Source organism: Oncorhynchus masou, chromosome 17 (assembly GCF_036934945.1).
Source record: "Oncorhynchus masou masou isolate Uvic2021 chromosome 17, UVic_Omas_1.1, whole genome shotgun sequence".
NCBI lineage: Eukaryota > Metazoa > Chordata > Actinopteri > Salmoniformes > Salmonidae > Oncorhynchus > Oncorhynchus masou.
The window spans coordinates 1,291,276-1,420,916 of NC_088228.1; the positions used below are offsets into that span (position 1 = coordinate 1,291,276).

Below are 129,641 nucleotides of genomic sequence, written 5' to 3' on the forward strand. Positions count from 1 at the left end.
ACACACACTATGACTGTCGATTACGGAACACTGATACTACTTGATGAGTACACAGTGTTGTTCATTGTGTGTGTCCATTTGCAAAAATGCTGCCTTGTTTGGATGACCCAACTGCTGGGTTGAAGGCTTTGGGTAACTTAATTGGGTTGTTTCTTTAAAAGGAGCAAGTGTGGGTTGTTGACGCTGGGTTATTAAGATATGACCCAGTGGGTCAGATCAGAAGACTGGAGGCGTATCATGGTAGGGGCATGGCTTTCAGATAGTTATTTTTGGTCTCCTGTGAGAGTAAATGTAATTCTGTTTATCCCTGTTGTATTGTTAAGGTTCAACACTGACACTTTTGTAGCTTTAATTAAGCTTAAACAAATGTATGAGTTCCTCAAAAGCTTATGACTATACCAATGTTGGGATAGTTATGACTTTGTTACAAAATGTTGTGAGCAATGTAAAATTATTCATATTGAATTAGAATATGTAATAAAATATTCAGGTGTTTTTAAATTTGCAATGTTAAAATTAACATGATGGAACAGGAATGACATTTACTCTCACAGCTGGCCAAAAACAACTATCTGAAAGCCACACCCCTAATATGCTGGCTTCCTGAAAATAACCTATGCATTAGATTAAAAAAGACCCAGCTGCTGGGTCAACACTGCATGAAAATGAATGTAAACCCAACTATTGGATAAATTCATCCATGTTTGGGTAATCCAAACCAAAATGTTGGATTATTCACAAAACCCAACCCTTGAAGGGTTCTTTGGCTGTCCCCATGAGAGAACCTTTTGAATAACAATTTTTTGGTTGCAACTATAACGATTCTGGTTCCAAGTAGGACCCTTTAGGGTTACATGTAGCTCCATTTCTACAGAGGGTTCTACATGGAACCCAAAATAGTTTTACCTGGAACAAAAATAGGTTCCACCGAGAAACAAAAAGGGTTTTACTATGGGGACAGCATTTACTATGGGGACAGCATTTACTATGGGGACAGCATTTACTATGGGGACAGCATTTACTATGGGGACAGCATTTACTATGGGGACAGCATTTACTATGGGGACAGCATTTACTATGGGGACAGCATTTACTATGGGGACAGCATTTACTATGGGGACAGCATTTACTATGGGGACAGCTTTACTATGACAGCATTTACTATGGGGATAGCTTTTACTATGGGGACAGCATTTTGGAACCTTTTTTTCTAAGATTATAGGTCCTGTTATAGGTAGGTCCTGTTATAGGTAGGTCCTGTAGGTCCTGTTATAGGTAGGTCCTGTTATAGGTAGGTCCTGTAGGTCCTGTTATAGGTAGGTCCTGTTATAGGTAGGTCCTGTTATAGGTAGGTCCTGTTATAGGTAGGTCCTGTAGGTCCTGTTATAGGTAGGTCCTGTTATAGGTAGGTCCTGTTATAGGTAGGTCCTGTAGGTCCTGTTATAGGTAGGTCCTGTAGGTCCTGTTATAGGTAGGTCCTGTAGGTCCTGTAGGTCCTGTTATAGGTAGGTCCTGTTAGAGGTAGGTCCTGTTATAGGTAGGTCCTGTAGGTCCTGTTATAGGTAGGTCATGTAGGTCCTGTTATAGGTAGGTCCTGTTATAGGTAGGTCCTGTTATAGGTAGGTCCTGTTATAGGTAGGTCCTGTTATAGGTAGGTCCTGTTATAGGTAGGTCCTGTTATAGGTAGGTCCTGTTATAGGTAGGTCCTGTTATAGGTAGGTCCTGTTATAGGTAGGTCCTGTTATAGGTAGGTCCTGTAGGTCCTGTTATAGGTAGGTCCTGTAGGTCCTGTTATAGGTAGGTCATGTAGGTCCTGTTATAGGTAGGTCCTGTTATAGGTAGGTCCTGTTATAGGTAGGTCCTGTTATAGGTAGGTCCTGTTATAGGTAGGTCCTGTTATAGGTAGGTCCTGTAGGTCCTGTTATAGGTAGGTCCTGTAGGTCCTGTTATAGGTAGGTCCTGTTATAGGTAGGTCCTGTAGGTCCTGTAGGTCCTGTAGGTCCTGTAGGTCCTGTTATAGGTAGGTCCTGTAGGTCCTGTTATAGGTAGGTCCTGTTATAGGTAGGTCCTGTTATAGGTAGGTCCTGTAGGTCCTGTAGGTCCTGTTATAGGTAGGTCCTGTAGGTCCTGTTATAGGTAGGTTCTGTTATAGGTAGGTCCTGTAGGTCCTGTTATAGGTAGGTCCTGTTATAGGTAGGTCCTGTTATAGGTAGGTCCTGTAGGTCCTGTTATAGGTAGGTCCTGTTATAGGTAGGTCCTGTAGGTCCTGTTATAGGTAGGTCCTGTTATAGGTAGGTCCTGTAGGTCCTGTTATAGGTAGGTCCTGTAGGTCCTGTTATAGGTAGGTCCTGTTATAGGTAGGTCCTGTTATAGGTAGGTCCTGTTATAGGTAGGTCCTGTTATAGGTAGGTCCTGTTATAGGTAGGTCCTGTTATAGGTAGGTCCTGTTATAGGTAGGTCCTGTTATAGGTAGGTCCTGTAGGTCCTGTAGGTCCTGTAGGTCCTGTAGGTCCTGTTATAGGTAGGTCCTGTAGGTCCTGTAGGTCCTGTTATAGGTAGGTCCTGTAGGTCCTGTAGGTCCTGTTATAGGTAGGTCCTATAGGTAGGTCCTGTAGGTCCTGTAGGTCCTATAGGTAGGTCCTGTAGGTATGTTATAGGTAGGTCCTGTTATAGGTAGGTCCTGTAGGTCCTGTTTATAGGTAGGTCCTGTTATAGGTAGGTCCTGTAGGTCCTGTTATAGGTAGGTCCTGTAGGTCCTGTTATAGGTAGGTCCTGTTATAGGTAGGTCCTGTTATAGGTAGGTCCTGTAGGTCCTGTTATAGGTAGGTCCTGTTATAGGTAGGTCCTGTTATAGGTAGGTCCTGTTATAGGTAGGTCCTGTTATAGGTAGGTCCTGTAGGTCCTGTTATAGGTAGGTCCTGTTATAGGTAGGTCCTGTTATAGGTAGGTCCTGTTATAGGTAGGTCCTGTTATAGGTAGGTCCTGTTATAGGTAGGTCCTGTAGGTCCTGTTATAGGTAGGTCCTGTTATAGGTAGGTCCTGTAGGTCCTGTTATAGGTAGGTCCTGTAGGTCCTGTTATAGGTAGGTCCTGTTATAGGTAGGTCCTGTAGGTCCTGTTATAGGTAGGTCCTGTTATAGGTAGGTCCTGTTATAGGTAGGTCCTGTAGGTCCTGTTATAGGTAGGTCCTGTTATAGGTAGGTCCTGTTATAGGTAGGTCCTGTTATAGGTAGGTCCTGTTATAGGTAGGTCCTGTAGGTCCTGTTATAGGTAGGTCCTGTTATAGGTAGGTCCTGTTATAGGTAGGTCCTGTTATAGGTAGGTCCTGTTATAGGTAGGTCCTGTTATAGGTAGGTCCTGTTGTTATAGGTAGGTCCTGTAGGTCCTGTTATAGGTAGGTCCTGTTATAGGTAGGTCCTGTTATAGGTAGGTCCTGTAGGTCCTGTTATAGGTAGGTCCTGTTATAGGTAGGTCCTGTTATAGGTAGGTCCTGTTATGTAGGTCCTGTTATAGGTAGGTCCTGTTATAGGTAGGTCCTGTTATAGGTAGGTCCTGTTATAGGTAGGTCCTGTTATAGGTAGGTCCTGTTATAGGTAGGTCCTGTTATAGGTAGGTCCTGTTATAGGTAGGTCCTGTTATAGGTAGGTCCTGTTATAGGTAGGTCCTGTTATAGGTAGGTCCTGTAGGTCCTGTTATAGGTAGGTCTGTAGGTCCTGTTAGGTAGGTCATGTAGGTCCTGTTATAGGTAGGTCCTGTTATAGGTAGGTCCTGTTATAGGTAGGTCCTGTTATAGGTAGGTCCTGTTATAGGTAGGTCCTGTTATAGGTAGGTCCTGTAGGTCCTGTTATAGGTAGGTCCTGTAGGTCCTGTTATAGGTAGGTCCTGTTATAGGTAGGTCCTGTAGGTCCTGTAGGTCCTGTAGGTCCTGTAGGTCCTGTTATAGGTAGGTCCTGTAGGTCCTGTTATAGGTAGGTCCTGTTATAGGTAGGTCCTGTTATAGGTAGGTCCTGTAGGTCCTGTAGGTCCTGTTATAGGTAGGTCCTGTAGGTCCTGTTATAGGTAGGTTCTGTTATAGGTAGGTCCTGTAGGTCCTGTTATAGGTAGGTCCTGTTATAGGTAGGTCCTGTTATAGGTAGGTCCTGTAGGTCCTGTTATAGGTAGGTCCTGTTATAGGTAGGTCCTGTAGGTCCTGTTATAGGTAGGTCCTGTTATAGGTAGGTCCTGTAGGTCCTGTTATAGGTAGGTCCTGTAGGTCCTGTTATAGGTAGGTCCTGTTATAGGTAGGTCCTGTTATAGGTAGGTCCTGTTATAGGTAGGTCCTGTTATAGGTAGGTCCTGTTATAGGTAGGTCCTGTTATAGGTAGGTCCTGTTATAGGTAGGTCCTGTTATAGGTAGGTCCTGTAGGTCCTGTAGGTCCTGTAGGTCCTGTAGGTCCTGTTATAGGTAGGTCCTGTAGGTCCTGTAGGTCCTGTTATAGGTAGGTCCTGTAGGTCCTGTAGGTCCTGTTATAGGTAGGTCCTGTAGGTCCTGTAGGTCCTGTTATAGGTAGGTCCTGTTATAAGTAGGTCCTGTAGGTCCTGTAGGTCCTGTAGGTCCTGTAGGTCCTGTTATAGGTAGGTCCTGTTATAGGTAGGTCCTGTAGGTCCTGTTATAGGTAGGTCCTGTAGGTCCTGTTATAGGTAGGTCCTGTTATAGGTAGGTCCTGTTATAGGTAGGTCCTGTAGGTCCTGTTATAGGTAGGTCCTGTTGTTAGGTAGGTCCTGTTATAGGTAGGTCCTGTTATAGGTAGGTCCTGTAGGTCCTGTTATAGGTAGGTCCTGTTATAGGTAGGTCCTGTTATAGGTAGGTCCTGTAGGTCCTGTTATAGGTAGGTCCTGTTATAGGTAGGTCCTGTTATAGGTAGGTCCTGTAGGTCCTGTTATAGGTAGGTCCTGTTATAGGTAGGTCCTGTTATAGGTAGGTCCTGTTATAGGTAGGTCCTGTTATAGGTAGGTCCTGTTATAGGTAGGTCCTGTTATAGGTAGGTCCTGTAGGTCCTGTTATAGGTAGGTCCTGTTATAGGTAGGTCCTGTAGGTCCTGTTATAGGTAGGTCCTGTAGGTCCTGTTATAGGTAGGTCCTGTTATAGGTAGGTCCTGTTATAGGTAGGTCCCGTTATAGGTAGGTCCTGTTATAGGTAGGTCCTGTAGGTCCTGTTATAGGTAGGTCCTGTTATAGGTAGGTCCTGTTATAGGTAGGTCCTGTAGGTCCTGTTATAGGTAGGTCCTGTTATAGGTAGGTCCTGTTATAGGTAGGTCCTGTAGGTCCTGTTATAGGTAGGTCCTGTTATAGGTAGGTCCTGTTATAGGTAGGTCCTGTTATAGGTAGGTCCTGTTATAGGTAGGTCCTGTAGGTCCTGTAGGTCCTGTTATAGGTAGGTCCTGTAGGTCCTGTTATAGGTAGGTCCTGTTATAGGTAGGTCCTGTTATAGGTAGGTCCTGTTATAGGTAGGTCCTGTTATAGGTAGGTCCTGTAGGTCCTGTTATAGGTAGGTCCTGTTATAGGTAGGTCCTGTAGGTCCTGTTATAGGTAGGTCCTGTTATAGGTAGGTCCTGTTATAGGTAGGTCCTGTAGGTCCTGTTATAGGTAGGTCCTGTTATAGGTAGGTCTTGTAGGTCCTGTTATAGGTAGGTCCTGTTATAGGTAGGTCCTGTTATAGGTAGGTCCTGTTATTGGTAGGTCCTGTAGGTCCTGTTATAGGTAGGTCCTGTTATAGGTAGGTCCTGTTATAGGTAGGTCCTGTTATAGGTAGGTCCTGTAGGTCCTGTTATAGGTAGGTCCTGTTATAGGTAGGTCCTGTAGGTCCTGTTATTGGTAGGTCCTGTAGGTCCTGTTATAGGTAGGTCCTGTTATAGGTAGGTCCTGTTATTGGTAGGTCCTGTTATAGGTAGGTCCTGTAGGTCCTGTTATATGTAGGTCCTGTTATAGGTAGGTCCTGTAGGTCCTGTTATAGGTAGGTCCTGTTATAGGTAGGTCCTGTTATAGGTAGGTCCTGTTATAGGTAGGTCCTGTTATAGGTAGGTCCTGTTATAGGTAGGTCCTGTTAGAGGTAGGTCCTGTTATAGGTAGGTCCTGTAGGTCCTGTTATAGGTAGGTCCTGTTATAGGTAGGTCCTGTTATAGGTAGGTTCTGTTATAGGTAGGTCCTGTAGGTCCTGGTATAGGTAGGTCCTGTTATAGGTAGGTCCTGTTATAGGTAGGTTCTGTTATAGGTAGGTCCTGTAGGTCCTGTTATAGGTAGGTCCTGTTATAGGTAGGTCCTGTTATAGGTAGGTCCTGTTATAGGTAGGTCCTGTTATAGGTAGGTCCTGTTAGAGGTAGGTCCTGTTATAGGTAGGTCCTGTAGGTCCTGTTATAGGTAGGTCCTGTTATAGGTAGGTCCTGTAGGTCCTGATATAGGTAGGTCCTGTAGGTCCTGTTATAGGTAGGTCCTGTTATAGGTAGGTCCTGTTATAGGTAGGTCCTGTAGGTCCTGTTATAGGTAGGTCCTGTAGGTCCTGTTATAGGTAGGTCCTGTTATAGGTAGGTCCTGTTATAGGTAGGTTCTGTAGGTCCTGTTATAGGTAGGTCCTGTTATAGGTAGGTCCTGTTATAGGTAGGTCCTGTTATAGGTAGGTCTTGTAGGTCCTGTTATAGGTAGGTCCTGTTATAGGTAGGTCCTGTAGGTCCTGTTATAGGTAGGTCCTGTTATAGGTAGGTCCTGTTATAGGTAGGTCCTGTAGGTCCTGTTATAGGTAGGTCCTGTAGGTCCTGTTATAGGTAGGTCCTGTTATAGGTAGGTCCTGTTATAGGTAGGTCCTGTAGGTCCTGTTATAGGTAGGTCCTGTTATAGGTAGGTCCTGTAGGTCCTGTTATAGGTAGGTCCTGTTATAGGTAGGTCCTGTAGGTCCTGTTATAGGTAGGTCCTGTAGGTCCTGTTATAGGTAGGTCCTGTTATAGGTAGGTCCTGTTATAGGTAGGTCCTGTAGGTCCTGTTATAGGTAGGTCCTGTTATAGGTAGGTCTTGTAGGTCCTGTTATAGGTAGGTCCTGTTATAGGTAGGTCCTGTTATAGGTAGGTCCTGTTATAGGTAGGTCCTGTAGGTCCTGTTATAGGTAGGTCCTGTTATAGGTAGGTCTTGTAGGTCCTGTTATAGGTAGGTCCTGTTATAGGTAGGTCCTGTAGGTCCTGTTATAGGTAGGTCCTGTTATAGGTAGGTCCTGTAGGTCCTGTTATAGGTAGGTCCTGTAGGTGCTGTTATAGGTACCAATCTATCACTCTTTCCGTTGAAGCAAATGCACTGGTGATAATCATCCTGTGTTATTGGCTTTGCCCCAGCCATATAGACTCATAACAACCAAATGAGAAGAAGGTTGAGAATCCTGGCTAAGTCTCCATTGCTGTTGTCTTACGTTTCACTGCTGCTTTTGGTACTGTAGCGATCCGTGCTATATGAGCCACGTTACAATTCCTACCAACTGGATTAACCCAATTGGAGCTTTGCAAACGGTGGTTACCTTTCACACCAGCGTCTCGGGTTCAGTTCTCTGCCCCACCTTTCACTACAAAGCTATTGCTCATAAAAACCGTCTTAACACACCTGGAAACATGGTTGGCCTTTGAGGATAAGTTCTTAGTTAGTATTGAAGTGAAAAGCTCAAGTCAAATTCTGTGTTCCTAAAGGGTTGGTACTGGACCCTGCTGTTTCTGTAGATATCTTATTTCTGTTACTGGGAAGGTTCCAGTAGGATAGTAGACCTACCTGTAGGTCTATATGTTCCAGTAGGATAGTAGACCTAGCTGTAGGTCTATATGTTCCAGTAGGATAGTACACCTAGCTGTAGGTCTATAGGTTCCAGTAGGATAGTAGACCTAGCTGGTCTATAGAGGTTCCAGTAGGATAGTACACCTAGCTGGTCTATAGGTTCCAGTAGGATAGTAGACCTAGCTGTAGGTCTATAGGTACCAGTAGGTTAGTACACCTAGCTGTAGGTCTATAGGTTCCAGTAGGTTAGTAGACCTAGCTGGTCTATAGGTTCCAGTAGGATAGTAGACCTAGCTGTAGGTTTATAGGTTCCAGTAGGATAGTAGACCTAGCTGTAGGTCTACAGGTTCCAGTAGGATAGTACACCTAGCTGGTCTATAGGTTCCAGTAGGATAGTACACCTAGCTGGTCTATAGGTTCCAGTAGGATAGTAGACCTAGCTGTAGGTTTATAGGTTCCAGTAGGATAGTAGACCTAGCTGGTCTATAGGTTCCAGTAGGATAGTAGACCTAGCTGTAGGTCTATAGGTTCCAGTAGGATAGTAGACCTAGCTGGTCTATAGGTTCCAGTAGGATAGTACACCTAGCTGGTCTATAGGTTCCAGTAGGATAGTAGACCTAGCTGTAGGTTTATAGGTTCCAGTAGGATAGTAGACCTAGCTGGTCTATAGGTTCCAGTAGGATAGTAGACCTAGCTGTAGGTCTATAGGTTCCAGTAGGATAGTAGACCTAGCTGGTCTATAGGTTCCAGTAGGATAGTAGACCTAGCTGTAGGTCTATAGGTTCCAGTAGGATAGTAGACCTAGCTGGTCTATAGGTTCCAGTAGGATAGTACACCTAGCTGTAGGTCTATAGGTTCCAGTAGTATAGTAGACCTACCTGTAGGTCTACAGGTTCCAGTAGGATAGTAGACCTAGCTGGTCTATAGGTTCCAGTAGGATAGTAGACCTAGCTGGTCTATAGAGGTACCAGTAGGATAGTACACCTAGCTGTAGGTCTATAGGTTCCAGTAGGATAATAGACCTAGCTGGTCTATAGAGGTACCAGTAGGATAGTACACCTAGCTGTAGGTCTATAGGTTCCAGTAGGATAGTAGACCTAGCTGGTCTATAAGTTCCAGTAGGATAGTAGACCTAGCTGGTCTATAGGTACCAGTAGAATAGTAGACCTAGCTGTAGGTCTATAGGTTCCAGTAGGATAGTAGACCTAGCTGGTCTATAGGTTCCAGTAGGATAGTAGACCTAGCTGTAGGTCTATTGTTTCCAGTAGGATAGCACACCTAGCTGTAGGTCTATAGGTTCCAGTAGGATAGTAGACCTTGCTGGTCTTCAGGTTCTAGTAGGATAGTACACCTAGCTGGTCTATAGGTACCAGTAGAATAGTAGACCTAGCTGTAGGTCTATAGGTTCCAGTAGGATAGTAGACCTAGCTGTAGGTCTATAGGTTCCAGTAGGATAGTACACCTAGCTGTAGGTCTATAGGTACCAGTAGAATAGTAGACCTAGCTGTAGGTCTATAGGTTCCAGTAGGATAGTAGACCTAGCTGTAGGTCTATAGAGGTTCCAGTAGGATGGTAGACCTAGCTGGTCTATAGGTTCCAGTAGGATAGTAGACCTAGCTGTAGGTCTATAAAGGTTCCAGTAGGATGGTAGACCTAGCTGGTCTATAGGTTCCAGTAGGATAGTAGTCCTAGCTGGTCTATAGGTTCCAGTAGGATAGTACACCTAGCTGGTCTATAGGTTCCAGTAGGTTAGTAGACCAAGCTGGTCTATAGGTTCCAGTAGGTTAGTACACCTAGCTGGTCTATAGGTTCCAGTAGGATAGTAGACCTACCTGTAGGTCTATAGGTACCAGTAGGATAGTAGTCCTAGCTGGTCTATAGGTTCCAGTAGGATAGTAGACCTAGCTGGTCTATTGTTTCCAGTAGGATAGTAGACCTAGCTGGTCTATAGGTTCCAGTAGGATAGTACACCTAGCTGGTCTATAGGTTCCAGTAGGATAGTAGACCTACCTGTAGGTCTATAGGTTCCAGTACGATAGTAGACCTAGCTGGTCTATAGGTTCCAGTAGGATAGTAGACCTACCTGTAGGTCGATAGGTACCAGTAGGATAGTAGACCTAGCTGGTCTATAGGTTCCAGTAGGATAGTAGACCTAGCTGTAGGTCTATAGGTTCCAGTAGGATAGTAGACCTAGCTGTAGGTCTATAGGTTCCAGTAGGATAGTAGACCTACCTGTAGGTCTATAGGTTCCAGTAGGATAGTAGACCTAGCTGTAGGTCTATAGGTTCCAGTAGGATAGCAGACCTAGCTGTAGGTCTATAGAGGTTCCAGTAGGATCGTAGACATAGCTTGTCTATAGGTTCCAGTAGGATAATAGACCTAGCTGGTCTATAGAGGTACCAGTAGGATAGTACACCTAGCTGTAGGTCTATAGGTTCCAGTAGGATAGTAGACCTAGCTGGTCTATAGGTTCCAGTAGGATAGTAGACCTAGCTGTAGGTCTATTGTTTCCAGTAGGATAGCACACCTAGCTGTAGGTCTATAGGTTCCAGTAGGATAGTAGACCTTGCTGGTCTTCAGGTTCTAGTAGGATAGTACACCTAGCTGGTCTATAGGTACCAGTAGAATAGTAGACCTAGCTGTAGGTCTATAGGTTCCAGTAGGATAGTAGACCTAGCTGTAGGTCTATAGGTTCCAGTAGGATAGTACACCTAGCTGTAGGTCTATAGGTACCAGTAGAATAGTAGACCTAGCTGTAGGTCTATAGGTTCCAGTAGGATAGTAGACCTAGCTGTAGGTCTATAGAGGTTCCAGTAGGATGGTAGACCTAGCTGGTCTATAGGTTCCAGTAGGATAGTAGACCTAGCTGTAGGTCTATAAAGGTTCCAGTAGGATGGTAGACCTAGCTGGTCTATAGGTTCCAGTAGGATAGTAGACCTAGCTGTAGGTCTATAGGTACCAGTAGGATAGTAGTCCTAGCTGGTCTATAGGTTCCAGTAGGATAGTACACCTAGCTGGTCTATAGGTTCCAGTAGGTTAGTAGACCAAGCTGGTCTATAGGTTCCAGTAGGTTAGTACACCTAGCTGGTCTATAGGTTCCAGTAGGATAGTAGACCTACCTGTAGGTCTATAGGTACCAGTAGGATAGTAGTCCTAGCTGGTCTATAGGTTCCAGTAGGATAGTAGACCTAGCTGGTCTATTGTTTCCAGTAGGATAGTAGACCTAGCTGGTCTATAGGTTCCAGTAGGATAGTACACCTAGCTGGTCTATAGGTTCCAGTAGGATAGTAGACCTACCTGTAGGTCTATAGGTTCCAGTACGATAGTAGACCTAGCTGGTCTATAGGTTCCAGTAGGATAGTAGACCTACCTGTAGGTCGATAGGTACCAGTAGGATAGTAGACCTAGCTGGTCTATAGGTTCCAGTAGGATAGTACACCTAGCTGGTCTATAGGTTCCAGTAGGATAGTAGACCTAGCTGTAGGTCTATAGGTTCCAGTAGGATAGTAGACCTACCTGTAGGTCTATAGGTTCCAGTAGGATAGTAGACCTAGCTGTAGGTCTATAGGTTCCAGTAGGATAGCAGACCTAGCTGTAGGTCTATAGAGGTTCCAGTAGGATCGTAGACATAGCTTGTCTATAGGTTCCAGTAGGATCGTAGACATAGCTGGTCTATAGGTTCCAGTAGGATTGTAGACATAGCTGGTCTATAGGTTCCAGTAGGATAGTAGACCTAGCTGGTCTATAGGTACCAGTAGGATAGTAGACCTAGCTGTCGGTCTTTGTCCTCCTTGGCACTCAGCCAGTTGCTTCCTGTGTTCTGGTGAATCACGTCCCCTCTGTCCTTCCCGTCTTCAAGGGTGCAGGGTGGTAAAGGCCAAAGCTCCCTGGGGCCCCATGGTACCACTTCTTCTTTCTCACCCACACTTCCTTCGCATGAATCAGAGCATTCGCATTAAGTGTTTTCACAGCAGACTAGTTTCACTCCCTGTGGTCAGTGTTAAGTGTGTGTTCCTGAAAGAGTGGTAACTATTAAACAGACAGCTAGCCGTTTGCCAGGTATAGTCTGACAGCTAGCTGTTAGCCAGGTATAGTCTCACAGCTAGCGGTTAGCCAGGTAGTCTGACAGCTAGCCGTTAACCAGGTATAGTCTCACAGCTAGCGGTTAGCCAGGTAGTCTGACAGCTAGCCGTTTGCCAGGTATAGTCTGACAGCTAGCCGTTAGCCAGGTATAGGCTGACAGCTAGGTGTTAGCCAGGTATAGTCTAACAGCTAGCCGTTAGCCATGTAGTCTGACAGCTAGCCGTTAGCCGGGTATAGTCTCACAGCTAGCGGTTAGCCAGGTAGTCTGACAGCTAGCCGTTAACCAGGTATAGTCTCACAGCTAGCGGTTAGCCAGGTAGTCTGACAGCTAGCCGTTTGCCAGGTATAGTCTGACAGCTAGCCGTTTGCCAGGTATAGTCTGACAGCTAGCCGTTAGCCAAGTATAGTCTGACAGCTAGCCGTTAGCCAGGTATAGGCTGACAGCTAGGTGTTAGCCAGGTATAGTCTGACAGCTAGCCGTTAGCCATGTAGTCTGACAGCTAGCCGTTAGCCGGGTATAGTCTGACATCCATCCGTTAGCCAGGTAGTCTGACAGCTAGCCGTTAGCCAGGTAGGGAGCGTTCCCAATGGCACCCTATTATTCACTATATAGGATGCCATTTGGGATGCTGCCTTTGTGCTTGTTATTGTAGCTAGTGAGATGACACGTCGGCCTACCTTACATTGTTGCAATAATCATCTAACCTGGATGAACAGACATTGGTGAGTGATTTACATCCTAAATGGCACCCTATTCCCTTTGTTGTACCCTACAACCAGGGCCCTTTGTAGTGCCCTACTTTCAACCAGGGCCCTTTGTATTGCCCTACTTTCAACCAGGGGCCTTTGTAGTGCCCTACTTTCAACCAGGGCCCTTTGTATTGCCCTACTTTCAACCAGGGCCCTTTGTATTGCCCTACTTTCAACCAGGGGCCTTTGTAGTGCCCTACTTTCAACCAGGGCCCTTTGTATTGCCCTACTTTCAACCAGGGCCCTTTGTATTGCCCTACTTTCAACCAGGGTCCTTTGTAGTGCCCTACTTTTAACCAGGGGCCTTTGTAGTGCCCTACTTTCAACCAGGGCCCTTTGTATTGCCCTACTTTCAACCAGGGTCCTTTGTAGTGCCCTACTTTTAACCAGGGCCCTTTGTATTGCCCTACTTTCAACCAGGGTCCTTTGTAGTGCCCTACTTTTAACCAGGGCCCTTTGTAGTGCCCTACTTTTAACCAAGGCCCACAGCGTTCTATATTGGAATAGGATGCCATTTGGGGCTCAGACATTGACTATTGTCTCATGACTTGTGGTTCGCGTAAAATACGCAGAACATATATTTTTTTAAACACCACAGTGTTTTCTGCGAATCGTCAACCCAGACATAGTGATGTGTCAGTGCACCTCCCATTCACTAGAAAAGTGTTGAAATGTCTCGACAACATCCGTTGATAGAGAGAAAAAAAGCTGTCATGTGACAGAGACTGTCATGTTATTAAATAGCAGACCCAGTCGTACAGAACACTCCACTCTGCTGTAGGACGGCTGTATGTCAGTCACAACCCAACTGGGACCATGACAACCATCATGATAACAGTACTGATGCTCTTCATTCAAACCACCCTGGGGGCCCCTGAAACAGGTATGTTGTTCATCTCATTGGTTATTGGTTTACACCTGAAACAGGTCTGTTGTTCATCTCATTGGTTATTGGTTTACACCTGAAACAGGTCTGTTGTTCATCTCATTGGTTATTGGTTTACACCTGAAACAGGTCTGTTGTTCATCTCATTGGTTATTGGTTTACACCTGAAACAGGTCTGTTGTTCATCTCATTGGTTATTGGTTTACACCTGAAACAGGTATGTTGTTCATCTCATTGGTTATTGGTTTACACCTGAAACAGGTCTGTTGTTCATCAATCAAAACTCCCTAGAAAGGCAGGATCCTAGGAAGAAACCTAGAGAGGAACCAGGCTCTGAGGGTAGCCAGTCCTCTTCTGGCTGTGCTAGATGTTCAAACGTTCATAAATGACCAGCAGGGTCAAATAATAATAATAATAATGATAGTAATAATAATCACAGTGGTTGTAGAGGGTGCAACAGGTCAGAACCTCAGGAATAAATGTCAGTTGGCCTTTCATAGCAGAGCATTCAGAGTTAGAAGCAGCAGGTGCGGTAGAGTGAAGGAGTCAAAAACAGCAGGTCCGGGACAAGGTAGCACATCCAGTGAACAGGTCAAGGTTCCATAGCCACAAGCAGAACAGTTGAAATTGGAGCAGCAGCACGATCAGGTGGACTGGGGACAGCAACGAGTCAGTGACTCAACCCACTCAAATGATGCAACCCTCCTAGGGACAGCATGGAAGAGCACTAGTAAGCCAGTGACTCAGCCCCCATAATAGGGTCAGAGGCAAATAATCCCAACGGAGAGAGGGGAACCAGCCAGGCAGAGACAAGGGCGGTTCGTCGCTCCAGTGCCTTTCCGTTCACCTTCGCATCCCTGGACCAGACTACACTCAATCATATGACCTGCTGAAGAGATGAGTCTTCAAAAAAAGTAAAGACTTACAGGTCGAGACCGAATCTGCGTCTCTCATATGGACAGACAGACCATTCCATAAAGATGTAGCTCTATAGGAAAAAGCCCTGCCTCCAGATGTTTGCTTCGAAGAACTAGGGACAATAAGGAGGCCTGCGTCTTGTGTCCGTAGTGTACATGTAGGTATGTACGGCAGGACCAAATCGGAGAGATAGGTAGGAGCAAGCCCATGTAATGCTTTGTAGGTTAGCAGTAAAACCTTGAAATTAGCCTAGCCTTAACAGGAAGCCAGTGCAGAGAGGCTAGCACTTAAGTAATATAGTCGAAAAGTAGAGCATTGCAGTAGTCTAATCTAATTTTCTGCATAATTTTTGGACAAAAAGTTTCTGATTTTTGCAATGTTACAAAGATGGACAAAAGCTGTCCTTGAATTATTCTTGATATGTTCGTCAAACGAGAGATCAGGGTCCAGAGTAACGCCGGGGTTCTTCAGTTTTATTTGCGACGACTGTACAACCATCAAGATCTCTTTGTTTCTTGGGACCTAGAACGAGCCTCTCTGTGTGTAAAAGTAAAACATTTGCCGCCATCCACTTCCTTATGTCTGAAACACAGGCTTCCAGGGAGGGCCATTCTGGGGCTTCACCATGTTCCACTAAATGGACAGCTATGTATCGTCCGCATAGCAGTGAAAATTAACATTATGTTTCCAAATGACATCACCAAGAGGTAAAATATAAATATCTAAATACGTGTTTGGTAAATAAATAAATATTATTATTATATATATCTTAAACACAGGCTTCCAGGGAGGTACATTCTGGGGCTTCACCATGTTCCACTAACTGGACAGCTGTGAGAGAGAGGTAAAATATATAGTGAAAACAATATTGGTCCTAAAACGGAACCTTGAGGAACACCGAAATTTACAGTTGATTTGTCAGATGACAAACCATTCACAGAGACAAACTGATATCTTTCAGACAGATAAGATCTAAACCAGGCCAGAACTTGTCCGTGTAGACGAATTAGGGTCCAATCTCTCCAAAAGAATGTGGTCATCGATGGTATCAAAAGCAGCACTATGGTCTAGGAGCACTAGAACAGATGCAGGGCCTTGGTCTGACGCCATTAAAAGGTCATTTACCACCTTCACAAGTGCAGTATCAGTGCTATGATGGGGTCTAAAACCAGACTGAAGCGTTTTGTATACATTGTCTGTCTTCAGGAAGGCAGTGAGTTGCTGTGCAACAGCTTTTTCAAAAATGTTTGAGAGGAATGGAAGATTCGATATAGGCAGATTCATTTTTTGGTTTTTCAAAAGTGAGTTTTGTACACCTTATTATGTTCAAAATAGGAGGGCCAAGTACAGGTATCAGCTCTTTCAGTAGTCCTTTTTTCCCCCGATTCAACAAAAGAGAAGGGAATAGAGATAGACATTTTGACAATACTTTCCAAATATAATAACAATCAAATTATAAACGACTTGCACCTTTCTTGTGACTGTAAAATAAATATGATCTCAGTGACAGTACAACACAGATCATTTTCTGAGTGGTGGAGACACCATTCAAATGCCTGCCGACAACTTCAGCTTTAAGGTGGTTTTCGTCCCTCTGTGACCAAGAAGAAGAGGTCTTGTTTCAATTCCTCAAAATGATTTTGTATTTTTTCATGTTGAGAGCTGAATCCCTCTGAGAAGATCACAGCGAGATGAGAGGTGCTTTTTGCTGCAATAGCAAAGGCAGAAGAAATCGATCCTTTGTCTGGATAGGCCAGAAAATGTGAGGTGTAGCTCCCTATGCAAATGAGGTGTCAGATTTCATGTTCTGCATCTCAGATGAGAACAGAGAGCAGTATGTGAAGAGGGACAACCAGAGCTTTCACACAGTGCACAGCAAATGATGCCATTCACAGAGCGCTCTGACACACGTTGGGCACATTATCATATAAAGCCTATTTCTTAGAGAGTTTTACAAACTGGACTATATTTTGTAACTTACTTTGAAGTGATTGGGTCTAAATACGTGGTAATACGTGGTAAATAAATAAATAATATTATATATATAAATATGAATTAATTATATTATTATATATATATATATACATATTAATTATATTATATATATATATATATATTAATATAATATTATTGGTTCGAATCCAGGGCAAATTGTGCGCCACCGATTGGTAGATGGGTAAAAAAGAAAAAGCAGACAGTCACTACATGCTTCCTATGCCACCCTATGGGACTCCCAATCGCGGCCTGGATTCGAACCAGGGACTGTAGTTGACACCTCTTGCATTAAGATCCAGTACCTTAGACCACTGAGACATGAAGCACTGCCAAACCTGGGTCAGTCTGCTTACCACCAGACACTGAGACATGAAGCACAGCCAACCACGATTGGGAGTCCCATAGGGTGGCGCACAATTTGCCCAGCGTCGCCAGGGTAGGCTGTCATTGTAAATAAGAGTCTGTTCTTAACTGATTTAATAATTTTTCAAAATAAAAATACCCATGACATGATGCAGTCACCACCATGGTCGAAAATATGGAGAGTGGTACTCAGTGATGTGTTGTGTTGGATTCACTCCAAACATAACACTTTGTATTCAGGAGAAAATGTTTATTTCTTTGCCACACATTTTGCAGTATTACTTTAGTGCCTGCAAATAGGAAGCATGTTTTGAAATATCTTATTCTGTACGGGTTTCCTTATTTTCACTCTGTCATTTAGGTTAGTATTGTGGAGTAACTACAATGTTGTTGATCCATTCTAAGTTTTCTCCTATCACAGCCAATAAACCATTCGGCTCATGGTGAAATCCCTGAGCGGTTTCCTTCCTCTCCGGCAACTGAGTTAGGAAGGACTCCTGTATCTTTGTAGTGACTGTCTGCTTTTTCTTTTTTACCCATCTACCAATCGGTGCCCTTCTTTGCAAGGCATTGGAAAACCTCCCTGGTCTTTGTGGTTGAATCTGTGCTTTAAATGTACTACTAGACTGAGGGACCTAACAGAATTGTATTGTATGTAGTGACGTGTATTCATGGAGGCCAAGGGAAGCCATGCTTCCCCAAATATTTTACCAATAAAAAATATATTATTATACATTATTATATAATTGTTATCTTTAGACTCTGTGTTTTCATAATTTTCATTCAATTCACAAGTGGCTGAATGCATCTCCCAGTGAAAACATTCGAGCAAGGCAAACAGCGCCCCTCTGTGTCAACATCCGAGAGAGGGAAACAGCGCCCCTCTGTGTGATTATGTGTAGCTCATGTATCTGATGCTGTGTGGAACAAAAGAGTATGACATGTTGCTGCCGTAGCATTGGATGCATTGATGCCAGCAAGCATTTGGCCTCCCTTGATTAAAAATATTATAATAGAATTAGCCAATCATATTTGAGCCTTAGCTCAACTGTGGGTTGTCCTAACGCAGCGAAACGTCCCCCAAGGGAGGCCAGTTTGGATTTGGCTTAACACCAATCAAATCACATCCTAAGCAAAACGTCTTCATTGTCAGGAAAACGTGTCTGTTTCTGGTCTGCTGGTGGTGGTGTCTTGCAGTAGCTAGCGAGCTTAATCGGCCCTTGGATGGGGATTCGGACTTGTGGTTTTGACTGCATTCTTTCTATGATTATGACAGCGAGATCTAACCATACGTTACTATGTTGTTCCACTGGCCTGAGAGGATGGAAGATCAATATGTAGCCTGGATGTAACCTCGTAAGCTGATGTTAACTAAATCAAATCAAATCAAATTTTATTTATCACATACACATGGTTAGCAGATGTTAATGCGCGTGTAGCGAAATGCTTGTCCTAATAGTTCCGACAATGCAGTAATAACCAACGAGTAATCTAACTAACAATTCCTAATCTACTACCTTATACACACAAGTGTAAAGGGATAAAGAATATGTACATAAAGATATATGAATGAGTGATGGTACAGAGCAGCATAGGCAAGATACAGTAGATGGTATCGAGTACAGTATATACAGTGCCTTGCGAAAGTATTCGGCCCCCTTGAACTTTGCGACCTTTTGCCACATTTCAGGCTTCAAACATAAAGATATAAAACTGTATTTTTGTTGTGAAGAATCAACAACAAGTGGGACACAATCATGAAGTGGAACGACATTTATTGGATATTTCAAACTTTTTTAACAAATCAAAAACTGAAAAATTGGGCGTGCAAAATTATTCAGCCCCCTTAAGTTAATACTTTGTAGCGCCACCGTTTGCTGTGATTACAGCTGTAAGTCGCTTGGGGTATGTCTCTATCAGTTTTGCACATCGAGAGACTGTACATATGAGATGAGTATGTAAACAAAGTGGCATAGTTTAAAGTGGCTAGTGATACATGTATTACATAAAGATTTAGTAGATGATATAGAGCACACATATGAGATGAGTAATGTAGGGTATGTAAACATTATATTAAGTAGCATTGTTTAAAGTGGCTAGTGGTATATTTTACATCAATTCCCATCAATTCCCATTATTAAAGTGGCTGGAGTTGAGTCAGTGTGTTGGCAGCAGCCACTCAATGTTAGTGGTGGCTGTTTAACAGTCTGATGGCCTTGAGATATAAGCTGTTTTTCAGTCTCTCGGTCCCAGCTTTGATGCACCTGTACTGACCTCGCCTTCTGGATGATAGCGGGGTGAACAGGCAGTGGCTCGGGTTGTTGTTGTCCTTGATGATCTTTATGGCCTTCCTGTGACATCGGGTGGTGTAGGTGTCCTGGAGGGCAGGTAGTTTGCCCCCGGTGATACGTTGTGCAGACCTCACTACCCTCTGGAGAGCCTTACGGTTGGTTGTGGGCGGAGCAGTTGCCGTACCAGGCGGTGATACAGCCCGCCAGGATGCTCTCGATTGTGCATCTGTAGAAGTTTGTGAGTGCTTTTGGTGACAAGCCGAATTTCTTCAGCCTCCTGAGGTTGAAGAGGCGCTGCTGCGCCTTCTTCACGATGCTGTCTGTGTGAGTGGACCAATTCAGTTTGTCTGTGATGTGTATGCCGAGGAACTTAAAACTTGCTACTCTCTCCACTACTGTTCCATCGATGTGGATAGGGGGGTGTTCCCTCTGCTGTTTCCTGAAGTCCACAATCATCTCTTAGTTTTGTTGACGTTGAGTGTGAGGTTATTTTCCTGACACCACACTAGCTAGCTAACTTAGCTTGTACATTGTTGCGCGAGTGCATGCACACACACACACACACACACACACACACACACACACACACACACACACACACACACACACACACACACACACACACACACACACACACACACACACACACACACACACACACACACACACAGAGAGAAATCAGTCCCATTGATAGCCACATAATTTTTACTTTGTTGTTTTGTAAACTGTCAAAAACATAGTTTGACCCTGCTGCAGGTCATTGTTTTGTTACGTGAAATATTTGCTTTGTCACCAGACAGATGTTTCTCTCTCGGTTTTGTGATGAAACAAACACTATGTTTAGTTTAATTTATTCCGCCACTGTGTGACTGTTGTCTTTACCATTGCCTTATTGTAGATCATGCTGGCGATTGACCTAATGGTTTATAGAGCAAACAACACAATCACCACAACATTGGTTGTAATATGGTATTACTGGCTGACTTCCTCAGTGGTTTTACTAGCGCTACTGGGTGTGGGGAACAGAGATGAGGTAGTCATTGAAAAATCATATTAAACACTATTATTGCACAGAGTGACTCCATGAAACTCAAGTCCATGCTAGGTAAAGCTCCGCCTTATCTCAGTTCACTGGTCACGATGGCAACACCCACCCGTAGCACGCGCTCCAGCAGGTGTATCTCACTGATCATCCCTAAAGCCAACACCTCATTTGGCCACCTTTCATTCCAGTTCTCTGCTGCCTGTGACTGGAACAAATTGCAAAAATCCCTGAAGTTGGAGACTTTTATCTCCCTCACCAACTACAAACATCTGCTATCTGAGCAGCTAACCGATCGCTGCAGCTGTACATGATCGCTGCAGCTGTACATAGTCTATCGGTAAATAGCCCACCCATTTTTACCTACCTCATCCCCATACTGTTTATATTTATTTACTTTTCTGCTCTTTTGCACACCTATATCTCTACCTGTACATGACCATCTGATCATTTATCACTCCAGTGTTAATCTGTTAAATTGTAATTATTCGCCCACCTCCTCATGCCTTTTGCACACAATGTATATAGACTCTTTTTTTTCTACTGTGTTATTGACTTGTTAGTTGTTTACTCCATGTGTAACTCTGTGTTGTCTGTTCACACTGCTATGCTTTATCTTGGCCAGGTCGCAGTTGCAAATGAGAACTTGTTCTCAGCTAGCCTACCTGGGGCGGCAGGGTAGCCTAGTGGTTAGTGCGTTTGACTTGTAACCAGAAGGTTGTGAGTTCAAATCCCTGAGCTGACAAGGTACAAATCTGTCATTCTGCCCCTGAACAGGCAGTTAATCCACTGTTCCCAGGTCGTCATTGAAAATAAGAATTTGTTCTTAACTGACTTGCCTGGTAAAATAAAAAATGTGAAGCACATTTTTACTCTTGAACTTATTTAGGCTTGCCTTAACGAAGGTGTTGCATACTTATTGACTCACGTTGTGGGGTATTGTGTCTAGATCAGTGACACCAAATGTACATTCAATACATGTTAAATTCAGGCTCTATCACAACAACATTTGTGAAAAAGTCAAGGGGTTTGAATATTCTCTGAAGACACTGTATATTTTCTGAACTTGCCCAGATGTAATTGTTGTAATTGTTGATTTCTTGTCAATGTTTTACAGGAAAATTTGCCAAAAATGTATTTGACGTTTTATTCTAAATTACATTTCCTGTATTTTACGTCACAACTACCGCCGAAGTCGGCCCTTCTGTTCGGCTTTCTAGTCCCCAACGATCCACGTTTCAGTTTCGTTTGGTTTTGTCTGTATTACCTGCTTTCAATTCCCACATCATGTTCCTTATTTAACCCTCTTTCTGTTATGTCCTTGATTGTTGGTGTCTTAGGGGTTGTTGTAGGTGTTAGTGTGTATGTATGTTCCTATGTGGTGTCTTAGTGGTTGTTGTAGGTGTTAGTGTGTATGTATGCTCCTATGTGGTGTCTTAGTGGTTGTTGTAGGTGTTAGTGTGTATGTATGCTCCTATGTGGTGTCTTAGTGGTTGTTGTAGGTGTTAGTGTGTATGTATGCTCCTATGTGGTGTCTTAGTGGATGTTGTAGGTGTTAGTGTGTATGTATGTTCCTATGTGGTGTCTTAGTGGTTGTTGTAGGTGTTAGTGTGTATGTATATGTGGTGTCTTAGTGGTTGTTGTAGGTGTTAGTGTGTATGTATATTCCTATTTTTTTGAATATTTGCTTGACTTTTGTGAGTAAATTCAGTTGTGTTGCTCAAACCTGTGTCCTGCGTCTGACTCCGCTACATCTCTGCACCCAATCGCTGACACGTACGTCTGTAGTATTTTACAGGTAGAAAGATAAAACTATTTATCCACAATCTGCTCTGATCAAATCCGGTTCTGGAGTGTCTTAACAAAACATAAAACTAAATATTTAGTCAGACTTCATCCACTGTCCAGAAAAAATGGTTTATGTTTCATTGAACAAGCAAACCGTGTTTAAACCCTTTACAATGAAGATCTGTGAAGTTATTTGGATTTTTACGAATTATCTTTGAAAGACAGGGTCCTGAAAAAGGGACGTTTCTATTTTTGCTGAGTTCAGCATATTGCAGTGTTTTTGTTATACTAAAAAGTTGTAGATTTGTGTTTACATTCAACTGGTAAAAGTTGAATGTGATATTGATTAAGGATAATGAGGGTGTGGTGCCTGGTCTTATTAGGATTTATATAGTGTTATGTAGCCCTATGACAGTGTTATATAGCTCTATAACAGTGTTATGTAGCCCTATGGCAGTGTTATATAGCTCTATAACAGTGTTATGTAGCCCTATGACAGTGTTATGTAGCCCTATGACAGTGTTATGTAGCCCTATGACAGTGTTATATAGCTCTATAACAGTGTTATGTAGCCCTATGGCAGTGTTATATAGCTCTATAACAGTGTTATGTAGCCCTATGACAGTGTTATGTAGCCCTATGACAGTGTTATGTAGCTCTATAACAGTGTTATGTAGCCCTATGACAGTGTTATGTAGCCCTATGACAGTGTTTTATATAGCTCTATAACAGTGTTATGTAGCCCTATGACAGTGTGTTATATAGCTCTATAACAGTGTTATGTAGCCCTATGACAGTGGTATGTAGCCCTATAACAGTGTTATGTAGCCCCATGACAGTGTTATGTAGCCCCATGACAGTGTTTTATATAGCTCTATAACAGTGTTATGTAGCACTATGGCAGTGTTATATAGCTCTATAACAGTGTTATGTAGCCCTATGGCAGTGTTATATAGCTCTATAACAGTGTTATGTAGCCCAATGACAGTGTTATGTAGCCCTATGACAGTGTTATGTAGCTCTATAACAGAGTTATGTAGCCCTATGACAGTGTTATGTAGCCCTATGACAGTGTTTTATATAGCTCTATAACAGTGTTATGTAGCCCTATGACAGTGTGTTATATAGCTCTATAACAGTGTTATGTAGCCCTATGACAGTGGTATGTAGCCCTATAACAGTGTTATGTAGCCCCATGACAGTGTTATGTAGCTCCATGACAGTGTTTTATATAGCTCTATAACAGTGTTATGTAGCCCTATGGCAGTGTTATATAGCTCTATAAAAGTGTTATGTAGCCATTTGACAGTGTAGTATAGCTCTATAACAGTGTTATGTAGCCCTATGGCAGTGTTATGAAGCTCTATAACAGTGTTATGTAGCCCTATGACAGTGTTATGTAGCCCTATGACAGTGTTATGAAGCTCTATAACAGTGTTATGTAGCCCCATGACAGTGTTATGTAGCCCCATGACAGTGTTTTATATAGCTCTATAACAGTGTTATGTAGCCCTATGGCAGTGTTATTTAGCTCTATAACAGTGTTATGTAGCCCTATGACAGTGTTATGTAGCATCTATGACAGTGTTATGAAGCTCTATAACAGTGTTATGTAGCATCTATAACAGTGTTATGTAGCCCTATGACAGTGTTATGTAGCCCTATGACAGTGTTATGAAGCTCTATAACAGTGTTATGTAGCCCCATGACAGTGTTATGTAGCCCCATGACAGTGTTTTATATAGCTCTATAACAGTGTTATGTAGCCCTATGGCAGTGTTATTTAGCTCTATAACAGTGTTATGTAGCCCTATGACAGTGTTATGTAGCATCTATGACAGTGTTATGAAGCTCTATAACAGTGTTATGTAGCCCTACGACTGTTAAAAAGTCCTTATGATAGAGGGTTCAATTAAAGTGTTCAAATGTTTGCCTATTATGTCAATGCTGGTCAGTGATTGTTGTAATTCTTCTTTGTAGACGGTCCCTTCAACCTCTTCAATGCAGAAAGTGGCATTAGACAGGACCTGGCACGCTGGGTGTCAGGTGGACGTCTCTACTACACCAACAACAGGAAGTGTGCTGGGGTTTCTGGGAAGACAGAGGGTAGTACGCTGGTGTATTCTGACTGTGATGAGAAGAGCCTCCTCCAGCAGTGGGAGTGCAGTAACAACACACTGCTCACACTGAAAGGACAGACTCTGAACCTGCACATCAACGACAACAATGATCTGGTGCTGTCCAGAGACACGGGGCCTCGGAGTCGCTGGACCATCTCTGGAACAACGGACGGGCCCTGCTCAAGGACCCACAGAGGTACGGGATTAGAGTCACAAGGTTCTCATTTATTAGGATTGTAAAATGGATTTTAGACAAAATGGACAAAGTCTCGACATACAACACAAGAAGCAAAAAAGTATATTTTATATTTTACAGGTTAACTATAACTATATCAGACAGTATATTTTATATTACAGGTTAAATATAACTATATCAGACAGTACATTTTATATTACAGGTTAAATATAACTATATCAGACAGTATATTTTATAGATTACAGGTTAAATATAACTATATCAGACAGTATATTTTATAGATTACAGGTTAAATATATATCAGACAGTATATTTTATAGATTACAGGTTAAATATAACTATATCAGACAGTATATTTTATATTACAGGTTAAATATAACTATATCAGACAGTATATTTTATATTACAGGTTAAATATAACTATATCAGACAGTATATTTTATAGATTACAGGTTAAATATAACTATATCAGACAGTATATTTTATAGATTACAGGTTAAATATAACTATATCAGACAGTATATTTTATAGATTACAGGTTAAATATAACTATATCAGACAGTATATTTTATAGATTACAGGTTAAATATAACTATATCAGACAGTATATTTTATAGATTACAGGTTAACTATAACTATATCAGACAGTATATTTTATAGATTACAGGTTAAATATAACTATATCAGACAGTATATTTTATATTACAGGTTAAATATAACTATATCAGACAGTATATTTTATATTACAGGTTAAATATAACTATATCAGACAGTATATTTTATAGATTACAGGTTAAATATAACTATATCAGACAGTATATTTTATAGATTACAGGTTAAATATAACTATATCAGACAGTATATTTTATAGATTACAGGTTAAATATAACTATATCAGACAGTATATTTTATAGATTACAGGTTAAATATAACTATATCAGACAGTATATTTTATAGATTACAGGTTAAATATAACTATATCAGACAGTATATTTTATATTACAGGTTAAATATAACTATATCAGACAGTATATTTTATAGATTACAGGTTAAATATAACTATATCAGACAGTATATTTTATATTACAGGTTAAATATAACTATATCAGACAGTATATTTTATAGATTACAGGTTAAATATAACTATATCAGACAGTATATTTTATAGATTACAGGTTAAATATAACTAAATCAGACAGTATATTTTATAGATTACAGGTTAAATATAACTATATCAGACAGTATATTTTATAGATTACAGGTTAAATATAACTACATCAGACAGTTAATTTTATATTACAGGTTAAATATAACTATATCAGACAGTATATTTTATATTACAGGTTAAATATAACTATATCAGACAGTATATTTTATATTACAGGTTAAATATAACTATATCAGACAGTATATTTTATAGATTACAGGTTAAATATAACTATATCAGACAGTATATTTTATAGATTACAGGTTAAATATAACTATATCAGACAGTATATTTTATAGATTACAGGTTAAATATAACTATATCAGACAGTATATTTTATAGATTACAGGTTAAATATAACTATATCAGACAGTATATTTTATAGATTACAGGTTAAATATAACTATATCAGACAGTATATTTTATATTACAGGTTAAATATAACTATATCAGACAGTATATTTTATAGATAACAGGTTAAATATAACTATATCAGACAGTATATTTTATAGATTACAGGTTAAATATAACTATATCAGACAGTATATTTTATAGATTACAGGTTAACTATAACTATATCAGACAGTATATTTTATAGATTACAGGTTAAATATAACTATATCAGACAGTATATTTTATATTACAGGTTAAATATAACTATATCAGACAGTATATTTTATAGATTACAGGTTAAATATAACTATATCAGACAGTATATTTTATATTATAGGTTAAATATAACTATATCAGACAGTATATTTTATAGATTACAGGTTAAATATAACTATATCAGACAGTATATTTTATAGATTACAGGTTAAATATAACTATATCAGACAGTATATTTTATAGATTACAGGTTAAATATAACTATATCAAACAGTATATTTTATAGATTACAGGTTAAATATAACTATATCAGACAGTATATTTTATATTACAGGTTAAATATAACTATATCAGACAGTATATTTTATATTACAGGTTAAATATAACTATATCAGACAGTATATTTTATAGATTACAGGTTAAATATAACTATATCAGACAGTATATTTTATAGATTACAGGTTAAATATAACTATATCAGACTGTATATTTTATAGATTACAGGTTAAATATAACTATATCAGACAGTATATTTTATAGATTACAGGTTAAATATAACTATATCAGACAGTATATTTTATAGATTACATGTTAAATATAACTATATCAGACAGTATATTTTATAGATTACAGGTTAAATATAACTATATCAGACAGTATATTTTATATTACAGGTTAAATATAACTATATCAGACAGTATATTTTATAGATTACAGGTTAAATATAACTATATCAGACAGTATATTTTATAGTATATTTTATATTACAGGTTAAATATAACTATATCAGACAGTATATTTTATACAGGTTAAATATAACTATTACAGGTTAAATATAACTATATCAGACAGTATATTTTATATTACAGGTTAAATATAACTATATCAGACAGTATATTTTATAGATTACAGGTTAAATATAACTATATCAGACAGTATATTTTATATTACAGGTTAAATATAACTATATCAGACAGTATATTTTATAGATTACAGGTTAAATATAACTATATCAGACAGTATATTTATAGATTACAGGTTAAATATAACTATATCAGACAGTATATTTTATAGATTACAGGTTAAATATAACTATATCAGACAGTATATTTTATAGATTACAGGTTAAATATAACTATATCAGACAGTATATTTTATATTACAGGTTAAATATAACTATATCAGACAGTATATTTTATATTACAGGTTAAATATAACTATATCAGACAGTATATTTTATAGATTACAGGTTAAATATAACTATATCAGACAGTATATTTTATAGATTACAGGTTAAATATAACTATATATCAGACAGTATATTTTATATTACAGGTTAAATATAACTATATCAGACAGTATATTTTATATTACAGGTTAAATATAACTATATCAGACAGTATATTTTATAGATTACAGGTTAAATATAACTATATCAGACAGTATATTTTATAGATTACAGGTTAAATATAACTATATCAGACAGTATATTTTATATTACAGGTTAAATATAACTATATCAGACAGTATATTTTATATTACAGGTTAAATATAACTATATCAGACAGTATATTTTATAGATTACAGGTTAAATATAACTATATCAGACAGTATATTTTATAGATTACAGGTTAAATATAACTATATCAGACAGTATATTTTATAGATTACAGGTTAAATATAACTATATCAGACAGTATATTTTATAGATTACAGGTTAAATATAACTATATCAGACAGTATATTTTATAGATTACAGGTTAAATATAACTATATCAGACAGTATATTTTATAGATTACAGGTTAAATATAACTATATCAGACAGTATATTTTATATTACAGGTTAAATATAACTATATCAGACAGTATATTTTATATTACAGGTTAAATATAACTATATCAGACAGTATATTTTATAGATTACAGGTTAAATATAACTATATCAGACAGTATATTTTATATATTACAGGTTAAATATAACTATATCAGACAGTATATTTTATAGATTACAGGTTAAATATAACTATATCAGACAGTATATTTTATAGATTACAGGTTAAATATAACTATATCAGACAGTATATTTTATAGATTACAGGTTAAATATAACTATATCAGACAGTATATTTTATAGATTACAGGTTAAATATAACTATATCAGACAGTATATTTTATAGATTACAGGTTAAATATAACTATATCAGACAGTATATTTTATAGATTACAGGTTAAATATAACTATATCAGACAGTATATTTTATATTACAGGTTAAATATAACTATATCAGACAGTATATTTTATAGATTACAGGTTAAATATAACTATATCAGACAGTATATTTTATAGATTACAGGTTAAATATAACTATATCAGACAGTATATTTTATAGATTACAGGTTAACTATAACTATATCAGACAGTATATTTTATAGATTACAGGTTAAATATAACTATATCAGACAGTATATTTTATATTACAGGTTAAATATAACTATATCAGACAGTATATTTTATAGATTACAGGTTAAATATAACTATATCAGACAGTATATTTTATATTACAGGTTAAATATAACTATATCAGACAGTATATTTTATAGATTACAGGTTAAATATAACTATATCAGACAGTATATTTTATAGATTACAGGTTAAATATAACTATATCAGACAGTATATTTTATAGATTACAGGTTAAATATAACTATATCAGACAGTATATTTTATAGATTACAGGTTAAATATAACTATATCAGACAGTATATTTTATATTACAGGTTAAATATAACTATATCAGACAGTATATTTTATATTACAGGTTAAATATAACTATATCAGACAGTATATTTTATAGATTACAGGTTAAATATAACTATATCAGACAGTATATTTTATAGATTACAGGTTAAATATAACTATATCAGACAGTATATTTTATAGATTACAGGTTAAATATAACTATATCAGACAGTATATTTTATAGATTACAGGTTAAATATAACTATATCAGACAGTATATTTTATAGATTACAGGTTAAATATAACTATATCAGACAGTATATTTTATAGATTACAGGTTAAATATAACTATATCAGACAGTATATTTTATATTACAGGTTAAATATAACTATATCAGACAGTATATTTTATAGATTACAGGTTAAATATAACTATATCAGACAGTATATTTTATAGATTACAGGTTAAATATAACTATATCAGACAGTATATTTTATAGATTACAGGTTAAATATAACTATATCAGACAGTATATTTTATAGATTACAGGTTAAATATAACTATATCAGACAGTATATTTTATATTACAGGTTAAATATAACTATATCAGACAGTATATTTTATAGATTACAGGTTAAATATAACTATATCAGACAGTATATTTTATATTATAGGTTAAATATAACTATATCAGACAGTATATTTTATAGATTACAGGTTAAATATAACTATATCAGACAGTATATTGTATAGATTACAGGTTAAATATAACTATATCAGACAGTATATTTTATAGATTACAGGTTAAATATAACTATATCAGACAGTATATTTTATAGATTACAGGTTAAATATAACTATATCAGACAGTATATTTTATATTACAGGTTAAATATAACTATATCAGACAGTATATTTTATATTACAGGTTAAATATAACTATATCAGACAGTATATTTTATAGATTACAGGTTAAATATAACTATATCAGACAGTATATTTTATAGATTACAGGTTAAATATAACTATATCAGACAGTATATTTTATATTACAGGTTAAATATAACTATATCAGACAGTATATTTTATATTACAGGTTAAATATAACTATATCAGACAGTATATTTTATAGATTACAGGTTAAATATAACTATATCAGACAGTATATTTTATATTACAGGTTAAATATAACTATATCAGACAGTATATTTTATAGATTACAGGTTAAATATAACTATATCAGACAGTATATTTTATATTACAGGTTAAATATAACTATATCAGACAGTATATTTTATATTACAGGTTAAATATAACTATATCAGACAGTATATTTTATAGATTACAGGTTAAATATAACTATATCAGACAGTATATTTTATAGATTACAGGTTAAATATAACTATATCAGACAGTATATTTTATAGATTACAGGTTAACTATAATTATATCAGACAGTATATTTTATAGATTACAGGTTAAATATAACTATATCAGACAGTATATTTTATATTACAGGTTAACTATAACTATATCAGACAGTATATTTTATAGATTACAGGTTAAATATAACTATATCAGACAGTATATTTTATAGATTACAGGTTAAATATAACTATATCAGACAGTATATTTTATAGATTACAGGTTAAATATAACTATATCAGACAGTATATTTTATATTACAGGTTAACTATAACTATATCAGACAGTATATTTTATAGATTACAGGTTAAATATAACTATATCAGACAGTATATTTTATAGATTACAGGTTAAATATAACTATATCAGACAGTATATTTTATAGATTACAGGTTAAATATAACTATATCAGACAGTATATTTTATAGATTACAGGTTAAATATAACTATATCAGACAGTATATTTTATAGATTACAGGTTAAATATAACTATATCAGACAGTATATTTTATATTACAGGTTAAATATAACTATATCAGACAGTATATTTTATATTACAGGTTAAATATAACTATATCAGACAGTATATTTTATAGATTACAGGTTAAATATAACTATATCAGACAGTATATTTTATATTACAGGTTAAATATAACTATATCAGACAGTATATTTTATAGATTACAGGTTAAATATAACTATATCAGACAGTATATTTTATATTACAGGTTAAATATAACTATATCAGACAGTATATTTTATATTACAGGTTAAATATAACTATATCAGACAGTATATTTTATAGATTACAGGTTAAATATAACTATATCAGACAGTATATTTTATAGATTACAGGTTAAATATAACTATATCAGACAGTATATTTTATAGATTACAGGTTAACTATAATTATATCAGACAGTATATTTTATAGATTACAGGTTAAATATAACTATATCAGACAGTATATTTTATATTACAGGTTAACTATAACTATATCAGACAGTATATTTTATAGATTACAGGTTAAATATAACTATATCAGACAGTATATTTTATAGATTACAGGTTAAATATAACTATATCAGACAGTATATTTTATAGATTACAGGTTAAATATAACTATATCAGACAGTATATTTTATATTACAGGTTAACTATAACTATATCAGACAGTATATTTTATAGATTACAGGTTAAATATAACTATATCAGACAGTATATTTTATAGATTACAGGTTAAATATAACTATATCAGACAGTATATTTTATAGATTACAGGTTAAATATAACTATATCAGACAGTATATTTTATAGATTACAGGTTAAATATAACTATATCAGACAGTATATTATATATTACAGGTTAAATATAACTATATCAGACAGTATATTTTATAGATTACAGGTTAAATATAACTATATCAGACAGTATATTTTATAGATTACAGGTTAAATATAACTATATCAGACAGTATATTTTATAGATTACAGGTTAAATATAACTATATCAGACAGTATATTTTATATTACAGGTTAAATATAACTATATCAGACAGTATATTTTATAGATTACAGGTTAAATATAACTATATCAGACAGTGTATTTTATAGATTACTGGTTAAATATAACTATATCAGACAGTATATTTTATAGATTACAGGTTAAATATAACTATATCAGACAGTATATTTTATAGATTACAGGTTAAATATAACTATATCAGACAGTATATTTTATAGATTACAGGTTAAATATAACTATATCAGACAGTATATTTTATAGATTACAGGTTAAATATAACTATATCAGACAGTATATTTTATAGATTACAGGTTAAATATAACTATATCAGACAGTATATTTTATAGATTACAGGTTAAATATAACTATATCAGACAGTATATTTTATATTACAGGTTAAATATAACTATATCAGACAGTATATTTTATAGATTACAGGTTAAATATAACTATATCAGACAGTATATTTTATAGATTACAGGTTAAATATAAATATATCAGACAGTATATTTTATAGATTACAGGTTAAATATAACTATATCAGCCAGTATATTTTATAGATTACAGGTTAAATATATATCAGACAGTATATTTTATAGATTACAGGTTAAATATAACTATATCAGACAGTATATTTTATAGATTACAGGTTAAATATAACTATATCAGACAGTATATTTTATATTACAGGTTAAATATAACTATATCAGACAGTATATTTTATATTACAGGTTAAATATAACTATATCAGACAGTATATTTTATAGATTACAGGTTAAATATAACTATATCAGACAGTATATTTTATAGATTACAGGTTAAATATAACTATATCAGACAGTATATTTTATAGATTACAGGTTAAATATAACTATATCAGACAGTATATTTTATAGATTACAGGTTAAATATAACTATATCAGACAGTATATTTTATATTACAGGTTAAATATAACTATATCAGACAGTATATTTTATATTACAGGTTAAATATAACTATATCAGACAGTATATTTTATAGATTACAGGTTAAATATAACTATATCAGACAGTATATTTTATATTACAGGTTAAATATAACTATATCAGACAGTATATTTTATAGATTACAGGTTAAATATAACTATATCAGACAGTATATTTTATAGATTACAGGTTAAATATAACTACATCAGACAGTATATTTTATAGATTACAGGTTAAATATAACTATATCAGACAGTATATTTTATAGATTACAGGTTAAATATAACTATATCAGACAGTATATTTTATAGATTACAGGTTAAATATAACTATATCAGACAGTATATTTTATAGATTACAGGTTAAATATAACTATATCAGACAGTATATTTTATATATTACAGGTTAAATATAACTATATCAGACAGTATATTTTATAGATTACAGGTTAAATATAACTATATCAGACAGTATATTTTATAGATTACAGGTTAAATATAACTATATCAGACAGTATATTTTATAGATTACAGGTTAAATATAACTATATCAGACAGTATATTTTATAGATTACATCAGGTTAAATATAACTATATCAGACAGTATATTTTATAGATTACAGGTTAAATATAACTATATCAGACAGTATATTTTATAGATTACAGGTTAAATATAACTATATCAGACAGTATATTTTATTGAAAAAAATGACCGATTTTTCCCTGAGATTTTATTGAAATGTTGACATATTGACATTTTTCCCTGAGAATCCACAACATACAGTAACACAGGGACACATTCAGCCAGTGAAAGAGACACACTAACAGAGAGAAAGAGACACATTCACAGAGAAAGAGAGAGACACTCACAAAGAAAGTGAGAAACACTCACAGAGAAAGAGACACACTCACAGAGAAAGATAGAGAGACACACTCACAGAGAAAGAGACACACTCACAGAGAAAGAGAGAGACACTCACAGAGAAAGAGAGAGACACTCACAAAGAAAGCGAGAAACACTCACAGAGAAAGAGACACACTCACAGAGAAAGATAGAGAGACACACTCACAGAGAAAGAGACACACTCACAGAGAAAGAGAGAGACACTCACAGAGAAAGAGAGAGACACTCACAGAGAAAGAGAGCGACACTCACAGCCAGTGTCCCGTAAGAGTGTTAGTATAGAAAGCCATGTTCCCCAACAAGGTCACACAGGGAGGCAAGATGGCAGACAGAGTAATATAGTAAAACCCTTTGGGTCTAAAACCCACGTCACACTGATCACTGAACTACATACAGATCACACAGTAACCAGTAACCACTGTCCCCTTTTCAGAACTCTTTACCATCGAAGGAAACGCATTTGGGCGTCCCTGTCAGTTTCCTTTCCTGTACAAAGACCAATGGTATGGAGACTGCACCTTGGTAGACTCCTCTGATAGATGGCTTTGGTGTGCCATTGAAACAAACTACCAAGACAATGAACTGTGGGGCATCTGTCCATCCAAATGTGAGTATTACATCTATTACTTACTGTGTCAATATAAGCAGCTGTTAGATCTCTCTCTCTCTCTCTCTCTTGGTTGTATTGTCATGTTAACGTTGCCAAGGGAAGTGAAATGGATGAAAAGTGAACAGTAAGCATTCTCACATAATTTCCATAATAATAAAGACATTTCAAATGTACATTGTCGTAATGATGTGCAACTAGGTAAAGTAGAAAAGGGAAAATAAATTTTCACTGAATCTTCACTGGTTGCCCTTTTCTTGTGGCAACAGGTCACAAATCTATTTCACCCAATAGATATTCTTTGTGGGTCTGTGTAATCTGAGGGAAATCTGTGTCTCTAATATGGTCATACATTTGACAGGAGTTTAGGAAGTGCATCTCAGTTTCCACCTCATGTTGTGGGCAGTGTGTCAATAGCCTGTCTTCTCTTGAGAGCCAGGTCTGCCAACGGTGGCCTTTCTCAATAGCAAGGCTATGCTCTCTGAGTCTGAACATCTCTCCCCCATCCCTCTGCAGCTACGGAGCATTGGCATAAGAACCCGGTCACAGGTGCATTCTACCAGGTGAACCTCCACTCTGCTCTGACCTGGCACCAGGCTCGGACCAGCTGCCAACAGCAGGGAGCAGACTTGGCCTCAATCACCGAACCCCTCGAGCAGACCTACTTAGCAGGTAGCGCCACCCGGTGGCCATGCTCACATATATCAGGCGTGTCAAACTCAAGTAGTGTGTTTATTAGTGTACTGTTCATGTACCAGTGTGTTTATTAGTGTACTGTTCATGTACCAGTGTGTTTATTGGTGTACTGTTCATGTACTATTGTGTTTATTAGTGTACTGTTCATGTACTATTTATGTCATATGCAACTTTCTCTCCTTATCTTACACACACACACACACACACACACACACACACACACACACACACACACACACACACACACACACACACACACACACACACACACACACACACACACACAGGCCTGTGTGGGAGGCTGCATGTGCCGCTGTGGACGGGGCTGAATGCTCTGGAACAGGACAGTGGGTGGCAGTGGATCAGTGGAAAGCCTCTCCGCTACTTCCGCTGGGACTCTGGTGAGTCCTCACCTTCACACTATTCCCTTCATGCTGCACTACTCTGGACCAGGGTCAGTAACACTATATAGGGGAAAAGGACCAGGGTCAGTAACACTATATAGGGGAAAAGGACCAGGGTCAGTAACACTATATAGGGGAAAAGGACCAGGGTCAGTAACACTATAGAGGGGGAAAGGACCAGGGTCAGTTAGTTACACTATAGAGGGGAAAAGGACCAGGGTCAGTTAGTTACACTATAGAGGGGAAAAGGACCAGGGTCAGTAACACTATAGAGGGGAAAAGGACCAGGGTTAGTTACACTATAGAGGGGAAAAGGACCAGGGTTAGTTACACTATAGAGGGGAAAAGGACCAGGGTCAGTAACACTATATAGTGGAAAAGGACCAGGGTTAGTTACACTATATAGGGGAAAAGGACCAGGGTCAGTAACACTATATAGGGGAAAAGGACCAGGGTCAGTAACACTATATAGGGGAAAAGGACCAGGGTCAGTAACACTATATAGTGGAAAAGGACCAGGGTTAGTTACACTATATAGGGGAAAAGGACCAGGGTCAGTAACACTATATAGGGGAAAAGGACCAGGGTCAGTTACACTATAGAGGGGAAAAGGACCAGGGTCAGTTACACTATAGAGGGGAAAAGGACCAGGGTCAGTTACACTATATAGTGGAAAAGGACCAGGGTCAGTAACACTATATAGGGGAAAAGGACCAGGGTCAGTTACACTATATAGGGGATAAGGTCCAGGGTTAGTTAGTTACACTATAGAGGGGAAAAGGACCAGGGTCAGTTAGTTACACTATAGAGGGGAAAAGGACCAGAGTCAGTTACACTATAGAGGGGAAAAGTACCAGGGTCAGTTACACTATAGAGGGGGGAAAGGACCAGGGTCAGGTAGTTACACTATAGAGGGGAAAAGGACCAGAGTCAGTTACACTATAGAGGGGAAAAGGACCAGGGTCAGTTACACTATAGAGAGGGAAAGGACCAGGGTCAGTTAGTTACACTATAGAGGGGAAAAGGACCAGGGTCAGTTACACTATAGAGGGGAAAAGGACCAGGGTCAGTAACACTATATAGGGGAAAAGGACCAGGGTCAGTTACACTATAGAGGGGAAAAGGACCAGGGTCAGTTACACTATAGAGGGGAAAAGGACCAGGGTCAGTTACACTATATAGGGGGGAAAGGACCAGGGTCAGTTAGTTACACTATATAGGGGAAAAGGACCAGGGTCAGTTACACTATAGAGGGGAAAAGGACCAGGGTCAGTTACACTATAGAGGGGAAAAGGACCAGGGTCAGTTACACTATATAGGGGAAAAGGACCAGGGTCAGTTACACTATAGAGGGGAAAAGGACCAGGGTCAGTTAGTTACACTATATAGGGGAAAAGGACCAGGGTCAGTTACACTATAGAGGGGAAAAGGACCAGGGTCCGTTAGTTACACTATAGAGGGGAAAAGGACCAGGGTCAGTTACACTATAGAGGGGAAAAGGACCAGGGTCAGTTAGTTACACTATAGAGGGGAAAAGGACCAGGGTTAGTTAGTTACACTATAGAGGGGAAAAGGACCAGGGTCAGTTACACTATAGAGGGGAAAAGGACCAGAGACAGTTAGTTACACTATAGAGGGGAAAAGGACCAGGGTCAGTTACACTATAGAGTGGAAAAGGACCAGGGTCAGTAACACTATAGAGGGGAAAAGGACCAAGGTCAGTTAGTTACACTATAGAGGGGAAAAGGACCAGGGTCAGTTAGTTACACTATAGAGGGGAAAAGGACCAGGGTCAGTTACACTATAGAAGGGGGAAAGGACCAGGGTCAGTTAGTTACACTATAGAGGGGAAAAGGACCAGGGTCAGTTAGTTACACTATAGAGGGGAAAAGGACCAGGGTCAGTTACACTATATAGGGGAAAAGGACCAGGGTCAGTAACACTATAGAGGGGAAAAGGACCAGGGTCAGTTAGTTACTATAGAGGGGAAAAGGACCAGGGTCAGTTACACTATATAGGGGAAAAGGACCAGGGTCAGTAACACTATAGAGGGGAAAAGGACCAGGGTTAGTTACACTATAGAGGGGAAAAGGACCAGGGTTAGTTACACTATAGAGGGGAAAAGGACCAGGGTCAGTAACACTATAGAGGGGAAAAGGACCAGGGTGAGTTAGTTACACTACAGAGGGGAAAAGGACCAGGGTCAGTTACACTATAGAGGGGAAAAGGACCAGGGTTAGTTACTCTATAGAGGGGAAAAGGACCAGGGTCAGTTAGTTACAATATAGAGGGGAAAAGGACCAGTGTCAGTTAGTTACACTATAGAGGGGAAAAGGACCAGGGTCAGTTAGTTACACTATAGAGTGGAAAAGGACCAGGGTCAGTTACACTATAGAGGGGAAAGGACCAGGGTCAGTTAGTTACACTATAGAGGGGAAAGGGACCAGGGTCAGTTAGTTACACTATAGAGGGGAAAAGGACCAGGGTCAGTTACACTATAGAGGGGGGAAAGGACCAGGGTCAGTTACACTATAGAGGGGAAAAGGACCAGGGTCAGTTACACTATAGAGGGGAAAAGGACCAGGGTTAGTTACTCTATAGAGGGGAAAAGGACCAGGGTCAGTTAGTTACAATATAGAGGGGAAAAGGACCAGTGTCAGTTAGTTACACTATAGAGGGGAAAAGGACCAGGGTCAGTTACAGTATATAGGGGATAAGGACCAGGGTCAGTTAGTTACACTATAGAGGGGAAAAGGACCAGGGTCAGTTACACTATAGAGGGGAAAAGGACCAGGGTCAGTTAGTTACACTATAGAGGGGAAAAGGACCAGGGTCAGTTACACTATAGAGGGGGAAAGGACCAGGGTCAGTTAGTTACACTATAGAGGGGAAAGGGACCAGGGTCAGTAACACTATAGAGGGGAAAAGGACCAGGGTCAGTTACACTATAGAGGGGAAAAGGACCAGGGTCAGTTACACTATAGAGGGGAAAAGGACCAGGGTCAGTTACACTATATAGGGGAAAAGGACCAGGGTCAGTTATACTATAGAGGGGAAAAGGACCAGAGTCAGTTACACTATAGAGGGGAAAAGGACCAGGGTCAGTTACACTATAGAGGGGGAAAGGACCAAGGTCAGTTAGTTACACTATAGAGGGGAAAAGGACCAGGGTCAGTTACACTATAGAGGGGAAAAGGACCAGGGTCAGTAACACTATATAGGGGAAAAGGACCAGGGTCAGTTACACTATAGAGGGGAAAAGGACCAGGGTCAGTTACACTATAGAGGGGAAAAGGACCAGGGTCAGTTACACTATAGAGGGGGAAAGGACCAGGGTCAGTTAGTTACACTATAGAGGGGAAAAGGACCAGGGTCAGTTACACTATAGAGGGGAAAAGGACCAGGGTCAGTTACACTATAGAGGGGAAAAGGACCAGGGTCAGTTACACTATATAGGGGAAAAGGACCAGGGTCAGTTACACTATAGAGGGGAAAAGGACCAGGGTCAGTTAGTTACACTATATAGGGGAAAAGGACCAGGGTCAGTTACACTATAGAGGGGAAAAGGACCAGGGTCAGTTAGTTACACTATAGAGGGGAAAAGGACCAGGGTTAGTTAGTTACACTATAGAGGGGAAAAGGACCAGGGTCAGTTACACTATAGAGGGGAAAAGGACCAGAGACAGTTAGTTACACTATAGAGGGGAAAAGGACCAGGGTCAGTTACACTATAGAGTGGAAAAGGACCAGGGTCAGTAACACTATAGAGGGGAAAAGGACCAAGGTCAGTTAGTTACACTATAGAGGGGAAAAGGACCAGGGTTAGTTAGTTACACTATAGAGGGGAAAAGGACCAGGGTCAGTTACACTATAGAGGGGGGAAAGGACCAGGGTCAGTTAGTTACACTATAGAGGGGAAAAGGACCAGGGTCAGTTAGTTACACTATAGAGGGGAAAAGGACCAGGGTCAGTTACACTATATAGGGGAAAAGGACCAGGGTCAGTAACACTATAGAGGGGAAAAGGACCAGGGTCAGTTAGTTACACTATAGAGGGGAAAAGGACCAGGGTCAGTTACACTATATAGGGGAAAAGGACCAGGGTCAGTAACACTATAGAGGGGAAAAGGACCAGGGTTAGTTACACTATAGAGGGGAAAAGGACCAGGGTTAGTTACACTATAGAGGGGAAAAGGACCAGGGTCAGTAACACTATAGAGGGGAAAAGGACCAGGGTGAGTTAGTTACACTATAGAGGGGAAAAGGACCAGGGTCAGTTACACTATAGAGGGGAGGGGAAAAGGACCAGGGTTAGTTACTCTATAGAGGGGAAAAGGACCAGGGTCAGTTAGTTACAATATAGAGGGGAAAAGGACCAGGGTCAGTTAGTTACACTATAGAGGGGAAAAGGACCAGGGTCAGTTAGTTACACTATAGAGGGGAAAAGGACCAGGGTCAGTTACACTATAGAGGGGAAAGGACCAGGGTCAGTTAGTTACACTATAGAGGGGAAAGGGACCAGGGTCAGTTAGTTACACTATATAGGGGATAAGGACCAGGGTCAGTTACACTATAGAGGGGAAAGGACCAGGGTCAGTTACACTATAGAGGGGAAAAGGACCAGGGTCAGTTACACTATAGAGGGGAAAAGGACCAGGGTTAGTTACTCTATAGAGGGAAAAGGACCAGGGTCAGTTAGTTACAATATAGAGGGGAAAAGGACCAGTGTCAGTTAGTTACACTATAGAGGGGAAAAGGACCAGGGTCAGTTACACTATATAGGGGATAAGGACCAGGGTCAGTTAGTTACACTATAGAGGGGAAAAGGACCAGGGTCAGTTACACTATAGAGGGAAAAGGACCAGGGTCAGTTAGTTACACTATAGAGGGGAAAAGGACCAGGGTCAGTTACACTATAGAGGGGGAAAGGACCAGGGTCAGTTAGTTACACTATAGAGGGGAAAGGGACCAGGGTCAGTAACACTATAGAGGGGAAAAGGACCAGGGTCAGTTACACTATAGAGGGGAAAAGGACCAGGGTCAGTTACACTATAGAGGGGAAAAGGACCAGGGTCAGTTACACTATATAGGGGAAAAGGACCAGGGTCAGTTATACTATAGAGGGGAAAAGGACCAGGGTCAGTAACACTATAGAGGGGAAAAGGACCAGGGTCAGTAACACTATAGAGGGGAAAAGGACCAGGGTCAGTAACACTATAGAGGGGAAAAGGACCAGGGTCAGTTACACTATAGAGGGGAAAAGGACCAGGGTCAGTAACACTATAGAGGGGAAAAGGACCAGGGTCAGTAACACTATAGAGGGGAAAAGGACCAGGGTCAGTTAGTTACACTATAGAGGGGAAAAGGCCCAGGGTTAGTTACACTATAGAGGGGAAAAGGACCAGGGTCAGTTACACTATAGAGGGGAAAAGGACCAGGGTCAGTTACTCTATAGAGGGGAAAAGGACCAGGGTCAGTTACACTATAGAGGGGAAAATTACCAGGGTTAGTTACACTATAGAGGGGAAAAGGACCAGGGTCAGTTACACTATCAGTTGTAGTGATATAGCTGTAGTTGTTCGTCTTCAGTTGTAGTGATATAGCTGTTGTTGTTCGTCTTCAGTTGTAGTGATATAGATGTTAGTCTTCAGTTGTAGTGATATAGATGTTAGTCTTCAGTTGTAGTGATATAGTTGTTCGTCTTCAGTTGTAGTGATATCGCTGTTGTTGTTCGTCTTCTGTTGTAGTGATATAAATGTTCGTCTTCAGTTGTATTGATATAGCTGTTCGTCTTCAGTTGTAGTGATATCGCGGTTGTTGTTAGTCTTCAGTTGTAGTGATATAGATGTTAGTTTTCAGTTGTAGTGATATAGTTGTTGTTGTTCGTTTTCAGTTGTAGTGATATAGATGTTCGTCTTCAGTTGTATTGATATAGCTGTTCGTCTTCAGTTGTAGTGATATAGTTGTTGTTGTTGTTTGTGTGTAGGTCATCCTCTCTCTGATCCTGGTCATATCTGTGGACTAGTCGACCCAGGTCAACAGTCCTACTGGCAGAGCTCCCTGTGCTCCAAGAAACGTGGCTACGTCTGTCAGAAAGACCCACCTACACCCCCTGTTCACCCAGGTAGGTCTGTCAGAAAGACCCACCTACACCCCCCGTTCACCCAGGTAGGTCTGTCAGAAAGATCCACCTACACCCCCTGTTCACCCAGGTAGGTCTGTCAGAAAGACCCACCTACACCCCCTGTTCACCCAGGTAGGTCTGTCAGAAAGATCCACCTACACCCCCTGTTCACCCAGGTAGGTCTGTCAGAAAGACCCACCTTCACCCCCTGTTCACCCAGGTAGGTCTGTCAGAAAGACCCACCTACACCCCCTGTTCACCCAGGTAGGTCTGTCAGAAAGATCCACCTACACCCCCGTTCACCCAGGTAGGTCTGTCAGAAAGACTTCCCTAAAAGCCCTGTTCACCCAGATCCAACACTCTGTTCTATTCTGCTCAATTTAATCCAGTCCAGTCCATTTTAGTCTCGTCTAGTCCATTTCAATCTTGAACAGTTTGTTCAGTCCAGTCTAGTCCAGTTCATTTCAGTCCAGTCTAGTCTCGTCCATTTTAATCTTGAACAGCTGGTTCAGTCTAGTCCAGTTCATTTCAGTCTAGTCCAGTTCATTTCAGTCTAGTCCAGTTCATTTCAGTCTAGTCCAGTCCATTTCAGTCCAGTCCAGTTCATTTCAGTCTTGTCCAGTTCATTTCAGTCCAGTCTAGTCTCGTCCATTTTAATCTTGAACAGCTGGTTCAGTCTAGTCCAGTTCATTTCAGTCTAGTCCAGTTCATTTCAGTCTAGTCCAGTCTAGTCCAGTCGAGTCCAGTCCATTTCAGTCCAGTCGAGTCCAGTCCATTTCAGTCCAGTCTAGTCCAGATAATTTCAGTCCAGTCGAGTCCAGATAATTTCAGTCCAGTCTAGTCCAGATAATTTCAGTCCAGTCTAGTCCAGTCTAGTCCAGATAATTTCAGACCAGTCTAGTCCAGTTCATTTCAGTCCAGTCGAGTCCAGATAATTTCAGTCCAGTCTAGTCCAGATAATTTCAGTCCAGTCTAGTCCAGTCTAGTCCAGATAATTTCAGTCTAGTCCAGTACAGTCTAGTCCAGATAATTTCAGTCCAGTCGAGTCCAGATAATTTCAGTCCAGTCTAGTCCAGATAATTTCAGTCCAGTCTAGTCCAGTCTAGTCCAGTCTAGTCCAGTCCAGTCGAGTCCAGTCCATTTCAGTCCAGTCTAGTCCAGTCCATTTCAGTCCAGTCTAGTCCAGTCCAGTCTATTCCAGTTAATTTCAGTCCAGTCTCGTCCAGTCTACTCCAGTTCATTTCAGTCCAGTCTAGTCCAGATAATTTCAGTCCAGTCTAGTCCAGATAATTTCAGTCCAGTCTAGTCCAGTCTAGTCCAGATAATTTCAGTCCAGTCTAGTCCAGTTCATTTCAGTCCAGTCTAGTCCAGTCTAGTCCAGTCGAGTCCAGTCCATTTCAGTCCAGTCGAGTCCAGTCCATTTCAGTCCAGTCTAGTCCAGTCCATTTCTGTCCATTCTAGTCCAGTCTAGTCCAGTTCATTTCAGTCCAGTCTTGTCCAGTCTAGTCCAGTTCATTTCAGTCCAGTCTAGTCCAGATCATTTCAGTCCATTCTAGTCCAGTCTAGTCCAGTTCATTTCAGTCCAGATAATGTCAGTCCAGTCTAGTCCAGTCTAGTCCAGTCTAGTCCAGTTCATTTCAGTCCAGTCTAGTCTAGTCGAGTCGAGTCCAGTCCATTTCAGTCCAGTCTAGTCCAGTCCATTTCAGTCCAGTCTAGTCCAGTCCAGTCTATTCCAGTTCATTTCAGTCCAGGCTCGTCCAGTCTAGTCCAGTTCATTTCAGTCCAGTCTATTCCAGTTCATTTCAGTCCAGTCTCGTCCAGTCTAGTCCAGTTAATTTCAGTCCAGTCTAGTCCAGATAATTTCAGTCCAGTCTAGTCCAGTCCAGTCCAGATAATTTCAGTCCAGTCTATTCCAGTCTAGTCCAGTTCATTTCAGTCCAGCCTAGTCCAGTCTAGTCCAGTCTAGTCCAGTCCAGTCGAGTCCAGTCCATTTCAGTCCAGTCTAGTCCAGTCCATTTCAGTCCAGTCTAGTCCAGTCCAGTCTATTCCAGTTAATTTCAGTCCAGTCTCGTCCAGTCTACTCCAGTTCATTTCAGTCCAGTCTCGTCCAGTTCATTTCAGTCCAGTCTAGTCCAGATAATTTCAGTCCAGTCTCGTCCAGTTCATTTCAGTCCAGTCTAGTCCAGATAATTTCAGTCCAGTCTAGTCCAGATAATTTCAGTCCAGTCTAGTCCAGTCTAGTCCAGATAATTTCAGTCCAGTCTAGTCCAGTTCATTTCAGTCCAGTCTAGTCCAGTCTAGTCCAGTCGAGTCCAGTCCATTTCAGTCCAGTCGAGTCCAGTCCATTTCAGTCCAGTCGAGTCCAGTCCATTTCAGTCCAGTCTAGTCCAGTTCATTTCAGTCCAGTCTTGTCCAGTCTAGTCCAGTTCATTTCAGTCCAGTCTAGTCCAGATCATTTCAGTCCATTCTAGTCCAGTCTAGTCCAGTTCATTTCAGTCCAGTCTAGTCCAGATAATTTCAGTCCAGTCTAGTCCAGTCTAGTCCAGTCCAGTCTAGTCCAGTTCATTTCAGTCCAGTCTAGTCTAGTCCAGTCCATTTCAGTGCAGTCTAGTCCAGTCCATTTCAGTCCAGTCTAGTCCAGTCCAGTCCAGATAATTTCAGTCCAGTCTATTCCAGTCTAGTCCAGTTCATTTCAGTCCAGCCTAGTCCAGTCTAGTCCAGTCTAGTCCAGTCCAGTCGAGTCCAGTCCATTTCAGTCCAGTCTCGTCCAGTTCATTTCAGTCCAGTCTAGTCCAGATAATTTCAGTCCAGTCTCGTCCAGTTCATTTCAGTCCAGTCTAGTCCAGATAATTTCAGTCCAGTCTAGTCCAGATAATTTCAGTCCAGTCTAGTCCAGTCTAGTCCAGATAATTTCAGTCCAGTCTAGTCCAGTTCATTTCAGTCCAGTCTAGTCCAGTCTAGTCCAGTCGAGTCCAGTCCATTTCAGTCCAGTCGAGTCCAGTCGAGTCCAGTCCATTTCAGTCCAGTCTAGTCCAGTTCATTTCAGTCCAGTCTTGTCCAGTCTAGTCCAGTTCATTTCAGTCCAGTCTTGTCCAGATAATTTCAGTCCAGTCTAGTCCAGTCTAGTCCAGTCCAGTCTAGTCCAGTTCATTTCAGTCCAGTCTAGTCTAGTCCAGTCCATTTCAGTGCAGTCTAGTCCAGTCCATTTCAGTCCAGTCTAGTCCAGTCCAGTCTATTCCAGTTCATTTCAGTCCAGTCTCGTCCAGTCTAGTCCAGTTCATTTCAGTCCAGTCTAGTCCAGATCATTTCAGTCCAGTCTAGTCCAGTCTAGTCCAGTCCAGTTTCAGTCCAGTCTAGTCCAGTCCATTTCAGTCCAGTCTAGTCCTGTCAATTTCAGTCCATTCTAGTCCAGTCCAGTCTAGTCCAGTTCATTTCAGTCCAGTCTCGTCCAGTCTAGTCCAGTTCATTTCAGTCCAGTCTAGTCCAGATTATTTCAGTCCAGTCTAGTTCAGTCTAGTCCAGATATTTTCAGTCCAGTCTAGTCCAGTCTAGTCCAGATAATTTCAGTCCAGTCTAGTCCAGTCTAGTCCAGATATTTTCAGTCCAGTCTAGTCCAGTCTAGTCCAGATAATTTCAGTCCAGTCTAGTCCAGTCTAGTCCAGATAATTTCAGTCCAGTCTAGTCCAGTCTAGTCCAGATAATTTCAGTCCAGTCTAGTCCAGTCTAGTCGAGATATTTTCAGTCCAGTCTAGTCCAGTCTAGTCCAGATAATTTCAGTCCAGTCTCTTCCAGTCTAGTCCAGTTCATTTCAGTCCAGTCTAGTCCAGATAATTTCAGTCCAGTCTAGTCCAGTCTAGTCCAGATATTTTCAGTCCAGTCTAGTCCAGTCTAGTCCAGTTCATTTTTGTATTATATTGTTTATTATGGGCGGTGTATTTCTTGTGTTCTACAATGTGTTTCCCTTTGTTTGTGATCCACAGAAGTGGCAGGTTACTGCTCCAGTCCGTGGATTCCCTACGCTGCCAGGTGCTACCTCCTCCAGCGTACCAAGAAGACCTGGACAGAGGCTCAGACGGAATGTCGGAAGGACGGAGGCGACCTGGCCAGCATCCACAACATTGAGCAGCACAGCTTTGTGATGTCACAGCTGGGATATGGTCAGTGAAACACAGATACGCTCACACGTTAGACAGTCAGTGAAAAGGCTAACTCCAACTCTCCCCTTTCCCTCCTCTCCTCCTCCCCTCCCCTCCTCTCCTTCTCTCCTCCTTTCCTCTGTCCCAGCGGCCGCTGACGAGCTGTGGATCGGGATGAACGATGTCAAGACGCCACTACTGTTTGAGTGGAGCGACCAATCCCCTGTCACATTCACCAGTTGGGAGGAAGCCATGCCAATGGAGGGCAACTGTGTCCTGGTCAGAGGAGAGGTATGGTACCATCATCCCCCCTCCACACTGCCCTAACCCTTATACCGCCTAACACCCTCTAAACCTTACACCCCCTCACCCTAACACCCTCTAACCCTAACACCCCCTAACCCTAACACCCCCGAACCTTGGCCCTAACCCTAACACCCCCTAACCCTAACACCCCCTAACCCTAACACCCCCTAACCCTAACACCCCCTAACACCCCCTAACCCTAACACCCTCTAAACCTTACACCCCCTAACCCTAACACCCCTAAAACCCTCTGACCCTAACACCCCCTAACACCCCCTAACCCTAACACCCCTAACCTTAACACCCCTAACCCTAACACCCCCTAACCCTAACACCCTCTAACCTTGGCCCTAACCCTAACACCCCCTAACCCTAACACCCCCTAACCCTTACAACCCTGACCCTGACACCCCCTAACCCGGGGCAGCAGTGTAGCCTAGTGGTTAGAGCATTGGACTAGTAACCGAAAGGTTGCAAGTTCAAATCCCCGAGCTGATCTGTCGTTCTGCCCCTGAACAGGCAGTTAACCCACTGTTCCTAGGCCGTCATTGAAAATAAGAATTTGTTCTTAACTGACTTGCCTAGTAAAATAAAAAATAAAAAACCCTAACACCCCCTGACACCCCCTAACCTTGGCCCTAACCCTTACACCCCCTAACCCTTACACCCCCTAATCCTTACACCCCCTAACCTTGGCCCTAACCCTAACACCCCCTAACCCTAACACCCCCTAACCTTAACACCCCCTAACCCTTACATCCCCTGACCCTGACACCCCTTAATCCTTACACCCCCAAACCCTAACACCCCCTAACCCTTACACCCCCTAAACCTTACACCTCCTAACCCTTACACCTCCTAACCCTAACACCCCCTAACCCTTACACCCCCAACCTTGGCTCTAACCCTAACACCCCCTAACCCTTACACCCCTTAACCCCAACACCCCCTAACCCTAACACCCATTTACAACCACACCAACCCTCTCCCTCCTTGACAATGTCCTGTGTGACTGTATCTGTCTTGCAGCAGGGCAGGTGGGCTACCCAGGTGTGTAACAACCAGCGTGGCTTCATCTGTATGAAGAAATCGACCTCCCAACCCTCAGGGGACCCGGTGGACACGAACCCAGGCTGCAAATCGGTGAGTGGACATCCAGGGAGAGCAAGAGGTCAGCCAGGGAGATCAGAGGTCAGCCAGGGAGAGCAGAGGTCAGCCAGGGAGATCAGAGGTCAGCCAGGGAGAGCAGAGGTCAGCCAGGGAGATCAGAGGTCAGCCAGGGAGAGCAGAGGTCAGCGAGGGAGAGCAGAGGTCAGCGCTATAGAGCAGAGGTCAGCGCTACAGAGCAGAGGTCAGCCAGGGATAGCAGAGGTCAGCCAGGGAGAGCAGAGGTCAGGCAGGGAGAGCAGAGGTCAGCGCTATAGAGCAGAGGTCAGCGCTATAGTGCTGAGGTCAGCCAGGGAGAGCAGAGGTCAGCGCTATAGAGCAGAGGTCAGCCAGGGGGAGCAGAGGTCAGCCAGGGAGAGCAGAGGTCAGCGCAATAGAGCAGAGGTCAGCCAGGGAGAGCAGAGGTCAGCGCTATAGAGCAGAGGTCAGCGCTATAGAGCAGAGGTCAGCGCTATAGAACATAGGTCAGCCAGAGAGAGCAGAGGTCAGTGCTATAGAGCAGAGGTCAGCCAGGGAGAGCAGAGGTCAGCGCTATAGAGCAGAGGTCAGCCAGGGAGAGCAGAGGTCAGCCAGGGAGAGCAGAGGTCAGGGCTATAGAGCAGAGGTCAGCCAGGGAGAGCAGAGGTCAGCGCTATAGAGCAGAGGTCAGCCAGAGACAGCAGAGGTCAGCGCTATAGAGCAGAGGTCAGCGCTATAGAACATAGGTCAGCCAGAGAGAGCAGAGGTCAGTGCTATAGAGCAGAGGTCAGCCAGGGAGAGCAGAGGTCAGCGCTATAGAGCAGAGGTCAGCGCAATAGAGCAGAGGTCAGCCAGGGAGAGCAGAGGTCAGCCAGGGAGAGCAGAGGTCAGCGCTATAGAGCAGAGGTCAGCGCTATAGAGCAGAGGTCAGCCAGGGAGAGCAGAGGTCAGCGCTATAGAGCAGAGGTCAGTGCTATAGAACATAGGTCAGCCAGAGAGAGCAGAGGTCAGCCAGGGAGAGCAGAGGTCAGCGCTATAGAGCAGAGGTCAGCCAGGGAGAGCAGAGTTCAGGGCTATAGAGCAGAGGTCAGCCAGGGAGAGCAGAGGTCAGCGCTATAGAGCAGAGGTCAGCGCTATAGAGCAGAGGTCAGCCAGAGACAGCAGAGGTCAGCGCTATAGAGCAGAGGTCAGCGCTATAGAACATAGGTCAGCCAGAGAGAGCAGAGGTCAGTGCTATAGAGCAGAGGTCAGCCAGGGAGAGCAGAGGTCAGCGCTATAGAGCAGAGGTCAGCGCTATAGAGCAGAGGTCAGCGCTATTGAGCAGAGGTCAGCGCTATAGAGCAGAGGTCAGCCAGGGATAGCAGAGGTCAGCGCTATAGAACAGAGGTCAGTCCAGAGAGAGCAGAGGTCAGTGCTATAGAGCAGAGGTCAGCCAGGGAGAGCAGAGGTCAGGCAGGGAGAGCAGAGGTCAGCGCTATAGAGCAGAGGTCAGCGCTATTGAGCAGAGGTCAGCGCTATAGAGCAGAGGTCAGCCAGGGAGAGCAGAGGTCAGCGCTATAGAACAGAGGTCAGTCCAGAGAGAGCAAAGGTCAGTGCTATAGAGCAGAGGTCAGCCAGGGAGAGCAGAGGTCAGCGCTATAGAGCAGAGGTCAGCCAGGGAGAGCAGAGGTCAGCGCTATAGAACAGAGGTCAGTCCAGGGAGAGCAGAGGTCAGTGCTATAGAGCAGAGGTCAGCCAGGGAGAGCAGAGGTCAGCGCTATAGAACAGAGGTCAGTCCAGGGAGAGCAGAGGTCAGTGCTATAGAGCAGAGGTCAGCCAGGGAGAGCAGAGGTCAGCGCTATAGAGCAGAGGTCAGTCCAGAGAGAGCAAAGGTCAGTGCTATAGAGCAGAGGTCAGCCAGGGAGAGCAGAGGTCAGCCAGGGAGAGCAGAGGTCATGCTCTATAGCGCTGCTGTTCTCAGGAACAGCAACATGTATGGCTCTCCCCACCGGAAAGTTCTCTAAATGTGCAAGATTTAGTCAGCTAGTTAGTTGTCAACTGTAGTCCCTGGGTAGGTAGATAATCAACATTTACATCAAAAATCTAATCAAATGAAATGTAATTGGTCACGTGCGCTGAATACAACAGGATTTCTGGTATAATGGTGTTGATGTGATACATGACCAGCCTTACACCAAGACCAGCTCAACAGCCTAACAGCTGTTTCTGACCCTGTTTGCCTCTCTGAAGCATTGGACCAGGCACGGCTCCTTCTGCTACTTTGTGGGACCAGAGATCAAGACCTTTGATGAGGCCAAAGAGACATGCAAGAGCTCACAGTCATATCTGGCAGATGTTTCTAGCAGGTAGGAACGAAACCCGGATATACTTCTCTATATCAAAAATATGGGTCGATAATACATTGTCTAATGATAATGAGTTCAGGGTGGACCAAGTTCCATTATAATGTATATCGTATTTGGTCCACTGTTATGTCATCACAGTTTTTGCTCTATACTGAAAGTGCTCCATCTTGAACCCTCGGCTGCTGACACCATTTAGGGTATTAACAGTGGACTAAAGGACCAAATGCTAAAATAGAGTTTTTGAGTAAAATATACCTTTAACCATAATGTTTCAATATTGTTATAATGATAATGTTTTCATAATAATGTGCCCAGATTGGATAATGCTTTCCTGATCAGCCTGGTTGGGTCCAGGCCAGAGCAACACTTCTGGATCGGTCTCTCCAACCAGAAACACATCGACTTCTTCAGCTGGACGAACAGCAACAGGGTCAGGTACACCCACTGGAACGCACAGATGCCAGGTATAGGACAACGATGGAGATATATAATAATACTATATATTGTAGTGACAGATGCCAGGTATAGGACAACCTCAGAGATATATAATAATACTATATATTGTAGTGACAGATGCCAGGTATAGGACAACCTCAGAGATATATAATAATACTATATATTGTAGTGACAGATGCCAGGAGTCTCACTACAGTTCTATAGTAGGAGTCTCACTACAGTTCTATAGTAGGAGTCTCACTACAGTTCTATAGTAGGAGTCTCACTACAGTTCTATAGTAGGAGTCTGACTACAGTTCTATAGTAGGAGTCATACTACAGTTCTATAGTAGGAGTCATACTACAGTTCTATAGTAGGAGTCTCACTACAGTTCTATAGTAGGAGTCTCACTACAGTTCTATAGTAGGAGTCTCACTACAGTTCTATAGTAGGAGTCTGACTACAGTTCTATAGCAGGAGTCTCACTACAGTTCTATAGTAGGAGTCTCACTACAGTTCTATAGTAGGAGTCTCACTACAGTTCTATAGTAGGAGTCTGACTCCAGTTCTATAGTAGGAGTCTGACTACAGTTCTATAGTAGGAGTCTGACTCCAGTTCTATAGTAGGAGTCTGACTACAGTTCTATAGTAGGAGTCTGACTCCAGTTCTATAGTAGGAGTCTCACTACAGTTCTATAGTAGGAGTCTCACTACAGTTCTATAGTAGGAGTCTCACTACAGTTCTATAGTAGGAGTCTCACTACAGTTCTATAGTAGGAGTCTCACTACAGTTCTATAGTAGGAGTCTCACTACAGTTCTATAGTAGGAGTCTCACTACAGTTCTATAGTAGGAGTCTCACTACAGTTCTATAGTAGGAGTCTCACTACAGTTCTATAGTAGGAGTCTCACTACAGTTATATAGTAGGAGTCTGACTACAGTTCTATAGTAGGAGTCTCACTACAGTTCTATATATCTGAATATCATTGAACATGGTAATAGGTGATCTTAGCTGTGAACCTGAATGTTGCTCTGTATTTGTGTTCTCTCTTTGCGTCAACTTTGACCTCAGGCAGTCGACAGGGTTGTGTGGCCATGACAACAGGGCCTCTCGCTGGATTATGGGATGTGCTGAGCTGCACCAATCAGGAGAAGTATATCTGTAAACACCTGGCAGAAGGAGTGGGGCCCACACCAGAACCAATCACACCTGTCCCTCCCAGGTGCCATGAGGGCTGGTTTCCTGTGGGGTCTCGGAACTACTGCTTCAAGGTAGACATAACTTAGAATGAAACTATAATGTATTATGAGTGTAGTAACAACCTCTAGAGGAGTTAAAACCTCTTAAGGATAAGCCCCTTTTTTCCATTTTCTCCTACAATGACAAGTCTTACTTCCTGTTGCTCAGGCCCTGAAGCAAGGATATGCATATTCTTGGTACCATTTGAAAATGTGGAAATGTGAAAGGAATGTAGGAGAATATAACACATTAGATCTGGTACCAAAGAAAAACCATCCGTTCTTTTGTATTTGTTTTGTACCATCATCTTTGAAATGACCATCATTTATTATTCCAGCCCAGGTACAATTTAGATTTTAGCCACTAGATGGCATCAGTGTATTCCATAGTTTTAGACTGATCCAATGAACCATTGCATTTATGCCTAACTTGTTTATTAATAACTTTTCTTGTTCAAAATTGTGTACTCTCCTCAAACAATAGCATGGTATTATTTCACTGTAATAGCTACTGTAAATTGGACAGTGCAGTTCGATGATTAACAAGAATTTAAGCTTTCTGCCAATATCAGATATGTCTATATCCTGGGAAATGTTCTTGTTACTAACAACCTCATGCTAATCGCATTAGCCTACGTTAGCTCAACCGTCCCGTGGAAGGGACACCGATCCCGAAGATGTTTGAATGTTGTTCCTCCTCATTTGACATCTATACAGCCAGGTTCTACAATATAGCAACATAATAATATCTGACATTTAGGAGACGCTTTTATCCAGTCATACATGCATACATTTTACAGTATGGGTGGTCTCGGGAATCAAACCCACTATCCTGGTCTGGCAAGCACCATGTCCTACCACCTGATCTACAGAGGTTATAGGTCATTTAGGACAATGACCTGGTTTGTCGTTACTTCAGGATCTCTTCCTAACGGTAACGGATCATGATCCAGAGACAGTCTGTAATATAAGGATCTCTTCCTAATGGTAACAGATCATGATCCAGAGACAGTCTGTAATATAAGGATCTCTTCCTAATGGTAACAGATCATGATCCAGAGACAGTCTGTAATATAAGGATCTCTTCCTAATGGTAACAGATCATGATCCAGAGACAGTCTGTAATATAAGGATCTCTTCCTAATGGTAACAGATCATGATCCAGAGACAGTCTGTAATATAAGGATCTCTTCCTAATGGTAACAGATCATGATCCAGAGACAGTCTGTAATATAAGGATCTCTTCCTAACGGTAACAGATCATGATCCAGAGACAGTCTGTAATATAAGGATCTCTTCCTAATGGTAACAGATCATGATCCAGAGACAGTCTGTAATATAAGGATCTCTTCCTAACGGTAACAGATCATGATCCAGAGACAGTCTGTAATATAAGGATCTCTTCCTAACGGTAACAGATCATGATCCAGAGACAGTCTGTAATATAAGGATCTCTTCCTAACGGTAACAGATCATGATCCAGAGACAGTCTGTAATATAAGGATCTCTTCCTAACGGTAACAGATCATGATCCAGAGACAGTCTGTAATATAAGGATCTCTTCCTAATGGTAACGGATCATGATCCAGAGACAGTCTGTAATATAAGGATCTCTTCCTAATGGTAACAGATCATGATCCAGAGACAGTCTGTAATATAAGGATCTCTTCCTAATGGTAACAGATCATGATCCAGAGACAGTCTGTAATATAAGGATCTCTTCCTAATGGTAACAGATCATGATCCAGAGACAGTCTGTGTCTTAAATGATAGTCTTTTCCCTGTGTAGTGTCCATGGGGCTCTGGTCTAAAGTAGTGCACTACCCATAGGGCTCTGGTCTGAAGTAGTGCACTACCCATAGGGCTCTGGTCTGAAGTAGGCACTATCCCATAGGGCTCTGGTCAAAAGTAGTGCACTACCCATAGCACTCTGGTCTGAAGTAGTGCACTACCCATAGGGCTCTGGTCTGAAGTAGGCACTATCCCATAGGGCTCTGGTCAAAAGTAGTGCACTACCCATAGCGCTCTGGTCTGCACTGAATAGGTTGTCTGTCTGGTCCAGTTCTTTACAGGGCCTCACAAAGATGAGAAGACCTGGTTTGAGGCTCGTGACTTCTGCAGGGTGATTGGAGGAGCCCTACTCAGCATCCACAGTTCTACGGACCTCCAGTCTATGCATCATGTGTAAGTTCTTCAACCTCACTCAGATATTCCAATTCACACCTTTATCGGTTAGCAACGGCTCCAGCCCACAATAATCTTCGACAGGTCTTAATCTAGGATCCAAAGAGTCAACATATACAGGTTTAATAACATGTTTGTTGCCTATAAAGGTTTAATTACATGTTTGTTACCTATAAAGGAGTAATTACATGTTTGTTACCTATAAAGGATTAATTACATGTTTGTTACCTATAAAGGTTTAATTACATGTTTGTTACCTATAAAGGATTAATTACATGTTTGTTACCTATAAAGGTTTAATTACATGTTTGTTACCTATAAAGGATTAATTACATGTTTGTTACCTATAAAGGTTTAATTACATGTTTGTTACCTATAAAGGATTAATTACATGTTTGTTACCTATAAAGGATTAATTACATGTTTGTTACCTATAAAGGATTAATTACATGTTTGTTACCTATAAAGGGTTAATTACATGTTTGTTGCCTATAAAGGTTTAATTACATGTTTGTTTCTTATACAGGTTAAATAATATGTTTGTTGCCTATAAAGGTTTAATAACATGTTTGTTTCCTATAAAGGTTAAATAACATGTTTGTTTCCTATAAAGGTTTAATTACATGTTTGTTACCTATAAAGGTTTAATTACATGTTTGTTACCTATAAAGGATTAATTACATGTTTGTTACCTATAAAGGGTTAATTACATGTTTGTTGCCTATAAAGGTTTAATTACATGTTTGTTTCTTATACAGGTTAAATAATATGTTTGTTGCCTATAAAGGTTTAATAACATGTTTGTTTCCTATACAGGTTAAATAACATGTTTGTTGCCTATAAAGGTTTAATTACATGTTTGTTTCCTATACAGGTTAAATAACATGTTTGTTTCCTATACAGGTTAAATAACATGTTTGTTACCTATAAAGGTTTAATTACATGTTTGTTGCCTATAAAGGTTTAATTACATGTTTGTTTCCTATACAGGTTAAACAACATGTTTGTTTCCTATACAGGTTAAATAACATGTTTGTTTCCTATACAGGTTAAATAACATGTTTGTTGCCTATAAAGGTTTAATTACATGTTTGTTGCCTATAAAGGTTTAATTACATGTTTGTTTCCTATACAGGTTTAATTACATGGTTTGTTGCAGTATGTGACAGTTCTATTTCCACCTTCTTCCAGGTTTCTCAAACCTTGTCCACTAGGTGGGGCCCCCGACATACCAATAATGTAATACTGCGAACTCACACTGACAGAAGTTGTATTCCCTGCCATGGTGATAATATAGTATTGTTCTGGATACCGTAGCCATGCTGATAATATAGTATTGTTCTGGATACCGTAGCCATGGTGATAATATAGTAATGTTTTGGATACCGTAGCTATGATGATAAAATAGTAATGTTTTGGATACCGTAGAAAAGGTAATAATACTGTAATGTTTTGGATACCGTAGCCATGGTGATAATATAGTATTGTTCTGGATACCGTAACCATGGTGATCATATATTATTGTTTTGGATACTGTAGCCAAATCAAATGTATTTATAAAGCCCTTCTTACATCAGCTGATATCTCTAAGTGCTGAACAGAAACCCAGCCTAAAACCCCAAAAAGCAAGCAATGCAGGTGTTGAAGCACGTTGGCTAGGAAAAACTCCTTAGAAAGGCCAAAACCTAGGAAGAAACCGAGAGAGGAACCAGGCTATGAGGGGTGGCCAGTCCTCTTCTGGCTGTGCCGGATGGAGATTACAACAGAACATGGCCAAGATGTTCAAATGTTCATAAATGACGAGCATGGTCAAATAATAGGTCTGGGACAGGTAGCACGTCCGGTGAACAGGTCAGGATTCCATAGCCTTAGGTAGAACAGTTGAACCTGGAGCAGCAGCACGGCCAGGTGAACTGGGGACAGAAATGAGTCATCGTGCCAGGTAGTCCTGAGGCATGGTCCTAGGGCTCAGGTCCTCCGAGAGAGAGAAAGAGAGAGAGAAGGAGAGAATTAGAGAACGCACACTTAGATTCACACAGGACACCGAATAGGACAGGAGAAGTACTCCAGATATAACAAACTGACTCTAGCCCCCTGACACATAAACTACTGCAGTAGTGGAGGCTGAGACAGGAGGGGTCAGGAGACACTGTGGCCCCATCCGATGATACCCCCGGACAGGGCCAAACAGGAAGGATATAACCCCACCCACTTTGCCAAAGCACAGCCCCCATACTACTAGAGGGATATCTTTAACGACCAACTTACCATCCTGAGACAAGGCAGAGTATAGCCCACAAAGATCTCTGCCACGGCACAACCCAAGGGGGGGTGCCAACGCAGACAGGAAGATCACATCAGTGACTCAACCCACTCAAGTGACGCACCCCTCCTTGTGATGGTATGAAAGAGCCCTAGTAAGCCAGTGACTCAGCCCCTGTAATAGGGTTAGAGGCAGAGAATCCCAGTGGAAAGAGGGGAACCGGCCAGGCAGAGACAGCAAGGGCGGTTCGTTGCTCCAGAGCCTTTCCGTTCACCTTCACACTCCTGGGCCAGACTACACTCAATCATATGACCCACTGAAGAGATGAGTCTTCAGTAAAGACTTAAAGGTTGAGACCAAGTTTGCGTCTCTTACATGGGTAGGCAGACCGTTCCATAAAAATTGAGCTCTATAGGAGAAAGCCCTGCCTCCAGCTGTTTGCTGGATAATATGTGATAATGTAGTATTGTTCTGGATACCGTAACCATGGTGATAATACAGTATTGTTTTGTATACATTAGCCGTGGTGGGACTTCCTGGATCGGTCTGAGTGCTCAGGATCCCAACGCTGGCTACGCCTGGACTGATGGGTCGCCAGTGAGTTATGTTCACAAAATAATACAAATACTACTACTAATTATAATACTAATAGTAATACCACTACTAATACTACTGCTAGTAATACTACTACAACTACTTATAATACTAATAGTAATATTACGACTACTACTACTACTAATAGTAATACTGCTACTAATAGTAATACTACTACTACTAATAGTGATACTACTACTACTACTAGTAATACTACTACAACTACTTATAATACTAATAGTAATATTACGACTACTACTACTACTAATAGTAATACTGCTACTAATAGTAATACTACTACTACTAATAGTAATACTACTACTACTACTAGTAATACTACTACAACTACTTATAATACTAATAGTAATATTACGACTACGACTACTACTAATAGTAATACTACTACTAATAGTGATACTACTACTACTAATAGTAATACTACTACAACTACTTATAATACTAATAGTAATACCACTACTAATACTACTACTACTAGTAATACTACTACAACTACTTATAACACTAATAGTAATAACACTACTAATACTACTACTACTAGAAATACTACTACAACTACTTATAACACTAATAGTAATAACACTACTAATTATACTACTACTAGTAATACTACTACAACTACTTATAAAACTAATAGTAATATTACGACTACTACTACTACTAATAGTAATACTGCTACTAATAGTAATACTACTACTACTACTAGTAATACTACTACAACTACTTATAAAACTAATAGTAATATTACGACTACTACTACTACTAATAGTAATACTGCTACTAATAGTGATACTACTACTACTACTAGTAATACTACTACAACTACTTATAATACTAATAGTAATATTACTACGACTACTAATTATAATACTAGTAGTAATACTACTACAACTACTACTACTAATAGTAATACTACTATTACTACTTCTAAAATATAAATAATAATAGTAATACTACTACTACTAACATAAATACTACTACTACTACAAATAGTAATACTACTACTAATACTAGCACTACTACTAATTATATATAGTATTTTTTTTTTTTTTTTTAATTTTACCTTTATTTTACTAGTTCTTCACTGCAAGTCAGTGAAGAACAAATTCTTATTTTCAACGACGGCCTAGGAACAGTGGGTTAACTGCCTGTTCAGGGGCAGAACGACAGATTTGTACCTTGTCAACTTGGGGATTTGAACTTGCAACCTTTTGGTTACTAGTCCAACGCTCTAACCACTAGGCTACCCTGCCGCCCCTAATATGAATAGTAATAATAGTAATACTACTGCTACTACTACTAGTAATACTACCACTACTAATAATAGTAATACTGCTACTACTACTAATACTAGTACTACTACTAATTATAATACTAATACTACTACTAGTAATAGTATTAATACTAATGGTAATACTTCTACCTCTACTACTAATAGTAATTCTGCTACTAATTATAATACTAGTAGTAATACTACTGCCACTACTAGTAATACTACTACTACTAATACTGTGACTAATAGTAATACTACTACTACTACTAGTGACGCTACTACTGCTACTAATAGTAATACTTCTACTACTGCTAATACTAGTAATACTACTACTTCTACTACTAATAGTAATGCTACTACTACTACTACTTAGAATAGTAATACTACTACTACTGCTTAGAATACTACTACTACTACTAATTATATTTATAATGGCAATAGTAATACTATTACTACTAATATAATTAGATATACTACTACTACTGGCATAATTTTTCTGCTACTTATAGTAAATCTACTACTACTACTACTGCTACTAATAGTAATACTACTACTGATAGTAATTCTACCACTACTACTAATAGTAATAATACTACTACTATTAGCAATACTGCTATTAATTGCAATACTACTTCTACTACTACAAAAAGTAATACTACTACTACTACTACTAATAGTAATACTACTACTGATAGTAATTCTACCACTACTACTAATAGTAATAATACTACTACTACTACTATTAGCAATACTGCTATTAATTGCAATACTACTTCTACTACTACAAAAAGTAATACTACTACTACTAATAGTAATACTGCTACTGATAGTAATACTACTACTACTACTAATAGTATTACAACTACTACTACTAAAATTAATACCACTACTAGAAATACTACTATTACTAATATAAATACAACTACTACTTTTAATAGAAATACTACTACAATACTAAAAGTAATACTACTACTACTGCTGCTACTATTAGTAATGCTACTACTCCTTATAGAAATACTACTACTACTAATAGTAATACTACTACTAATAGTAATACTGCTAGTAATAGTAATACTACTACAACTAAAAGTAAAACTACTACTGCTACTATTAGTAATACTTCTACAACTCCTAATATAAATACTACTACTACTGCTACTAATAGTAATACTGCAACTAATACGACTACTACTACTACCACTGCTACTAATACTACTACTACTACGATGACAACTGCTACTACTAATAGCTGCTGCTAATAGTAATACTGCTAGTAATAGTAATACTGGTACTACTAATAGTAATACTGCTGCTGCTAATAGTGGTGCTATTACTAATCTAATAGTAATAATGCTAGCAATAGTAACAGTAATACTGCTACTGCTCTGCTAATAGTAATGTGCTGCTGCTAATAGTAATACTGCTACTACGGATACTGCTGCTAATGATAATACTACTACCAATAGTACTAATACTACTGCTGCTAATAGTAATGCTGCTGCTACTCTACTAATAGTAATACTGCTACTGCTGCTAATAGTAATACTGCTGCTAATGGAAATATTGCTGCTGCTGGTAGTAATAGTAATACTACTGCTGCTATTACTAATAATGGTGCTGCCACTACTAATGGTAATGCTGCTACGCTACTAATAGTAATACTATTGCTACTAATAGTAATACTACTGCTACTAATAGTAATACTACTGCTACTAATAGTAATGCTACTACTACTAATAATAATACTGCTACTAATAGTGTGCTGCTGCTGCTGCTGCTACTACTGCCATTAACAGTAATACTGCTACTAATGGTAATGCTGCTACTAATAGTAATACTGCTGCTGCTAATAGTAATGCTGCTGCTAATAATAATACTGCTGCTAATGGTAATGCTGCTGCTGCTGCTGCTGCTACTACTGCTATTAACAGTAATACTGCTACTAATAGTAATACTGCTGCTGCTAATAGTAATACTGCTGCTACTAATAGTAATACTGCTGCTAATAATAATAATACTGCTGCTAATAGTAATACTGCTGCTGCTGCTGCTGCTGCTGCTGTTAACAGTAATACTGCTGCTAATGGTGATGCTGCTGCTGCTGCTAATAGTAATACTGCTATGGTTTTTAATTATAATAATACTACTTCTACTACTGCTGGTAATACTGGTACTGCTGCTGCTGCTAACATAATGTGCTGCTACTAATAGTAATACTGCTGGTGCTAATAGTAATACTGCTACTAATGGTAATACTGCTACCAATACTACTAATACTACTAAATGTAATACTACTGCTACTTCTACTAATAGTAATACTGCTACTGCTACCAATAGTAATACTACTGCTGCTACTAATAGTAATACTGCTGCTGCTGCTGCTATAATAGTACTACTACTGCTAATGGCAATATTGCTACTGCCACTGCTACTAATGGCAATACTGCTACTAATAGTAATGCTACAACTGCTAATGGTGCTACTGCTGCTACTGCTACTACTAACAGTCATACTGCTACTAATAATTATACTACTGCTACCACCACTAATGGTAATACCACTACCACTACTAATAGTAATGCTACTACTACTAATAGTAATACTGCTACTAATAGTAATACTGCTACTACTACGAATAGCGGTACTGCTGCTAATAGTAATACTGCTGCTAATAGTAATACTACTACTGCTACTATTAGTAATACGTCTGCTACTCCTAATATAAATACTACTACTACTGCTACTAATAGTAATACTGCAACTAATCGACTACTACTACTAACACTGCTACTAATACTGCTGCTACTCGATTAACTGCTGCTAATAGCAATACTACTACTAATAGTAATACTGCTAGTAATAGTAATACTGCTAATAGTAATAATGCTAGCAATAGTAACAGTAATGCTACTACTACTCCTACTAATAGTAATACTACAACTACTACTACTGCGAATAATAATACTACTGCTAATAATAATACTGCTGCTGCTGCTAATAGTAATAATACTACTACTAATAATGCTACTACTACTACTAATAATACTACTACTCCTACTAATAGTAATACTACTGCTGCTAATAGTAATGCTACTGCTACTAATAGTAATACTACTGCTACTACGCATACTACTACTAATGATAATGCTACTGCCAATAGTACTAATGCTACTACTACTTCTGCTAATGGTAATGCTACTGCTGCTACTAATAGTAATACTACTACTAATGGAAATATTGCTGCTGCTGCTAGTAATAGTAAAACTACTGCTACTATTACTACGGATGGTGCTACTACTACTAATAGTTATGCTGCTACTGCCACTACTAATGGTAATACTGCTACCACTACTAATAGTAATACTGCTACTAATAGTAATACTACTGCTACTAATAGTAATACTGCTACTAATAGTAATGCTGCTGCTGCTGCTAATAATAATAATGCTGCTGCTAATAGTAATACTACTACTGCTGCTATTAACAGTAATACTGCTGCTAATAGTGATACTGCTGCTGCTGCTACTAATAGTAATACTACTGCTCATACTACTACTGCTATTAACAGTAATACTGCTGCTAATAGTGATGCTACTACTACTGCTACTAATAGTAATGCTACTACGAATTTTAATTATAATAATACTGCTTCTACTACTACTGCTACTAACATAATACTGCTGCTAATAGTAATGCTGCTGGTACTAATAGTAATACTACTACTGCTGCTAATAGTGATCTGCTAATGCTAATACTGCTACTAATGGTAATACTACTACCAATACTGCTAATACTACTGCTACTAAATGTAATACTACTGCTACTTACTAATAGTAATACTACTGCTGCTACTGCCAATAGTAATACTACTACTGCTACTAATAGTAATACTACTACTGCTACTACTAATGGTGCTGCTACTGCATGGCAATATTACTACTGCCGCTGCTACTAATGGCAATACTGCTACTAATAGTAATACTACAACTACTAATAGTGGTACTACTGCTGCTACTGCTACTGCTAATAGTCATACTACTACTAATAGTAATACTACTACTGCCACCGCTAATGGTAATGCCACTACCACTGCTACTAATAGTAATGCTGCTACTGCTGCTGGTAATACTGCTACTAATAGTAATACTGCTGCCACTCACGAATAGCACTGCTGCTACTAATAGCAGTGCTGCTGCTAATAGTAATGCTGCTGCTAATAGTACTGCTACTGCTAATGGCAATATTACTACTGCCGCTGCTGCTAATGGCAATACTGCTACTAATAGTAATACTACAACTGCTAATAGTACTACTACTGCTACTTCTACTAATAGTAATACTGCTGCTACCAATAGTAATACTACTGCTGCTACTAAAGTAATACTGCTGCTGCTGCTAATGGTACTGCTACTGCTAATGGCAATATTGCTGCTACCACTGCTACTAATGGCAATACTGCTACTAATAGTAATACTACAACTGCTAATAGTGCTACTGCTGCTACTACTACTACTACTAATAGTCATACTACTACTAATAATTATACTACTACTGCCACTACGAATGGCACTGCTGCTACTAATAGCAGTGCTGCTGCTAATAGTAATACTGCTACTAATAGTAATACTGCTGCTAATAGTAATACTACTGCTGCTGCTGCTAATAGTAATACTGCTACTAATAGTAATACTGCTACTAATAGTAATACTGCTGCTGCTGCTACTAATAGTAATACTGCTACTACTACTAATACTACTGCTATTAATAGTAATACTACTCGTGCTACTACTGCTATTAACAGTTATGCTGCTGCTAATAGTAATACTACTGCTACTAGAAATACTACTACGGCTTCTAATTATAATAATAATACTGCTTCTACTACTACTGGTAATACTGCTGGTTGCTACTACTACTGCTATTAATAGTAATACTACTGCTGCTACTAATAGTAATACTGCTACTAATAGTAATACTACTACTACTAGTGATACTACTACTACTACTAATAGTAATACTACTACGACTTCTAATTATAATAATAATAGTAACACTGCTTCTACTACTACTGGTAATACTACTCGTACTTCTGCTATTAATAGTAATACTACTACTACTACTAATAGTAATACTGCTACTAATAGTAATACTACTACTACTACTAATAGTAATACTACTACGACTTCTAATTATAATAATAATAGTAACACTGCTTCTACTACTACTGGTAATACTACTCGTACTACTACTGCTACTAATAGTAATACTGCTATTAACAGTAATACTGCTACTAATAGTAATACTACTACTACTAATAGTGATACTACTACTATTAATAGTAATATTGATACTAATAGTAATACTACTAGCGATACTACTAGTACTAAAAGTAATACTACTACTACTACTACTACTACTACTACACATAGTAATATTACAATACTACTTCTAATTATAATAATAATAGTAATACTGCTTCTACTACTACTGGTAATACTACTTGTACTACTACTGCTATTAATAGTAATACTGCTACTAATAGTAATACTACTAGCACTAATAGTAATACTACTACTACTAGTAGTAATACTGATACTAATAGTAATACTACTACTACTAATAGTATTACTACTAGTGCTAAAAGTAATACTACGACTACTACTACTACTACAAATAGTAATATTACAATACTACTTCTAATTATAATAATAATAGTAATACTGCTTCTACTACTACTGGTAATACTACTCGTACTACTACTGCTATTAATAGTAATACTGCTACTAATAGTAATACTACTAGCACTACTACTACTGCTAATTATAAATATGTGTTGCTGGTGTTGTTCCTGAACACTTCCAACTGAGCTGCCTCCCATGTTGGCTGATGTTTTTCCTCAAGGAATATTCATGATTGTCTGTACAAGGTTTGAAATATTGTTGATGGGAAAGTTTCTCTTACAAATGTGTTTGTCCTCAGCTGTCCTTCCAACACTGGATGGAGGGGGAACCCAACAACTACAACGGCGTGGAGTCCTGTGCTGAGATGAGGAACTCTTACTGGGATGAAGAGGGATCCTGGAAGGATGTAAACTGTGAGGACTACAACGACTGGCTGTGTGAGATCCCTAAAGGTAATGTAATGTATGGAGTCTCTCAAAATGAATAAAGAAAACATTTAATTGAAAAAGAAAAAAAAATCTGAAAATAACAAATAATTAAAGAGCATCAATAAAATAACAGTAGCGAAGCTATATGGGGCTACCGAGTGGCGCAGCGGTCTAAGGCACTGCATCTCAGTTGCCATACCAGGTGTTGATGCATCTTGCTCTTGGTGGTGCATCTGTAGAACTTTTTGAGGAGCCGAGGATCCACCTTTTCAGCCTACTGAAGGGAATAGCAGTTGTCGTGCCCTCTTCATGACTGTCTTGGTGTGTTTGGACCATGATAGTTTGTTGGTGATGTGGACACCAAGGAACTTGAAGCTCTCAACCTGCTCCACTACAGTCCCGTCAATGAGAATTGGGGCGTGCTTGGCCCTCCTTTTCCTGTAGTCCACGATCATCTCCTTTGTCTTGATCACGTTGAGGGAGAGGTTATTATCCTGGCACCACACTGCGAGGTCTCTGACCTCCTCCCTTTAGGCTGTCTCATCACTGTCGGTGATCAGGCCTACCACTGTTGTGTCATCAGCAAATTTAATGGTGTTGGAGTCATACTTGGTCATACTTGGCTTTCGTGGGTGAACAGGGTGTACAGGACGGGACTGAGCCCGCACCCCTCAGAGGCCCCTGTGTTGAGGATCAGCGTGGTAGATGTGTTGTTACCTACCCTTTCCATCTGGGGGCGGCCCGTCAGGAAGTCCAGGATCCAGTTGCAGAGGGAGGTGTTTAGTCCCAGGGTCCTTAGCTTAGTGATAAGCTTTGAGGGCACTATGGTGTTGAACCCTGAGCTGTAGTCAATGAATAGCATTTTCATGTAGGTGTTCCTTTTGTCCAGGTGGGAAAGGGCAGTGTGGAGTGTGATTGAGATTGCGTCATCTGTGGATCATCTGTGGATCTGTTGGGGCGGTATGCAAATTGTAGTGGGTCTAGGGTGTCTGGGATAATGGTGTTGTGAGCCATGACTAGCCTTTCAAAGCACTTCATGGTTATAGATGTGAGTGCTGCGGGTCGGTCGTCATTTAGGCAGGTTACCTCTGTGTTCTTGGGCACAGGCACCATGGTAATCTGCTTGGAACAGGTTTCATCCTGGTAATCCGTCTGGCCCTGCGGCCTTGTGAATGTTGACCTATTTAAAGGTCGTTCTCACATCGGCTACGGAGAGCATGATCACACAGCCGTCCAGAACAGCTGGTGCCCTCATTCATGCTTCAGTGTTGCTTGATTCGAAGCACACATAAAAGTAATTTAGCTCGTCTGGTAGGCTCGCATTATTGGGCAGCTCGCGGCTGTGATTCCCTTTGTAGTCTGTAATAGATTGCAAGCCCTGCCACATCCGACGAGCATCGGAGCCGGTGTAGTGGAATTCAATCTTTGTCCTGTATTGATGCTTTGCCTGTTTGATGGTTCATTGAAGGGCATAGCGGTATTTCTTATAAGTTTCCGGGAAAGAGTCCTGCTACTTGAAAGCGGCAGCTCTACCCTTTAGCTCAGTGCAGATGTTGCCTGTAATCCATAGCTTCTGGTTGAGGTATGTATGTATCGATGCACTTATTGATGAAGCCATTGACTGATGTGGTGTACTCTAATGCCATCGGAAGAATCCCAGAACATTTTCCAGTCTGTGCTAGTAAAACAGTACTGTAGCTTAGCATCGTCGTCATCTGAACACTTCCAAATTGAGCGAGTCACTTCCTGCTTAAGTTATTGTTTGTAAACAGGAATCAGGTGGTTAGTTATGATCAGATTTGCCAAATGGAGAGTGAGGGAAATCTTTGTATGTGTCTCTGTGGGTGGAGTAAAGGTGGTCTAGTGTTTTTTTTCTTCTCTGGTTGCACATGTAACATGCTGGTAGAAATGAGGTAAAACTGATTTGTTTCCCTGCATTAAAGTCTCCGGCCACTAGGTGCGCCGCCCATGAGGTTGTGGTCAAAAGTGCAACACTATAAAAGGAAGACATTCAGGATGTAGCGCCTCTGTCTGTGGGACGGAAGTATTTTAGTCGACCTCACGTGCATGATTAGTAATCTTACTGGGACCAGAAGGCTTTAGGTTGGTGAGCTAACACAGTCTTCTCTCTCCTCCTGTCTTCTACATTCTCCTCCTCTTTTCTCTGTGGCATTACAGGAGTGACCCCACTACCTCCTCCCAACAACACCATCCCTGGTAAGTCCCCTTGACAGTACCTATCCCATAGCTCCCAGGACCGAGCGGACAAGTCCTCTCTAGAGACCGAGCAGACAAGTTCCCTCTAGAGACCAAGCAGACAAGTTCCCTCTAGAGACCGAGCAGACAAGTTCCCTCTAGAGACCGAGCGGACAAGTTCCCTCTAGAGACCGAGCGGACAAGTTCTCTCTAGAGACCGAGCAGACAAGTTCCCTCTAGAGACCAAGCAGACAAGTTCCCTCTAGAGACCAAGCAGACAAGTTCCCTCTAGAGACCGAGCAGACAAGTCCCCTCTAGAGACCGAGCGGACAAGTCCCCACTAGAGACCGAGCGGACAAGTCCCCTCTAGAAACCGAGCGGACAAGTCCCCTCTAGAGACCGAGCAGACAAGTCCCGTCTAGAGACCGAGCAGACAAGTCCCCTCTACAGACTACATTAGCAGGTTAGTCCTTTCTCTAGAGGCTACACCAAGCAAATAAGTCCCTTTAGAGATTAGACCAAGCAAATAAGTCCTCTCTATAGAGACTACACCAATCAGATAAGTCCCCTCTCTAGAGACTACACCAATCAGATAAGTCCCCTCTCTAGAGACTACACCAGGCAAATAAGTCCTCACTCTGGAGACTACACCATTCAGATAAATCCCCACTCTGGAGACTACACCAAGCAGATAAGTCCCCTCTCTAGATGTGATTGTCTCTAGAAGGGACTTATCTGCTTGGTCTCTAGAGAGGACTAATCTGCATGGTCTCTAGAGAGGACTAATCTGCATGGTCTCTAGAGAGGACTAATCTGCATGGTCTCTAGAGAGGACTAATCTGCATGGTCTCTAGAGAGGACTAATCTGCATGGTCTCTAGAGAGGACTAATCTGCATGGTCTCTAGAGAGGACAAATATGCTTGGTCTCTAGAGAGGACTAATCTGCTCGGTCTCTAGAGAGGACTAATCTGCTCGGTCTCTAGAGAGGACTAATCTGCTCGGTCTCTAGAGAGGACTAATCTGCTCGGTCTCTAGAGAGGACTAATCTGCTTGGTCTCTCGAGAGGACAAATCTGCTCGGTCTCCAGAGGGGACTTAATTGCACATAACTTATATTATTTTCTAACCCTGTCTAGAGTATAATGTGACAGAGGATGGCTGGCTGGAGTATGGAGGCTCTCAATATTACTTTAATACTGAGAGGCTGGCCATGGAGAATGCCAGACACTACTGTCAGCAGAGGCATGGGGACCTTGTTGTTATCAACGGACTTACAGAAAATACATTTCTGTGGAAAAAGGTAAACACCTATAGTTTCGCTATAGTCCTGCCTTCAAACACATTGGCAGAGCTCTATACACAAGTGGTGTATAGTGCTTAGGTCAAAATACTTTAAAGTACTACTTAACTTGTTTTTTGGGGTATCTGTTCTTTACAACTGTTACGAATCCCTTTTGGCCCGACAGTCTAGGGGGGATGGTAATGAGACCCGTAACATAACTCATGCAAATTATTATTGTGACAAAATAAAAGTGTGAACGAAATAATCTACCATCAAACTCCAGGTTTATTTATAAACACACGGTAATGGGGGGAGCAGGAAAAGGGGCTGAGCTGGACCCAAGGAAAGAAACAATAAGTATTCAAAAACACCCCTAAGCTAGACTAGCCTACTTTAACAACAGCTAACTAACTAACCAAAAATACAGTGGGTGGTCCGCCCAGTTCTAACTAGTGTATTTAACAAAGTTCACCTACGGGTAGTGTATGCCCATGGGCGACTTGTCTTGGTTTCCCCTTTTCCCACCAGCAACAAACAAACACCATAACCAAAAACAATACTCACAGGTGATGACAAAGTGCTATGAGGTGCTTAAACAAAAGAGAGGTTAAGACACAAAGCGAGAGTGAAACACAGAGACCTACAGACATGGCATTTACAGAGAGATTGAGCTCTAGAACAAACAAATGATGGGGTTTTTAAACCATGGAGAAGGAACTGTGATAGGTTAGGAAATAGGAGGAGGTGTGTCTTCTGATTGATGATTGATTGTTGACTGATTGGGGAGTGATGATTTTCACCTGTGAGGGGAGAAGGAGAGAAAAGAAACACACACACAGGATACACACACACACAGGATAACTGTATCCGTAACACTCCCACCCTTAAAAGAGCAACCCTAGTGGTTGCGACTACAGTATTTCAATGAATACTCACAACAAAGCAACAACCTTGCAAAACATACAGAAATCATTTTCACACACAAGACAAAGCATCTGCCAACACATTATCAGAACCCTTTTTGTGGCGGATCTCCAAATTATAATTTGGAGATCCAACGCATAAGGCGCTGGTTCTGGTTGTACATTCGGTGGAGAAAAACTAAGGGGTTATGGTCAGTATATATAATCACGGGTAGGGCACTGGAACCAATATATAAGTATTGCAGAGCCAACAACAAAGCAAGAGCTTCTTGTTCTATTGTCGCATAGTTTGTTTGACATTTATTAAATTTACGTGAAAAATAACAAACGGGATGATCCACTCCACTCTTGTCCTGCTGCAGTAGAACAGCACCAGCACCTCTGGCACTAGCATCTACCTCAAGTTTGAACGGTTGTTCAAAATCTGGAGCAGCAAGTACAGGTGTACTACATAAGAGTGCTTTCGCTGATTCAAAAGCTCTCTTACAATCAGGGGACCACACAAATGATCTAGCCGGACTAAGCAAATCGGTCAATGGAGCAACTACCGCAGAGAAATTTTTACAGAAGCTACGGTAGTAGCCAACCATCCCTAAAAAGCGGCGTAGCTCTCGTCTGGTGGTAGGTGCAGGGAATGCAGTTATAGCCAAGACCTTGGCATCAACAGGGCGCACCTGTCCATGGCCAACCTCTTTACCGAGATAGGTAACAGTAGCCTTCCCAAACTCGCACTTTGCCAAGTTCACGGTTAGAGAAGCAGCTGCCAACCGTTCACATACTACCCTTAGCGAGTCAACATGATCTGACCACTCAGACGAATAAATCACTAGGTCATCAAGGTATGCACTACAATTAGGAACGCCAGCTAATACGGAGTTAACCAGTCGTTGGAAGGTGGCTGGATGCATTTCGCATCCCAAAAGCAATGACTGAGTGCTGTAGGAAGTTGTCTGGGGTCACAAAGGCAGAAATCTCAGAAGCACGTGAAGTTAACGGAACCTGCCAGTAACCTTTTAAGAGGTCTAACTTAGTTACCTACTTAGCAGCACCAATCGTGTCGATACAGTCGTCCAGTCGGGGTAACGTGAACGAATCTGGCATTGTGACAGAATTTACCTTTCGATAATCCGTACATAACCTGGACGTACCATCAGGTTTAGGAACCAAAATGCAAGGAGAACTCCAAGGGCTTGAACTTGGCTTAGCCAGGTCATTCTCCAACAAATATCTCACCTCATCCCTCATTATCTTCCTCTTGGAAGCGTTGATACGATATGGGTGTTGCTTGATAGGTGTAGCATTTCCAACATTAATGTCATGTTCCAACACATTTGTGCGAGTAGGAACATCATTAAAGAGACATGGAAAACTGTGTAGTAGCCTCACAATATCATTGGCCTGTCCATCCGTTAAATGAACCAGACCGGATTGGATAGACAGCAACATTTCTGAGTTGGGCAATCTAACACACTGCTGCTGAGTATTGCACAACTCCAAGCCATCAACATCATCAATATGACAGTCCACTATCATAGCAGTAGTAGCAGAGGAGCCAGCAGTACCTTCCTAGAACAAACAAATGATGGAGAGAAAAGAAACACACACACAGGATACACACACACACACAGGATAACTGTATCCATAACAACAACTTTTACTTTTCCTTCACTACATTCCTAAAATAAATGATATACTTTTTACTCCATACATTTTCCCTGACACCCAAAAGTAATGTTTTGAATGCTTAGCAGGACAGGAAAATGGTCCAATTCACGCACTAATCAAGAGAACATCCCTGGTAATCCTCTGCCCCTGATCTGGCGGACTCACGGCCTCACGGAACACAAAGGCTTAATTTGTAAATGATGTGTTGGAGTGTGCCCCTGGCTATCCCTAAATAGAAAAGATTTGCTTAATATAAGGATTTTGACATTTACTTTTGATACTTTTAGACTTTTACTCAAGTAGTATTTTACTGCGTGACTTTCAATTTATATTAAGGTATCTTTACTTTTACTCAATTATGACAATTGGGTCATTTTTCCGCCACTGAAATACACTGAATCAACAAAACATTAAGAACACCTTTCTCACGTGGAGTTGCACCTCCTTTTGCCCTCGGTTGGTCAGGACTCTACAAGGTGTTGAAACGGACGCTGGCCCATGTGGACTCCAAGACAGCTGGTCCCTAATGCTAATTGCTCTTTTTTTCAGATCAATAAAGAGCATTTGGGAAACCATTACATCGGGCTCACAGTTGATCTTGATCGCTCTTTCGGGTGAGTATAAAATGAGTAAAAGAAGATTATCAAACAGAGAAAAATAAAACGTTTTTTTATATCACTTCTAAACTCGTGGTGTCAAACTGCTGTTCTATTGCTGCATTCATGACCTTTTAGAAACTCTGAAATACGAGCTTCCTTTCTGGGAGAAATCGGTTTGAAAGGACCTTTTCAGACATGCTAATCTCTGACATCACCTACCAAGAACATAACTTAACAAAACATTATCTATCCAATTTATTTGGACCTTTTTTTAACACTATAATTTGGATGAGAGCGTGTTGGCTGCACTTTTTGTTCATGGTTGACGTAACTACTTAGACATTAGCCAGTTGGCGTTCTCAACCAGTTCAAAGCATGTGAATGCACACCTCATTGCCCCGTGTTTAGAAGTTGTATTTCCGAACATTCCGGCATGTCATGAACAAAGCATATTTTCTGTGTATTGTCCGTGTTCTTTATGTGTTCTATGTCTTGTGTGTTGCTGAGTTCTTGTGTTCTGAGTTCCATGTTTCGTGTGAGTATAACTGACTTATCAGTAATGCATACAGTTCATTTAGAAAGTATTCATACCCCTTGATTTATTCCTCATTCTGTTGTTACAGCCTGAATTCAAAATGGATTAAATAGTATTTTTTCTCTCACAAATCAACACACAATACCCCATAATGACAAAGTACAAACTTGTTTTTAGAAATGTTTACACATTTATTGAAAATGAAATACAGACATGTCTAATTTACATAAGTATTCCCACCTCTGAGTGAATACATGTTAGAATCACCCTTGGCAGCGATTACAGCTGTGAGTCTTTCTGGGTGAGTCTCTAAGAGCTTTCCACACCTGGATTCTGCAACATTTAACCATTATTCTTTAAAACATTATTCAAGCTTTCTCAAATTGGTTGTTGATCAAACACCCTCTGCCCCCAGCTGTGCCCTGGACACCATATGTGATTTGATTGCCCCCCCCATCTATCTTCTGAGCTCGTGCTGCTAGGTGACCTAAACTGGGACATGCTTAACACCCCGGCCATCCTACAATCTAAGCTTGATGCCCTCAATCTCACACAAGTTATCAATGAACCTTCCAGATATAACCCCAAATCCATAAACATGGACACCCTCATTAGATATCATCCTAACTAACTCACCCTCCAAATACACCTCTGCTGTTTTCAACCAAGATCTCAGCGATCACTGCCTCCTTGCCTGCATCCGTAATGGGTCTGCAAGCAAACGACCACCCCTCATCACTGTCAAACGCTCCCTGAAACACTTCTGCGAACAGGCCTTTCTAATCGACCTGGCCGGGGTATCCTGGAATGACATTGACCTCATCCCGTCAGTAGAGGATGCCTGGTTATTCTTTAAAAGTGCCTTCCTCACCATTCAGAAATATGTAGAACCAGGAATAGATATAGCCCTTGTGTCACTCCAGACCTGACTGCCCTTGACCAGCACAAAAACATCCTGTGGCGTTCTGCATTAGCATCGAATAGCCCCCGTGATATGCAAATTTTCAGGGAGGTTAGGAACCAATATACACAGGCAGTTAGGAAAGCTAAGGCTAGCTTTTTTAAACAGAAATTTGTATCCTGCAGTACAAACTCAAAAAAGTTCTGGGACACTGTGAAGTCCAAGGAGAATAAGAGCACCTCATCGCAGCTACCCACTGCTCTGAGGCTATTAAACACTGTTACAACCGAGAAATCCACTATAATTGAGAATTTCAATAAGCATTTCTCTACGGCTACCCCTACCCCGGTCAACTGCCCGGCACCCTCCACAGCAACCCACCCAAGCCCCCACCATTTCTCCTTTACCCAAATCCAGAAAGCTGATGTTCTGAAAGAGCTGCAAAATCTGGACCCCTACAAATCAGCCGGGCTCAACAATCTGGACCCTCTCTTTCTTAAATTATCTGCCAAAATTGTTGCAACCCCTATTACTAGCCTGTTCAACCTCTCTTTCGTATCGTCTGAGATTCCCAAAGATTGGAAAGCTGCCGCGGTCATCCCCCTCTTCAAAGGGGGAAACACTCTAGACCCAAACTGCTACAGACCTATATCTATCCTACCCTGTCTTTCTAAGGTCTTCGAAAGCCAAGTTAACAAACAGATTACTGACCATTTTGAATCACATCGTACCTTCTCCGCTATGCAATCTGGTTTCCGAACTGGTCATGGGTGCACCTCAGCCACGCTCAAGGTCCTTAACGATATCATAACCGCCATCGATAAGAAACATTACTGTGCAGCCATATTCATTGATCTGGCCAAGGCTTTCGACGCTGTCAATCACCGTATTCTTATTGGCAGACTCAACAGCCTTGGTTTCTCTAAAGATTTCCTCACCTGGTTCACCAACTACTTCTCTGATAGAGCTCAGTGTGTCAAATCGGAGGGCCTGTTGTCCGGACCTCTGGCAGTCTCTATGGGGGTGCCACAGGGTTCAATTCTCAGGCCGACTCTCTTCTCTGTGTACATCAATGATGTCTCACTTGCTGCTGGTGATTCTCTGACCCACCTCTACGTAGACAACACCATTCTGTATACTTCTGGCCCTTCTTTGGACACTGTGTTAACTAACCTCCAGACGAGCTTCAATGCCATACAACTCTCCTTCCATAGCCTCCAGCTGCTCTTAAACGCAAATAAAACTAAATGCATGCTATTGAACCGATCACTGCCTGCACCTGCCCGCCCATCCAGCATCACTACTCTGGACGGCTCTGACATAGAATACGTGGATAACTACAAATACCTAGGTGTCTGGCTGGACTGTAAACTCTCCTTCCAGACTCACATTAAGCATCTCCAATCAAAAATTAAATCTAGAATCGGCTTCCTATTTCGCAACAAAGCTTCCTTCACTCATGCTGCAAAACAAACCCTCGTAAAACTGACCATCCTACCGATCCTCGACTTTGGCAATGTCATCTATAAAATAGCCTCCAACACTCTACTCAGCAAACTGGATGTAGTCTATCACAGTGCCATCCGTTTTGTCACCAAAGCCCCATATACTACCCACCACTGCGACCTGTATGCTCTCATTGGCTGGCCCTTGCTACATATTTGTCGCCAAACCCACTGGCTCCAGGTCATCTACAAGTCTCTGCTAGGTAAAGCCCCGCCTTATCTCAGCTCACTGGTCACCATAGCAGCACCCACTCGTAGCACGCGCTCCAGCAGGTATATCTCACTGGTCACCCCCAAAGCCAATTCCTCCTTTGGTCGCCTTTCCTTCCAGTTCTCTGCTGCCACTGACTGGAACGTACTGAAAAAATCCCTGAAGCTGGAGACTAATATCTCCCTCACTAGCTTTAAGAACCAGCTGTCAGAGCAGCTCAGAGATCACTGCACTTGTTCATAGCCCATCACTGCTCTAGAGGAGATCTGCATGGAGGAATGGGCCAAAATACCAGCAACAGTGTGTGAAAACCTTGTGAAGACTTACGGAAAACGTTTGACCTCTGTCATTGCCAACAAAGTATTGAGATAAACTTTTGTTATTGACCAAATACTTATTTTCCACCATTTGCAAATAAATTCATTAAAAATCCTTCAATGTGATTTTCTGGATTTTTTTTCTCATTTCATCTGTAATAGTTGAAGTGTACCTATGATGAAAATTACAGGCCTCTCTCATCTTTTTAAGTGGGAGAACTTGCACAATTGGTGGCTGACTAAATACTTTTTTGCCGCACTGTATCTACCTCATCCCCAAACTGTATTTATTCATTTTGCTCCTTCTACTTGCACATCCATCATTTGCACATCTACATCTATATTCCAGTGTTTAATTGCCATACTGTAATTACTTCGCCACCATGGCTTATTTATTGCCTCCCTTATCTGACCTCATAGGCACTCACTGTATATAGACTTTTTTCTTTTTTTCTACTGTATTATTGACTGTATGTTTTGTTTATTCCATGTGTAACTCTGTGTTGTTGTATGTGTTTCGAACTGCTATGCTTTATCTTGGCCAGGTCGCAGTTGCAAATGAGAACTTGTTCTCAACTAGCTTACCTAGTTAACTAAAGGTGAAATAAAACAAATTTAAAAAAATACCCATAACATGATGCAGCCACCACTATGATTGAAAATATGAAGAGTGGTACTCAGTAATGTGTTGTATTGGATTTTCCCCCAAAAGTTAAATGCTTTGCCATTTTCTTTTGCCAAATGACTTTAGTGCCTTGTTGCCTTATTTTCTGTTCAGTACAGGCTTCCTTCTTTTCACTCTATCATTCAGGATAGTATTGTGATTGTTGATCCATCCTAAGTTTTCTCCTATCACAGCCATTACACTGGTTTAATGTCACCATTGACCTCATGGTGAACTCCCTGAGTGGTTTCCTTCCCCTCCAGCATCTTAATTACGGACGCCTGCATCTTTGTAGTGACTGGGTGTACACCATCCAAAGCGTAATTATGCACCAAGCTCAAAGGGATATTCAGTATGTTTTGTGTTCTTAGTTCTCATGTTCTCATGTTCTTGTGTTCTGAGTTCTCATGTTCTTGTGTTCTGAGCTCTCATGTTCTTGTGTTCTGAGTTCTCATGTTCTTGTGTTCTGAGTTCTTGAATCCTTGTGTTCTGAGTTATTGTGTCCTGTGTTCTGAGTTCTTGAATCCTTGTGTTCTGAGTTATTGTGTCCTGTGTTCTGAGTGATTGTGTCCTGTGTTCTGAGTTCTTGAATCCTTGTGTTCTGAGTGATTGTGTCCTGTGTTCTGAGTTCTTGAATCCTTGTGTTCTGAGTTATTGTGTCCTGTGTTCTGAGTTATTGTGTCCTGTGTTCTGAGTGATTGTGTCCTGTGTTCTGAGTTCTTGAATCCTTGTGTTCTGAGTGATTGTGTCCTGTGTTCTGAGTTCTTGAATCCTTGTGTTCTGAGTGATTGTGTCCTGTGTTCTGAGTTCTTGAATCCTTGTGTTCTGAGTTATTGTGTCCTGTGTTCTGAGTTCTTGAATCCTTGTGTTCTGAGTGATTGTGTCCTGTGTTCTGAGTTCTTGAATCCTTGTGTTCTGAGTGATTGTGTCCTGTGTTCTGAGTTCTTGAATCCTTGTGTTCTGAGTGATTGTGTCCTGTGTTCTGAGTTCTTGAATCCTTGTGTTCTGAGTTATTGTGTCCTGTGTTCTGTCCAGGTGGATGGACGGTTCTCCAGTAGTATTCCAGAGATGGGACAACAACCAGCCGGACTTCAAGAACAACGATGAGAACTGTGTTGTCATGTCCAGCTCCATGGGTGAGCTAAAGATGAGGCCCGAAAATTTTCCTCTCTTATAAGAACTTCCATTGAGTTATTTTCATTCTGAATCTTGGGGCTGGTTACCACATAACTCAATGGCATGATTAGTTCTACTATAACTGTGTGTCTGAGTGTTCAGGTTTCGGGCTTGACTATAACTGTGTCTGAGTGTTCAGGTTTCTGGCTTGACTATAACTGTGTGTCTGAGTGTTCAGGTTTCAGGTTTCTGGCTTGACTATAACTGTGTCTTCAGGTTTCTGGCATGACTATAACTATGTGTCTGTGTCTCCAGGTTTCTGGCATGACTATAACTATGTGTCTCCAGGTTTCTGGCATGACTATAACTATGTGTCTGTGTCTCCAGGTTTCTGGCATGACTGTAACTATGTGTCTGTGTCTCCAGGTTTCTGGCATGACTATAACTATGTGTCTTCAGGTTTCTGGCATGACTATAACTATGTGTCTTCAGGTTTCTGGCATGACTATAACTATGTGTCTGTGTCTCCAGGTTTCTGACATGACTATAACTATGTGTCTCCAGGTTTCTGGCATGACTATAACTATGTGTCTCCAGGTTTCTGGCATGACTATAACTATGTGTCTGTGTCTCCAGGTTTCTGGCATGACTATAACTATGTGTCTCCAGGTTTCTGGCATGACTATAACTATGTGTCTCCAGGTTTCTGGCATGACTATAACTATGTGTCTCCAGGTTTCTGGCATGACTATAACTATGTGTTTGTGTCTCCAGGTTTCTGGCATGACTATAACTATGTGTCTCCAGGTTTCTGGCATGACTATAACTATGTGTCTGTGTCTCCAGGTTTCTGGCATGACTATAACTATGTGTCTCCAGGTTTCTGGCATGACTATAACTATGTGTCTGTGTCTCCAGGTTTCTGGCATGACTATAACTATGTGTCTCCAGGTTTCTGACATGACTATAACTATGTGTCTCCAGGTTTCTGGCATGACTATAACTATGTGTCTGTGTCTCCAGGTTTCTGGCATGACTATAACTATGTGTCTCCAGGTTTCTGGCATGACTATAACTATGTGTCTCCAGGTTTCTGACATGACTATAACTATGTGTCTCCAGGTTTCTGACATGACTATAACTATGTGTCTCCAGGTTTCTGGCATGACTATAACTATGTGTCTCCAGGTTTCTGGCATGACTATAACTATGTGTCTGTGTCTCCAGGTTTCTGGCATGACTATAACTATGTGTCTGTGTCTCCAGGTTTCTGGCATGACTATAACTATGTGTCTCCAGGTTTCTGGCATGACTATAACTATGTGTTTGTGTCTCCAGGTTTCTGGCATGACTATAACTATGTGTCTCCAGGTTTCTGGCATGACTATAACTATGTGTCTGTGTCTCCAGGTTTCTGGCATGACTATAACTATGTGTCTCCAGGTTTCTGGCATGACTATAACTATGTGTCTCCAGGTTTCTGGCATGACTAACTATGTGTCTCCAGGTTTCTGGCATGACTATAACTATGTGTCTCCAGGTTTCTGGCATGACTATAACTATGTGTCTCCAGGTTTCAATCATGACTATAACTATGTGTCTCCAGGTTTCTGGCATGACTATAACTATGTGTCTCCAGGTTTCTGGCATGACTAACTATGTGTCTCCAGGTTTCTGGCATGACTATAACTATGTGTCTCCAGGTTTCTGGCATGACTATAACTATGTGTCTGTGTCTCCAGGTTTCTGGCATGACTATAACTATGTGTCTTCAGGTTTCTGGCATGACTATAACTATGTGTCTCCAGGTTTCTGGCATGACTATAACTATGTGTCTCCAGGTTTCTGGCATGACTATAACTATGTGTCTTCAGGTTTCTGGCATGACTATAACTATGTGTCTTCAGGTTTCTGGCATGACTATAACTATGTGTCTGTGTCTTCAGGTTTCTGGCATGACTATAACTATGTGTCTCCAGGTTTCTGGCATGACTATAACTATGTGTCTCCAGGTTTCTGGCATGACTATAACTATGTGTCTGTGTCTCCAGGTTTCTGGCATGACTATAACTATGTGTCTGTGTCTCCAGGTTTCTGGCATGACTATAACTATGTGTCTCCAGGTTTCTGGCATGACTATAACTATGTGTCTGTGTCTCCAGGTTTCTGGCATGACTATAACTATGTGTCTTCAGGTTTCTGGCATGACTATAACTATGTGTCTGTGTCTTCAGGTTTCTGGCATGACTATAACTATGTGTCTCCAGGTTTCTGGCATGACTATAACTATGTGTCTCCAGGTTTCTGGCATGACTATAACTATGTGTCTGTGTCTCCAGGTTTCTGGCATGACTATAACTATGTGTCTGTGTCTCCAGGTTTCTGGCATGACTATAACTATGTGTCTCCAGGTTTCTGGCATGACTATAACTATGTGTCTTCAGGTTTCTGGCATGACTATAACTATGTGTCTTCAGGTTTCTGGCATGACTATAACTATGTGTCTCCAGGTTTCTGGCATGACTATAACTATGTGTCTTCAGGTTTCTGGCATGACTATAACTATGTGTCTTCAGGTTTCTGGCATGACTATAACTATGTGTCTCCAGGTTTCTGGCATGACTATAACTATGTGTCTCCAGGTTTCTGGCATGACTATAACTATGTGTCTGTGTCTCCAGGTTTCTGGCATGACTAACTATGTGTCTCCAGGTTTCTGGCATGACTATAACTATGTGTCTCCAGGTTTCTGGCATGACTATAACTATGTGTCTCCAGGTTTCTGGCATGACTATAACTATGTGTCTGTGTCTTCAGGTTTCTGGCATGACTATAACTATGTGTCTCCAGGTTTCTGGCATGACTATAACTATGTGTCTGTGTCTCCAGGTTTCTGGCATGACTATAACTATGTGTCTGTGTCTCCAGGTTTCTGGCATGACTATAACTATGTGTCTCCAGGTTTCTGGCATGACTATAACTATGTGTCTGTGTCTCCAGGTTTCTGGAATGACTATAACTATGTGTCTCCAGGTTTCTGGCATGACTATAACTATGTGTCTGTGTCTCCAGGTTTCTGGCATGACTATAACTATGTGTCTTCAGGTTTCTGGCATGACTATAACTATGTGTCTCCAGGTTTCTGGCATGACTATAACTATGTGTCTCCAGGTTTCTGGCATGACTATAACTATGTGTCTCCAGGTTTCTGGCATGACTATAACTATGTGTCTCCAGGTTTCTGGCATGACTATAACTATGTGTCTTCAGGTTTCTGGCATGACTATAACTATGTGTCTGTGTCTCCAGGTTTCTGGCATGACTATAACTATGTGTCTCCAGGTTTCTGACATGACTATAACTATGTGTCTCCAGGTTTCTGACATGACTATAACTATGTGTCTTCAGGTTTCTGGCATGACTATAACTATGTGTCTGTGTCTCCAGGTTTCTGGCATGACTATAACTATGTGTCTTCAGGTTTCTGGCATGACTATAACTATGTGTCTCCAGGTTTCTGACATGACTATAACTATGTGTCTGTGTCTTCAGGTTTCTGGCATGACTATAACTATGTGTCTCCAGGTTTCTGGCATGACTATAACTATGTGTCTCCAGGTTTCTGGCATGACTATAATTATGTGTCTCCAGGTTTCTGGCATGACTATAACTATGTGTCTCCAGGTTTCTGGCATGACTATAACTATGTGTCTCCAGGTTTCTGACATGACTATAACTATGTGTCTGTGTCTTCAGGTTTCTGGCATGACTATAACTATGTGTCTCCAGGTTTCTGGCATGACTATAACTATGTGTCTCCAGGTTTCTGGCATGACTATAACTATGTGTCTCCAGGTTTCTGGCATGACTATAACTATGTGTCTCCAGGTTTCTGGCATGACTATAACTATGTGTCTTCAGGTTTCTGGCATGACTATAACTATGTGTCTCCAGGTTTCTGGCATGACTATAACTATGTGTTTCCAGGTTTCTGGCATGACTATAACTATGTGTCTTCAGGTTTCTGGCATGACTATAACTATGTGTCTTCAGGTTTCTGGCATGACTATAACTATGTGTCTCCAGGTTTCTGGCATGACTATAACTATGTGTCTCCAGGTTTCTGGCATGACTAACTATGTGTCTTCAGGTTTCTGGCATGACTATAACTATGTGTCTCCAGGTTTCTGACATGACTATAACTATGTGTCTCCAGGTTTCTGGCATGACTGTAACTATGTGTCTCCAGGTTTCTGGCATGACTATAACTATGTGTTTGTGTCTCCAGGTTTCTGACATGACTATAACTATGTGTCTCCAGGTTTCTGACATGACTATAACTATGTGTCTCCAGGTTTCTGACATGACTATAACTATGTGTCTCCAGGTTTCTAGCATGACTATAACTATGTGTCTTCAGGTTTCTGGCATGACTGTAACTATGTGTCTGTGTCTCCAGGTTTCTGGCATGACTATAACTATGTGTCTCCAGGTTTCTGGCATGACTATAACTATGTGTCTCCAGGTTTCTGACATGACTATAACTATGTGTCTGTGTCTCCAGGTTTCTGGCATGACTATAACTATGTGTCTTCAGGTTTCTGGCATGACTATAACTATGTGTCTCCAGGTTTCTGGCATGACTATAACTATGTGTCTCCAGGTTTCTGACATGACTATAACTATGTGTCTCCAGGTTTCTGGCATGACTATAACTATGTGTCTGTGTCTCCAGGTTTCTGGCATGACTATAACTATGTGTCTCCAGGTTTCTGGCATGACTATAACTATGTGTCTCCAGGTTTCTGACATGACTATAACTATGTGTCTCCAGGTTTCTGGCATGACTATAACTATGTGTCTCCAGGTTTCTGACATGACTATAACTATGTGTCTCCAGGTTTCTGGCATGACTATAACTATGTGTCTCCAGGTTTCTGGCATGACTATAACTATGTGTCTCCAGGTTTCTGACATGACTATAACTATGTGTCTGAGTGTTCAGGTTTCAGGTTTCTGACATGACTATAACTATGTGTCTGAGTGTTCAGGTTTCAGGTTTCTGACATGACTATAACTGTGTGTCTGAGTGTTCAGGTTTCAGGTTTCTGGCATGACTATAACTATGTGTCTCCAGGTTTCTGACATGACTATAACTATGTGTCTGTGTCGTCAGGTTTCTGACATGACTATAACTATGTGTCTTCAGGTTTCTGACATGACTATAACTATGTGTCTCAGGTTTCTGACATGACTATAACTATGTGTCTCCAGGTTTCTGGCATGACTATAACTATGTGTCTGTGTCTCCAGGTTTCTGGCATGACTATAACTATGTGTCTCCAGGTTTCTGGCATGACTATAACTATGTGTCTGTGTCTCCAGGTTTCTGACATGACTATAACTATGTGTCTTCAGGTTTCTGGCATGACTATAACTATGTGTCTCCAGGTTTCTGGCATGACTATAACTATGTGTCTCCAGGTTTCTGACATGACTATAACTATGTGTCTGTGTCTCCAGGTTTCTGGCATGACTATAACTATGTGTCTTCAGGTTTCTGGCATGACTATAACTATGTGTCTCCAGGTTTCTGGCATGACTATAACTATGTGTCTCCAGGTTTCTGACATGACTATAATTATGTGTCTTCAGGTTTCTGGCATGACTATAACTATGTGTCTGTGTCTCCAGGTTTCTGGCATGACTATAACTATGTGTCTCCAGGTTTCTGGCATGACTATAACTATGTGTCTCCAGGTTTCTGGCATGACTATAACTATGTGTCTCTAGGTTTCTGGCATGACTATAATTATGTGTCTCCAGGTTTCTGGCATGACTATAACTATGTGTCTCCAGGTTTCTGGCATGACTATAACTATGTGTCTGTGTCTCCAGGTTTCTGGCATGACTATAACTATGTGTCTCCAGGTTTCTGGCATGACTATAACTATGTGTCTCCAGGTTTCTGGCATGACTATAACTATGTGTCTGTGTCTCCAGGTTTCTGACATGACTATAACTATGTGTCTCCAGGTTTCTGACATGACTATAACTATGTGTCTCCAGGTTTCTGGCATGACTATAACTATGTGTCTCCAGGTTTCTGGCATGACTATAACAATGTGTCTGTGTCTCCAGGTTTCTGGCATGACTATAACTATGTGTCTCCAGGTTTCTGGCATGACTATAACTATGTGTCTGTGTCTCCAGGTTTCTGACATGACTATAACTATGTGTCTTCAGGTTTCTGGCATGACTATAACTATGTGTCTCCAGGTTTCTGGCATGACTATAACTATGTGTCTCCAGGTTTCTGACATGACTATAACTATGTGTCTGTGTCTCCAGGTTTCTGGCATGACTATAACTATGTGTCTTCAGGTTTCTGGCATGACTATAACTATGTGTCTCCAGGTTTCTGGCATGACTATAACTATGTGTCTCCAGGTTTCTGACATGACTATAATTATGTGTCTTCAGGTTTCTGGCATGACTATAACTATGTGTCTGTGTCTCCAGGTTTCTGGCATGACTATAACTATGTGTCTCCAGGTTTCTGGCATGACTATAACTATGTGTCTCCAGGTTTCTGGCATGACTATAACTATGTGTCTCCAGGTTTCTGGCATGACTATAATTATGTGTCTCCAGGTTTCTGGCATGACTATAACTATGTGTCTCCAGGTTTCTGGCATGACTATAACTATGTGTCTGTGTCTCCAGGTTTCTGGCATGACTATAACTATGTGTCTCCAGGTTTCTGGCATGACTATAACTATGTGTCTCCAGGTTTCTGGCATGACTATAACTATGTGTCTGTGTCTCCAGGTTTCTGACATGACTATAACTATGTGTCTCCAGGTTTCTGACATGACTATAACTATGTGTCTCCAGGTTTCTGGCATGACTATAACTATGTGTCTCCAGGTTTCTGGCATGACTATAACAATGTGTCTGTGTCTCCAGGTTTCTGACATGACTATAACAATGTGTCTCCAGGTTTCTGGCATGACTATAACTATGTGTCTCCAGGTTTCTGGCATGACTATAACAATGTGTCTGTGTCTCCAGGTTTCTGACATGACTATAACAATGTGTCTCCAGGTTTCTGGCATGACTATAACTATGTGTCTCCAGGTTTCTGGCATGACTATAACTATGTGTCTGTGTTTCCAGGTTTCTGGCATGACTATAACTATGTGTTTGTGTCTCCAGGTTTCTGACATGACTATAACTATGTGTTTGTGTCTCCAGGTTTCTGACATGACTATAACTATGTGTTTGTGTCTCCAGGTTTCAGGTTTCTGACATGACTATAACTATGTGTCTCCAGGTTTCTGGCATGACTATAACTATGTGTCTCCAGGTTTCTGGCATGACTATAACTATGTGTCTGTGTTTCCAGGTTTCTGGCATGACTATAACTATGTGTCTCCAGGTTTCTGACATGACTATAACTATGTGTCTGTGTCTTCAGGTTTCTGGCATGACTATAACTATGTGTCTCCAGGTTTCTGACATGACTATAACTATGTGTCTCCAGGTTTCTGACATGACTATAACTATGTGTCTCCAGGTTTCTGACATGACTATAACTATGTGTCTCCAGGTTTCTGACATGACTATAACTATGTGTCTCCAGGTTTCTGGCATGACTATAACTATGTGTCTCCAGGTTTCTGGCATGACTATAACTATGTGTCTCCAGGTTTCTGGCATGACTATAACTATGTGTCTCCAGGTTTCTGGCATGACTATAACTATGTGTCTCCAGGTTTCTGACATGACTATAACTATGTGTCTGTGTCTCCAGGTTTCTGGCATGACTATAACTATGTGTCTCCAGGTTTCTGACATGACTATAACTATGTGTCTCCAGGTTTCTGACATGACTATAACTATGTGTCTGTGTCTCCAGGTTTCTGGCATGACTATAACTATGTGTTTGTGTCTCCAGGTTTCTGACATGACTATAACTATGTGTCTGTGTCTCCAGGTTTCTGGCATGACTATAACTATGTGTCTCCAGGTTTCTGGCATGACTATAACTATGTGTCTCCAGGTTTCTGACATGACTATAACTATGTGTCTCCAGGTTTCTGGCATGACTATAACTATGTGTCTCCAGGTTTCTGACATGACTATAACTATGTGTCTTCAGGTTTCTGGCATGACTATAACTGTGTCTCCAGGTTTCTGACATGACTATAACTATGTGTCTGTGTCTCCAGGTTTCTGGCATGACTATAACTATGTGTCTCCAGGTTTCTGGCATGACTATAACTATGTGTCTCCAGGTTTCTGGCATGACTATAACTATGTGTCTCCAGGTTTCTGACATGACTATAACTATGTGTCTTCAGGTTTCTGGCATGACTATAACTGTGTCTCCAGGTTTCTGACATGACTATAACTATGTGTCTGTGTCTCCAGGTTTCTGGCATGACTATAACTATGTGTCTCCAGGTTTCTGGCATGACTATAACTATGTGTCTGAGTGTTCAGGTTTCAGGTTTCTGACATGACTATAACTATGTGTCTGTGTCTCCAGGTTTCTGGCATGACTATAACTATGTGTCTCCAGGTTTCTGACATGACTATAACTATGTGTCTCCAGGTTTCTGACATGACTATAACTATGTGTCTGTGTCTCCAGGTTTCTGACATGACTATAACTATGTGTCTCCAGGTTTCTGGCATGACTATAACTATGTGTCTCCAGGTTTCTGGCATGACTATAACTATGTGTCTCCAGGTTTCTGACATGACTATAACTATGTGTCTCCAGGTTTCTGGCATGACTATAACTATGTGTCTTCAGGTTTCTGGCATGACTGTAACTATGTGTCTGTGTCTCCAGGTTTCTGACATGACTATAACTATGTGTCTGTGTCTCCAGGTTTCTGGCATGACTATAACTATGTGTCTCCAGGTTTCTGGCATGACTATAACTATGTGTCTTCAGGTTTCTGGCATGACTGTAACTATGTGTTTGTGTCTCCAGGTTTCTGACATGACTATAACTATGTGTCTCCAGGTTTCTGGCATGACTATAACTATGTGTCTCCAGGTTTCTGACATGACTATAACTATGTGTCTGTGTCTCCAGGTTTCTGACATGACTATAACTATGTGTCTCCAGGTTTCTGGCATGACTATAACTATGTGTCTCCAGGTTTCTGGCATGACTATAACTATGTGTCTCCAGGTTTCTGGCATGACTATAACTATGTGTCTCCATGTTTCTGGCATGACTATAACTATGTGTCTCCAGGTTTCTGGCATGACTATAACTATGTGTCTCCAGGTTTCTGACATGACTATAACTATGTGTCTCCAGGTTTCTGGCATGACTATAACTATGTGTCTCCAGGTTTCTGGCATGACTGTAACTATGTGTCTTCAGGTTTCTGACATGACTATAACTATGTGTCTCCAGGTTTCTGGCATGACTATAACTATGTGTCTGTGTCTCCAGGTTTCTGGCATGACTATAACTATGTGTCTCAAGGTTTCTGGCATGACTATAACTATGTGTCTCCAGGTTTCTGACATGACTATAACTATGTGTCTCCAGGTTTCTGGCATGACTGTAACTATGTGTCTTCAGGTTTCTGACATGACTATAACTATGTGTCTCCAGGTTTCTGGCATGACTGTAACTATGTGTCTTCAGGTTTCTGACATGACTATAACTATGTGTCTCCAGGTTTCTGGCATGACTGTAACTATGTGTCTTCAGGTTTCTGACATGACTATAACTATGTGTCTCCAGGTTTCTGGCATGACTATAACTATGTGTCTCCAGGTTTCTGGCATGACTATAACTATGTGTCTGTGTCTCCAGGTTTCTGGCATGACTATAACTATGTGTCTCCAGGTTTCTGGCATGACTATAGCTATGTGTCTTCAGGTTTCTGGCATGACTATAACTATGTGTCTCCAGGTTTCTGGCATGACTATAACTATGTGTCTCCAGGTTTCTGGCATGACTATAACTATGTGTCTGTGTCTCCAGGTTTCTGGCATGACTATAACTATGTGTCTCCAGGTTTCTGGCATGACTATAACTATGTGTCTCCAGGTTTCTTGCATGACTGTAACTATGTGTCTGTGTCTCCAGGTTTCTGGCATGACTATAACTATGTGTCTCCAGGTTTCTGGCATGACTATAACTATGTGTCTCCAGGTTTCTGGCATGACTATAACTATGTGTCTCCAGGTTTCTGGCATGACTATAACTATGTGTCTCCAGGTTTCTGGCATGACTATAACTATGTGTCTGTGTCTCCAGGTTTCTGGCATGACTATAACTATGTGTCTCCAGGTTTCTGGCATGACTATAACTATGTGTCTCCAGGTTTCTTGCATGACTGTAACTATGTGTCTGTGTCTCCAGGTTTCTGGCATGACTATAACTATGTGTCTCCAGGTTTCTGGCATGACTATAACTATGTGTCTCCAGGTTTCTGGCATGACTATAACTATGTGTCTCCAGGTTTCTGGCATGACTATAACTATGTGTCTCCAGGTTTCTGGCATGACTATAACTATGTGTCTGTGTCTTCAGGTTTCTGGCATGACTATAACTATGTGTCTTCAGGTTTCTGGCATGACTATAACTATGTGTCTCCAGGTTTCTGACATGACTATAACTATGTGTCTCCAGGTTTCTGGCATGACTATAACTATGTGTCTGTGTCTCCAGGTTTCTGGCATGACTATAACTGTCAGGACCCGGTTTCGAACCTGGGTCTCCGGAGTGAGAAACAGTCACTTAACCAACTGAGCCACGAATAGTCAGCAGAACCCAGAAGATGAGGCAGACACAGCAGTACTTAAGACGGTGTATTTAATAAAGAAAAATCCTAAAATACAAAAAATGGCAAATCCAAAAGGTGGTAGGAAAAACACAAAAGACCTCAAAAGAAACTAAACAAAAAATAAACAAAAACAAAAAACAGAATACCACAAGAACTTCACCGGAATCGACAAGAGCACACAGAACACTAGGGCAGGGTGCTAACATACAAACACAGAGCACAGAACTGAGGGAAACAAAGGGTTTAAATACAATCAGGGGAAACGAGACACAGGTGCAAACAATAATGGGGATCAAGGGAAAAACACAGGGACAAAAAGCACAATGGGGACATCTACTGACAAAAACCCGGAACAACCCTGGCCAAATCCTGACAGAATCCCCCCTAGGAACGGCTCCTGACGTTCCTACCAGCTCTCTCAGGGTGGAGGACCCTGAACTGACGAATGAGGTCAGGGTCCAGGATGTCTTTGGCAGGAACCCAGGAGCGCTCCTCAGGACCGTAGCCTTCCCAGTCCACCAGATACTGCCAGGACCGCTGCACCCGGCGGGAATCCAGTATCCGGTGGACGGTATAAGCCGGCTGGCCTCCAATGACACGAGGCGGAGGGGAGGTCTGTCTGCCGGGACAAGGGGAGAAAAAACAACAGGTTTTAACAATGACACATGAAATGTGGGATTAATCTTAAGGGATCTGGGTAAGTGTAGGCGATAAGAAACTGGGTTAACTCTCCTGGCAACCTTGAAGGGACCGATGTATTTTTGGGATAGCTTGCGAGACTCCACCCGTAGAGGTAAGTCTCTTGTGGAAAGCCAGACTCTCTGGCCGGGGCGCAGGGTAGGCCCGGGACGGCGACGTCTGTTGGCTTGTTGTTGATACCTCTGTGAGGAACGCATCAGATTAAGACGGGTCTTCCTCCACATAAGCCGACAGCGTCTGACGAACCTCAAGGCTGAAGGCACTCTGACTTCTGCCTCCTGGTCCGGGAACAATGGAGGAGCATAGCCAAACTGACACTCGTGCGGGGACATACCAGTGGAGGAGGAGCGCAAGGTGTTGTGCGCGTATTCGGCCCAAACAATAAAGGATGACCATGTGGACGGGTTGTCACGAGTCATACATCGGAGGGTGGTTTCCAGCTCTTGATTCATCCTCTCTGTTTGGCCGTTGGACTCCGGATGGTACCCTGAAGATAGACTGGCAGAAGCCCCCATGAGTTGGCAGAAGGCCTTCCAAAACCTTGAGGCGAACTGGGGACCTCTGTCAGAAACCACATCTTGAGGAATGCCGAAGACTCGGAACACATGATTAATTACCAACTCAGCCGTTTCCTTGGCAGAAGGTAACTTAGTCAGAGGGACGAACCTGGCCGCCTTTGAAAACCTGTCGATTATGACTAGGATAGTAGTATTGCCATGGGATGGAGGAAGTCCAGTAATAAAGTCCAATGAGATATGGGACCAGGGTCTGTGGGGAACAGGTAAAGGGTGAAGGAGTCCTTGAGGGCGGAGGTGAGAAGATTTGCCCTGGCAGCACACGGGGCAGGCATTGACGAAAGTGGCAACGTCTTCTCTTATGGTAGGCCACCAGAACTTACGCTGGATGAACTCCAAGGTGCGACCTACGCCCGGATGACAGGTGAGGCGAGAGGAGTGCCCCCACAGAAGGACCTGAGTCCTCACTGCCTTGGGGACAAACAACCGATTGGCAGGGCCTCCTTTAGGGTCCGGTTCGCTAGCTTGAGCACGTCTCACGGTATCCTCAACTTGCCACGAGATCGGAGCCACAATCTTAGCAGCAGGAAGGACAGGCATGTCCGTGTCATCTCGAATGGCAGGAGCGTAGACTCGGGACAGGGCATCCGGTTTGAGATTCTTCGACCCGGGCCGATAGGTGAGGATAAACTGGAATCGATTGAAGAAAAGAGACCATCTAGCTTGTCTAGAGTTCAATCGCTTCGCCTGCTGGATATACTCCAGATTTTTGTGGTCCGTAAGCACTTGAAACGGGTGAGAAGCCCCCTCGAGCCAGTGTCTCCATTCCTTCAATGCCATCTTAACCGCTAGGAGTTCACGATCCCCCACATCGTAGTTCCTCTCAGTCGGGGTAAGCCGGTGTGAGAAGAAAGCGCACGGATGAAGCTTCTTGTCTTCACCCCTCTGAGACAGGACAGCTCCAACACCAACCTCTGATCGTCTACCTCCACCACAAATGGTTCATCCGTAGTCGGTAGTATCAGGATGGGAGCAGAGAGGACGCGCTGCTTGAGTCCTTGGAAGGCCGTCTCAGCTTCTCTTCCCCCACAAACCTTGCATTGCCACCTTTGGTTAAAGCTGAGAGAGGAGCTGCCACCAAACTGAAGTTCTTGATGAACTTGCGGTAAAAGTTTGTGAAGCCCAGGAAACGCTGAACATCCTTAACGGATTTGGGGTGGGCCAATCCGCTACCACCCCTACCTTCCTAGGGTCCATTTGGACTCGACCGGGTTCCACTACAAATCCCAGGAATTGTACTCGGGATGAATGGAATTCACATTTTCCGGCTTAACGTACAGATGGCTGTCCAGGAGGCGTTTGAGTACTTGTCTGACATGCTTAGTGTGTTCTTGAAGGGAGCTCGAAAAGATGAGGATGTCATCCAAGTAAACGAACACAAATATGTTAAGCATATCCCTAAGCACATCGTTTATGAGCGCTTGGAACACCGCTGGGGCGTTGGTCAGGCCGAAGGGCATCACCAAGTATTCATAGTGACCAGTAGGCGTGTTGAAAGCGGTCTTCCACTCGTCACCAGGTCTGATCCGCACAAGATGGTATGCGTTCCGCAGGTCAAGCTTAGTGAAAACAACTGCTTCCTGGAGCAGCTCGAAGGCTGTGGCCATAAGGGGTAGCGGGTAACGGTTACGGACGGTTATGTCATTGAGTCCCCGGTAGTCGATGCAAGGACGTAATCCACCATCTTTCTTGGCCACAAAGAAAAACCCTGCTCCCGCCGGGGAGGTTGATGGACGCATGAGGCCTGCTTCCAGAGAGTCCTTGATGTAGGTATCCATAGCAGCTCGTTCGGGTGGAGATAGGGAAAAGATCCGACCCCTGGGGGGCAAGTGCCCGGAAACAGGTCGATGGGGCAATCGTAAGATCTATGGGGTGGTAGCATGGTGGCCCTCTGTTTGCTAAACACCAGTTTGAGGTCATGGTAACACTCGGGAACTCGGGTCAGGTCGATGGATTCTAAAGACTCGGGAGTAGAACTCGGGGAATTCTGGAAAATACAAGTAGCTTGGCACGTAGGACCCCACTGCTTGATAGTGCCCACAGACCAGTCGATGTGAGGGTTATGGCTGTGAAGCCAGGGGTATCCAAGGACGAGAGGGAACTCGGAACAGGAGATCAAATGAAAGTTCATCAATTCCTGGTGTTGTGAAACTGAAAGTCTCAAGGAGGTAGTGACATGAGTGACAAGTCCAGATCCCAAAGGGCTTCCATCCAATGTAGTAACCCTCATGGGGTCACTTAGAGGTTCAGAGGGAACGCCATTCTCCTTCGCCCAGACACCATCCATGAAGTTACCTGCGGCTCCAGAGTCTACCAAGGCTTGAAGGTGAAGCTTGTGGTTGTCCCAGGAGAGGGTGACTGGAATGAGCAGACGGGAGTTGGACGGATGGGAGGAGGTTATGTTTCCCGTTACAGTTCCCCCCGGTCTGTACGGGACAGAGCGTTTCCCTGGAGCCCGGGACACGTGGAACGGAAATGGCCCGGTTTGCCGCAATATAGACAGCATCGCTCCCTCATCCGGCGGTCTCTCTCAGCCTGGGAGATGCGTCCAATCTGCATGGGTTCCGGTGGAGCCAGCGATGATAAAGGTGGGGACTCGGAGCTGGGACTGATAGGGGCTAGAGGTCTACGGTTGAGTTCTCTCTCTCTCAGACGCTGGTCAATGCGTGAGGCCAACTTGATCAGGGACTCGAGATTGTCCGGTGGTTCCCGAGTGGCCAGTTCATCTTGGATAGTGTCGGAAAGGCCTTTCAGAAAGCACACCGTGAGCGCCTCGTTGTTCCAGCCACTCGCTGCTGCCACCGTGCGGAACTGGATGGCATAGTCCGTCACGCTGCGCCAACCTTGATGGAGAGTCAGGAGCTGTTTGGCTGAGTCAGAACCACTGCTTGGGCCTTGAAACACTCGTTTGAATTCCTCAGCAAAGGCAGAGTAGCTGGCACAGCAGGAACTATGGGCATCCCACACAGCAGTAGCCCAGGCCAGGGCTTTTTCCGACAGCAGGGTAATGATATATGCGATCTTAGACCGGTCGGTGGGAAACGACGAAGGTTGCAGCTCAAAGGAGAGAGAACATTGAGTGAGAAAGCCTTTACAAGCACTTGGATCACCTGAGAACCGTTGGGGAGGTGGAAGACGAGGTTCAGCCAGGGGGTTAAGTGCCATGGGTACGTGAACCTGAGGTACTGGGACGGGAACCGTTGCCGGGGTAAGTCGATCAGATATCTGCTTTATGGAAGTCAGCATCTCCGACAGAAGATGAGAATGTCTAGCCATTAAGGCCTCTTGCTGAACCAGGGCGGCTTCGTGGCGTTGGACAGTCTCCTGGTGGTGGGACAGCGTGGCAAAAAGGTCCTGGGAACTGGCTGCCTCTGGGTTCATTTTGGCTCTGTGTTTCTGTCAGGACCCGGTTTCGAACCTGGGTCTCCGGAGTGAGAAACAGTCACTTAACCAACTGAGCCACGAATAGTCAGCAGAACCCAGAAGATGAGGCAGACACAGCAGTACTTAAGACGGTGTATTTAATAAAGAAAAATCCTAAAATACAAAAAATGGCAAATCCAAAAGGTGGTAGGAAAAACACAAAAGACCTCAAAAGAAACTAAACAAAAAATAAACAAAAACAAAAAACAGAATACCACAAGAACTTCACCCGGAATCGACAAGAGCACACAGAACACTAGGGCAGGGTGCTAACATACAAACACAGAGCACAGAACTGAGGGAAACAAAGGGTTTAAATACAATCAGGGGAAACGAGACACAGGTGAAACGAGACACAATAATGGGGATCAAGGGAAAAACACAGGGACAAAAAGCACAATGGGGACATCTACTGACAAAAACCCGGAACAACCCTGGCCAAATCCTGACAATAACTATGTGTTTGTGTCTCCAGGTTTCTGGCATGACTATAACTATGTGTCTCCAGGTTTCTGACATGACTATAACTATGTGTCTCCAGGTTTCTGACATGACTATAACTATGTGTCTCCAGGTTTCTGACATGACTATAACTATGTGTCTCCAGGTTTCTGACATGACTATAACTATGTGTCTTCAGGTTTCTGGCATGACTATAACTATGTGTCTCCAGGTTTCTGGCATGACTATAACTATGTGTCTGTGTCTCCAGGTTTCTGGCATGACTATAACTATGTGTTTGTGTCTCCAGGTTTCTGGCATGACTGTAACTATGTGTCTCCAGGTTTCTGGCATGACTATAACTATGTGTCTCCAGGTTTCTGGCATGACTATAACTATGTGTTTGTGTCTCCAGGTTTCTGGCATGACTATAACTATGTGTTTGTGTCTCCAGGTTTCTGGCATGACTATAACTATGTGTCTGTGTCTCCAGGTTTCTGGCATGACTATAACTATGTGTCTCCAGGTTTCTGGCATGACTATAACTATGTGTCTCCAGGTTTCTGGCATGACTATAACTATGTGTCTCCAGGTTTCTGGCATGACTATAACTATGTGTCTCCAGGTTTCTGACATGACTATAACTATGTGTCTCCAGGTTTCTGACATGACTATAACTATGTGTCTTCAGGTTTCTGACATGACTATAACTATGTGTCTGTGTCTCCAGGTTTCTGGCATGACTATAACTATGTGTCTCCAGGTTTCTGGCATGACTATAACTATGTGTCTCCAGGTTTCTGGCATGACTATAACTATGTGTCTGTGTCTCCAGGTTTCTGACATGACTATAACTATGTGTCTCCAGGTTTCTGGCATGACTATAACTATGTGTCTGTGTCTCCAGGTTTCTGACATGACTATAACTATGTGTCTCCAGGTTTCTGGCATGACTATAACTATGTGTCTCCAGGTTTCTGACATGACTATAACTATGTGTCTCCAGGTTTCTGACATGACTATAACTATGTGTCTCCAGGTTTCTCATGACTATAACTCTGTGTCTCCAGGTTTCTGGCATGACTATAACTATGTGTCTGTGTCTCCAGGTTTCTGGCATGACTATAACTATGTGTCTCAGGTTTCTGGCATGACTATAACTATGTGTCTCCAGGACTATAACTGTGTGTCTCCAGGTTTCTGGCATGACTATAACTATGTGTCTCCAGGTTTCTGGCATGACTATAACTATGTGTCTCCAGGTTTCTGGCATGACTATAACTATGTGTCTCCAGGTTTCTTGCATGACTGTAACTATGTGTCTGTGTCTCCAGGTTTCTGGCATGACTATAACTATGTGTTTGTGTCTCCAGGTTTCTGGCATGACTGTAACTATGTGTCTGTGTCTCCAGGTTTCTGGCATGACTATAACTGTGGCACTCAAATGAGGTCCATCTGTGAGAGGAGTGGTTCCCCCCCAGTGAACAGCACCGTGCCCCCTACTGCCCCCCCCACAGGAGGCTGCCCCCCGGAATGGGTCCGCTACCAGTCTAAGGTCAGTAAGAGGAGAGAATGGATCCTAAGGTCAGAGGTCAAAGGTTACACAGGAAGAGTGTTAAAATAATGATTATGTAATAATAATATGTTGAATGTCTTTCACGTGAAAACAGACAATACAGATTTACAACAGGCTTTGAGAATGAAAGTCTAACTCAAAGTGTTTGCCTATAATCAATCAATTTGAATCAACCTGATTTATTGCTTATTGATTTGATTATAGTGCTACAAATTGATTGGATACCGGGTGCCTTGTTCCTGGCTCGAGGCCAGATCGTACTGCCAATCCATGGGAGCTAACCTGGCGTCCATCGCCAGTAGGCGGGAGCAAGGTGAGATTATTTTAACCTGTAAATGACCCCTCGTCTGTGGCGGTCTAAGACACTCCCTCTGGAGTACATGTAAGACCATAGCTCTTTCTCCTACCTATCACCTCTATTGATCCTAAAACATACAACATACTTTCAAAACAAATCAGTGGTGAAAAAGTACCCATTTTATACTGGAGTAAAAGTAAAGATGCGTTAATAGAAAATGACTCCAGTTAAATTCAGTCACCCAGTAAAATTATACTTGAGTAAAAGTCTAAAAATATTTGTTTTTTTAAATATACTAAATATAAATATACTATATAGTTTCAAAAGTAAAAGTATAAATAATTTTAAATGACTTATATTAAGCAAACAAGACAGCACGATTTTCCAGTTTTTTAAATGAATGGATACCCAGGGGCACGCTCCAACACTCAGACATAATTTACAAACTCAACAGAGAGACAGTAGGACCAGGGACTCTTGAATTGACCATTTTCCTGAATGTAAAAAGTACTTTGGAGTGTCAGGAAAAATGTATGGAGTGAAAAGTTCATTATTTTCTTTAGGAATGTAGTGAAGGAAAAGTTGTCAAAAATATAAATAGCAAAGTACAGATTCCCCCAAACTACGTAAGTACTTAAAATACTTTACACCACAGCAAAATATATATATACTGAATGAACGGTCATCTTCTCTCAGACAGGCAGGTATTTGACACCCACAGACAACGCGACTGACCCTAAACTGATCAGCTGATCAAGTGACATTTTACAGACAGTCATGCACATAAACATCCCATGGATGCTACTATTAGTGTCAGTAGCATCTTGTTTTACAGATGGAAATGACAGGACCATCAGCCACATGTCAGTCAGTCAGTGATGATCCATCCTGTTCTCTCCTGACCAACTCTCTCTCCTGTGGGTTGTAGCAATAGAGATAGAGGGCTCTGGATGGATTGAGGGATTCCACCATTTTAAAGTAGTCAACTGGGTGGGGATTTCTATGGGTTTAGAGAAATCAGCCAATGATTGCCACATTGTTTTCATCAAATTTGGTTACCTATGGTTTGTCAATGAATAAGAAAATGTACCACTTTAAAATGGAGATAACCCTGTTGTTGTGCTGCCCATAGAGACAGAGGACTCATCATGGATATAACCCATTTTATCTTTGACATTGCCATTGTTATTAGACATTGCATCATCCACCATTTTTAAGTAGTCAACTGGTTGGGGATTCCTATGGGTTGCAGCTTCAACGGAGCTGCTCATGCTGTCACAGATGCTATAATGGAACAGATATAAGGATGAGTCCTCTATCTATCTCTATGGAGCTACCCATGCTGTCACAGATGCTATAATGGAACAGATATAAGGATGAGTCCTCTATCTATCTCTATGGAGCTACCCATGCTGTCACAGATGCTATAATGGAACAGATATAAGGATGAGTCCTCTATCTATCTCTATGGAGCTACCCATTCTGTCACAGACTCTATAATGCCACAGATATAAAGATGAGTCCTCTATCTATCTCTATGGTTGCAGTGTTTCTGACGACCCAGATGACTTCTGGTGCTACTGACCTGTGGATTGGACTGAGTAACTTAAACCGGGACGCATTTGTCTGGACCGATGGCCAGGCAGTCAAATACTTAAACTTGGATTTCATTAAGGTACGCATGTACACATATTTACCTCAGCAATGAGGACCGAGGGTTGTTTTCCATGGCCAATATACCACAGCTGGTCATAGACATGACGGCCAACCAGACATTTAAACATAAACAAAACATTCACATAAGACATCATCAATGTTCCCGCCTAAACTGCAGAGAAGCACGAGATTGACCTTCACTCACCTTTCTCTAGTTTTCCCTTCAGGTAACAATGTTAAGCTGATGGAATTGGGATCGAATCAGCGCAATGTTAGACCATTTTTATGTAACATACCGACACAAAACTAACTGTGCAAGACTTAGTATGCAAACTAACGGTGCAAGACTTAGTATGCAAACTAACTGTGCAAGACTTAGTATGCAAACTAACGGTGCAAGACTTAGTATGCAAACTAACTGTGCAAGACTTAGTATGCAAACTAACTGTGCAAGACTTAGTATGCAAACTAACTGTGCAAGACTTAGTATGCAAACTAACGGTGCAAGACTTAGTATGCAAACTAACTGTGCAATACTTTCTTGTCGGCAGAGTACATTGGAGTAGGATTCTATGACAGGCAGGACTCAGTCTGTACTCTACACAGACCGGTGCCCCATTACCAATCAGAGCTGCAGTAGGCCTATATGCAAATAGCCATTGCCATATATGGATCCCTGCCGTTCACTGCGTTCAGGCTACAGTACAGCGGTCGGGAGTAGATCTTGTTCTGAGATCAAAGTGAGAGCTACATGTAGCCACCTGTGTATGTTTTGCTAGTTAGCTAGTTATTAGCCCAGTTATAGTTACTTTCTAGTCAACAATTTTAAGAAGAACCTCTCTATGCTTTCCGCCTGGCTACCCCTACCCCGGTCAACAGCTCAGCACCCCCTAAAGCAAATTGCCCCCCCCCCTTCTCCTTCATCCAGGCAGCTGATGTTCTGAAAGAGCTGCAAAATTTGGACCCCTACAGATCAGCTGGGTTGGAAAATCTGGACCCTGAATCTTCCTCAAATTATCCGTCATCATTTTTGCAACCCCTATTACTGTCTGTTCAACAATTTTCAATTCCAATGATAAACAATCAATAGCTTTGACCAGTCCCCATGGGTTTAATCATAATTAGACTCAGCTTATGCAAAAGGCTAGTACAGTTTATTCACGAGAACGTTCTGAAGTCCACAATACAAACCCAGTCTTTATAATACACACGCAAACTAGTTCAAATGATAGAACATCTATTTCCATGTTACATTTTATGGGATGCATTTTCACCATTATTTTTAATGGTAGGTCAACTCTGGTAGACCTACATTATGATCAAATAGCCACAGTTGCCTACTCGACCACTGTTAAAACTATACCTTACAGCAGGTACTGCCTCAGTGTTTACAGTAAAACTAACTTAAAGCAGGTACTGCCTCAGTGTTCACAGTAAAACTAACTTAAAGCAGGTACTGCCTCAGTGTTCACAGTAAAACTAACTTAAAGCAGGTACAGCCTCAGTGTTCACAGTAAAACTAACTTAAAGCAGGTACTGCCTCAGTGTTCACAGTAAAACTAACTTAAAGCAGGTACTGCCTCAGTGTTTACAGTAAAACTAACTTAAAGCAGGTACTGCCTCAGTGTTCACAGTAAAACTAACTTAAAGCAGGTACTGCCTCAGTGTTCACAGTAAAACTAACTTAAAGCAGGTACTGCCTCAGTGTTCACAGTACGCTGGACGTTGCACAGAATTTTCACAACTTTCAAGTTTGTGCTCAGCAGACCTTAAATTTGCTCAGTGGTGAAAATTGAGATAACATTTTACATAATATACACATACATTACAGCCTGGAACACTGTGGCACTCTGGACATGATGTGTTAGTTTACTTTGAGTTTACTTTGCTAATTTTATCCCTAAACCAATAAAGTTTCTTAATTAATACCCCTAATATGTAATATTTTGTTTCTTAATTGTAGAGACTGTCGCAGATGATCCCATCGCGATTGCATCACTATAGTCAGGTAAAGTCCCTTCAAACTTTAAATAAACACAGACATACACACACAGGACCTAGTGAACGTCTCCACCCGCTTTGCAAAGTCTTCATATTTTGCTGCCTAAAAGGTAAGTAATTAATTATATGTTTTTGCCTACATATCTACACAAACCAAGTAGGCAAAAACATATAATTAATTACTTACCTTTTAGGCAGCAAAATTCAAAGTGAAAGAAAGTTTTAGAATAAAAATAATAATAATAATAAATAAAACATTTAAAAAAGATTATGTTGCTTTGATTGTATATGTCTTCACACACCAGAGTTCATACTTGGTTGGAAACACCCCAGAGTTCATACTGGTTGGAAACACCCAGAGTTCATACTTGGTTGGAAACACCCCAGAGTTCATACTGGTTGGAAACACCCCAGAGTTCATACTTGTTGGAAACACCCAGAGTTCATACTGGTTGGAAACACCCCAGAGTTCATACTGGTTGGAAACACCCCAGAGTTCATACTTGGTGGAAACACCCCAGAGTTCATACTTGGTGGAAACACCCCAGAGATCATACTTGGTGGAAACACCCCAGAGATCATACTGGTTGGAAACACCCAGAGTTCATACTGGTTGGAAACAACCCAGAGTTCATACTGGTTGGAAACACCCCAGAGTTCATACACCCAGAGTTGGAAACTTGGTGGAAACACCCCAGAGTTCATACTGGTTGGAAACACCCCAGAGTTCATACTGGTTGGAAACACCCCAGAGTTCATACTTGGTGGAAACACCCCAGAGTTCATACTTGGTGGAAACACCCCAGAGTTCATACTGGTTGGAAACACCCAGAGTTCATACTGGTTGGAAACACCCCAGAGTTCATTCTGGTTGGAAACACCCCAGAGTTCATACTGGTTGGAAACACCCCAGAGTTCATACTTGGTGGAAACACCCCAGAGTTCATACTGGTTGGAAACACTCCAGAGTTCATACTTGGTGGAAACACCCCAGAGTTCATACTGGTTGGAAACACCCCAGAGTTCATACTGGTTGGAAACAACCCAGAGTTCATACTTGGTGGAAACACCCCAGAGTTCATACTTGGTCGATGCCTATTTGGGGAAGGTGTCAGGATCAAAAGACGTGCCATGAGCAGAGGCCAGGTAAAAAAGGAAAGGAAAGCTTACCTCTGTCTTCTGAAAACTCTGGGACTATCCCAGGTACAAGAAACCCTGGGACTATCCCAGGGACAAGAAACCCTGGGACTATCCCAGGGACAAGAAAGCCTGGGACTATCCCTGGGACAAGAAACCCTGGGACTATCCCATGGACAAGATACCCTGGGACTATCCCAGGGACAAGGGACAAGGGACAAGATACCCTGGGACTATCCAGGGACAAGATACCCTGGGACTATCCCAGGGACAAGATACCCTGGGACTATCCCAGGGACAAGATACCCTGGGACTATCCAGGGACAAGAAACCCTGGGACTATCCAGGGACAAGATACCCTGGGACTATCCCTGGGACAAGAAACCCTGGGACTATCCCAGGGACAAGAAACCCTGGGACTATCCCAGGGACAAGAAACCCTGGGACTATCCCTGGGACAAGATACCCTGGGACTATCCCAGGGACAAGAAACCCTGGGACTATCCCTGGGACAAGAAACCCTGGGACTATCCAGGGACAAGAATCCCTGGGACAAGAAAGACTATTTACACACATTTGAATGCCAAAGACACACCAGAATGGCATTCCAATAGGTGTTCAGTGCTCCTGAATGGTACAGTCTCAGTCCTGACTTTAATCTGCTTAAAAACCAGAAACAAAGTTTGAATATTGCTTCTCCATCAAAGATTTCCAACCAAATTTGGATAAACAGGTGAATGTCAAGCCCTGCATGTGTTTTCAAAAGTCTCATGGAATGTAGGCCTATAATTGAACACCACACATTGGCTGCTACTGTAGACTGAATGATAGAACAGCTATTTCCATGTTAAAATGTTATGAGATGCATTTTCTCCATCGTTTTTGATGGTAGGCCTGTCTGGTAGGCCTACATTATGATCAAATAGCCACATTAGCCTACTTGTCCACTGTTAAAACTGTAAGTTAAAGCAGGTACAGCCTCAGTGTTCACAGTAAAACTATAACTTACAGCAGGTACAGCCTCAGTGTTCACAGTAAAAATAACTTAAAGTGGGTACAGCCTCAGTGTTCACAGTAAACGTGTGCTGAACATTGCACAGAATTTTCACAACTTTCAAGTTTGTGCTCAGCAGACCTTAAATTTGCTCAGTGGTGAAAATTGAGATAACATTTTACATAATATACACATACATTACAGCCTGGAACACTGTGGCACTCTGGACATGATGTGTTAGTTTACTTTGAGTTTACTTTGAGTTTAATTTGCTAATTTTATCCCTAAACCAATAAAGTTTCTTAATTAATACCCCTAATATGTAATATTTTGTTTCTTAATTGTAGAGACTGTCGCAGATGATCCCATCGCGATTGCATCACTATAGTCAGGTAAAGTCCCTTCAAATTTGAAGTAAACACAGACATACACACACAGGACCTAGTGAAAATCTATACACGCGTTGCACGGTTTTCACATTTTGCTGCCTTAAAATGAAGTAAAAAAGGAATTAAGTTATGTTTTTTTCTGACAGATCTACACAAACCTATTCCACATATTCAAAGTGAAAGAATGTATTGATTGTGTCTTCACACCCCAGAGATCATACTTGGTGGAAACACCCCAGAGTTCATACTGGTTGGAAACACCCCAGAGTTCATACTGGTTGGAAACACCCCAGAGTTCATACTGGTTGGAAACACCCCAGAGTTCATACTGGTTGGAAACACCCAGAGTTCATACTTTGTCAATGCCTCTTTGGGGAAGGTGTCGGGATCAAAATACGTGCCATGAGCAGAGGCCAGGTAAAAAAGAAAAGGAAAGATTACCTCTGTCTTCTGAAAACTCTGGGACTATTCAGGGACAAGAAACCCTGGGACTATCCAGGGACAAGAAACCCTGGGACTATCCCTGAGACAAGAAACCCTGGAACTTTCCCAGGGACAAGATACCCTGGGACTTTCCCAGGGACAAGAAACCCTGGGACTATCCCAGGGACCAAAAAGCCTGGGACTATCCAGGGACAAGAAACCCTGGGACTTTCCCAGGGACAAGAAACCCTGGGACTTTCCCAGGGACAAGACACCCTGGGACTATCCCAGGGACCAAAAAGCTTGGGACTATCCAGGGACAAGAAAGCCTGGGACTATCCCAGGGACAAGATAGTCTGGGACTATCCAGGGACAAGAAAGCCTGGGACTTTCCCAGGGACAAGAAACCCTGCGACTTTCCCAGGGACAAGACACCCTGGGACTATCCCAGGGACCAAAAAGCTTGGGACTATCCAGGGACAAGAAAGCCTGGGACTATCCCAGGGACAAGATAGTCTGGGACTATCCCAGGGACAAGATAGTCTGGGACTATCCCAGGGACAAGATAGTCTGGGACTATCCAGGGACAAGACACCCTGGGACTATCCCAGGGACAAGAAAGCCCTGGGACTATCACAGGGACAAGAAAGCCTGGGACTATCCCAGGGACAAGAAAGCCTGGGACTATCCCAGGGACAAGAAAGGCTGGGACTATCCCAGGGACAAGAAAGCCTGGGACTATCACAGGGACCAAAAAGCCCTGGGACTATCACAGGGACAAGACATTCTTGAACTATCCCAGGGACAAGAAATCCTAATTACACACATGTGAATGCCAAAGACACACCAGAATGGCTTTCCAATAGGTGTTGAGTGAATGGCCCAGTCTCAGTTCTGACTTTAATCTGCTTAAAAAAACAGAAACAAAGTTTGAATATTGCTGTCCATCAAAGATTTCCAACCAAATGTACTGTGCTTGAACACTTTTGACAAAAACAATTAGATGTAATTTTAAGGCAGCAAAATGTGTAGACTCTGCAAGGGGTATACTTTCACCAGCTAAACATTTTGTATACACACCGACAGGCCTACTGTACATATGTTTAAATACATACTATACTGAAACACATTGACTAAATCCCTATCGTTTACATACTATACTGAAACACATTGACTAAATCCCTATCGTTTACATACTATACTGAAACACATTGACTAAATCCCTATCGTTTACATACTATACTGAAACACATTGACTAAATCTCTATCGTTTACATACTATACTGAAACACATTGACTGAATCCCCATCGTTTACTTTGCTTATTCTATCTCTAGAACAATTTCTTAATAAATACCACTAACGTATACCATTTTGTTTTCTAATTGTAGCGGTACATGGATGTGCTTTCCTCTCAGGCTAGTCGGGTAAGATAAATTTAAACGAACTGTCACCATTCAAAAGGAGAATTACACACTATAAATCGGATATAATAACATATTAATAATGTCTTATTTAAAGTGCTAGACTTACATTTTGCTGAAAGCTCTACTAAATGAGAGAATTAAGTCTGACTGTGAATGTTGTCGATATTGATCATCTTTGTCTCACAGTGTATTGTGATGGCCAGTTCCTTCTCCGTCTTGGGAAAATGGGAAATCAGGTCCTGCAACGACACACATGGCTTCATCTGTCAGCGTAAAGTTGGTGAGAAAAGACTCCTCTTCTCTCTCTCTCCTTCTTTCTCTCTCCTACTCTTCATCCTCTTCTTCCTCCTCCTTTTTGTCTCCATCCTCGGCCCTGTGAGTTGTAATGTGACTAAGTGTTGCTCTGGCCTCCTAGACTCAGGCATCCCAGTCCCGACACCGACAGTATTACCTAGAGGCTGGGTGAAGCTGGCCAACGACTCCTACAAGGTGCTGCCCCAGAACAGGACATGGCCCGAAGCCCGGATGCAGTGTGAGGCTGAGGAGGGCCAGCTGGCGAGCACCCTGGATGAACTGTCAGCAGCCTACCTGGAGCTGCAGGCTCTGAAGCTGCAGACACCACTGTGGATTGGACTCAATAGGAATGAGGTACAGTACCAGCTGTCTCTTCAGGTGCAACGGAATCCTCAGAACAGGCAGGTTATTGGTACTGTTGGAGTCTGGGTGACACTTTGAACATTTCTATACTCGAGACATGATGGATAACAAGTAATACTATAGTATCTGAGGGGGATAGAGACTGGTTGTAGTAATACTATAGTATCTGAGGGGTGATAGAGACTGGTTGTAGTAATACTATAGTATCTGAGGGGGGATAGAGACTGGTTGTAGTAATACTATAGTATCTGAGGGGGGATAGAGACTGGTTGGTACATCAGTAATACTATAGTATCTGAGGGGGGATAGAGACTGGTTGTAGTAATACTATAGTATCTGAGGGGGATAGAGACTGGTTGGTACATCAGTAATACTATAGTATCTGAGGGGGATAGAGACTGGTTGTAGTAATACTATAGTATCTGAGGGGGGATAGAGACTGGTTGTAGTAATACTATAGTATCTGAGGGGTGATAGAGACTGGTTGGTACATCAGTAATACTATAGTATCTGAGGGGTGATAGAGACTGGTTGGTACATCAGTAATACTATAGTATCTGAGGGGTGACAGAGACTGGTTGTAGTAATACTATAGTATCTGAGGGGGGATAGAGACTGGTTGGTACATCAGTAATACTATAGTATCTGAGGGGGGATAGAGACTGGTTGGTACATCAGTAATACTATAGTATCTGAGGGGGATAGAGACTGGTTGGTACATCAGTAATACTATAGTATCTGAGGGGGATAGAGACTGGTTGTAGTAATACTATAGTATCTGAGGGGGATAGAGACTGGTTGGTACATCAGTAATACTATAGTATCTGAGGGGGATAGAGACTGGTTCAGTAATACTATAGTATCATCAGTAATACTATAGTATCTGAGGGGTTGATAGAGACTGGTTGGTACATCAGTAATACTATAGTATCTGAGGGGTGATAGAGACTGGTTGTAGTAATACTATAGTATCTGAGGGGTGATAGAGACTGGTTGGTACATCAGTAATACTATAGTATCTGAGGGGTGATAGAGACTGGTTGTACATCAGTAATACTATAGTATCTGAGGGGTGATAGAGACTGGTTGTACATCAGTAATACTATAGTATCTGAGGGGTGATAGAGACTGGTTGGTACATCAGTAATACTATAGTATCTGACTGGTTGGGTATCTGAGGGGTAGAGACTGGTTAGTATCTGAGGGGTGATCAGTAATACTATAGTATCTGAGGGGTGATAGAGACTGGTTGTACATAGTAATACTATAGTATCTGAGGAGTGATAGAGACTGGTTGGTACATCAGTAATACAGTAATACTTTATAGTATCTGAGGGGTGATAGAGACTGGTTGGGTAATACTAGTATCTGATCTAGAGACTGGTTGGTACATCAGTAATACTATAGTATCTGAGGGGTGATAGAGACTGGTTGGTACATCAGTAATACTATAGTATCTGAGGGTGATAGAGACTGGTTGTAGTAATACTATAGTATCTGAGGGTGATAGAGACTGGTTGGTACATCAGTAATACTATAGTATCTGAGGGGTGATAGAGACTGGTTGTACATCAGTAATACTATAGTATCTGAGGGGTGATAGAGACTGGTTGTAGTAATACTATAGTATCTGAGGGGTGATAGAGACTGGTTGGTACATCAGTAATACTATAGTATCTGATCTGAGGGGTGATAGAGACTGGTTGGTACATCAGTAATACTATAGTATCTGAGGGGTGATAGAGACTGGTTGGTACATCAGTAATACTATAGTATCTGAGGGGTGATAGAGACTGGTTGGTACATCAGTAATACTATAGTATCTGAGGGGTGATAGAGACTGGTTGGTACATCAGTAATACTATAGTATCTGAGGGGTGATAGAGACTGGTTGGTACATCAGTAATACTGAGGGGTGATATAGTATCTGAGGGGTGATAGAGACTGGTTGGTACATCAGTAATACTATAGTATCTGAGGGTGATAGAGACTGGTTGGTAATACATCAGTAATACTATAGTATCTGAGGGGTGATAGAGACTGGTTGGTACATCAGTAATACTATAGTATCTGAGGGGTGATAGAGACTGGTTGTACATCAGTAATACTATAGTATCTGAGGGTGATAGAGACTGGTTGGTAATACATCAGTAATACTATAGTATCTGAGGGGTGATAGAGACTGGTTGGTACATCAGTAATACTATAGTATCTGAGGAGTGATAGAGACTGGTTGTACATCAGTAATACTATAGTATCTGAGGGGTGATAGAGACTGGTAATGTATCTGAGGGGTAGTAATACTATAGTATCTGAGGGTGATAGAGACTGGTTGGTACATCAGTAATACTATAGTATCTGAGGGTGATAGAGACTGGTTGGTACATCAGTAATACTATAGTATCTGAGGGGTGATAGAGACTGGTTTGTAGTAATACTATAGTATCTGAGGGGTGATAGAGACTGGTTCTGAGTGGTACATCAGTAATACTATAGTATCTGAGGGGTGATAGAGACTGGTTGGTACATCAGTAATACTATAGTATCTGAGGGGTGATAGAGACTGGTTGGTACATCAGTAATACTATAGTATCTGATCTGGGGTGATAGAGACTGGTTGGTACATAGTAATACTATAGTATCTGAGGGTGATAGAGACTGGTTGGTACATCAGTAATACTATAGTATCTGAGGGTGATAGAGTACTGGTTGGTACATCAGTAATACTATAGTATCTGAGGGGTGATAGAGACTGGTTGGTACATCAGTAATACTATAGTATCTGAGGGGTGATAGAGACTGGTTGGTACATCAGTAATACTATAGTATCTGAGGGTGATAGAGACTGGTTGTATCATCAGTAATACTATAGTATCTGAGGGGTGATAGAGACTGGTTGTAGTAATACTATAGTATAGGGGTGATACTATAGTATCTGAGGGGTGATAGAGACTGGTTGGTACATCAGTAATACTATAGTATCTGAGGGGTGATAGAGACTGGTTGGTACATCAGTAATACTATAGTATCTGAGGGGTGATAGAGACTGGTTGGTACATCAGTAATACTATAGTATCTGAGGGGTGATAGAGACTGGTTGGTACATCAGTAATACTATAGTATCTGAGGGGTGATAGAGACTGGTTCGTAAATCAGTAATACTATAGTATCTGAGGGGTGATAGAGACTGGTTGGTACATCAGTAATACTATAGTATCTGAGGGGTGATAGAGACTGGTTGGTACATCAGTAATACTATAGTATCTGAGGGGTGATAGAGACTGGTTGTAGTAATACTATAGTATCTGAGGGGTGACAGAGACTGGTTCGTACATAAGTAATACTATAGTATCTGAGGGGTGATAGAGACTGGTTGTAGTAATACTATAGTATCTGAGGGGTGATAGAGACTGGTTGGTACATTAGTAATACTATAGTATCTGAGGGGTGATAGAGACTGGTTGGTACATCAGTAATACTATAGTATCTGATCTGAGGGTGATAGAGACTGGTTGGTACATCAGTAATACTATAGTATCTGAGGGGTGATAGAGACTGGTTGGTACATCAGTAATACTATAGTATCTGAGGGGTGATAGAGACTGGTTGGTACATCAGTAATACTATAGTATCTGAGGGGTGATAGAGACTGGTTGTAGTAATACTATAGTATCTAGTATCTGAGGAGTGATAGAGACTGGTTGGTACATCAGTAATACTATAGTATCTGAGGGGTGATAGAGACTGGTTGTACATCAGTAATACTATAGTATCTGAGGGGTGATAGAGACTGGTTGTTACATCAGTAATACTATAGTATCTGAGGGGTGATAGAGACTGGTTGGTAATCAGTAATACTATAGTATCTGAGGGGTGACAGAGACTGGTTGTACATCAGTAATACTATAGTATCTGAGGGGTGATAGAGACTGGTTGTGGTTGGTACATCAGTAATACTATAGTATCTAGAGAGGGGTGATAGAGACTGGTTGGTACATCAGTAATACTATAGTATCTGAGGGTGATAGAGACTGGTTGGTACATCAGTAATACTATAGTATCTGAGGGGTGATAGAGACTGGTTGGTACATCAGTAATACTATAGTATCTGAGGGGTGACAGAGACTGGTTGTAGTAATACTATAGTATCTGAGGGGTGATAGAGACTGGTTGTAGTAATACTATAGTATCTGAGGGTGATAGAGACTGGTTGGTACATCAGTAATACTATAGTATCTGAGGGGTGACAGAGACTGGTTGTAGTAATACTATAGTATCTGAGGGTGATAGAGACTGGTTGGTATATCAGTAATACTATAGTATCTGAGGGGTGATAGAGACTGGTTGTAGTAATACTATAGTATCAGTAATACTATAGGGTGATAGAGACTGGTTGGTACATAGTAATACTATAGTATCTGAGGGGTGATAGAGACTGGTTGTAGTATCAGTAATACTATAGTATCTGAGGAGTGATAGAGACTGGTTGGTACATCAGTAATACTATAGTATCTGAGGGGTGATAGAGACTGGTTGGTACATCAGTAATACTATAGTATCTGAGGGGTGATAGAGACTGGTTGGTACATCAGTAATACTATAGTATCTGAGGGGTGATAGAGACTGGTTGGATACATCAGTAATACTATAGTATCTGAGGGGTGATAGAGACTGGTTGGTACATCAGTAATACTATAGTATCTGAGGGGTGATAGAGACTGGTTGGTACATCAGTAATACTATAGTATCTGAGGGGTGATAGAGACTGGTTGTAGTAATACTATAGTATCTGAGGGGTGATAGAGACTGGTTGGTACATCAGTAATACTATAGTATCTGAGGGTGATAGAGACTGGTTGGTACATCAGTAATACTATAGTATCTGAGGGGTGATAGAGACTGGTTGGTACATCAGTAATACTATAGTATCTGAGTGGTGATAGAGACTGGTTGGTACATCAGTAATACTATAGTATCTAAGGGGTGATAGAGACTGGTTGGTACATCAGTAATACTATAGTATCTGAGGGTGATAGAGACTGGTTGGTACATCAGTAATACTATAGTATCTGAGGGGTGATAGAGACTGGTTGTACATAAGTAAGTAATACTATAGTATCTGAGGGGTGATAGAGACTGGTTGTAGTAATACTATAGTATCTGTAGGGGTGATAGAGACTGGTTGGTACATCAGTAATACTCTAGTATCTGAGGGGTGACAGAGACTGGTTGGTACATCAGTAATACTATAGTATCTGAGGGGTGATAGAGACTGGTTGGTACATCAGTAATACTATAGTATCTGAGGGGTGATAGAGACTGGTTGTACATCAGTAATACTATAGTATCTGAGGGGTGATAGAGACTGGTTGTACATAGTAATACTATAGTGTCTGAGGGGTGATAGAGACTGGTTGGTACATCAGTAATACTCTAGTATCTGAGGGGTGACAGAGACTGGTTGGTACATCAGTAATACTATAGTATCTGAGGGGTGACAGAGACTGGTTGTAGTAATACTATAGTATCTGAGGGGTGATAGAGACTGGTTATAGTAATACTATATTATCCTAGGGGTAATAGAGACTGGTTGGTACATCAGTAATACTATAGTATCTGGAAGAAGTCACGGGACTGCTGTAGGGGATACGTGTGGGTTTCAACCACAAAACGGTGTTCAGATCGTCAGGAAAGGCTAGTGTACTGTAATATAACATGGTGTTCAGATCGTCAGGAAAGGCTAGTGTACTGTAATATAACATGGTGTTCAGATCGTCAGGAAAGGCTAGTGTACTGTAATATAACATGGTGTTCAGATCGTCAGGAAAGGCTAGTGTACATGTAATATAACATGGTGTTCAGATCGTCAGGGAAGGCTAGTGTACTGTAATATATAACATGGAGTTCAGATCGTCAGGAAAGGCTAGTGTACTGTAATATAACATGGTTTTCAGATCGCCAGGAAAGGCTAGTGTACTGTAATATAACATGGTGTTCAGATCGTCAGGAAAGGCTAGTGTACTGTAATATAACATGGAGTTCAGATCGTCAGGAAAGGCTAGTGTACTGTAATATAACATGGTGTTCAGATCGTCAGGAAAGGCTAGTGTACTGTAATATAACATGGAGTTCAGATCGTCAGGGCGGTGCCAGCAGGAATCAAACCCATGAGAGTGACGTTGGGAGCGCCGTGCTCTACCTACTGACTTACAGCTGAAGTGGTTTGTTTTGTCAGACGCAAGGCTACTTCAGGTGGATGGACGGCTGGCCCTTGAGCATGGACCGGTGGGCCAAAGACGAGCCCAGCAGGGACCGGCCCTGTGTCTACCTGGATGTAGAAGGCACCTGGAAGACAGCCCTTTGTAACCACACCTACCCCAGTGTGTGTAAGCAGTCCCCAGGTAAGACAGTCACTGACCCCATTGTGTTAGTAGTCACCAGGTGAGACAGGTACCTACCCCAGTGTGTTAGTAGCTCCCAGGTGAGACAGTCTCCTACCCCAGTGTGTTAGTAGTCACCAGGTGAGACAGTCTACTACCCCAGTGTGTTAGTAGTCACCAGGTGAGACAGTCTCCTACCCCAGTGTGTTAGTAGTCCCCAGGGGTGAGACAGGTACCTACCCCAGTGTGTTAGCAGTCACCAGGTGAGACAGGTACCTACCCCAGTGTGATAGTAGTCACCAGGTGAGACAGGTACCTACCCCAGTGTGTTATTAGTCACCAGGTGAGACAGGTACCTACCCCAGTGTGTTAGTAGTCACCAGGTGAGACAGGTACCTATCCCAGTGTGATAGTAGTCACCAGGTGATACAGGTACCTACCCCAGTGTGTTAGTAGTCACCATCTGAGACAGGTACCTACCCCAGTGTGTTAATAGTCACCATGTGAGACAGGTACCTATCCCAGTGTGTTAGTAGTCACCATGAGAGACAGGTGCCTACCCCAGTGTGATAGTAGTGACCAGGTGAGACAGTCACCTACCCCAGTGTGTTAGTAGTCACCAGGTGAGGCAGGTACCTACCCCAGTGTGTTATTAGTCACCAGGTGAGACAGGTACCTACCCCAGTGTGATAGTAGTCACCAGGTGAGACAGTCTCCTACCCCAGTGTGTTCGTAGTCACCAGGTGAGACAGGTACCTACCCCAGTGTGTTAGTAGTCCCCAGGTGAGACAGGTACCTACACCCAGTGTGTTAGCAGTCACCAGGTGAGACAGGTACCTACCCCAGTGTGTTATTAGTCACCAGGTGAGACAGGTACCTACCCCAGTGTGTTAGTAGTCACCAGGTGAGACAGTCACTACCCCAGTGTGTTCGTAGTCACCATGTGAGACAGGTACCTACCCCAGTGTGATAGTAGTCACCAGGTGATACAGGTACCTACCCCAGTATGTTAGTAGTCACCAGGTGAGACAGGTACCTACCCCAGTGTGTTAGTAATCACCATGTGAGACAGGGACCTACCCCAGTGTGTTGGTAGTCACCAGGTGAGACAGTCTCCTACCCCAGTGTATTAGTGGTCACCAGGTGAGACGGTCTCCTACCCCAGTGTGTTAGTTGTCAGCAGGTGAGACAGGTACCTACCCCAGTGTGTTAGTAGTCACCAGGTGAGACAGGTACCTACCCCAGTGAGATAGTAGTCCCCAGGTGAGACAGGTACCTACCCCAGTGTGTTAGTAGTCACCAGGTGAGACAGTCTCCTACCCCAGTGTATTAGTAGTCAACAGGTGAGACAGTCTCCTACCCCAGTGTGTTAGTAGTCACCAGGTGAGATAGGTACCTACCCCAGTGTGTTAGTAGTCCCCAGGTGAGACAGGTACCTACCCCAGTGTGTTAGTAGTCACCAGGTGAGACAGTCTCCTACCCCAGTGTGTTAGTAGTCACCAGGTGAGACAGGTACCTACCCCAGTGTGTTAGTAGTCACCAGGTGAGACAGGTACCTATCCCAGTGTGTTAGTAGTCACCATGTGAGCTGAGACAGGTACCTACCCCAGTGTGTTAGTAGTCACCAGGTGAGACAGGTACCTACCCCACCAGGTGAGACAGTACCTACCCCAGTGTGTTAGTAGTCACCAGGTGAGACAGGTACCTACCCCAGTGTGTTATTAGTCACCAGGTGAGACAGGTATCTACCCCAGTGTGATAGTAGTCACCAGGTGATACAGGTACCTACCCCAGTGTGTTAGTAGTCACCATGTGAGACAGGGACCTACCCCAGTGTGTTAGTAGTCACCAGGTGAGACAGGTACCTACCCCAGTGTGTTGGTAGTCACCAGGTGAGACAGTCTCCTACCCCAGTGTATTAGTGGTCACCAGGTGAGACGGTCTCCTACCCCAGTGTGTTAGTAGTCACCAGGTGAGACAGGTACCTACCCCAGTGTGTTAGTAGTCACCAGGTGAGACAGGTACCTACCCCAGTGAGATAGTAGTCCCCAGGTGAGACAGGTACCTACCCCAGTGTGTTAGTAGTCACCAGGTGAGACAGTCTCCTACCCCAGTGTATTAGTAGTCACCAGGTGAGACAGTCTCCTACCCCAGTGTGTTAGTAGTCACCAGGTGAGATAGGTACCTACCCCAGTGTGTTAGTAGTCCCCAGGTGAGACAGGTACCTACCCCAGTGTGTTAGTAGTCACCAGGTGAGACAGTCTCCTACCCCAGTGTATTAGTAGTCACCATGAGAGACAGTCTCCTACCCCAGTGTGTTAGTAGTCACCAGGTGAGACAGTCACCTACCCCAGTGTGTTAGTAGTCACCATCTGAGACAGGTACCTACCCCAGTGTGTTAATAGTCACCATGTGAGACAGGTACCTATCCCAGTGTGTTAGTAGTCACCATGAGAGACAGGTACCTACCCCAGTGTGATAGTAGTGACCAGGTGAGACAGTCACCTACCCCAGTGTGTTAGTAGTCACCAGGTGAGACAGGTACCTACCCCAGTGTGTTGGTAGTCACCAGGTGAGACCCCAGTCACCTACCCCAGTGTGTTAGTAGTCACCAGGTGAGACAGGTACCTACCCCAGTGTGTTAGTAGTCACCAGGTGAGTCCCAGGTGAGACAGTCTTCTACCCCAGTGTGTTAGTAGTCCCCAGGTGAGACAGGTACCTACCCCAGTGTGTTAGTAGTCACCAGGTGAGACAGTCTCCTACCCCAGTGTGTTAGTAGTCACCAGGTGAGACAGTCTCCTACCCCAGTGTGTTAGTAGTCACCAGGTGAGACAGGTACCTACCCCAGTGTGTTAGTAGTCACCAGGTGAGAGGACCCCAGTGAGATAGTAGTCCCCAGGTGAGACAGGTACCTACCCCAGTGTGTTAGTAGTCACCAGGTGAGACAGTCTCCTACCCCAGTGTATTAGTAGTCAACAGGTGAGACAGTCTCCTACCCCAGTGTGTTAGTAGTCACCAGGTGAGATAGGTACCTACCCCAGTGTGTTAGTAGTCCCCAGGTGAGACAGGTACCTACCCCAGTGTGTTAGTAGTCACCAGGTGAAACAGTCTCCTACCCTACCCCAGTGTATTCGTAGTCACCAGGTGAGACAGTCTCCTACCCCAGTGTGTTAGTAGTCACCAGGTGAGATAGGTACCTATCCCAGTGTATTCGTAGTCACCAGGTGAGACAGTCTCCTACCCCAGTGTGTTAGTAGTCACCAGGTGAGATAGGTACCTACCCCAGTGTGTTAGTAGTCACCATCTGAGACAGGTACCTACCCCAGTGTGTTAATAGTCACCATGTGAGACAGGTACCTATCCCAGTGTGTTAGTAGTCACCATGAGAGACAGGTACCTACCCCAGTGTGATAGTAGTGACCAGGTGAGACAGTCACCTACCCCAGTGTGTTAGTAGTCACCAGGTGAGACAGGTACCTACCCCAGTGTGTTATTAGTCACCAGGTGAGACAGGTATCTACCCCAGTGTGATAGTAGTCACCAGGTGATACAGGTACCTACCCCAGTGTGTTAGTAGTCACCATGTGAGACAGGGACCTACCCCAGTGTGTTAGTAGTCACCAGGTGAGACAGGTACCTACCCCAGTGTGTTGGTAGTCACCAGGTCAGACAGTCTCCTACCCCAGTGTATTAGTAGTGACCAGGTGAGACAGTCACCTACCCCAGTGTGTTAGTAGTCACCAGGTGAGACAGGTACCTACCCCAGTGTGTTATTAGTCACCAGGTGAGACAGGTATCTACCCCAGTGTGATAGTAGTCACCAGGTGATACAGGTACCTACCCCAGTGTGTTAGTAGTCACCATGTGAGACAGGGACCTACCCCAGTGTGTTAGTAGTCACCAGGTGAGACAGGTACCTACCCCAGTGTGTTGGTAGTCACCAGGTGAGACAGTCTCCTACCCCAGTGTATTAGTAGTCACCAGGTGAGACAGTCTCCTACCCCAGTGTGTTAGTAGTCACCAGGTGAGATAGGTACCTACCCCAGTGTGTTAGTAGTCCCCAGGTGAGACAGGTACCTACCCCAGTGTGTTAGTAGTCACCAGGTGAGACAGTCTCCTACCCCAGTGTATTAGTAGTCACCAGGTGAGACAGTCTCCTACCCCAGTGTGTTAGTAGTCACCATGAGAGACAGGTACCTACCCCAGTGTGATAGTAGTGACCAGGTGAGACAGTCACCTACCCCAGTGTGTTAGTAGTCACCAGGTGAGACAGGTACCTACTCCAGTGTGTTAGTAGTCACCAGGTGAGACAGGTACCTACCCCAGTGTGTTGGTAGTCACCAGGTGAGACAGTCTCCTACCCCAGTGTGTTAGTAGTCCCCAGGTGAGACAGTCTTCTACCCCAGTGTGTTAGTAGTCCCCAGGTGAGACAGGTACCTACCCCAGTGTGTTAGTAGTCACCAGGTGAGACAGTCTCCTACCCCAGTGTGTTAGTAGTCACCAGGTGAGACAGTCTCCTACCCCAGTGTGTTAGTAGTCCCCAGGTGAGACAGGTACCTACCCCAGTGTGTTAGCAGTCACCAGGTGAGACAGGTACCTACCCCAGTGTGATAGTAGACACCAGGTGAGACAGGTACCTACCCCAGTATGTTATTAGTCACCAGGTGAGACAGGTACCTACCCCAGTGTGTTAGTAGTCACCAGGTGAGACAGGTACCTACCCCAGTGTGTTCGTAGTCACCAGGTGAGACAGGTACCTACCCCAGTGTGATAGTAGTCACCAGGTGATACAGGTACCTACCCCAGTATGTTAGTAGTCACCAGGTGAGACAGGTACCTACCCCAGTGTGTTAGTAGTCACCATGTGAGACAGGGACCTACCCCAGTGTGTTAGTAGTCACCAGGTGAGACAGGTACCTACCCCAGTGTGTTGGTAGTCACCAGGTGAGACAGTCTCCTACCCCAGTGTATTAGTGGTCACCAGGTGAGACGGTCTCCTACCCCAGTGTGTTAGTAGTCACCAGGTGAGATATGTACCTACCCCAGTGTGTTAGTAGTCCCCAGGTGAGACAGGTACCTACCCCAGTGTGTTAGTAGTCACCAGGTGAGACAGTCTCCTACCCCAGTGTATTAGTAGTCACCAGGTGAGACAGTCTCCTACCCCAGTGTGTTAGTAGTCACCAGGTGAGATAGGTACCTACCCCAGTGTGTTAGTAGTCACCATCTGAGACAGGTACCTACCCCAGTGTGTTAATAGTCACCATGTGAGACAGGTACCTATCCCAGTGTGTTAGTAGTCACCATGAGAAACAGGTACCTACCCCAGTGTGATAGTAGTGACCAGGTGAGACAGTCACCTACCCCAGTGTGTTAGTAGTCACCAGGTGAGACAGGTACCTACCCCAGTGTGTTAGTAGTCCCCAGGTGAGACAGTCTCCTACCCCAGTGTATTAGTAGTCACCAGGTGAGACAGTCTCCTACCCCAGTGTGTTAGTAGTCACGAGGTGAGATAGGTACCTACCCCAGTGTGTTAGTAGTCCCCAGGTGAGACAGGTACCTACCCCAGTGTGTTAGTAGTCACCAGGTGAGACAGTCTCCTACCCCAGTGTATTAGTAGTCACCAGGTGAGACAGTCTCCTACCCCAGTGTGTTAGTAGTCACCAGGTGAGATAGGTACCTACCCCAGTGTGTTAGTAGTCACCATCTGAGACAGGTACCTACCCCAGTGTGTTAATAGTCACCATGTGAGACAGGTACCTATCCCAGTGTGTTAGTAGTCACCATGAGAGACAGGTACCTACCCCAGTGTGATAGTAGTGACCAGGTGAGACAGTCACCTACCCCAGTGTGTTAGTAGTCACCAGGTGAGACAGGTACCTACTCCAGTGTGTTAGTAGTCACCAGGTGAGACAGGTACCTACCCCAGTGTGTTGGTAGTCACCAGGTGAGACAGTCTCCCTACCCCAGTGTGTTAGTAGTCCCCAGGTGAGACAGTCTTCTACCCCAGTGTGTTAGTAGTCCCCAGGTGAGACAGGTACCTACCCCAGTGTGTTAGTAGTCACCAGGTGAGACAGTCTCCTACCCCAGTGTGTTAGTAGTCACCAGGTGAGACAGTCTCCTACCCCAGTGTGTTAGTAGTCCCCAGGTGAGACAGGTACCTACCCCAGTGTGTTAGCAGTCACCAGGTGAGACAGGTACCTACCCCAGTGTGATAGTAGACACCAGGTGAGACAGGTACCTACCCCAGTATGTTATTAGTCACCAGGTGAGACAGGTACCTACCCCAGTGTGTTAATAGTCACCATGTGAGACAGGTACCTATCCCAGTGTGTTAGTAGTCACCATGAGAGACAGGTACCTACCCCAGTGTGATAGTAGTGACCAGGTGAGACAGTCACCTACCCCAGTGTGTTAGTAGTCACCAGGTGAGACAGGTACCTACCCCAGTGTGTTAGTAGTCCCCAGGTGAGACAGTCTCCTACCCCAGTGTGTTAGTCGTCCCCAGGTGAGACAGGTACCTACCCCAGTGTGTTAGTAGTCACCAGGTGAGAGAGTCTCCTACCCCAGTGTGTTAGTAGTCACCAGGTGAGATAGGTACCTACCCCAGTGTGTTAGTAGTCACCAGGTGAGACAGGTACCTACCCCAGTGTGTTGGTAGTCACCAGGTGAGACAGTCTCCTACCCCAGTGTATTAGTGGTCACCAGGTGAGACGGTCTCCTACCCCAGTGTGTTAGTAGTCACCATGTGAGACAGGTACCTATCCCAGTGTGTTAGTAGTCACCATGTGAGACAGGTACCTACCCCAGTGTGTTAGTAGTCACCAGGTGAGACAGGTACCTACCCCAGTGTGTTAGTAGTCACCAGGTGAGACAGGTACCTACCCCAGTGTGTTAGTAGTCACCAGGTGAGACAGGTATCTACCCCAGTGTGATAGTAGTCACCAGGTGATACAGGTACCTACCCCAGTGTGTTAGTAGTCACCATGTGAGACAGGGACCTACCCCAGTGTGTTAGTAGTCACCAGGTGAGACAGGTACCTACCCCAGTGTGTTGGTAGTCACCAGGTGAGACAGTCTCCTACCCCAGTGTATTAGTGGTCACCAGGTGAGACGGTCTCCTACCCCAGTGTGTTAGTAGTCACCAGGTGAGACAGGTACCTACCCCAGTGTGTTAGTAGTCACCAGGTGAGACAGGTACCTACCCCAGTGAGATTAGTAGTCACCAGGTGAGACAGGTCTCCTACCCCAGTGTATTAGTAGTCACCAGGTGAGACAGTCTCCTACCCCAGTGTGTTAGTAGTCACCAGGTGAGATAGGTACCTACCCCAGTGTGTTAGTAGTCCCCAGGTGAGACAGGTACCTACCCCAGTGTGTTAGTAGTCACCAGGTGAGACAGACCCCAGTGTATTAGTAGTCACCAGGTGAGACAGTCTCCTACCCCAGTGTGTTAGTAGTCACCAGGTGAGATAGGTACCTACCCCAGTGTGTTAGTAGTCACCATCTGAGACAGGTACCTACCCCAGTGTGTTAATAGTCACCATGTGAGACAGGTACCTATCCCAGTGTGTTAGTAGTCACCATGAGAGACAGGTACCTACCCCAGTGTGATAGTAGTGACCAGGTGAGACAGTCACCTACCCCAGTGTGTTAGTAGTCACCAGGTGAGACAGGTACCTACTCCAGTGTGTTAGTAGTCACCAGGTGAGACAGGTACCTACCCCAGTGTGTTGGTAGTCACCAGGTGAGACAGTCTCCTACCCCAGTGTGTTAGTAGTCACCAGGTGAGACAGGTACCTACCCCAGTGTGTTAGTCGTCACCAGGTGAGACAGTCTCCTACCCCAGTGTGTTAGTAGTCCCCAGGTGAGACAGTCTTCTACCCCAGTGTGTTAGTAGTCCCCAGGTGAGACAGGTACCTACCCCAGTGTGTTAGTAGTCACCAGGTGAGACAGTCTCCTACCCCAGTGTGTTAGTAGTCACCAGGTGAGACAGTCTCCTACCCCAGTGTGTTAGTAGTCCCCAGGTGAGACAGGTACCTACCCCAGTGTGTTAGCAGTCACCAGGTGAGACAGGTACCTACCCCAGTGTGATAGTAGTCACCAGGTGAGACAGGTACCTACCCCAGTGTGTTATTAGTCACCAGGTGAGACAGGTACCTACCCCAGTGTGTTAGTAGTCACCAGGTGAGACAGGTACCTACCCCAGTGTGTTCGTAGTCACCAGGTGAGACAGGTACCTACCCCAGTGTGATAGTAGTCACCAGGTGATACAGGTACCTACCCCAGTATGTTAGTAGTCACCAGGTGAGACAGGTACCTACCCCAGTGTGTTAGTAGTCACCATGTGAGACAGGGACCTACCCCAGTGTGTTAGTAGTCACCAGGTGAGACAGGTACCTACCCCAGTGTGTTGGTAGTCACCAGGTGAGACAGTCTCCTACCCCAGTGTATTAGTGGTCACCAGGTGAGACGGTCTCCTACCCCAGTGTGTTAGTAGTCACCAGGTGAAATATGTACCTACCCCAGTGTGTTAGTAGTCACCATGTGAGACAGGGACCTACCCCAGTGTGTTAGTAGTCACCAGGTGAGACAGGTACCTACCCCAGTGTGTTGGTAGTCACCAGGTGAGACAGTCTCCTACCCCAGTGTATTAGTGGTCACCAGGTGAGACGGTCTCCTACCCCAGTGTGTTAGTAGTCACCAGGTGAGACAGGTACCTACCCCAGTGTGTTAGTAGTCACCAGGTGAGACAGGTACCTACCCCAGTGTGTTAGTAGTCACCAGGTGAGACAGGTAGTCTCCTACCCCAGTGTATTAGTAGTCACCAGGTGAGACAGTCTCCTACCCCAGTGTGTTAGTAGTCACCAGGTGAGACAGGTACCTACCCCAGTGTGTTAGTAGTCCCCAGGTGAGACAGGTACCTACCCCAGTGTGTTAGTAGTCACCAGGTGAGACAGTCTCCTACCCCAGTGTATTAGTAGTCACCAGGTGAGACAGTCTCCTACCCCAGTGTGTTAGTAGTCACCAGGTGAGATAGTCACCCCAGTGTGTTAGTAGTCACCATCTGAGACAGGTACCTACCCCAGTGTGTTAATAGTCACCATGTGAGACAGGTACCTATCCCAGTGTGTTAGTAGTCACCATGAGAGACAGGTATCTACCCCAGTGTGATGAGACAGGTGAGACAGTCACCTACCCCAGTGTGTTAGTAGTCACCAGGTGAGACAGGTACCTACTCCAGTGTGTTAGTAGTCACCAGGTGAGACAGGTAACTACCCCAGTGTGTTGGTAGTCACCAGGTGAGACAGTCTCCTACCCCAGTGTGTTAGTAGTCACCAGGTGAGACAGGTACCTACCCCAGTGTGTGTTAGTAGTCCACCAGGTGAGACAGTCTCCTGAGACAGTCTTCTACCCCAGTGTGTTAGTTCCCCAGGTAGTACCTACCCCAGGTGAGACAGGTCTCCTACCCCAGTGTGTTAGTAGGTACCACCAGGTGAGACAGTCTCCTACCCCAGTGTGTTAGTAGTCACCAGGTGAGACAGTGTGTTAGTAGGTGAGACAGTCTCCTACCCCAGTGTGTTGGTAGTCACCAGGTGAGACAGGTACCTACCCCAGTGAGATAGTAGTCCCCAGGTGAGACAGGTACCTACCCCAGTGTGTTAGTAGTCACCAGGTGAGACAGTCTCCTACCCCAGTGTATTAGTAGTCACCAGGTGAGACAGTCTCCTACCCCAGTGTGTTAGTAGTCACCAGGTGAGATAGGTACCTACCCCAGTGTGTTAGTAGTCACCATCTGAGACAGGTACCTACCCCAGTGTGTTAATAGTCACCATGTGAGACAGGTACCTATCCCAGTGTGTTAGTAGTCACCATGAGAGACAGGTCCTACCCCAGTGTGATAGTAGTGACCAGGTGAGACAGTCACCTACCCCAGTGTTAGTAGTCACCAGGTGAGACAGGTACCTACTCCAGTGTGTTAGTAGTCACCATGTGAGACAGGTACCTACCCCAGTGTGTTGGTAGTCACCAGGTGAGACAGTCTCCTACCCCAGTGTGTTAGTAGTCACCAGGTGAGACAGGTACCTACCCCAGTGTGTTAGTCGTCACCAGGTGAGACAGTCTCCTACCCCAGTGTGTTAGTAGTCCCCAGGTGAGACAGTCTTCTACCCCAGTGTGTTAGTAGTCCCCAGGTGAGACAGGTACCTACCCCAGTGTGTTAGTAGTCACCAGGTGAGACAGTCTCCTACCCCAGTGTGTTAGTAGTCACCAGGTGAGACAGTCCTACCCCAGTGTGTTAGTAGTCCCCAGGTGAGACAGGTACCTACCCCAGTGTGTTAGCAGTCACCAGGTGAGACAGGTACCTACCCCAGTGTGATAGTAGTCACCAGGTGAGACAGGTACCTACCCCAGTGTGTTATTAGTCACCAGGTGAGACAGGTACCTACCCCAGTGTGTTAGTAGTCACCAGGTGAGACAGGTACCTACCCCAGTGTGTTCGTAGTCACCAGGTGAGACAGGTACCTACCCCAGTGTGATAGTAGTCACCAGGTACCTACCCCAGTATGTTAGTAGTCACCAGGTGAGACAGGTACCTACCCCAGTGTGTTAGTAGTAGTCACCAGTGTGTTAGTAGTCACCAGGTGAGACAGGTACCTACCCCAGTGTGTTGGTAGTCACCAGGTGAGACAGTCTCCTACCCCAGTGTATTAGTGGTCACCAGGTGAGACGGTCTCCTACCCCAGTGTGTTAGTCGTCACCAGGTGAGACAGGTACCTACCCCAGTGTGTTAGTCGTCCCCAGGTGAGACAGGTACCTACCCCAGTGTGTTAGTAGTCACCAGGTGAGACAGTCTCCTACCCCAGTGTGTTAGTAGTCACCAGGTGAGACAGTCTCCTACCCCAGTGTGTTAGTAGTCACCAGGTGAGATAGGTACCTACCCCAGTGTGTTACTAGTCACCATCTGAGACAGGTCTCCTCACCCCATCCCAGTGTGTTAGTAGTCACCATGAGAGACAGGTACCTACCCCAGTGTGATAGTAGTGACCAGGTGAGACAGTCACCTACCCCAGTGTAGTAGTAGTGAGACAGTCACCCCAGTGTGAGACAGAGACAGTCTCCTACCCCAGTGTGTTAGTCGTCCCCAGGTGAGACAGGTACCTACCCCAGTGTGTTAGTAGTCACCAGGTGAGACAGTCTCCTACCCCAGTGTGTTAGTAGTCACCAGGTGAGATAGGTACCTACCCCAGTGTGTTAGTAGTCACCAGGTGAGACAGGTCCTACCCCAGTGTGTTGGTAGTCACCAGGTGAGACAGTCTCCTACCCCAGTGTATTAGTGGTCACCAGGTGAGACGGTCTCCTACCCCAGTGTGTTAGTAGTCACCAGGTGAGACAGGTACCTACCCCAGTGTGTTAGTAGTCACCAGGTGAGACAGGTACCTACCCCAGTGAGACAGGTACCTACCCCAGTGTGTTAGTAGTAGTAGTCAGTGTATTAGTAGTCCAGGTGAGACAGGTCACCTACCAGTGTGTTAGTAGTCCCCCAGTGTACCCCAGTGTGTTAGTAGTCACCAGGTGAGACAGTCTCCTACCCCAGTGTATTAGTAGTCACCAGGTGAGACAGTCTCCTACCCCAGTGTGTTAGTAGTCACCAGGTGAGATAGGTACCTACCCCAGTGTGTTAGTAGTCACCATCTGAGACAGGTACCTACCCCAGTGTGTTAATAGTCACCATGTGAGACAGGTACCTATCCCAGTGTGTTAGTAGTCACCATGAGAGACAGGTACCCACCCCAGTGTGATAGTAGTGACCAGGTGAGACAGTCACCTACCCCAGTGTGTTAGTAGTCACCAGGTGAGACAGGTACCTACCCCAGTGTGTTATTAGTCACCAGGTGAGACAGGTACCTACCCCAGTGTGATAGTAGTCACCAGGTGAGACAGGTACCTACCCCAGTGTGTTAGTAGTCACCAGGTGAGACAGGACCTACCCCAGTGTGTTAGTAGTCACCAGGTGAGACAGGTACCTACCCCAGTGTGTTGGTAGTCACCAGGTGAGACAGACTCCTACCCCAGTGTATTAGTGGTCACCAGGTGAGACGGTCTCCTACCCCAGTGTGTTAGTAGTCACCAGGTGAGACAGGTACCTACCCCAGTGTGTTTAGTAGGTCACCAGGTGAGTAGTCCCCAGGTGAGACAGGTACCTACCCCAGTGTGTTAGTAGTCACCAGGTGAGACAGTCTCCTACCCCAGTGTATTAGTAGTCACCAGGTGAGACAGTCTCCTACCCCAGTGTGTTAGTAGTCACCAGGTGAGATAGGTACCTACCCCAGTGTGTTAGTAGTCCCCAGGTGAGACAGGTACCTACCCCAGTGTGTTAGTAGTCACCAGGTGAGACAGTCTCCTACCCCAGTGTATTAGTAGTCACCAGGTGAGACAGTCTCCTACCCCAGTGTGTTAGTAGTCACCAGGTGAGATAGGTACCTACCCCAGTGTGTTAGTAGTCACCATCTGAGACAGGTACCTACCCCAGTGTGTTAATAGTCACCATGTGAGACAGTACCTATCCCAGTAGTCACCATGAGACAGTCTCCTACCCCAGTGTGTTAGTAGTCACCAGGTGAGACAGTCACCTACCCCAGTGTGTTAGTCACCATCTGAGACAGGTACCTACCCCAGTGTGTTAATAGTCACCATGTGAGACAGGTACCTATCCCAGTATGTTAGTAGTCACCATGAGAGACAGGTACCTACCCCAGTGTGATAGTAGTGACCAGGTAGTCACCTACCCCAGTGTGAGTCACCAGGTGAGACAGGTACCTACCCCAGTGTGTTAGTAGTCACCAGGTGAGACAGGTACCTACCCCAGTGTGTTCGTAGTCACCAGGTGAGACAGGTACCTACCCCAGTGTGATAGTAGTCACCAGGTGATACAGGTACCTACCCCAGTGTGTTAGTAGTCACCAGGTGAGACAGTAGTCACCATGTGAGACAGGGACCTATCCCAGTGTGTTAGTAGTCACCAGGTGAGACAGGTACCTACCCCAGTGTGTTGGTAGTCACCAGGTGAGACAGTCTCCTACCCCAGTGTATTAGTGGTCACCAGGTGAGACGGTCTCCTACCCCAGTGTGTTAGTAGTCACCAGGTGAGATATGTACCTACCCCAGTGTGTTAGTAGTCCCCAGGTGAGACAGGTACCTACCCCAGTGTGTTAGTAGTCACCAGGTGAGACAGTCTCCTACCCCAGTGTATTAGTAGTCACCAGGTGAGACAGTCTCCTACCCCAGTGTGTTAGTAGTCACCAGGTGAGACAGTCTCCTACCCCAGTGTGTTAGTAGTCCCCAGGTGAGACAGGTACCTACCCCAGTGTGTTAGCAGTCACCAGGTGAGACAGGTACCTACCCCAGTGTGATAGTAGTCACCAGGTGAGACAGGTACCTACCCCAGTGTGTTATTAGTCACCAGGTGAGACAGGTACCTACCCCAGTGTGTTAGTAGTCACCAGGTGAGACAGGTACCTACCCCAGTGTGTTCGTAGTCACCAGGTGAGACAGGTACCTACCCCAGTGTGATAGTAGTCACCAGGTGATACAGGTACCTACCCCAGTGTGTTAGTAGTCACCAGGTGAGACAGGTACCTACTCCAGTTTGTTAGTAGTCACCAGGTGAGACAGGTACCTACCCCAGTGTGTTGGTAGTCACCAGGTGAGACAGTCTCCTACCCCAGTGTGTTAGTAGTCACCAGGTGAGACAGGTACCTACCCCAGTGTGTTAGTAGTCCCCAGGTGAGACAGTCTCCTACCCCAGTGTGTTAGTTGTAACCAGGTGAGACAGTCTCCTACCCCATTGTGTTAGTAGTCACCAGGTGAGACAGTCTCCTACCCCATTGTGTTAGTAGTCACCAGGTGATACAGTCTCCTACCCCAGTGTGTTAGTAGTCACCAGGTGAGACAGATACCTACCCCAGTGTGTTAGTCGTCCCCAGGTGAGACAGGTACCTACCCCAGTGTGTTAGTAGTTACCAGGTGAGACAGTCTCCTACCCCAGTGTGTTAGTAGTCACCAGGTGAGATAGGTACCTAACCCAGTGTGTTAGTAGTCACCAGGTGAGACAGTCTCCTACCCCAGTGTGTTGGTAGTCACCAGGTGAGACAGTCTCCTAACCCAGTGTATTAGTGGTCACCAGGTGAGACGGTCTCCTACCCCAGTGTGTTAGTAGTCACCAGGTGAGACAGGTACCTACCCCAGTGAGATAGTAGTCCCCAGGTGAGACAGGTACCTACCCCAGTGTGTTAGTAGTCACCAGGTGAGACAGTCTCCTACCCCAGTGTATTAGTAGTCACCAGGTGAGACAGTCTCCTACCCCAGTGTGTTAGTAGTCACCAGGTGAGATAGGTACCTACCCCAGTGTGTTAGTAGTCACCATCTGAGACAGGTACCTACCCCAGTGTGTTAATAGTCACCATGTGAGACAGGTACCTATCCCAGTGTGTTAGTAGTCACCATGAGAGACAGGTACCTACCCCAGTGTGATAGTAGTGACCAGGTGAGACAGTCACCTACCCCAGTGTGTTAGTAGTCACCAGGTGAGACAGGTACCTACTCCAGTTTGTTAGTAGTCACCAGGTGAGACAGGTACCTACCCCAGTGTGTTGGTAGTCACCAGGTGAGACAGTCTCCTACCCCAGTGTGTTAGTAGTCACCAGGTGAGACAGGTACCTACCCCAGTGTGTTAGTAGTCCCCAGGTGAGACAGTCTCCTACCCCAGTGTGTTAGTAGTCACCAGGTGAGACAGTCTCCTACCCCATTGTGTTAGTAGTCACCAGGTGATACAGTCTCCTACCCCAGTGTGTTAGTAGTCACCAGGTGAGACAGTCTCCTACCCCAGTGTGTTAGTCGTCCCCAGGTGAGACAGGTACCTACCCCAGTGTGTTAGTAGTCACCAGGTGAGACAGTCTCCTACCCCAGTGTGTTAGTAGTCACCAGGTGAGACAGTCTCCTACCCCAGTGTGTTAGTAGTCACCAGGTGAGACAGGTACCTACCCCAGTGTGTTGGTAGTCACCAGGTGAGACAGTCTCCTACCCCAGTGTATTAGTGGTCACCAGGTGAGACGGTCTCCTACCCCAGTGTGTTAGTAGTCACCAGGTGAGACAGGTACCTACCCCAGTGTGTTAGTAGTCACCAGGTGAGACAGGTACCTACCCCAGTGTATTAGTAGTCACCAGGTGAGACAGTCTCCTACCCCAGTGTATTAGTAGTCACCAGGTGAGACAGTCTCCTACCCCAGTGTGTTAGTAGTCACCAGGTGAGACAGTCTCCTACCCCAGTGTGTTAGTAGTCCCCAGGTGAGACAGGTACCTACCCCAGTGTGTTAGCAGTCACCAGGTGAGACAGGTACCTACCCCAGTGTGATAGTAGTCACCAGGTGAGACAGGTACCTACCCCAGTGTGTTATTAGTCACCAGGTGAGACAGGTACCTACCCCAGTGTGTTAGTAGTCACCAGGTGAGACAGGTACCTACCCCAGTGTGTTAGTAGTCACCAGGTGAGACAGGTACCTACCCCAGTGTGATAGTAGTCACCAGGTGATACAGGTACCTACCCCAGTGTGTTAGTAGTCACCAGGTGAGACAGGTACCTACTCCAGTTTGTTAGTAGTCACCAGGTGAGACAGGTACCTACCCCAGTGTGTTGGTAGTCACCAGGTGAGACAGTCTCCTACCCCAGTGTGTTAGTAGTCACCAGGTGAGACAGGTACCTACCCCAGTGTGTTAGTAGTCCCCAGGTGAGACAGTCTCCTACCCCAGTGTGTTAGTTGTAACCAGGTGAGACAGTCTCCTACCCCATTGTGTTAGTAGTCACCAGGTGAGACAGTCTCCTACCCCATTGTGTTAGTAGTCACCAGGTGATACAGTCTCCTACCCCAGTGTGTTAGTAGTCACCAGGTGAGACAGATACCTACCCCAGTGTGTTAGTCGTCCCCAGGTGAGACAGGTACCACCCCAGTGTGTTGAGTTACCAGGTGAGACAGTCTCCTACCCCAGTGTGTTAGTAGTCACCAGGTGAGATAGGTACCTAACCCAGTGTTAGTAGTCACCAGGTGAGACAGTCTCCTACCCCAGTGTGTTGGTAGTCACCAGGTGAGACAGTCTCCTAACCCAGTGTATTAGTGGTCACCAGGTGAGACGGTCTCCTACCCCAGTGTGTTAGTAGTCACCAGGTGAGACAGGTACCTACCCCAGTGAGATAGTAGTCCCCAGGTGAGACAGGTACCTACCCCAGTGTGTTAGTAGTCACCAGGTGAGACAGTCTCCTACCCCAGTGTATTAGTAGTCACCAGGTGAGACAGTCTCCTACCCCAGTGTGTTAGTAGTCACCAGGTGAGATAGGTACCTACCCCAGTGTGTTAGTAGTCACCATCTGAGACAGGTACCTACCCCAGTGTGTTAATAGTCACCATGTGAGACAGGTACCTATCCCAGTGTGTTAGTAGTCACCATGAGAGACAGGTACCTACCCCAGTGTGATAGTAGTGACCAGGTGAGACAGTCACCTACCCCAGTGTGTTAGTAGTCACCAGGTGAGACAGGTACCTACTCCAGTTTGTTAGTAGTCACCAGGTGAGACAGGTACCTACCCCAGTGTGTTGGTAGTCACCAGGTGAGACAGTCTCCTACCCCAGTGTGTTAGTAGTCACCAGGTGAGACAGGTACCTACCCCAGTGTGTTAGTAGTCCCCAGGTGAGACAGTCTCCTACCCCAGTGTGTTAGTAGTCACCAGGTGTCTCCTACCCCATTGTGTTAGTAGTCACCAGGTGATACAGTCTCCTACCCCAGTGTGTTAGTAGTCACCAGGTGAGACAGTCTCCTACCCCAGTGTGTTAGTCGTCCCCAGGTGAGACAGGTACCACCCCAGGTGTAGACAGGTCTCCTACCCCAGTGTGTTAGTAGTCACCAGGTGAGACAGTCTCCTACCCCAGTTTGTTAGTAGTCACCAGGTGAGACAGGTACCTACCCCAGTGTGTTGGTAGTCACCAGGTGAGACAGTCTCCTACCCCAGTGTGTTAGTAGTCACCAGGTGAGACAGGTACCTACCCCAGTGTGTTAGTAGTCCCAGGTGAGACAGTCTCCTACCCCAGTGTGTTAGTTGTAACCAGGTGAGACAGTCTCCTACCCCAGTGTTAGTAGTCACCAGGTGAGACAGTCTCTACCCCATTGGTAGTAGTCACCAGGTGATACAGTCTCCTACCCCAGTGTGTTAGTAGTCACCAGGTGAGACAGAAACCTACCCCAGTGTGTTAGTCGTCCCCAGGTGAGACAGGTACCTACCCCAGTGTGTTAGTAGTTACCAGGTGAGACAGTCTCCTACCCCAGTGTGTTAGTAGTCACCAGGTGAGATAGGTACCTAACCCAGTGTGTTAGTAGTCACCAGGTGAGACAGTCTCTACCCCCAGTGTGTTGGTAGTCACCAGGTGAGACAGTCTCCTAACCCAGTGTATTAGTGGTCACCAGGTGAGAGGTCTCCTACCCCAGTGTGTTAGTAGTCACCAGGTGAGACAGGTACCTACCCCAGTGAGATAGTAGTCCCCAGGTGAGACAGGTACCTACCCCAGTGTGTTAGTAGTCACCAGGTGAGACAGTCTCCTACCCCAGTGTATTAGTAGTCACCAGGTGTGACAGTCTCCTACCCCAGTGTGTTAGTAGTCACCAGGTGAGATAGGTACCTACCCCAGTGTGTTAGTAGTCACCATCTGAGACAGGTACCTACCCCAGTGTGTTAATAGTCACCATGTGAGACAGGTACCTATCCCAGTGTGTTAGTAGTCACCATGAGAGACAGGTACCTACCCCAGTGTGATAGTAGTGACCAGGTGAGACAGTCACCTACCCCAGTGTGTTAGTAGTCACCAGGTGAGACAGGTACCTACTCCAGTTTGTTAGTAGTCACCAGGTGAGACAGGTACCTACCCCAGTGTGTTGGTAGTCACCAGGTGAGACAGTCTCCTACCCCAGTGTGTTAGTAGTCACCAGGTGAGACAGGTACCTACCCCAGTGTGTTAGTAGTCCCCAGGTGAGACAGTCTCCTACCCCAGTGTGTTAGTAGTCACCAGGTGAGACAGTCTCCTACCCCATTGTGTTAGTAGTCACCAGGTGATACAGTCTCCTACCCAGTGTGTTAGTAGTCACCAGGTGAGACAGTCTCCACCCCCAGTGTGTTAGTGAGACAGTCCCAGGTGAGACAGGTACCTACCCCAGTGTGTTAGTAGTCACCAGGTGAGACAGGTCCTACCCCAGTGTGTTAGTAGTCACCAGGTGAGACATTCTCCTACCCCAGTGTGTTAGTAGTCACCAGGTGAGACAGGTACCTACCCCAGTGTGTGGAGTCACCAGGTGAGACAGTCTCCTACCCCAGTGTATTAGTGGTCACCAGGTGAGACGGTCTCCTACCCCAGTGTGTTAGTAGTCACCAGGTGAGACAGGTACCTACCCCAGTGTGTTAGTAGTCACCAGGTGAGACAGGTACCTACCCCAGGTGTAGTCACCAGGTGAGACAGTCTCCTACCCCAGTGTGTTAGTAGTCACCAGGTGAGACAGTCTCCTACCCCAGTGTGTTAGTAGTCACCAGGTGAGACAGTCTCCTACCCCAGTGTGTTAGTAGTCCCCAGGTGAGACAGGTACCTACCCCAGTTTGTTAGTAGTCACCAGGTGAGACAGGTACCTACCCCAGTGTGATAGTAGTCACCAGGTGAGACAGTCTACCTACCCCAGTGTGTTAGTAGTCACCAGGTGAGACAGGTACCTACCCCAGTGTGTTAGTAGTCACCAGGTGAGACAGGTACCTACCCCAGTGTGTTCGTAGTCACCAGGTGAGACAGGTACCTACCCCCAGTGATAGTAGTCACCAGGTGTCACCAGGTGAGGTACCTACCCCAGTGTGTTAGTAGTCACCAGGTGAGTAGACAGGTACCTACTCCAGTTTGTTAGTAGTCACCAGGTGAGACAGGTAGTCTCTACCCCAGTGTGTTGGAAGTCACCAGGTGAGACAGTCTCCTACCCCAGTGTGTTAGTAGTCACCAGGTGAGACAGGGACCTACCCCAGTGTGTTAGTAGTCCCCAGGTGAGACAGTCTCCTACCCCAGTGTGTTAGTTGTAACCAGTGTGAGACAGTCTCCTACCCCATTGTAGTTAGTAGTCACCAGGGTGAGACAGTCTCTACTCCCATTGTGTTAGTAGTCACCAGGTGATACAGTCTCCTACCCCAGTGTTAGTAGTCACCAGGTGAGACAGATACCTACCCCAGTGTGTTAGTCGTCCCCAGGTGAGACAGGTACCTACCCCAGTGTGTTAGTAGTTACCAGGTGAGACAGTCTCCTACCCCAGTGTGTTAGTAGTCACAGGTGAGATGGGTACCTAACCCAGTGTGTTAGTAGTCACCAGGTGAGACAGTCTCCTACCCCAGTGTGTTGGTAGTCACCAGGTGAGACAGTCTCCTAACCCAGTGTATTAGTGGTCACCAGGTGAGACGGTCTCCTACCCCAGTGTGTTAGTAGTCACCAGGTGAGACAGGTACCTACCCCAGTGAGATAGTAGTCCCCAGGTGAGACAGGTACCTACCCCAGTGTGTTAGTAGTCACCAGGTGAGACAGTCTCCTACCCCAGTGTAGTAGTAGTCACCAGGTGAGACAGTCTCCTACCCCAGTGTGTTAGTAGTCACCAGGTGAGATAGGTACCTACCCCAGTGTGTTAGTAGTCACCATCTGAGACAGGTACCTACCCCAGTGTGTTAATAGTCACCATGTAGAGACAGGTACCTATCCCAGTGTGTTAGTAGTCACCATGAGAGACAGGTACCTACCCCAGTGTGATAGTAGTGACCAGTGAGACAGTCACCTACCCCAGTGTGTTAGTAGTCACCAGTGAGACAGGTACCTACTCCAGTTTGTTAGTAGTCACCAGGTGAGACAGGTACCTACCCCAGTGTGTTGGTAGTCACCAGGTGAGACAGTCTCCTACCCCAGTGTGTTAGTAGTCACCAGGTGAGATAGGTACCTACCCCAGTGTGTTAGTAGTCCCCAGGTGAGACAGTCTCCTACCCCAGTGTGTTAGTAGTCACCAGGTGAGACAGTCTCCTACCCCATTGTGTTAGTAGTCACCAGGTGAGACAGTCCTACCCCAGTGTGTTAGTAGTCACCAGGTGAGACAGTCTCCTACCCCAGTGTGTTAGTCGTCCCCAGGTGAGACAGGTACCTACCCCAGTGTGTTAGTAGTCACCAGGTGAGACAGTCTCCTACCCCAGTGTGTTAGTAGTCACCAGGTGAGACAGTCTCCTACCCCAGTGTGTTAGTAGTCACCAGGTGAGACAGGTCTCCTACCCCAGTGTGTTGGTAGTCACCAGGTGAGACAGTTACCCCAGTGTAGTCACCAGGTGAGACAGTCTCCTACCCCAGTGTGTTAGTAGTCACCAGGTGAGACGGTCTCCTACCCCAGTGTGTTAGTAGTCACCAGGTGAGACAGGTACCTACCCCAGTGTGTTAGTAGTCACCAGGTGAGACAGGTACCTACCCCAGTGTATTAGTAGTCACCAGGTGAGACAGTCTCCTACCCCAGTGTGTTAGTAGTCACCAGGTGAGATAGGTACCTACCCCAGTGTGTTAGTAGTCCCCAGGTGAGACAGGTACCTACCCCAGTGTGTTAGTAGTCACCAGGTGAGACAGTCTCCTACCCCAGTGTATTAGTAGTCACCAGGTGAGACAGTCTCCTACCCCAGTGTGTTAGTAGTCACCAGGTGAGATAGGTACCTACCCCAGTGTGTTAGTAGTCACCATCTGAGACAGGTACCTACCCCAGTGTGTTAATAGTCACCATGTGAGACAGGTACCTATCCCAGTGTGTTAGTAGTCACCATGAGAGACAGGTGAGACAGTTTCCTACCCCAGTGTGATAGTAGTGACCAGGTGAGACAGTCACCTACCCCAGTGTGTTAGTAGTCACCAGGTGAGACAGGTACCTACTCCAGTGTGTTAGTAGTCACCAGGTGAGACAGGTACCTACCCAGTGTGTTGGTAGTCACCAGGTGAGACAGTCTCCTACCCCAGTGTGTTAGTAGTCACCAGGTGAGACAGGTACCTACCCCAGTGTGTTAGTGAGACGTCTCCACCAGGTGGACAGGTGAACCAGTCTCCTACCCCAGTGTGTTAGTAGTCAGGTGAGACAGTCTCCTACCCCAGTGTGTTAGTAGTCACCAGGTGAGACAGTCTCCTACCCCATTGTGTTAGTAGTCACCAGCTGATACAGTCTCTACCCCAGTGTGTTAGTAGTCACCAGGTGAGACAGGTACCTACCCCAGTGTGTTAGTCATCCCCAGGTGAGACAGGTACCTACCCC

The 129,641-nt window shown here is 43.0% G+C and overlaps 1 protein-coding gene across 1 annotated transcript; it reads left to right on the top strand.

Annotated features, from left to right (window-relative positions):
* Positions 1-13,345: 13,345 nt before the first annotated feature.
* Positions 13,346-108,328, top strand: LOC135558074 (macrophage mannose receptor 1-like). The gene is made up of 28 exons (XM_064991825.1): positions 13,346-13,497; positions 23,878-24,213; positions 34,024-34,197; positions 34,714-34,869; positions 35,181-35,294; positions 41,283-41,420; positions 45,401-45,577; positions 45,705-45,847; positions 46,892-47,005; positions 49,217-49,332; positions 49,648-49,796; positions 50,841-51,040; positions 53,070-53,191; positions 55,976-56,051; positions 63,319-63,472; positions 65,627-65,665; positions 66,781-66,944; positions 70,064-70,128; positions 75,282-75,382; positions 92,739-92,881; positions 93,107-93,215; positions 94,748-94,875; positions 96,820-96,864; positions 99,336-99,380; positions 101,191-101,226; positions 101,413-101,506; positions 101,642-101,874; positions 108,119-108,328. The coding sequence occupies exons 1-28, from the start codon at positions 13,431-13,433 to the stop codon at positions 108,326-108,328; spliced, it is 3,648 nt and encodes a 1,215-aa protein (XP_064847897.1). The 5' UTR covers positions 13,346-13,430.
* Positions 108,329-129,641: the final 21,313 nt, after the last annotated feature.

What these genes read in the sequence shown, in the direction of transcription:
- LOC135558074 (XM_064991825.1), top strand. Translation starts at nt 13,431, where the DNA reads ATGACAACCATCATGATAACAGTACTGATGCTCTTCATTCAAACCACC. An exon ending in CTACTTCCGCTGGGACTCTG is followed by an intron (nt 35,295 to 41,282) that starts GTGAGTCCTCAC and finishes GTTTGTGTGTAG; the next exon opens with GTCATCCTCTCTCTGATCCT. An exon ending in TTTCCTCTCAGGCTAGTCGG is followed by an intron (nt 101,227 to 101,412) that starts GTAAGATAAATT and finishes TTTGTCTCACAG; the next exon opens with TGTATTGTGATGGCCAGTTC.